At 50.9% G+C, this 140,436-nt stretch overlaps 4 protein-coding genes and 1 long non-coding RNA gene across 15 annotated transcripts in view; 2 read left to right on the top strand and 3 right to left on the bottom strand.

Moving 5' to 3' along the window:
- Positions 1-18,990, top strand: part of GPAT2 (glycerol-3-phosphate acyltransferase 2, mitochondrial) — a 51,781-nt gene extending 32,791 nt beyond the window's left edge. For 3 of the 7 annotated variants that reach the window (XM_019445986.2, XM_053890968.1, XM_053890969.1), the window contains 22 exons: positions 4,161-4,296; positions 4,946-5,137; positions 8,492-8,620; positions 8,756-8,869; positions 9,550-9,623; positions 10,053-10,157; positions 10,402-10,530; positions 12,803-12,902; positions 13,287-13,420; positions 13,727-13,826; positions 13,923-14,135; positions 14,707-14,826; positions 14,996-15,078; positions 15,435-15,553; positions 16,278-16,348; positions 16,440-16,698; positions 16,787-16,935; positions 17,113-17,190; positions 17,674-17,805; positions 17,887-18,172; positions 18,414-18,469; positions 18,748-18,990. In XM_019445986.2, coding sequence (XP_019301531.2) covers positions 5,000-5,137; positions 8,492-8,620; positions 8,756-8,869; positions 9,550-9,623; positions 10,053-10,157; positions 10,402-10,530; positions 12,803-12,902; positions 13,287-13,420; positions 13,727-13,826; positions 13,923-14,135; positions 14,707-14,826; positions 14,996-15,078; positions 15,435-15,553; positions 16,278-16,348; positions 16,440-16,698; positions 16,787-16,935; positions 17,113-17,190; positions 17,674-17,805; positions 17,887-18,172; positions 18,414-18,469; positions 18,748-18,864 — 2,706 coding nt within the window. In that variant the 5' untranslated portion in view covers positions 4,161-4,296; positions 4,946-4,999 and the 3' untranslated portion in view covers positions 18,865-18,990. Of the gene's footprint in view, positions 1-4,160; positions 4,297-4,945; positions 5,138-6,084; positions 6,208-8,491; positions 8,621-8,755; positions 8,870-9,549; positions 9,624-10,052; positions 10,158-10,401; positions 10,531-12,802; positions 12,903-13,286; positions 13,421-13,726; positions 13,827-13,922; positions 14,136-14,706; positions 14,827-14,995; positions 15,079-15,434; positions 15,554-16,277; positions 16,349-16,439; positions 16,699-16,786; positions 16,936-17,112; positions 17,191-17,673; positions 17,806-17,886; positions 18,173-18,413; positions 18,470-18,747 lie in introns of those variants that run through there. The other 4 variants (XM_019446002.2, XM_053890970.1, XM_053890967.1 and 1 more) reach the window with 4 other exon arrangements.
- A 171-nt stretch (positions 18,991-19,161) lies between these two features.
- Positions 19,162-27,921, bottom strand: LOC109265079 (fumarylacetoacetate hydrolase domain-containing protein 2A). 4 transcript variants are annotated; one of them, XM_019446036.2, is made up of 8 exons: positions 27,719-27,921; positions 25,223-25,491; positions 23,216-23,432; positions 21,034-21,093; positions 20,679-20,841; positions 19,693-19,801; positions 19,495-19,582; positions 19,162-19,382 (listed from the first exon to the last, which is right to left on the bottom strand). In XM_019446036.2, the coding sequence occupies exons 2-8, from the start codon at positions 25,462-25,464 to the stop codon at positions 19,320-19,322; spliced, it is 942 nt and encodes a 313-aa protein (XP_019301581.1). In that variant the 5' UTR covers positions 25,465-25,491; positions 27,719-27,921; the 3' UTR covers positions 19,162-19,319. The 4 variants fall into 4 exon arrangements, with proteins under 4 accessions (XP_019301581.1, XP_019301571.1, XP_019301583.1 ...); XM_019446026.2 differs by having other exon boundaries at positions 25,223-25,470; positions 27,719-27,920; XM_019446038.2 differs by having other exon boundaries at positions 25,223-25,447; positions 27,719-27,920.
- Positions 27,922-48,744: 20,823 nt separating this feature from the next.
- KCNIP3 (potassium voltage-gated channel interacting protein 3) lies at positions 48,745-137,979 on the bottom strand. Of its 2 annotated transcripts, XM_019445871.2 has the most exons (9): positions 137,838-137,979; positions 125,270-125,435; positions 60,043-60,167; positions 59,475-59,544; positions 59,189-59,259; positions 53,095-53,202; positions 52,281-52,385; positions 51,562-51,624; positions 48,745-50,900 (listed from the first exon to the last, which is right to left on the bottom strand). In XM_019445871.2, exons 1-9 carry the CDS (start codon positions 137,934-137,936, stop codon positions 50,853-50,855), a joined length of 855 nt encoding a protein of 284 aa, XP_019301416.1. In that variant the 5' UTR covers positions 137,937-137,979; the 3' UTR covers positions 48,745-50,852. The 2 variants fall into 2 exon arrangements, with proteins under 2 accessions (XP_019301416.1, XP_019301425.1); XM_019445880.2 differs by lacking the exons at positions 125,270-125,435; positions 137,838-137,979 and adding an exon at positions 75,821-76,049.
- LOC109265037 (uncharacterized) lies at positions 77,664-80,574 on the top strand. The gene is made up of 2 exons (XR_002078998.2): positions 77,664-77,752; positions 79,654-80,574. It is a non-coding gene; the product is annotated as an uncharacterized LOC109265037 (long non-coding RNA).
- Positions 88,782-89,514, bottom strand: LOC109265032 (60S ribosomal protein L23a-like). Its single transcript, XM_053890966.1, is given in 1 exon segment — positions 88,782-89,514. A coding segment is annotated over 1 exon segment (498 nt). The 5' UTR covers positions 89,323-89,514; the 3' UTR covers positions 88,782-88,824.
- Positions 137,980-140,436: the final 2,457 nt, after the last annotated feature.

The raw sequence follows: 140,436 nt of genomic DNA, 5'->3' as shown, positions 1-140,436 counted from the left end.
CCCCGTGTCGGGCTCTGTGCTGACTGCTCAGAGCCTGGAGCCTGTTTCAGATTCTGTGTCTCCCTCTCTCTCTGACCCTTCCCCGTTCATGCTCTGTCTCTCTCTGTCTCAAAAAGAAATAAACGTTAAAAAAAATTAAAAAAAAAAAAGAGTCAGATGCTTAACCAACTGAGCCACCCAGCACCCCTCTACATCCTTTTTTAAAAACAACTCGCATGATTAGGTTTGACTCACCTAGGATAATCTCCCTTCTGAGTAAATTAAAGTCAACTGACCAGGGCTTTCATTACATCAGCAAATTCTCTTCACCTTTTCCATAATCCATAACCTAATCAGGGGTTGACATCCCATCACCTTTGTTATATCTCACTGGTTAGAGGCAAGCTTATAAGTTCTGCCCGTAGTCAAGGGCAGAGAATTATACAGGGCTTGGGCAGTGGGGCTCATCTTAGAATTCTGCCTACCACATAGGTGTAGCATGATATTTTTGGTGGTGGTGGTTTTTAAATTATGGTGAAGAATCCACATCATTAATCTTTCCATCTTAACCACTTTACGTAGACAGCTCAGCGTTGTTAATTGCATTCACACCGCTGTGTAGCTGTCACCACCGTCCATCTCAGGAATGCTTTTCATCTTGTAAAACAGAAACTCTGTACCCATTAAACACTGAGTTACCATTTCCTTCTTGCCTCTGCCCCTGGCAACCACCATTCTGCTTTCTATCTCTATGCATTTGAATGCTCTAGGTACCTCATATAAGTGGAATCATAAACTTACACCAGTCTCTTTCTGCCTGGCTTATTTCCCTCAGCCTCGAGGTTCATCCGTGTTGTAGCATGTGTCAGAAATTCCTTCCTTCTTAAGGCTGAATAATATTCCATCGTATGTATGTACCACAGCTTGTTTATCTATTCATCTGTTGATGGACACTCGGGTTGCTTCCATTTGTTTGGCTACTGTGAATAATGCTGCTCTAGTTATGTGTGCACAAATATCTCTTGGAGATTCTGCTTTCAATTCTCTAGGGTATGTACCCAGAATTAGAATTGCCATATCTCGGAGCTCCTGGGTAGCTCAGATGGTCAAGCTTCCAACTCTCGGTTTTGGCTCAGGTCGTGATCTCCCAGTTTGTGGGATCGAGCCCCGTGCCAGGCTCTGCACTGAGAGCATTGCGCCTGCTTGGGATTCTCTCTCTCTCTCTCTCTCTCTCTCTCTGCCCCTCCTCTGCTCTCTCTCTCAAAATAAATAAACGTTAAAAAAAAAAAAAAGGATTGTTGGATCACATGGAAGTTCTAGTCTTAATTTCTTGAGGAACTACCGCATCGTTTTTCCTATTTTACATTGTTTACCTATGTTTCCATTTTATACTCGACCAACAGCTGCAAAGGGTTCCAATTTCTCCATATCCTCACCAACACTTGTTTGCTGTTTTCTTAGTAGCCATCCTAATGGGTGCAAGGTGGTATCTCATTGTGGTTTTGATTTGCATTTCCCTAATGATTAGCAATGTTGAGCATCTTTTCATGTGCTTCTTGGCCATTTGTATGTCTTCTTTAGGGAAAAGTCTGTTTGGATGTCTTATTGTTATCATCTGAATTTCTCTACTAGTGGTTTTGACCATATCCACATAGGTTTCTTAGATTTTGGGGGGGTTTCCTCTTCCAACAAGTGCCTGCTCATATCCTTTGTTCATTTATTTTTCTTGCTGATTTGCAGGAGTTCCTTGTACACTAAGGCTGTACTAATCTTGTAAATTTTAGACTTTGCACATATCTTCTCTCATTTTGTCATGTGTCATTTGGGACAGATATCTTTCATTATGATATAGTAAAGTACCCCTCTTCCCCCCCCCCCCTTTTTTTTTTTTTGCTTTATGGATTGTGCTTTGAAATTTTGTCTATTAAATCCTTTCCTCGCTCTGGGTTTCATAGATATTCCCCTCCGTGTGTGTGTGTGTGTTTTTTTTTTCCTATCAATGTTATCATTCGGCCATTCACATGGACTCTTTGACCATCTGAGCACTCTCCTTGTAATGGGATAACATCATTTTTCCCTATAAAGTGAGTCAGAATTTTCCCAGTAAGACCAGCAGACTTTGATGCACCTTTTATTGTATATTAAGCTTCCTTAGAACTAGGGATCCATTTCTAAACTCTCCACCATGTCCCCAGGGGTTGTCTGTTCTTTCACTAACATCAGACTGTTCTTTTGTTTGTTTTTAAACAACGTCATTGTAGTATGCTTAAATATTTGGGAGAGAGAGATTCCTGTCCATTCCCCTTTTACGTAGGCATCTGTAGAAATTTATTCCTCCTCACACATTTTGGAGTAAGCTTTCATAGCTGGAATTTTTATTGGGATTACAGCGATGTTACAGATTAATTTAGGGAGAGGTAACATCATCGTATATCAGGCCACCCCTCCCAAGAGCATGAGATGACTCTACTTGGGGAGTGTCTACACCCACACTTTGCTCCCACCTAACAATTAGCAGGCAATGGATGGAGTTTGCTAAATCAATGCTAGGAGTTGATCTCCAAAAAGGAAGAAAGAGTGGCTCTAGAATGTTACTCAGCACCACTTCCTCCGATCCCAGGCAAGTTGGGCAATAGGAAGGGAAACATCCTGTTACAGAACCTATGTTTTCTGGGTAGATGAAATCCAAGTATGATAGATAAAAAGCATATAGTGGGAAGTTGAGCTTCCCACCCAGAAGGGTTGGGTTCCCCTGAAGTGAGAGCAAGGGGCAAGGGGATCACAGAACAACAGAACGATTCCTGGCTTTCCCCAGGGTTGTCCAACCCTCCTGGCCAGCATCACATGGTGGCACTGGCTGGTTCATCATCATCAATGTTGTTTGGAGGATTGATCATGCTTTTCCAAACCCATCCCCTCCACAGTCTTCCTGAGCCACATTCTAACCATGCGACGTAAGTAGACAGATTATTATCTTTATTCAATAGAAGAAGAGAACTAAGGTCCACAGAGAAGGAAGTTCACTCATCACTCAACAAACATTTATCAAGAGTCCATAGTGCTGGCCCTGGGACGTAGCAGAGACCAAACAAATGGTCCCAGCCTAGCGTTGGTAATAAGTCAGCAGCAGAAACCATGACGGGCATGTTGCTTTTTCAGCCAGCACCCCTTCCCTGAGTGAATCAACCTCTCCACATCCCATTCCTGTTGTGGTGGTCAATCAAGGTGTTCCCCCCTCATTTTGCATAGTTAGGGAGAGAGGGCAGTGGTCTGGGCGGAACCAATATGGCACCATACTCCCTAGACACAGGGATTGGGCAGAGGGTGGGCAGATTGTCACAGAGGGTGGGCAGACGATCCTAGCAGGACCCATCAGAGTCTTCCCCGGGGTTTTCATATGGATGTTGGGGGACAGACATTTCTTTCTAAGGTTGCTAAAGCAGATGGGTCTTAGGTTGCTGGCAATCATCTTGGTATAGGAGAGAAGTGTCAAGAAGAATAAAACCAATTAGAGACAAGTAGTGTAGACACACAAGAGAGAAATCAGAGACTGACAACATCGTTTGATCACTGGATCCAGTTATGCCCGAAGTTAGCACACCTACACTTTCTAGTTATGTGAGCCAACCCATTATCTTTTGGCTTGGGTTTATTTGAGTTATGATCGGTGGAAAGGAAAAGAGTGCTCCTGGACAGAGACCACAACAACAAGTCCAGCTTTATGCCCACTCCGCTCGACTGTCATTCCTCAGGATCACCACTTTTAGGTTGAGGCTGGTTTTGGTTCTAATTTCCCATTTCGCAGAATCTCTTTGAACCCTAATTCTGCCAGCAAATACCTTTTATTCCTTATTGTTTCATGGCATCTTCTAGAATGCTAAACCCACCTTCTGGGTCAATATTCAAGTTGTGGATAAAGATGTTGGGGTGAAGGACCGAGCCCTTTAACACAAAACAACCTCCTTCCTCAGGCCATCCAGCCTTTAACTTTTCACACTGTTTCTGACATTCCTAGAACCCCAAATTCCAACTATTATACAAGGACTTCATATTCCCACTCCTCATTCCCCATCCCCCACCCCAGCTTCTTGGCTCAAGTGTTCTTCCACAGATCTGCCAACCTCGGCCAGGGAGTAAGATGGTGAGCATCTCTTTGCAGCTTTCGTTTTCCCACTTTCCAGCCCCCAGCGCCCGGATTCCACTCCTCCATTCTCAACTGTGCAGTTTATTGCAAAATTTAACAAGACTTTATGGAAGGTTCTGGAACAGTGGAAGGGAAGTGCAACACAGAGCACAACCCAATGGTTACCTCTGAAGGTAACTGGGCTGAGCCCCTAGACCTGGAAAGGGAGGTGGTAATCTGAGAAAGGGACTCTTTCTCTGAAACCCCCTGGTGAGTGTCTTTCTCTGTCTGGGGCTCCTGAGTTGCCATCCAGGTTGGGTGGGTCCAAGCCCAAATGAGCTGCTCTGTTTCTCCCAAGGTCAGGTCAGTCACAGTCATTCTCCGCAGCAGCTGGCCTGCAGGTCTGGCTGCATGGCAGCTCCATGTTTTCTACACCTTCTTGAATCTTCAATTCCCCAACTCAGATCCACGTCTAAGAGGTGAGGCTTCTTTTCAAATGTCCAAATTACAGCAAACAACAAAAACAAAACACATTTTTTTTTTTTCCAAAGAAGCAACATGACTGAGAACATACTCTGCTCACTGACAGACTTGGTTTCTGCTGTCACAATCCGGGCAACTCGCCAGTCTGAGGCATCTTGGGAATGCTTGGGGCTACGTCTCAACATTGAATCTCCCTCAGAAGGAGAGGTGGGAACCTACCTCAGATAACTGTGAAATTCAACGGCCTATATAGATAGTGTTCCCAGAACAAAGCGGGTGTCAGGTAAACTCAAATCTGTTCTCTTAGGAGTCAACTCACAACTTCTAAATAAAGGTGGTTTTGTTTTTGTTTTGTTTCAGCCTCGGGATCGCAGGATCTAGTTGTGGCCAGTGCACCCAGAAAAGAAAGGTATCATGGGAAACATGGATTTTGCAAGGGCCGAAAGGGCACCGCAAACCCGGGTTAAAGTCAACGGACACAAACATACAGCCTGGGTAGATATTACGCAAAGTGGCACAAAGGAGGCAGAGAGATGGCTACACCCTGGAGGGGTAGGTTGGGGGCAGTCACATCAAGGGCAGTGAGTCGAGGAGGAAGGGATGTGAACCACCTTTTCTCTCTCTCACAGCCAGGCCTCCATGTGGTTTTGCTCATGCTGCGACAACAATATTCTGAAACTGGGTTTCTCTTGTGCATCAAGTGCGTTCATTACATGGGAGCAGTGGGGGAACACAGCCGTCATTGTTCCTTCCCTCATTTATTCTATATGGTTTGCCTGCTACTTGCGGGTCCCCTGATGTGTATGTTGGGAACAGTCAAAAGATGAATGAGTTAATGCAGTCTTCATTCACCTGACGCTTAGGGCCGAGACATGAGTTGGGTATCAATCCAATAACCGCACGAATAAATAAACGGGTCACAGGACCACCTGAAACCCAGGTACCTGGTGACTGCAGCTCGTCCCTAACTATGGTCTAGAGTTCTAACCAAGGAGGGAAATGACACTGGGGAGGACTGACTTGTTTTTCCATGATCCATAACTGGCTTCTGGTGATTCTCTTTTCTAAACGTTCCCAACTTGGAATTTTGCTAGATGCTGAACTCCAGCTTGGGAGGCCATATATACCCCGGGAGAGAAACTCATTTATTAGAAACTGGCTGCCCTGGAGTCCTTGTTCAACCTTCGGGTATCCTCGAGTCTCAAGGACGTCTCCAGGGGTCTCCACGTCCCCACAGGGCCTGCCTGGAAGGGCGAACCGGGCGCAGCACAAAAACAGGGGCGCCCGCAGGAGCCTGTGCTCTGCACGCGACTTCCACGCCATCAGAATGCAGCCGCTCCGCCTACAGTCAACTCGGCCCCCGCCCCCAGGAAGGATCACGTGGCCGAGCAGCGCACACGTGGCGTGGCGTGGCATGGCGTGGCGTGGTGCGGCGTGACGCGGCGTGACGTGGGGCGTGGCGGGGCGTGGCGGGGCGCCGCGGGGGCGGGCCCCCGAGCCCGGTGCGCGTTCCAATTGGTGAACGGGGCTCCCTTTTAGCCGGCTACGCAGAGGCCGCCAGCCCTTGCCTTCCGGCGTCTTCACGGGCTGCTGTTTTGGCGGGAGTTGGCGGCGGGTGTGAGGTGAGAACCGTGGGTTTGCTCCCGCTCTGGGGCAGGTCAGACCAGGCCTAGGATAGTTCCGGGGCCTTCCCATCTTGGGAGCCAGCTCGGCTCGGGCGACTTTTCGGGAGGGGGTTGGCGAGGGTTGGACGGAGTGCGGACTTTGCACGGCCTGCCGCGCAGATGAGTCCTACTGTGGCTTCCCGGCAGCCTAGACCTATGGGACGCGTCCAGGTCAGACGTTCGACCCCGCCACTGGCGCAGTCGCTTTTTCTTTATCTTGAGACAGCTCGGGGAATGCTTTGCGAGGGGTCTGGTGAGAGGCCCGAGTTCCGAGCCCGCTCCTCCCTCCGTTCCCTGGGCACGCCGTGTTCAAGCTGCGGCTCTTTGTGGGGAACAGACATTCCACACAGGAGAGCGGGTTTGGATGTTATCCCTTGACCAGGGGCTGCAAACTCAGCTGTGCACACGGGCTGGGTATCAGGCGTGATTGATGTGGCAAATGGTAAGGCAGTGCTTCCGGGCTCCAGCCAGCCCAGGCCGTCTGGGGTACAAGCCAGAGACGCCCGCTCTCAGGTTGGGGAGTGTTTTTTTTTTTTTTAAATATAACAACAGCAGTTGGAAACCTGTTGTTTTTAATAGAGCAAGCACACTAGCTTTAAATGTTGAAGTTAATTAATCAAGTTTTAGAACATTATGTGGCCAAGTAAAATACGTATATGAACTACATTTGGCCCTTGCGATGCCAGTTTGCCACCTCTGCTATAGATGTCCAGGCAGGAGCTACAGAGTGACAGAAGCCCCTATTTTGGGGACTTGAGCACTAGAAAGATCTACCCCAGAACTGACCTCTGGATCTTATGAGCGGAGTAGTTGACTTGGGGTGAATGGGAGTTACCCCTTGCCTGTGTTTTACGCTGCCCCTTTAGGGTTGGCACGGATCTAATGGGGCTAGATTTTAAGAGTGGGGGTGGTCTGAGGCTGGGGAGAAGACATCCTCCTTGCAGAGTAGGCAGAAATCTTCACATGGCAGCCTTGGCTTGGGAGCTCCCTGTGCCAAGTGTCTGTGAATGGGGCTGTGAGAACGTTTTTCAAAGTAGGAAGTACATTTGGAATGAGTCTACCAGAGCTTGTGCACTGAAGGAATTTCCATCCTCCTGCCTCTTGGCTTCATGGTTCTAAACTGTGCTAAGTGGGAAGAGGAGAGACCCAGGGGAATTCTGGGAGAGGAAGTTCCAGTCTGCCATCCAGCACTTCCTGGGTCCCTCCTCTGTGCAGCTGTTGCCCCCAGGAGATTTTCAGATGATGTGGGGAAATGAAACCTTGGCCCTGCAGGAGGCTTCTTGCCCAGCAAGCTTGGGCTGGGGGAATCAATGAACAGAGGCAAAAATTAGAGGGTGATCCAGAGGCATCAAGGATGGAGAGCCATGGACAGAATTTGGTGGGATGACGGGGAAGGGAGAAGGTGCTTCCACATGGTTATTTTGTTCATTGTGTGGTGGGGTAACATCAATAATTGGATCAGCCTACCCATCAGCGACATTGTGAGAAATCTGGTCAGAGGGGTTTTTAGCGTCCAGTTTCTAGGCCCAGAGGAGTTCAGAGTCGTTTTGGGGAAGAAAGATGTTTGTTAGCTCAGGGGAGTATTATGGTGGGAAAGAGGGTGCTGAGGAGATACCAGGTGGGAGCGTTTGTGGAGAGTACTATTACGAGGGGATCCACTGTGGAAAAGTCTGTTTTGCTCCCAACCAGATGAGCATTCCTTGGGAACAGGTCTGTGTTCTGGCCCCCAACTGTCCCCCACCTAGTACCCATGATGGAATGGATAAATTTCTGTCTTCTGGTGCAAAGGGAAGAGCAGCTGAGCAGGACCTGGTAGCCTTGTGATGATGGTCCTGTTCCTCTTTAGCAGTCTGATGCCTCCTTCCTGCCAATCCAGCCTTCTTTCCCTGTGCACAGAAGGGGTCTCAGTTTCCATTGTCACCCCCGTCTGTACTATGAGATGGCAGGGTGCCTGTTGATGGCAAGACAGCTGATCCCTTTCATGTTAGCCTGAGGGAGCCCCTGATCTGGACGTTGTGATATCTTTTGAGCCCAGCTGGCTTCCTTTGTAGGACTTGTCAGGTATAGGGTGGGGCTTTGATCTGAGCCAGTCTCCCTCCATCTTCCATCCTGGCTTCTCACTCCTCCTGGCCCAGGTATTGTCCGTCCGTTCTGGAGGTGGGGGCTGAGGAAGAGTCACTCCAGGAACTTCTGGTTGTGGCCCAAACTACAGTTTCCCCTCCATCCTTCTTCCTCTCCCCAGGTAAGGTTCCTGTGGGGGGAGAGAGAGGCGCAGAAGTGGCTAGTTCCCAGATTTTATAGGCCCCCAATGGATACCATGTTGGAAGCCAGACTCCCGACCAAGCAGAGGAACACCCAGAACAGCCGGGAGGTAGTGTGGCCCTTCCCATTCCCCCAGTACCCTCTGTCCTCTCCCCTCCCCTCCCATGTCCCCTCACTTCTGGAACTTCCTTCCCCCTGCTAAGGACTTTGAGACCTCTCATTTCTTCCTGTGGCCCTTTTCCAGACCAGCTTGTGGTCCTCAGGCTTTGGGATGAAACTGGAGGCTGTTACCCCATTCCTGGGGAAATATCGCCCCTTTGTGGGTCGCTGCTGCCAGACCTGCACTCCTAAGAGCTGGGTGAGTGATGTTGGGGCTGGGCCCCATCCAGGAAGCTTGGGGAAACTTGACTATGAGAGCCATGGCTTTGGGAAGCAGCTTCCTTTATGTCTTTCTGAGTTCAGCCCTCTCCTGCCCATGCCTCTGCTCTTCTCTCCAGGGGATGGATGCACCGGTGTTGGTTGTATTGTCAGCCTGGGGCTGGCTTCCAGGCCTGGGAGAGTTGGGTGGAGAAGTGCAGAGAGAGGAGCTAGGGTGTGGCCAGAGGGCTGGGGTCTGGCCATGCCTGCGTGAGTCTTACTGTTCTGTTCTGGGGACACTAAAGTCACATAATGTGCAACACATGCTTGAAGACCTTGTGTCCATGCCATGTGCTGGTGCTGATGAGCCCCAGGGTCCTGGCAGAGATCCAGGCTACATGTTCTCTGATGTTGATAAGAGAACTTCTCAGAGACTTTATATGCTACGCTCCAAGAGGCTGATTCTGTAGAGAGTGCAACACTTCTGCTTTGACCATGGAACTCTTCTTCCTGAGGAAGTCTCCAGATGAGAAATGAAATGCTGTGGTGTAATTGTCTCCTGGTATACTCAATAGTTCATCAGGCAGAGACTACAGAAGATAGAGCAGGAGCTTTCCTTTGTTGGTTTTTGAAGGCCCCCCTCCCCCCAAGGACATGCTGTCCCTGGCCCCTCTCGTGCAGGAGTCCCTCTTTCACAGAAGCATAATGGATCTAGGCTTCTGCAACGTGATTCTGGTGAAGGAGGAGAACACCAGGTAGTCAGAGCTGGGGGATGGGTGGAGGGTGGTGGGCAGGGCCCTTGGGTGCAGGGCTGCTGGGGCCCTGCTTTGTGGTGTCATTATTTTTCCCTTTGGTGGAAAAAGAAGGGCCCCTGTCCTCTGTTCCATACCCGCAGGTGGGGAGAGGCAGCTTGGAACTCTCCTGCAGATTGTTCTGTGAGCATTTATGGATTGCCCACAGTGTGTCAGGCCCTAAACCCGTACCCCACTCAGCAGGGAGAGGGGAGGGATGGGGGCACAGAGGGGCAGGTGCTGCTTCTTCCTGCTCCATGATAAGCCAAGCTCAGGTGTTCTCAGGCCGTGGGACTCAGGTGTGATCCCTTTCTGATGGAGCATGCTCTGTAGACCCTAGTGCAGCGTGGGCCCTTTGAAACATCTTCCCCCTGCTCTGGGGGCTGTGCTCAGGTTTCGGGGCTGGCTGGTTCGGAGGCTCTGCTGTTTTCTGTGGTCACTGGAGCAACACATACCACCTTGTCGGGACGCCCCAGAGAAGATCATGGAAAGAACTGGGTGAGGAGGCATGGACTGGGGTCTGGATGGCACTTCTGAGACCCTTGAAGGGATGACAAATGCTCTAGGTAGGGGTGGTTGAGAGGGCTGGCTTCTAGAGCATTAGCTTTGCCTGGCGCCCTTCCTTAAAGATGTAGGATAAATACTGGAATCTGTGCTCATCGGGATGCTGTGGTGCTGAGGGAAGTTACCTGAGAGATCTTAGTCCTGCCCCAGCCTAACACCACTCCTCCTCACACCACAGGGTGCAGAATGTCATCTCAGGGAGGGACCCAGGAGGGGCTGGAGAAGGCCAGGTGTCAGGCCTTGTGAAGAAAGAGGTACAGCGCATCCTGGGCCATATCCAGGCTCCACCCTGCCCCTTCCTACTCAGGTAACTCTGTGCTGAGGGGCATTCTTTTCTGGGCGGGGGCCTCTGCCCTTCTGGAAAGTGAGTGTTGGTTAAGTTTGGGGAAAGACTAGACTCCCCTCCCGGGAAGTTGGATGGTGTGTTTACCAGAGAGCCCGAGGGAATGCCTGAAGACACTGTGAGACCTTTTGAGGACACCTGGCTCCTTGGTGGGGCCAGTCAGGTATGGGGTGAGGCTTTGACCTGAGTCAGCTTCCAGCCCAGGTTCTTACCATTGCTGGCCTGGCGTTGTCTCTCTGTCCTGAGGATAGGGGGTTGGGGGTCACCCCAGGAAGCCTTGGTTGTGGTCCAGACTTCAGCTCCTTTTCTGTTCTTCTTTCTCTCCCCAGATCAGGTTCCTGTGGAGGAGGGGAGGTGGCTGGTTTCCTCCATCTTACAGGCTCCCATGCTCTCTCCCACACTCCTGTAACACAGGTCTGAGCTCTTCTGAGATGCAGGGCACTGTTCCTGGAGAGTGGAGGGATGCTTGGGACAGAGTAACACATGGCTGCAAGGACAGAACAAGGGCTAGGATTGAGAATACCTGCAGGGGAGAAAGAGACTTGTAAGCCAGGGACACAAAGGGGAAAGGAGCCAACGTCGAGGGGGCAAGGATGGAGGGAACAGTCCTGGAGGGAATAGCATGAGCTGTGGCCATAGGAAAGGGCCAGGTTTGCTCAAGAAGCTGATGGGGTTGGAAGCTGGTGAGTGAGGGAGAGAGAGCTGTTGGAGACGAAATTGAGAGAAGGGACAAGATATGCAGGGCCATTCAAGTTGTTTGAATTTGATTTTTAAGTGCAGTGAAAACCAATGGAAAGGTTTTAGGCAGGAACTGACAAGATTAATTGGAATCAAGAGTAGAGAACAGAAGACTATTTGGGAAGCTTTGTTAGTCCAGGTGAGGTGCCATCCATGTGGCATGGGGTGGTGACAATAGGGGTTGGAAAAATGGATTGAGAGACCAGTGTGAAATTAACAGGTCTCCCTGATGGATTGAGGGTGGGGGCAATGAGGCGAAGAGATCTCAATCACGGGAGAGCCAGGTTTTTGGCAGAGCACCTGGTGTTGTGGATGGAGGGGGCAGGCTTGGGGAGGAGTGAGTTTGGCCCACAAAGGATGTTTTGGACATAAAGAGTTTCAGATACCTGACTTGTTGGAGATACTGAAGACGTAGTTGCTTAGTCTGGAGCTCAGAAGAGATTGGGGCCAGGAGCATAGATTTGCAAAGCTTTAGCATACGGATGATGTTTAAAGCTGAGAGATGAATGAGTCACTGAGGGAAAGAAGGCACAGGGCTGTGCGTGGTGCTTAGCTGTCTTGAAAGTGCTCAGTGGTCAACTGCTTGGTTAGGACAGGAAGTAGAGGTTGTCAGTAACTTTGACCAGCCTTCCATGTGACAGTTGTTTGACTTTGCTGAGACTTCTAGTCCCTTGACCTGACCATCTTTATACCAGTCATCAGCCCCTCTCTTGTCTTTTCTTCCCTCCTAGACTTGCTTCAGTTCCATAGCATTGGAATTCATGATGATAATGTCCTGGTGAAGGAGTCACTTGGTTCTGTTTGGACTCAGCTACCTGCCTTTTCTGTACCTGCCTTTTCTGTTTCCTTTATGAGATTCTCAAAGAGGCACATAGCATTCGCCCAGACTGATCCAGACTGCTCCTCAGGTTTACCCACTGTCAGCTGATGCCCCCATCTTCTGCTTCATAGAGAAATAGAAGCCACTGGACGAGGGCATGCTGCCTGTCCACCACGTCTCTGTGGTGCTTGCATCTACGCTTCTGTCCTTGTTCCCCACCAGTCCCCCCACTGGGCCTCTGGGGAATGCTGCCTCAGGGACTTGGCCCTTTCAGTTCTCCCCTTTTTGTATCACTAACTCCTTCCTTTATATTTCACCTTTCCCAGCAGTTTTCAAAGACCAGGCTAGGTTATGCCTAGAGAGGGTCTTGGTACTCTAATTTCCTTTGGGGTAAATGGAGGCAGGAGATGCCCTGAAGCTGATTTGAGGCAGTTGCACCATGAAGTCTTGGGAAAGTAACAGCACCTCACAGGCGTGGAGTTTGGTGTCAGGCCTGCCCTCCAGCCTCTGCACCACCACTTAGCTTTCTCTACTGTTCAGCTTCTGTAACCTCCTCAAGGCTCACTTCCTTCTTCCATAACGTGGGGACAGTAATAGTACTTGCCTTAGAGGAGTGCTGGGCAGCGTTCTGAGGGCCTGTGGGGCCCAGACAACCTCAGACTGGCTGTCCCTCTCCAGACTATTCAGCTGGGCGCTGCTGCGGTTCCTGAAATGTGTCTTCCTGAACGTGCAGCTCCACAAGGGCCAGATGAAGATGGTCCACCAGGCCGCCCAGGCGGTAAGGCCCGCCCTCCATTGGGATGGGGATGGCGGGAACAGAGGAGCAGAGGCTAGCCAAGCCCCAAGTTGGGACCAGCCCCATCAGCTGGTGGGAAAAATCCACTGCTCTTTGACGACCTTCTCTTCGTGTCTCACGGTCTTGCTCCCATGGGGCTTCCTCTAACGTCTTTTCATCATGGTCTTAACCATTATGTCAGTGCATTACCTTAAAAGTTGTTGACAGAGCTCCTCTACTTTTGGGAAATGTGCTCAGAGGAAGAACTGCTCAGCTGAACCCTCCCTCCCTCTGGGGCTGCCCTGGGTCCGGAGGTGCTGGGTTTCAGCTTCCTGCATCTTCAGGGTGGGGGCGGATTGGCACTTCCCTCTGGCTGTCCCCAAGCAGGGCTTGCCGCTTGTCCTCCTCTCTACCCACAAGTCCCTCCTGGATGGGATCCTGCTGCCCTTTGTGCTGCTCTCCCAAGGCCTGGGTGTGCTCCGTGTGGCTTGGGACCCCCGCACCTGCTCTCCCACCCTCAGGTAAAAGCTTTGTGCCCCTAGACATACAAGGCAGAAGTCCCCAGCCCAGGGCAGGGGTGTGTGGGGATGTGTATGGGGGTGTTGCAGCTGCCCAGAAGCCTTCTTCATTGTCTCTCTGTTCCCAAGTCTGCCATCTCCACCAGTGGGGCTCAGATGGAGGGTTAGCCCTAAGGCCATGCCTGGATTCAGGATATTCAGGCAGGATCCAGGCTGGCCGTGGTGGGCCAAAGCTCTCACTAGCTTATCCTGCCTTGGTCCCATCTCCTGAGCCCCTTCTCTCATCAAGCTTTGCCTTGTGCCCCACAGAGCCCTGCTAAAGAAGCTTGGGGGGCTTTTCCTGCCCCCAGAGGCCAACCTCACCTTGGACAGCTCTGAGGGAGTCATTGCAAGGGCCGTGGTCCATGCCGTAAGTGCCCCCAGTGGTTCCAGTGGGGCCAGCCCAGAGTACAGGGACTTGTTGCTGCTCTGGCCTTGATATCTGCCTCCCCTAATTCTCTTCCAGGCTATAGAGCAGCTGTTGGTCAGCAAGCAGCCCTTGCTTATATTCCTGGAAGAGCCTCCTGGGGTCCTGGGGCCTCGGCTGTCAGCCCTGGGCCAAACCTGGCTGGGACTGGTGGTGGAGGCTGTCCAGGTGGGCGTTGTCCCAGATGCTATGCTGGTGCCAGTGGCCATCACCTATGATCTGGTTCCAGATGCACCCTGTGATGCATACCACGTGAGACCCTCCTGCCCCGGGGACCCCAGATGGGTACCATCTCTAGAGAAGATACACATTGTTTTGGTTTTTAAAAATTTTTTAAATTTATTTTCGAGAGACCGATAGTGCAAGCAGCAGGGGAGGGTCAGAGAGAGAGGGACACAATGGAATTCAAAGCAGGCTCCAGACTCTGAGCGGTCAGCACAGAGCCTGATGCAGGGCTTGAGCCCATGAGCTATGGGATCATGACCTGAACTGAAGTCAAATACTTAAGCAACTAAGCCACCCAGGTACCCCATGAGAAGATACACATTATTGTGTCCTGTGGCCAGTTCCCTTTAGGGCTAGGGTTAAGGGGAGAATTCAAAGGACTTCTTCAATCGTCATCCTGTGGCACTTGCCAAGGCCCTTATAGTTACTGAGTCATTTCATCCTCACAAGACCCAGTTAGAGGGATTTCTCCTGTTTCGTGGTTGAGAAAATAAGCTTGAAGAGGTCATGGTCATGTACCAGTTTGGGCCCAAGATAAAGCAGAGCAGAAAACAGTGACCCCAGGAAATCTGTTCACTCAACCCCTCCCTCCCTGCAGGCCTCGGCCCCACTGGGGTTGTGGACAGGAGCTCTGGCTGTCCTGCGGATCCTGCGAGGCTGGGGCCGCAGCCGCCCAGTCTGTGTCCGTGTTCACCTGGCCCAGCCCTTCTCCCTACAGGTATGCAGCCTGTTGGGTAAGGCTGGGAGTACCTGGGGTCTGTCCCGTGGCTTCTGGCAGCCTGGCCCTCAAAGCCCTCTGCAGGGATAGCCTTGCCTGCCTCAGGTGTGCTATGTGCAGGTTTCCTGGTGGGCCAGGGTAGGCCACCTAAGAGCCTTGTCCTGGGCAGGAATACACCATCAACGCTAGAAGCTGCTGGGGCAGCAGGCAGACCCTGGAGCAGCTGCTGCAGCCCATCGTGCTGGGCCAATGGTAGGGGCATGGGCGTGTGTGGGTCTCAGGGGCAAGGCTGGTAGCCCTGTCAATCCAGCTTGTAAGCTGGCACCCCTTTCCCCCATACCCACAAACACATCACCGTTTCCTCCAGCCTTCCCTCGCCAGTTATCCATGGGTCATCTACAACAGTCCCGGGCCTCCCTCCTTGCCTATAACCTGATTGCGGGACATGGCAGATAGGCCTGGAAGGGGCTAGAGTTACATGGGCCACCTCTTGCCTTGGGAGTGGGGATGGGGAAGGGGAAATATCCTTACCTTTGAGGAAGGTTGGCTTCCCCACAACTGTTTTTAGGTTTGGTCCCTTTATCCTGTGATCTGTGTGTCTATCCCAGCACTACTGTCCCAGACACGGAGAAGGAGCAGGAGTGGACTCCAGCAACTGGGCCCCTTCTGGCGCTCAAGGAAGAGGACCAGCTCCTGGTCAGGAGGCTGAGCCGTCATGTCCTGAATGGTGAGGGGATCTGGGCCTTTCAGGGGAGGCTCCTGAGTAGTGTCTCTACTGGTTCAGCCAGTCATTGGGACCCTCCATTCCAAACGGGTTTCTGCACCCGATGCCCACTCCTGTGTGGCCCACTTGGGACATGTGAAGAGGAGTGGAAGCTTTCTTGGCTCTGGGGAGCCAGGGCAGCCAGGGAGTACAGGAGGGAGCCACTAGAGTGCACACAGGCCGGCTAAGCCATGCAGGATGCACTGTGCAGGGGGCAGATGCCTGGATGAGCCACGTACCCAAGGCCATACCTGGCCCTGCCTTGGGCTCATCACTTTACCTTAGCTGTAAATGAGGGTGATGTCAGCTGCACAGAGTTACGCATATAAGGGACTTAAGAGCACCCTCTAAAGCAGACACTAGGTTAACCGAATTCTCATTACCCTTCTTGAGCGCCTTCTCTGTGGCAAAGACTATGGGTTGAGTAGGCTTGTGAGGCAGGGATGGTCCCTGAGCTCTCAGCATGTATTTGATAAATGTTGGTTCTCCACAGGAAAGGGTGGCACTCAGGGACCAGGCCTTCTCTCCCCTTGCCTGTGGTGGAGTTGTGTGGGGGGTGTGTGGCCGCTGCTACGGGTTGGGGGAGGAGGGTTCTTGACTAGGAAGACTCGCTGGGTGATGGAAGGAGTAGGCTGCTGGGCCTCAGGCCCCGATCAGCATTCCCACTCCTCTCCCACCGCGGCCCCAGCCAGCGTGATGAGCTCGGCAGTGATGAGCACGGCCATCATGGCGACACTGCTGCTCTTCAAGCACCAGAAGGTAGGGGACAGAGTAGTAGGGGCTGGGGGAGGGGGTGTGGCCCTCCTGCTCAGCTCCTGTACCGCCCCCCCCCCCCCCCCCCCCCCCGCAGGGTGTGTTCCTGTCACAGCTCCTGGGGGAGTTCTCCTGGCTGACTGAGGAGACGCTACTGCGTGGCTTTGACGTGGGCTTCTCAGGGCAGTTGCGGTGCCTTGTGCAGCACACGCTGAGCCTGCTACAGGCACATGTGACCCTCCTCCGCGTCCATCAGGGGGACTTGCTCGTAGTTCCTCGGCTGGGTCCCGGCCTCACCCACCTGGCACATCTGAGTGCTGAGCTGCTGCCTGCCTTCCTGAGTGAGGCTGTGGGTGGTGCGTCCCCGGGGCCTGGGCTGGGTGGGACGGGTGTAGGGGTGAGGGAGTGGCTTCCTTCTTCATTTGCGGCCCTCTCCTCTCCAAGCCTGTGCTGTCCGGGGACTGTTGGCAGGCAGGGTGCCGCCTGAGGGACCCTGGGAGCTACAGGGCATCGAGCTGCTGAGCCAGAACGAGCTCTACCGCCAGATCCTGCTGCTGCTGCACTTGCTACCACAGGACCTGCTGCTGTTACAGGTCAGCCCTGTCCCGTCAGCCTCCCCCACGTGGTTGTCGGAAGAGGTCCGGGGCCCACGCCTGCCCAGTCCAACCCCTTAAATCCTCCTACGGCAGGAGGTCTCTGGCCCTGCTCTGGCTGGGCTCCTGCCCATTTCCTGGTTCTCTTGAGGCCATATGGGTGCTTTTTCTCCTCAGCCCTGTCAGTCTTCCTACTGCTACTGTCAGGAAGTGCTGGACCGTCTCATCCAGTGTGGGCTCCTGGTTGCCGAGGAGGTAGGCGGAGAGGAGACAAAGTCCGACTGGGGCCTGGCTGCCTACTCCCACCCAGAGTGACAGCTGCCCCAGGCTCTTCCTCTGCCCTAGTGTGCTATGGGGGTGGACATGTCCCTGGCCTGGCAGACAGGGAGGCCTGGGTCCCGCCTCTGCTCTTCTTTGCCCTGGATTTGCCACATCTTCCCTATCATGACAGGACTGGACAGCTGTACCTCTGAGGTTCTGTGCATACCTCCTGTTTGCCCCCCCCCCCCCATTTCTTGTCCACAGAACTGTGGTTCTTGAGTCAGTGCTCACTTCCTTTCACCCTGCAAGTTGGCTCAGCAGGTGTCACGGTCTAGTGTGGTCCTGGGTGTCCTCTTGGGCTCCTTGGGTCTCCTTTTCTGGTTTCACCTTCATGTGCCTGGTCTATGTACTTGGTATGGGGAAGTGGGAGGCTCAAGGCTGAACCTGTTAGGGACCAATAACTCCCATGGCCCCCAGACCCCAGGCTCCAGGCCAGCCTGTGACACAGGGCGGCAGCGTTTAAGCACAAAGCTGCTGTGGAAGCCAAGTGGAGACTTTACTGATAGTGACAGTGATGACTTCGAGGAGGCTGAGGGCCGGTTCTTCAGGGTAAGTTGGGAGAAACCACAGTGGAAGGAGGGGGCAGGCAGGCAGTGGGAGCTGCCCTCATTCTGGTCTGTCCCCCTCCAGCTCAGTCAGCAGTCACGCTGCCCTGACTTCTTCCTCTTCCTCTGCCGCCTGCTTAGCCCGCTGCTCAAGGCCTTTGTACAGGCTGCCACCTTCCTCCACCAGGGACAGCTGCCTGATACAGGTGAGGCCCACATTTCCCTGGCTCTCCACAGAGGGAGGGGGGAGAGCTCAGGGCAGAGGCTGTGCAGGGGCCCCAGGCCTAGGTTTTTCTCTCCCACAGAGTCGGGCTACGCTGAGCAGCTGTTCCAGTTCTTGCAGGCCACTGCCCAGGAGGAAGGGTTCTTTGGTGAGTCCGCAGCGGCCAGCCTAGACTCCCTGAAGGCAGGGGAGGGTTTGCCGGTGGCTGCTGCCCCCTGCTGGTCAGTGACAACCCCAACTCCAGGAAGGAGGGCTGCAGGGTACAGAGAGGGTCTTCACATCTAGTCTGAGCCCTATCTTTTTGGTTAGTTCCTTCTCAACACAAGAGAAGCCTATTCCCAGTGGTTCCCTGCCACTCCCTCTAGCCTTCACTTCTCCCTTCCTTCCAGAGTGCGCAGACCCAAATCTTGCCATCAGTGCTATTTGGACCTTCAGAGACCTGGGGGTAAGAGGGGCCAGTTTTACCATCCTCCTGCCTCCCATCCCTACACCCTGAGAGAGTTGCTCTGGGAAGAATAGGTATGGTGACAGTAGTTGGAGAAGGTAGGATGGTTTTCCTGGCCTTCTTGGTCTCCTAAACCACTCTCCTACCCCTGGGGGGCTTAAGAGGCAGCACTTGCACTCAAACACTAAGGCCCAGTGGTCCCCAGGTCTCATGGCAGTTTGCCGAGGGATGGGCACAGCCTCCCGGGTGGGCGCTCACAGCCCTTCTCTATGGTCCAGGTGCTGCAGCAGACGCCCAGCCCCGCAGGCCCCATGCTCTACCTGTCCCCTGCGTTCACCAGCTGGGAAAATCAGGAGAAGCTGGAACAGTTCATCCGGCAGTTCATTTGTAGCTAGAACTGTGGGACGGAGTGCCTGCTGAGATTCTCAGCCCCAGATCATAGCCATGCGCTGGAGCCAGAAGACTGGAAGGGAAGCTGTACACCCTTACCCGAACTGTATATAAAACCTTTTCTTGTTTCATTGTCCCTTGTCGACTCTCTTGCATTCTCCATCCTTTGGTGTGTTAAGCAAGGGGACTGGACTTTTCCCAAGGCCAGTGTCTTTTTTGGGGTATCTTCTCCTTCCCTGTAAGAATGCTGTATCTTGTTCCCTGAAGCCCTAAAAGACGATAAACTGTAGCAGAGGCCAAGCTGCTGCTCTGGGCTGAGAATTTTATTGACGAGGAAGGCTCCATCCCTCTCCCTCCACCCAGAAGAGGCAGCTTGAAACAGCTGGCACTGGGCTGCTCCCTGTGATGGATGGCAGTGGATGCTCCCACCTCTTAAGTCCAGGGCTTGTGGTAAGACCCATCACACCACCTTGTTGATGATGACGCCTAGTTCTTCGATTTCACACTGAACTTCATCACCCTTCTGCAACAGCAGGCCATGAGGACATCAGTCCTTTGGGCTCCGAGGCCTGGATTTCTCAAGGCTGCCAGGAATTCTGGGTGTGTGTGCCCTTTCCTCCTTTCAGTCAACCTACCTTGAGAAAGACTGGAGGTTTCCTGAATACACCAACACCTGGGGGCGTCCCAGTCAGGATGACATCCCCTGGGTAAAGAGTCACGAACCTGGGGCAAATGGGACAGGTGAGACCAGGGGCTGAGATGGCCACAGCCAAGACTGGAAGGCTCAGGTCAACCTCAGGTGGGTGTGTGAGGTAGGGCCCCATCCCACTTACTGGGAGACCCAGGCTATCAGCTCTTCTGTCTTAAACACCATCTGGTTGGTGTTGCTGCTCTGGACCACTTCCCCGTTCACTCGGCAGTAGATCTTTAAGTTGTGTGGATCTGAAAAATGCAAAAGCACCACGTTGGGGTTCTTGTTTTCTCTCAAACCCCTCCCTTTACTCAAAGCAAATACAGAGGGAGGCTTTGTGACTTCCCAAATGAAAGGCCTGTCTGCTGGTCTTGCGTCTACCACCTAGCAGAGTATCTGGGTGAGTTTAGGAGGGCCTGTCCCAGACCCTCAGTTGGGAGAGAAAAAATGGCTCTTTTTGCCTTAAATGGCCATCTGTCCACAGCAGAGGCTGACAGCTGCAGATACAGAAGTGACTTGGTATCTGTATAGGCAGGGGCACTGAAGTCTCCTGCATCTGATGGCAGGGGACAGCTTACCCGTACTAGTGCCCTAATAAGCACTTTTATTTTTTGCCGTATACACTCACGCTCCTTAGAGCAGCTGGAACAGTTTCACTTCACTGATGGCTGGCTACATCAGGTGGTGTAAAGCCTGGACCGCATGGACACACCCCCACCTAGATGGCTGTCTGCCCTCCTAATCACGGGCTTTCCTCTTGTTCACTCTGCCCTTGCTGCTTATAACCAGTGCTGCCCTGCTAACACTGGCTGCAGAGGTCCTGATCTTCCTTACTGTGGAAAAGGTGTACAGGCTTTTGACAGCCACTTTCCGATGCTCAATACCTAACTTTTGGTTCTTTCCAACTTAAAGATGCTCCTGGATAGTGGCAGCTAGAGGAAGTCATACCTCTGCAGTGAGGGACATGAAGGACGCCTGTGAAACTCATGGCCTAGGCTGACTTGCTCTCTAAGGAGTCAGCAAAAGGCAACTCCATACTCCCAACTTCCTGAGTGCTGCTTTTCATTTACTCTGATGCATCCATGCAAGAGCAGGAAGAGTCACCACACGGGTTATCTCAAGACCTACCTGCTATACTGTCCTTGGTCACCAAGGCAGGGCCCAGGGGGCAGAAGGTGTCAAAGGTTTTTCCCAGCAGCCACTGCTTTCCATTGCGTCTCATTTGCCAGTCACGAGCACTTACATCATGAGCCACAGTGAAGCCGGCTACGTGAGCCATGGCATCTGTGGCCTTTAGGGGACAGGGGATTTGGCCAGATTGGAAGTTAGATCATCACGGTGACACCAACCCCCATGACCAAGCCTTTATCCCATGTTAGTAGCCAGAACTAGCCAAAGATGGGCAAGGAATAAGGCTGGGAGCAGGTAGTTGCCAACCATTTCCCAATGCCACAGACCGCTGGCCACTCCTCTTCCACCTTACCTTGATGTGCTTGCCTTTCCTTCCAATGATCACAGCCAGCTCCACCTCCCAGTCCACCTCCTGTAAAGAAAGAAGCAGTGGGCTGCCTGGCTCCATTCCCATGCTGAGGGGTATGCACCACCCTGCCTCAGGCCCTGGGTCTCTAACAGTGGGGAGTGGCTGTGGGCCCACATATGTGTTCACCATGAGCCAGATGTAGTGAAGGAGGGGGAAGTGTGGCTTGTAGACCCATAATCCTCGAGCACTGGCAGGTAATACCACTCCATGCGGGCACAGCTCTCCACTGTGACTGCAGAAGGCAAGAGGAGTCTGGGCACTGAATTTACAAGTGACTTGATGCCTTCAAAAAAGGGTGAATACCAAGTAATAACAGCTAGCCCTACTGCACGCCAATAGCATTCTATATGCTTTCGGGTATTAACTCATTTAAATGAAAAGAAATGAGCATGGCCACAGAAAAAGGAAAACATGCTCAGCCTTTCCCATAATCTGCGAAGTACAACTATAAAACAGATACAACTTAGCCTTTCAAACTGGTTGCTCGTTCTAATGGTAACAACCAGTTGATCTGAGCACCCCAACACCTGATCTTGGTCTCTAGGATTGCTTCCCACTAGACAGAACTAGGTTTCTTAGGGGAAATGGCAAATTCCAGGTCTGAGACAGAATACAAGATAAGCCTGGAATATCTTGGCCAGAAAGCAAGGGAAGTACTCAAAAAGTGACAGGGATGGGGCCAACTTGGAGCCCCCACTGGCCAAATTGAGAGCATTTGAATATCAAAAAGAATGTAAGTGATAGATTACAACATACTGGGTAAAAATAAAAATCAGAAATACACCCTGCTAGGGACAGGAGTATAAAAAGGGAGGCAGCTTTTCTTCACAGGATGCCAGCTAATAAGAGTAGAGGCGGCATGACAGAAAAATCACCTTTTTCTAACCCCTAATACATACAATAATGGATTCAGGTGAGGATCCCTGAATGAAAAGCTATGTGGCAATAAGAATAGTCACAGGTTCTCAAATTACTACCCTACAGACTGCTTAATTACCACAGTGAAAGGCACCTTTCCAACGAAGAGATCGTGAACATCAAGTAAACCAAGTGATCAAATGGCCTCTCAATGGGGTGTGATGCACATCTGTTGGTACAGACTGCATTCATATCATGAACAGGGTTAGTGCCCTTATAAAAGAGATTCTTGCCCTTCTACCATGTGAGGAAACTGCAAAAAGACAGTAGTCCATGAACCAAGCACCAAATGTATCAGCACCTTGATCCTGGACTTCCCAGCCTCCAGAACTGTGAGAAATTCGTTGTTTATAAGCCACCCAGTCTGTGATATTCTGTTACAGCAGTCCAAATGAACTATGTAAAATCCTTGACAAAAACATTTAAATCTAATCATGAGGAAACCGACAAATCCAGAGTGCAGGATATGCTAAGAGAACTTGTCAGGATTCTTCAAAAAATCAGTGTCACGAAAGCTAGAAAATGGCAGGGGGACTGTTTGCTATCAGAAATCACCAAACTATGGCCCACAGGCCGGATCCAGTTTACTGCCTGCTTTTATAAAGTTTTCCTGGAACACAGCCATATTCACTCATTTATGTATCAGCCACGGCTGCTTTTCCATGACAGTGGCAAAGCTGAGTTGTTGCAACAGACACTCTATAGCATTCAGAGTCTATTATTTGCTAACTGACCCTCTGAGAAAGTCTGTGGATCCCTGTTTAGATTAAAAGCCCTAAAGAGACATAGCCAAGTACAATGTGTGGCCTTGACTAACCCTGGTTCAACAAAAAATAAAACCGTACCCAAATTAGAAATCCTCTTTGGAGGCAATTGGGAATATTCCCAATTGGACCATATAATGGGTATTATGTTAATTTTCTTAGTGGTGATAGTGGCTATTACGGTCATGCAGGACACTGCTTACTCTTAGAAGATGCATGCTAAATTTTCTTATTTTTCTACAATTAAGGTGCACTATTTTTGTAATCAGTAAAAGATATGTTAATTCTTTTTTCTCCTGAGACCAGCCTTCCACTGTATAGTCCCCAGTAGTATCTGCTTAATACACTAAGCAACAGGCGGCTTCTTTAGGCATCCTGAGTGCTGAGCACCCATGCGCTGGGCCCCGGTGACTGGGGAGGGCAGTGAGGAAGGAAGCACTGACCTGGCTCAAGGGTGGGAGGATGACCTCGTCGTAGGGCCCCACGATGGAACTGGCAAACTTGCTGAAGATGATGGGCTCCTTGGGCACAGGAACGTTCTGCTCTTTGCAGTGGTCCACATAATTCATTCCCACACACACCACCTTGTCTGGCCGTGTGACAGGGGCCAGAAAGGTCACCTCTGACCGTGGTAGGACTGGCAACTGGGCAGCCAGAGCTCTGCAGAGACAAGAGCAGGAGAGAGGGACTGATTGGGAGCAGGCCAGCAACCCTTGGGCACGCTGGGCAGGTACTGCAGCAGCCACAAGTTTTGCTCTTTAAAGGGGCGCCTGGGTGGCTCAGTTGGTCATGCGTCCAACTCTTTTTCAGCTCAGGTCATGACCTCATGGTTGAGTTCGAGCCCTGCAGTGGGCTCCACGCTCACAACTGGAGCCTGCTTGAGATTCTCTCTCCCCCTTTCTCTGCCCCTCCTGGGCATAATCTCTCAAATAAACAAACTTACAATTATATACTTCTAGATCTATAAACCATCACAATCAATGTGGAAATCAAACCCAGCTATTGTCCCTTGGTATCAGAACACTTTATTTTTATCTATGTTGATTTCCTTTCCCCTGTTAGGTAAAACATGTCATGTAAGGAATTCAAAAGGTGCAAATGGGAAGAATGGAAAGGCCTCTCTACTGCCCCTTCTCCTAGTCACCCTGCTCCAACCTTGGACACAGCTACTGTGTCCTGTGTAGCTCTTCATGGCTGCTCTATGTATACTCTGCTCCTCCCGTCCTTTTTTTAGGCAAATGACACCAAATACATTTTTAAAAATACATGTATTTTTTAGGGGCACCTGGGTTGCTCAGTTAAGCGTCCAACTCTTGATTTCAGCTTAGGTCATGATCTCACGGTTCATGAGTTCAAGCCCCACGTTGGGCTCTGTACTGACAGTGCAGAGCCTGCTTGGGATTCTCTCTCTCTCTCTCTCTCTCTCTCTCTCTCTCTGCCCCTCTACTATTTGCATGCACGCATGCATGTGCACTCTCTCTCAAACTCAAAAATAAATAAATACATATTTTTGGAGATCTCTCCATAACAGTATATACTTTCCCCTCTTTTTTCATATGGCTGTATATACCTGCACAACACAGATACACCCAATTACCTGATGAGGGATACAGAAGTAGTTTCTTTTTTAAATTTTTTAAAATGTTTTATTATTTATTTTTTGAGAGGGAGAGAGAAAGAGAGACAGGGTGTAAGCAGGGGAGGGGCAGAGGGAGAGGGAGACACAGAATCCAAAGCAAGCTCCAGGCTCTGAGCTGTCAGCACAGAGCCCGACGTGGGGCTCCAACTCACAAACTGTGAGATCACGACCTCAGCCGAAGTCGGACGCTTAACCGACTGAGCCACCCAGGTGCCTCTGTGGTTTCTAATCTTGCAAGACTATGACAGTATAGGAAGCATACCGTCACCAACGCTGTGTGCTGCCAAACGTCTGTATTTTTGCCGGTTTAATGTGTAAAAATAATAACTCAAAGTGGTTCTCAATTAATTTCATCAGATTCCACACGGATCCTGGCTTTGGGGAAGTCCCTACCTAATCTAGCCCAAACCCAAGAACTATCTATAAGAACACCTCTTTGCAGTCCTCTCTCCTTCAAGGAGCCAAGAGTCCAGACCTTCCCTCCCCCCCCTCCCCCCCTCCCAGGTCCCAGACTCCTCAGGCAGCCAGGAACTTAATACCCTGGGGAAGGCAAGTGTGATGAAGCACTTCTGGCTCCACCACCAAATGTGTGGCTTTGGGATAGTTAATCACCATCCCTGGGCCTGAGGATGTTGTCATACAAGATTTCTAAGACTCTTCACTAAGAGAACAGGTGAGAAAGGAAAGGTAGAGTTACCCTGCTCACTTGCAAAAAAGTTACTAGCTGGTTGTTTCCCAGGGCAGGAATGGGTGGAACGAGAAAGAGGGTAGCAGGACAGCCACTGTAGGGCTATGCTGCCTGTTGATTTACCTTCTTGCCACCGAGAGAGTGGCCTCTCCCTGCTCCAGGAACTCCACCATTGTCTTGGGCAGTGTGGGGTCAAAGGCGTTGAGGTTAATGACCCCCCCGCCATTCCCTGATTCCAGGCCCAGGTGAGGTCCCATCAGGTGGGGTGCCTGGAACTGCACCAGTCTCATATTTCTGGAGGGTTGAAAGGGCCACTTCTGAGCCTGCAGCAAAGCTGTGAGCAACCTTCTACAAGAGACCAGCATCAGAACCTGTGAAGAAAAAATTAGGTCCTAGGGGACAGAGGGAGCTAAAACCACCATCAAGATCCACAAAGTTCCCTGAGCTGCAGCCCAAGCCCTTTTGCCCACCAGCCATTCCTAGAAGTAGTCTGCATTTATTAGTTATTTCACTGTTACATTTTATAAGGTGACTTTTTTGTTTCTCAATTCAATGCACGTAATGAAGCATTTCTAGAAGAGTGACTACTTCATGCCAGGCACTAATCTAGATAGGAGGGATTCCAGTGTTCCTTCAACCAGTGCTTTCTAGAGGTTTACACTGTACGTGGCACATCTCTGAGGCACTGGACAAACAGTATAGATCAGACACACTCAGTCCTGCCGTCCTGCTGTCAGGGGAGACGGATATTAACAATGACGTTGTAAGTAAGATCCAGCAATTGGGACCACTGTTGTAAAGACCAAGGGTCCTGCCTTTGTCTAGTTTCTTGAAGTGATACTGAGCTGAGCTGGGCTGGCCTTAAAATAAGCAGGACTAGGAATTAGTTAAGAGTGGGGCACAGCATGGGCAAGTGACCACTGGTAAAACTGGCTTCACAGCTGTCATAGGCAAATTTTTAAATGCCAGTTTGATCCTATTAACCTCCTAGTGAAAATGCTTTCCACTGCTCACATTACCAAGCTAAACCCCCTACCAGGCTATCCCAGCCTTCTAGAAGCAACTCCCATGAGCCTCTCCAGACAGTATTTAGTTTCTCCTGCTGAAGTACAGGCTACCTGAGGGAAGAGACTGCAGACAAAGGGCAGGGTCAAAGCCTGACAGGCATCATTGGGCTGTCTCCTCTCTGGGTTCTAAGACTACCTCTGTCCTTTTCACTGCTTTTTCATAGCATTGTGACTGGCACACAGAAGGCTCTACACTGCTCTCTGTTGGATGAACAAATGCCAGAAGCAGGGGCTTGACTTTTCACTACTTGGGAAAGCTTGGTGATTGTCAATATGACTATGTCTTCCTTTCTCAAATCACTTAGAAGGTATCAACAGGGCTCAGGTCCTGTTTTGAGTTCCAGGCTTTACTCAGAGGCAAACCCCATTCTCCTGTTTTGTTTTTAATCTAAGTCTGGCCTTCATTCCAAACAGTCTCTGCCCTGCATGGGCCCTTGCTTTAAAAAGTAGCCCTTTATGCTCAGTCATGTGGAGGTGGACCCAGACTCCTGGTCCTCACCCTGATGACTCAATTTGCCACCTTCAGTTAAAGATTCATTAGACCCAGGTCACTGATCTGACTACTGTCATGGCCAATAAGTTTGACCAGAAAACAAGGAGCTTTGAAACTTCTGCCCTCCTGTCTTATACAACCATGCTACTGTCAAAAATGTGTTCAAGCCAAAATGCATGCACTCAGATCTCCACACACTGAAAAAACAGTAACCACTCCCACTGAATGCCAGGTGTTAAGTGCTTTACCTATAATATCTGATTTAATTCTCTTGACAGTTATGGAAGATGGGTACTGTTAGCCCCATTTTACAAATGAAAAAACGAAGGCTTAGTAAGATGAAGGGGTTTTCCCAAGTTCCCAGGGAGAGAAAATAGCTGGGACTTGAATCCAAGTCCAGGTGACATTGAAATTCTTGGCTTGGGCTAAAGTGTCCTAGAGATGGGTGGGGGTTAGATCTCCAACAGATCTCCTAGATCTAGAGCCCCATAGACACCCTGTCTGCTATCAGCCAGGGAAAACTTGGGTCACATTCTGGCTGCTGCTACAGGAATAAGGCTGGTCATCTGCTCTCCAAGATAACCCCAGGCCCCATTGACTATGACCTTCCCACATGACAGGCATATTCAGGCTCTCATTCCACCCTACAGCAATCCCCTCAGGCACAAGGTCCCATTTTACAAAGGGGACACTGAGGCGTAAAGAAATCATCTGCCAAAGTACCAGTTAGAAAGTGGCCTCCGTGCTTCTGCGGTAATCACGATGCAACAGGGCACGAGCTCAGTTCAACTCTGGAAAAGTGTCCTTAAGCAAAGACGCAGAGATTCGAGGCAGAAACAGCACAAGCATCACAGCTTGAGAGACGTGGGCCCCGTCCCGCCACCCACTCGCTCGGCACCCTGAACCAGTCCCCCAGCTTGGTCCCTGGCACTCAGCGGGAACTCACGACGGCCCACCCCACCCGTGTGGTCAGAGGGATGGGGGGGCCCGGTCCAGTCCTGACCCCAGCGGGAGACCTGGAGGGAGGCTGAGACCGGCCCGCCCCCCACCCCAACCTACCTGGCCGCGGCGGCGGGTCTTGCCGGGCTCCCTGAGCTGTCGGGCTAGGGCTCACCGAGCTGGGGGCCGAGGTCAGCGGGCGCCTAGACACCTGCAGCGCGTTTCGGAAACAGCGACCGGCGGGGAACTGCGGGGGCAACACGCCAGGCTGCTTCACTAAGTAAGACTTTTGCACAAGCGGGCGCTGCCTAGTGACGCCAGAGAACAACAGCCAATAGAAGGGCTCCTCATTCCGACCCGGAAGCCAAGCCACGGAGGGGGCGGGCCTAGCGCTGGAGGGCAGGTTGTCTTTCACCGGTTCCTTCAGGCGTCTGGGCAGGTCCCGACGCAGGTGAGGCCGACCGCCTCCGTTCCGCTCCCCCTCCCCCCACCCCGGGCGGACACTCCTCGTCAGCGCGCCCTGCAACTGCACGAAAACGACAGGGAGGGCTTCCTGAAATTTTGTGCCCTAGGCGCCTCGCTGGCCTCACCTGTGTCGGGCCCTGCTTCTAGGCCAGGCACCGTTCTGATTGTTGGGCAAAGTGTGGTGGAGGAGACCAAGTGATGGCGTGCCGGTTCACAACAACGAATATTTTTGTCTTCTGATTCTGACATATCACAGAGAAGAGGGATGATTGCACCCATTTTACATATGGGAAACCCGAGGCGGAAGTGTTTTGCTCAAGGTGACACAGGAGTGTGAGTAGTGGAACCAGCATTTTTGACCCCAAGTGCAGTCCTTTACTGCCATTCTCAAGCAGCCCTGTCTTCACACGCATTGTGCTGGGCCTAGGGCAGGACAGCGGGAGGCATAACCTCCAGCATCAGAGAACAGGCATTCTCGTGTAGAGGTGTTTTAATTACACAGGCAGTTACAATCCGGCTCTGTAATTACACAGGCAGTACAATCCGGCATATGTCTGGCATATGAAGACATATTAAGTGGTCTGGGCAAGATGCCCAAGACTTAATCAAGGACCAGATCATCAAGGGCTTTACTTGTCCCACGAAGGAGTTTGAGCCTTATCTAAGCACACGGGACATGTCACACACAGAGTTAGACTTGCATTTGAGAACTTTTGCTCTGGCCACTCCTCCAAGGCAAATGAGTGCAGTGGGGCAGGTGGCTTGGTGTGTGGCAGAGACGGTGAGAATCCAGACATGTTTAGAAGGTACAACAGACAGCTCTTGATGATGACAGGAAGTGGAAGTGAAGGCGGAAGAAGGTCTCAGGCCAATCCTAGGTTTCTGGCTGGTAAATGGCAGTGCCGTTCATGGAGACAGGGGTCCTCCATTCTCGAGGGGCAGCAGGTCTAGGGAGAGGATGATGAGCTCAGTGTTTGGATGGGTTGTATTTAATGTGCCTGTGACACATTCAAGGAGGCAATGCAGGGTGGACATGGAGACACAGGTCTTAGAACTTGGGGTTCTAGTCTAGCTTGAAGGTAGAGGTCAGCATACAGAGAGAAACGGGACTTGTGAGGGTAAGTGTGATCAGGAGGAATGTGGTAAAGAGAGTCTGATATAACCCCCAGTCAGAAGACCCATCAGGTAAGGATCAGCCAGAAAGACTGAAGGGAAACAGGGAGACAGGGGAACATACAACTTAGGCAAAATTTGGGGGCTGCACCTTCGAAATGCCAAGGAGAGGACTTCTGCTTCTGGACAAGATGAAATAGGTGATGTTATTAAAGACCACGATCAAAAAGATGAGAGAATACTATGAACAAAGCTACACACATAAATTTTACAACCTTGATGAAATGGAGCAATTCCTTAAAACAGCCTGTCACAATTCACCCAAAATGTAATAGATAGTTTGGATAGCACTGTATCTATTAAGGAAATTGAATTTGTAACTTAAAAAGTCCTGAGGGGCACCTGGATGGCTCAGCTGGTTAAGCGGCTGACTCTTGATTTGGGCTCAGGTCATGATCTCACTGTTCCTGAGTTCAAGCCCCACATTGGGTTCTGCTCTGGGATCCTGGGAGCACAAAGCCTCTCTCGGATTCTCTCTCTCCTTCCCTTTCTCTACGCATGCTCACTCTCTCTCAAAATAAACAAACAACAACAAAACTCCTAAAAAAGAAAGATCTAGTCCCAGATGGTTTCATTGGAGAATTCTACCAAATGTTTAAAGAATGAACAGCAATTCCACATAATCTATTTCAGAAAGTTGAATAGGAAGGAACATGTCTCAATTCATTTTATGAAGCTAGTATTACCCTGATACCAGAAAACAAAGACAGTACAAAAAAGGAAACCACAGGGGCGCCTGGGTGGCTCAGTCGGTTAAGCGGCCGACTTCGGCTCAGGTCATGATCTTGCGGTCCGTGAGTTCGAGCCCCGCGTCGGGCTCTGTGCTGACAGCTCAGAGCCTGGAGCCTGTTTCAGATTCTGTGTCTCCCTCTCTCTGACCCTCCCCCATTCATGCTCTGTCTCTCTCTGTCTCAAAAATAAATAAACGTTAAAAAAAAATTAAAAAAAAAAAAAAGGAAACCACAAAGCAATATATCTCATGAATACAGATGTAAAAGTCCTTAACCAAATATTAGCAAATCTAAGTCAGCAATATATGAAGATAATTTTCTACCATGACCAAACGGTTTATTGCAGGAATACAAGGCACATTCAATATCCAAACACTAAATATAATTCACGAGGTTAATAAGCTAAAGAAAAAAAATCACAAAGTCATATCAATTAGTGTAGAAAAATCCAACAAAATCCAACACCCATTCATGAAACATACTCTCAAAACTGAGAAGGGAACTTCTTCAACTTGATAAAGAACATTTACCAAAAAGCCTACAGTTAATATGGTTAATGGTGAAAAATTGAATGCTTTCCCCTCAAGACTGAGAACAAGGAAAGAACGCCGGTTCCTACCCCTCTTATTCATCATAGTACCGCAAATTCTAGCTAGTACAATAAGGCAGTTGAAAGGAAATAAAAAATGTATAGATTGGAAGGGAAGAAATAAAACGATCTCTTTTTGCAGATGGTATTGTTGTCTTCATAGAAAATCCACAGTGGGGGAAAAAACCCTCCTGGAAATAATAAGTGAATCCAGCAAGTTTACAGAGTACAAGATCAACATACAAAAATCAACTGTATTTCGGCACACTAGCAATGAAAATGTGTATCCTGAAATTAAAAATATAATACTATTTGCTCAAATAAAAATAAATACTTAGGTGCAAATCTAACTAAACACGTACAGGACTTGTATGCTGAAAACTATAAAACACTGACAAAAGAAATCAAAGATCAGCATAAGTAATGAGATATATACCCTGCCCACAGATTGGAAGACCCAACACAGTAAAGATGTTAATTCTCCACAAACTGATATACAAATGTAACACAATTCCTACCAATATCCAATCACAATTTTTTCTACATAAAGACAAGACTATTCTAAAATTTGCACAGAAAGGCAAAGGAACTAGAATAGCTAAAACAAATAGCTAACTTTTCAAAAGAAGAATAAAGTGAGAATAACCAGTCGACCTGATTTCAAGACTTATTATGTGGTTATTGTAATCAAGATTGTGTGATCTTGGCAGAGGAATAGACAGATCAATGGACCCACAGAAATATATCCAGCTGGTTTTGAGAAAGATACAAAAGCAATTCAATGGAGGAAAGATAGTCCTTCCAACAAACGGTGCTGGAGCAACTGTACATCCATGATCTTATATAAAATTTAACTCAAAATGGGTCACAGATTTAAATTTACAATGTAAAATTATCAAGCTTTTATTATCTTATTTTTAAAAAAAATTTTTTTTAACATTTATTTATTTTTTTGAGACAGAGAGAGACAGAGCATGAACGGGGGAGGGTCGGAGAGAGGGAGACACAGAATCTGAAACAGGCTCCAGGCTCTGAGCTGTCAGCACAGAGCCCGACGCGGGGCTCGAACTCACGGACCGCGAGATCATGACCTGAGCTGAAGTCGGCCGCTTAACCGACCGAGCCACCCAGGCGCCCCTCTTATTTTTTTTTAAGTTTATTTTTTATTTTGAGAGAGAGAGGGAAGAGAGAATGAGTGGGGGAGGGGCAGAGAGAAAGAGAGGGTGAGCCCAAGCAGGCTCCGGGCTGTCAGTGTAGATACCGACACAGGACTTGATCCCACGAACCGTGAAATCATGACCTGAGCCAATACCAAGAATTGGATGCTCAACTGACTGATTCATCCAGGTGCCCCTAAGATTATCAAGCTTTTAGAAGAAAATATAGGAGAAAATCTTTGAGACATATGGCTTAGTGAAAGGTTCTTAGACATTACCCCAAAAGCTTAATACAGGAAAAAAAAAAAAAAAAAAAGTAGTGGACTTCATCATAATTAAAACCTTTTACTCTGCAAAAGGATGTTAAGTGGGTGAAAGAACAAGCTACAGAAAGGGTGAAAATATTTGCAAACTACATAGCTGACAAAGAACGCACACTAGGATATATAAAAAACCCACAGACTTGTCGAATCACTATGTTGTATACCTGAAACTAATGTAAAATAGTGTCAACTATACTTCAGTTAAAAAAGAAAAAAGAAAACCCCTCAAAAATCAGCAGAAAAAAACAATCAGTGGATAAAGGACACGAAGAGATGTTTCACTGGAAGCTATACAAATGGCATATGATCACATGAAAAGATGTTCAATATCTCTATAGAAATTAGGGGGATGTAAATTAAGACCATGATGAGATATCACTGCACAATTATTAGAACAGTTGAAAAAATAGTGACAATACCAAATGCTGGGGAGGATGCAGATAACTGGATTTCTTATACATTGCTGACAGGAATGTCAAATGCCACAGCCACTCTAGAAAATAGTTTGGTTGTTTCTTAAAAAAACTAAACATGCACTTACCATATGGCCCAGAAACTGTAGTCCTGGGCATTTATCCCAGAGAAATAAAATTCTATACATGATTGTTCATAGCGGTTTTATTTGCAATAGCTAAAACCATGGAAACAACCAAAATATTTTACAGTAGGTGAATGGTTAACCAAAATGTGGTACATCCATACTATGAAATACTACTTGTCAATAAAAAGGAAACAACTTTGGATATCCACAATAACTTGGATGGATCTCAAGGGCATTGTGCTGAGTGAAAAAGGCCAATCTCCAAAGGTCACATTCTGTATGACACCATTTATAGAACATCTCAAGATTACAGAGATGGAAAACAGATTAATGGTTGCTAGGGGTTACTGATGGGGGTTTTGGTATTCCGTGCAAGCGAGAGAAAAAAAAAATCTTTTTTTTAAGCCACTGTTATTTTGGATCCCTGTTACTTGCAGTCACACACAGTCTGAACTGATAAGTCTCCTGTCACTCTACACTTTTTTGAATTTCCTCCTCCATCTCAGTCCCTTTCAAACTCACCCTCCTCCACATACCCTATAGATGATGGCATCGCTCAAAGCATGATCCTTACTGCTCTTCTCCTCACTCAGTAGGATCCCTAAGCAATCTTTTTCATGCTTGATGGTTTCATTATCACCACAGAAATAAGTCTCACATGAATCCAACTGCCTATTGGACATCTCCATTTTGATGTCTCAAAAGCACCGTAAACAACATGTCCAAGACTGAACTTATGATTTTTCCACGTCAAACATGGTCTTCTTCTCTATTTCAGGGGATGTCATGACAAGCTGTCCAGCTGAACAGCTCCCAAACCAGAATTCAGTCTTTGCCCTTCCCTCACTCTCACTTTCATTTCCAATTCATCTTCATGTCCCAGCAACATTACCTTCCCAAATCTGAGTTGTTAGACTTCTTATCCCAGGTCAAGCCACTATTATATCCTACCTGGCTGCGTTCCTACTATGCCTTTCTGACAGATTTTAAAACATGTTCACAAGTTGTTTAACACTCCTTCCATCCATAAGTGGTATCTAATTTTCATCCATCTAATTTTCTGTGAGCTGAACTTAGTGACTCACTTCTACTAAATACAGTGCAGTGGATGATCCTGCCTGACTGCCAAGGTCAGTGTATTACTCTGCTTGGGCTGCCATAACAGCAGGTGGTTTAAAGAACACACGTTCGTTTTCTCAGTTTTGAAGGCTGGAAATCTGAGATTAAGGTGTTGGCAGGTTGGGTTCTTCTGAGGCCTCTCTCATTGGCCTGCAGATGACCACCTTCTTGCTGGCTCTTCACATGGTCGTCCCTCTGTGTATGCACCCCTAGTGTCTGTATGACTACATTTCCTCTTTTTATGAGGACACCAGTCATACTGGATTAGGGCCCACCCTAACAACCTCATTTTAACTTAATCACCTCTTTAAAAGACTTATCTTCAAATACAGTCACATTCTGAAGTACTAGGGGTTGGGACTTCAACCTATGAATTTTGGGGGGACACAATTCAGCCTATAACAGCTAGGCAATAAAAGGTGGTACAGCCTCTTCTTGGCTCTCTCTCTCAACAGCGTATCAGTCTAGGTCCAATCAGGAAAGAAATCACACGGGAATTTGATCAGACTTAAGTTAAGTATAGGACGTATTAAGTAGAACAGGGGATTGGAGTCGTGAGGGATTGCCCAGTAAGACTCTAAAGAATATAAAAGTAATAACGGATATAAGAAGTCAAACCCTTAAGACTCGAGAAAGCACCCTAGGAAGAAACCTGCCAAGGCTGGGATTCCCCCCACTCCCCTTGTTGGAGATGGCAGAGATGTTTAGAGCTGTGCTGGTGAAACCTACTAGAAATCTGGAGCTCACTTGAAATCCAAGCTTTAGGGTACTGGCAACATTTTACTGGAAGCTCTCTGTTACAAAGCCAACTGACAAAGGGAGTGCCAAGGGAGGTTGCTGGCCACCAGAGCTTCTGGGACCAGGTACTGCAGGAGCTGGGCACTGGGGAAGTGGGGAATGCTGTAGGATCCTGCTGCTGAAGAAGTCTGCAGGAGCTGGTCTAGAGAGAATGCTGAAAACAGGAAGCAAAATCCTTTCTTCCTAGAATGTCTCTCCAGTGCCCTCTGTAGACAATGCTTTAGTGTCAGCTGGAAAGGAGAAAATATTTAAAGTGCCTGGATCCATTTTTACAGAATAGGCAAAAAAAAAAAAAAAAAAAAAAAGGTGAATCTAGAGCTGACAAGCAATAAATAGGTAACTGGCACAGTCCAGCCCTTTGACTACTCTGCTTCCAGATGTACCCCCTGACACATATTTGAATTCTGTACATCAACAAAATAACTCTCGATTTCTATCTAATATGAGGTTACTCTTCTTAGGAGTGAAGAAGTTCTCATCCTTTCCCCAGGGGTCAAGGTACCCATCACTCACTATGTTAATCATTGCTCAATTTAGTAAAAGTCCCCTGTTAGAATATTCTGTTGCCTAAGTTTCTGACAACTTGTGGATAAAGGAAAATTGGGAAGGAGAAACAAATGGTTAGCATATCCAAACATATCAAATAGAAAATAAGCAAAACTTTTCACAGAATTATAACAAACAATCCTAAAATTTGTATGGAACCACAAAAGATCTTGAATAGCCAAAGCAATTTTGAAAAAGAAAAACAAAACTAGAGGTGTCATAATTCCAGATTTCAAGTTATATTACAAAGCTGTAGTAATCAAAACAGTATGGTACTGGCACAAAAACAGATCCATGGATCAATGGGAATGGAACAGAAAACCCAGAAACAAACCCACAGTTTTATGGCCAATTAATCTTTTTTTTTTTTTTTTTTTTTTTTTTAATTTTTTAACGTTTATTTATTTTTGAGACAGAGAGAGACACAGCATGAACGGGGGAGGGACAGAGAGAGAGGGAGACAAAGAATCTGAAGCAGGCTCCAGGCTCCGAGCCATCAGCCCAGAGCCTGACGCGGGGCTCGAACTCACGGACCGTGAGATCGTGACCTGGCTGAAGCCGGACGCTTAACCGACTGCGCCACCCAGGCGCCCCAAATGGCCAATTAATCTTTGACAAAGGAGGGATGAATATACAATGGGGAAAAACAGTCTCTTCAATGCAAAAGAATGAAACTGACCACTCTTTTACCATCCACAAAAGTAAACTCAAAATGGATTAAAGACCTAAATGTGAGACCTGAAGCCATAAAAATCCTAGAAGAGAGGATAGGTGGTAATGTCTCTTGACATGAGCCATAGCAACACTTAAAAACAAATTTTTTTAATGTTTATTTTTGAGAGGAAGAGAGACAGAGTGTGAGTTGGGGAGAAGCAGAGAGAGGGAGACACAGAATGTGAAGCAGGCTCCAGGCTCTGAGATGTCAGCACAGAGACTGACACACCGGCTCGAAATCATGAACTGTGAGATCGTGACCTGAGCTAAAGTTGGATGCTTAGCTGACTGAGCCACCCAGATGCTCTGCAACATTTTTTTTTACATATGTCTCCTGAGGCAAAGGAAACAAAGGCAAATATAAACTACGGGGACTACATCAAAATAAAAAGTTTCTGCACAACAAAGGAAACAATCAACAAAACTAAAAGGCAACATAGTGAATGAGAGAAGACATTTACAAATGACATATCTGATAAAGGGTTAATATCCAAAATATACAAAGAACTGATATAACTCAGTACCCAAAAAACATATAATCCAATTAAAAAATGGGCAGAAGACATGAACAGACATTTCTCCAAAGAAGACATACAGATGGCCAGTGGACACATCAAAAGATGTTTAACATCACTCATCATGAGGGAAATGCAAACCAAAACCACAATGAGCTATATCACCTCACACCTTTCAGAACGGTTAAAATAAAAAACACAAGAAATAACAAGTGTTGGTGAGTATATGGAGAAAAAAGAACCTTCATGAATTGTTGGTGGGAATGCAAACTGGTGCAGCCATTATGGAAAAGAGTATGGAGGTTCCCCCCCAAAAATTAAAAATAGAACTACCCTATGATCCAGTAATCACACTATTGAGTATTTATCCAAAAAATACAGAAACACTAATTCAAAGGGATATATGCATCCCTATGTTTACCACATTATTTGCAATAGCCAAACTATGGAAACAGCCCAAGTGTCCATTGACAGATGAAAAGATAGAGAAGATGTGGTATATACATGATGAAATATTATTCAGCCATAAGAAAAAATGAAATCTTGCTATTTGCAACAACATGGATAGAGTTAGTCAGCAATCAGTCAGAGAAAGACAAATATCATACGATCTCATTCATATATAGGATTAAATAAAACAAACAAATGAACAAAAGAAAAACAAAAGAGAACAACAAACCAACAGATTCTTAATTATAAAGAACAAACTTATGGTTACCAAAGGGGAGGTGGATGAGGGGATGGGAAGAATAGAGGATGAAGATTAAAAACTACACTTATGATGAAAAAAAATTAAAATGATTAAAAAATCAATGAAAACAAATAAAAAAGCAGCCAAACTACTACAGTTCTCCTTTCTGTAATTTGTCACAAGGCTGTAACCGATACTGATAGCTTTCTTCTCTCACTGCACCCTCTGTATTTCCCCTGCCCTCAAGGAGAACCTTAACTGCTCGGGGTTCACACCTAGAGGAGTGACTTAAACTCTCATTCCCAAAATGTTTGAGCCCTCAATGGCCCTGCCTTTTTTGGTTTCTGTAGTTTTTCATTAACCTTTACTATTGCTGTATTTTTCATTAAACTTTACTACTAATACGTGTCTTGGGAGGGCAAATCTCTGTGCCTTCTGTGATGCAGGAGGTCCAAAGTAATCTACTTGCCACTAGGTAGCTAGCTGGTGCCCACAAGGAGTGGTGCCATATCAAGGATTAACACTGGTCTCTGCTGTTGGCAGACTGGGCACCTAGCAATAGCGTTAGGTCAGTCTTGGTAAGGGTAAGTGCGCATTGCTGAGACCACGCATGGACCCTATTCCTGCCATCCTGTTCATGGGCCCATTGAGCAAGCACTAGGGTGGGGAGAAAGGCTAACTAACATCCAGAGTATGTTAGTAAGTATCCATGTTTCCCACCTATTGTTGTGCTCCTTTGCAATGGATGCCTTTTGGTGGGCATTCACATGTACACTAATATCTTCATAGTCTATGTCCTTTCAGAGAGGTCCATCCCTATAACTCTTCTCCAGACTTACCTGTCATCAATTGTGATGGTAATTTTATGTGTCAATTTGGCTTGGCCACGGTGCCCAGAAATTTGGTCAAACATTATTCTGTATGTTTCTGTGAGAGTGTTCTTTGATTGAAATTAACATTTTTAAAAATGTTTATTTATTTTGAGAGAGAGAGGGCATGAGTGGGGAGAGGGCAGAGAGAGAGAGAGAGAGAGAGAGAGAGAGAGAGAGAGAGACAAACAGACAGAGACAGAGAGACAGAGAATCCCAAGCAGGCTTTGTGCTTGGAGCCCTACACGGGGCTCAATCTGATGAACTGTGAGATCATGACCTCTCATTTCATGACCTGAGCTGAAATCAAGAGTTGGATGCTTAACCAACTGAGCCACCCAAGCGCCCCAAAATTAACATTTTTTTCAGCAAGATGTATTTTTTTAATTTAAATTTTAGTTAACATACAGTGAAATATTGGTTTCATAAAATTAGCACTTATATCAGTGGAATTTGAGTAAAGCATATTGCTTTCACAATGTGCATGTGCCATGTCCAATCCATTGAAGGCCTTTAACAGAACAAAGACTGACACCTACCCACCCTACGCCAAGCAAGAAAGAATTTTTCCAGCAGATGGCTTTTCAATTCAAACTGCAGCTCTTTCCAGAATCTCCAAACTGCTGGCCTATCCCATTAGATTTTGGACACACAAAGCCTCCACAATCACATAAGCCAATTCCTTAAAATATCTATCTATCTATCTATCTATCTATCTACCTACCTACCTACCTACCTACCTACCTACCTAGGTTCTATTCTTTGGAGAACGCTATTACACCAATTTTTCATTCCTGTTCCTTCCAAGTGCTTCACCATAAAGCCAAACCATTAACAACAGATCATGAACCAATAACCAGTAGATTCATGCTTCTGGCCATCTCTCACTCCAGAAAATCAAACACATTGCCCAAAGTTCTAGCCACAGGGGAGATTTTTCTTTACCATTGACCTTCATCCCTGAATGAGGTCAAGGTCACCCCTGAATGAGATGACCATGCTGCCTTGTAACTTTGGGGAATTATCAGCGTCATTTCATGCAAACCCATCTGTAGAGCATGCTTGAATATTTTATTTTTATTTTTATTTTTTTAGTGTTTATTTTTGAGAGAAAGAGAGAGACAGAGTACGAGCAGGGGAGGGGCAGAGAGAGAGGGAGACACAGAATTTGAAGCAACTCCAGGCTCTGAGCTGTCAGCACAGAGCCTGACACGGGGCTCGAACCCACAGACCTAAGCCAAAGTTGGACGCTCAACCAACTGAGCCACCCAGGTGCCCCAGAATTTTTTCATTTTCTGTAAACATATCCTAAAGATCATCCCAGGAAGCCTTGCCTGTGGGTTGAGAGAGAGAGAGGAGGCAATGCGACTGGAATTGGTGTGAAAATAATCTGAGTCACCTGCGCATTCAACTTAGTTGTATCTTCCACACCTGCCTGAGCTCGGACTCTTAGCTACCATTTCCATTTGATGACAGACTGATGCTGCACATGCCCAACCTTATAACTGAGGGATCCAACAACACCCAGATTTTTTGGGCAGCTCAGACTGCATGGCCACCTAATAGCCTATGGTGGGACATAAAACCCAACAGCAAGCCAGAGCTGTTTTTCAAAGTCAGAGTAGATATTTGAGAAGAGGGTATAGACATGCTCTACAGTCCTAGAATCTGAACTGTGATGATTCTCTTATCAGTGCTTTCCAGAAGCTCCATATAGTGTCCCTATCTGCCATAAGTTTCTATTATCAGATGACTCCTACCCCAGCCACTGTCTAATTGCAAGTGCATGAGAGATCTTGAACAAACATCACTCTGAGATGTAATAATAATCAATGACTGCTATGCTGTCGTAGCTGACCCCAACAGCATCCTCTCTGGTTTCCCTGCATCTTCCCTGGCCCCTCCGATTTGGAGTCCATGTTTCAGCCAGAGGGGCATCTTCAGAATGATGATTTGACAATAATACACTTATCAGTGCCTTCCTGCTGCCCTCAGGCTGAGGCCCAAGCCTTCAGAGCACCTCCCCATTTCACCTCCATCTGCGCTCAGGATTCCGGGCTCCAAGTCCCGTCTCTCTAGCCCAGTTCTGGGCAGTGCTGTCTCCCTCCTGTGCCACAACCCCTTACCTGGCTCCCTCCCGCTCATGCTTCAGGTTTAGCTCAAATGCCACTTCCCTCAGGAAGCCTCCTGAGGTCACGTGGCCTGTCCAAAGGTTCTCAGACCTCACCTTTGTGGCTGTGGCACTGGTTGTAAATTTACACCCTTTTGAGTGATTTATCTTTTCAGTGAAGACTTTATCAACGTCTTGTCTTCAAGAAATTATAGGCTCCACCAGGGAGAGGTCTGCAAATATTCTGTGATTTTATCCTCAGACTCCCCCAGAGTGCTGGGTGTACAAAGGTTGTTGTTGTTTTTTCCAATGAATGAGTGAATGAATGGATGGATGAATAGTGAAGTAATGGGCTGGGATGGATGGGGGCTGGAGAGTCTCGATGCCTGTCCCACAGACACAGGGGATATGGCCTGGGGTGGGGGGGACACAAGTCAGAGACCAGGGCCACCTCCCTTTGGGCTCCATTCGTTCTGCCCAGGACAAAGTTCCACTCAGGGCTGGGGAAGTTCGTCAACAAAGCAGGGAACTTGAGGATTTCACAATACTGGTTGGGCTGGCAGTTGGCTGTGGGGGACTGACTGATGGCCTGCTCTTTGGGGCTTTATTTTTAGTTTCTGGATGTTTTACTGTATTTGGTAATTTTTCAAAACTGGGAAAAACCATTGCCTGGCTTCATTTGCTGTGCTCCTGGGTCAGGACACAACCAGAATTGCTCAGGAAAGTAGAAAAAAGAGGGGCTGGGCTGGGGGTGAGTGCTCAGACTGTGCTCTACAGTGCAGGCCAGAGGAAATGTTTCAAAAGATGTTTCAAAAAAGACTCTGACCCTGGTGCTGCGGAAAAGCGGGTCCCATGACCCATTAGGCTCAGGGCCCTGACACCTGGCCCCACCCTGGGCTGTCTGCCATGGCCTCCTTCCCTATAACCTTCGGTTCAGCAGCATTACTGACCACTCCCTTCCCCAATGTGCCAGCCACAGTGCCAGTCCTGGCCCCAGGAGGGACCACCATGGCTCCCACTTGCAAGACGCCCACAATCTGGCAGAAGAGACAGCACTGGGCACTCTGGCCCCTGACCGCCCCGCCCCGCTTCCTTCAGGGCCCGCTGGAGTCTGGAACGCATGTTCACCACCCCACAGCTGAGCCTGACATGCGGGGCCACAGCAGTTGAGAATTTTTCAGCAAAAGTGCCAGTCAACCCAGGTCTAACTGGCTTATGGCGGTGGGGGTGGAGAGGGGAATCCTATTAACCAGTGGCTCATAAGTGAAGAGTCTAGAGAGTGGGAGGGGGCTTGCTTAAGGTGCAGTTTGATTTTGAGCTCAAGAGCTTCCCCTCCCCCACTTGCCTTCCCCGGACCTTGCTTTCTGTCTCTCCATGCCTCAGTCAGGCCATCTTCTGCACCGGCTTCATTCCCGCGGCTCCCTGCAGGTACGAAGCTGCAGCAACAACTCCAGGACTCACACGGCCCAGTGTCTGGGAGTAGGGCAGCAGCGCCTTTTCCCAGCATGCCCAGCATATGTCTCCCTGGGCCTCATTGGCTGTAATCGGGTCAGGTGCCCGCCCCCCAACCAATCACTGACGGGGAAAGGCGTTGCCGCGATTAGCTTCATCTGGGTTTAGAGGTAGTATGGCCGCCAGGGCTTCACCAATGGAGCATGGAGGAGGGCTCCGCAGGCGAGATTGGGAGGCTACTGCCAGGAGCAGGGGGAGGATGCGGGGAAGCGGAAGACTGGTGTCTTTCGTTCCCATGGTGCCCAGGGACCTCAGTGAGAGCGAAGTTCCTGACAGCCGTTTGTTGCCAAGCGAATGGAGGGGCCATCTCAGGCAAAGGGATGGGGTAGACTTAGATACTGCATTTAAAGGAAGGTTCGGTAATGTTCAAAGCCAGCTAAGAGACCTGAACAGAGGGAGCCCTGCGTCCAGATCGAGGTGTGAAAGCAAAGATATATGAGTTAGAGGGAAGCTGGGGTTTCCTAGTGGAGGAATAGACAAAACAAAAAAGTACACAGCAGTTGTTAGGGAGCCCTGTTCTAAGACTGATGGCCCTCAGCAGTCGGGACAGATGTCTTAGGGAAGTTTGTGGGTTGGACTCTTGTTACATTGTCCCTTCTCTGGGACCTCTCAGCTCTGGCCAGGGTCTAATTAAACCTGTATCTTCCCCTTCAAGAGGGGTGTTGTGGGTATGATGGATAGAGTGTTTCTTACAGATCCCTCATCTTGGCCCTGCTTAGGGAAAGGTTTAGTCTGGGCCACATTGTCTCTGGTTCTGGCCTATAGGCACCATTCCCTGTGCAGACTGACCCTACCTATACCCCGCCCTCTTCTCTAATCTCTGAACCCTGCAGACCTCACTTTGCAGGCAGCTAGATTCTGCACATTCTCTTTATAACAAGCTAGTTCAGACAAAGTCCATGTGATTAGAGCTGGCTCATGTGAAACCACAGATAGCTTGCCTCTGGTATTCCCCTAACCTGAAGGGCTAGGGTTCATGTGAGTGGGTAAGGGGGGCAGGGAGAGGGGGCTTAGCACCAGCTTTGGGCCGGCAACAGTGTCCATGGCCTTGGAAGCTTGTCTGGGATGCAGAAGGTTAATGGACCAGTGAAAAGAACAACGAACCATGTCCAGGATGACAGAACCTGGCTCGAGGAGAGCCTCACAACTAGCTCTCAAAGCCTTACTGACTGCAGCACAGCTCCCCTCTGGAATGTGTCAGGGGAAGGCAGGATGGACAAGGGAAAAAAGGCTCCCAGCCACTCTAAAACGGACATCACAAATACTTATACTGAGGCGGGCCCCTCAGTTCCTCGCTTTGAGCCTGGTTCCTCTTGTTTTACTCACAGTTCTGTGGGACGTCCAGGTCCTCTGGCAGTCTTTCCCAATGAGCTTTGTCCCCCACCCCGGCATGTGCCTCGTGGTAACTTCTGTCATGGTCCGAATCACTCCCGTGGACATTTTGCCTTCTGGGTCCCCGGACTTGAATTTCCCAAAGGCAGAGACAGTGGTTTATCCCTGTGGTCTCACATTGCAGCCCACACATAGTGTATGAGAAGGTATCTAATAAAGGTAGAATGATGCCTCCCTTAGCGTAGACCCAGGAATTTGGAACTTGGCAGGGGCAGGGACGAGGATGAGTGGAGTGTCACTGCCTGGCGTGGAGGAGGAGGCAGAAAACCACCCCGAGTAGACACATAATGATTAGAAGCTCATGAACAGACTGACTGTGACCTTGGCTGTTGGTGAGGCTCCAGGGCACCGAGCAAAGGTTAGAGACCGGAGAGTGCTGAGAGATTGCAAAAAAAAATCTCCGTCCCCACAAGTGTTTTACGGGACGGTGTGGTTGTTTCAAAGTTTGGTTCTGTCGGGATCACACCCTCAGCTGTTTGATGCGTGCTCTACACACGACTCTTTCCCGTAGGGTCTCTGACAGCCCAGATGTTTCTGCGACAAACTACTGTCTCCTGTCTGGCTTTTTAGACCCTACAGGGTGTCATTGAGGTTTTCAAGCTTTCTTCAGGATTTTCAAAAGCCTAGTGGGTAAACCTAAGTGGGGAATCCAAACGTTAACTTACTTGCCATGGGCTGGAATGAAATCTGCTCAGTGTGGTAACAGTTATGCAGCCTGATGAGTGCTTATGTGTGTCCTAGTTAATCAAATAGGGACTGACAAGTGTATCTTCTCTCCCAGCACCCAGCTTGGTAGACTTTTGTGGAACTGTTACTTGATCAATTGAGTTTTCTGGGGGGAAACCATGTGCAGAATGAGGCAGAAATACGAAAATATCTTTGGGCTGTGAAAGAAATGACTAGCAGCTTCCCTCCCGTAGTTTCCTCCGGAGCCTGTGGAGGGCAGGGAAATCGGTGAGGAGGCCCGGTTGCAGCGCAGTCGCCCCCTGGTGGTCAACGGGGAAGCACAGTACTTGTAACCACAAGCAAACGGTGTCTCCAATGAAACCTCCACGTGGGGAGGAAAAGAGAAGCCATTCATCTTCTAAATCGTAGACTGGCCATTGCTTTGGAAAGTCTGGAGCAGAACACGATAGGGAAGGGTACGGGCACCTTACCCAATGTCTCTGGGCCTCACTTTTCCTATTCCTTGCAGGAAAGGCACCAAAGAAGAAGCCTCTTGGATAGGTCGTGTGAGGGAATGAGACAAGCCAGGCCACAGGAACTTCTGCACTTGCTCTGGGCCATGTCTCATGTCTGGGGCCATGTATCATGTCTCTCGAGAGGAACAGAGAGAGAGAGAGAGGAGAGGGAGAGGGAGAGCGAGCGAGATCAGTCAACCTGGCCACGAAGTGATTGGTGGCAGAAGGGTGGGGCATGTGGACTATGGGTTACCCAATATGGCCTCACTGGTACAGATTGCTCCCCGTTAGCCAACTGGTCCCCAAATAGGCTTTGGGGTTTCCAGGGAAACTGGGAACCATAACAGATTGATTTATTTCCAATTCATTCCAATACCTGGAAACTCCTTTTGAAACATCTGTCCTTTCTCTGGTGACTTACTGGTATGAGTCACCCTTATATAGAAGGGGAAAAAAATACATGAAAACTTCTGTGGGGTAAGAAGAAAAGATGTGCATATTTATCAAGAGGCTAGTAAATATTGATATTTAATCATTGTAACAATTCCATCAGAGGATTGTTTTTCTGTTCATTTACAGCGTGGAAACGGAGGATCAGCAAGGTAAACTGATGTGCTTGGGATGAAACCGAAAGCTCCGGAACTGAAGCATGGGCCCTGTGCCCTAAATGTCACAGGGCCTTAGAGGTATCTTCTCTATCTTGGGGCAGGGTGGAGGGGAGGAGGAGATTTAGATAAGAAGCCTCCCTCAATCCCTACCACCCCCTCCACCTTGGGCAGCCTTTCTAGTCCGGACTTCTGATTACTGGGTGGCCAGTCACTTCATCCTGGCCCACACAGCTGACTGGACCAGCCCTGACACCTTTCCCAGGGCAGCTAATCCATAAGGGGCTGATGGCTTAGTATGTGAAAGGCCACATCCTGCAGGAAGGGTGGTCTTCAGACCAATTGGTACCCCTGGGGCCCGTGAGAGTGTGGGGAAAGAGGCTTGGTAGCAGAAGGACACTGCACGCACCAGGGAAGTTTCACAGAGGCAGTGCCCGGAACAGGGAACCGGGTTGAATATTTACTGCTGTCTGTGCTCTTCATGCTTTCGTACCGCGGACTTTGTAGCTGGGGGAGGTGAAGTAAATCTCTCAGGATTTTCTCAAGTGTCTGTTGATGGCAAAGTTGTGTTTGTCTGAAAACATTTTTATGTTGCCCAGTCTAAAATTCCAGGTGGGCAGTTATTTTGAACACATTGAAGATATTCCACTGTCTTTTAGCATCATCGTTACGGATGAGATGTCATTTGTCAGTCTGTCGCTCTTTCCTGTCTGTCTGGCTCGGTGATCTTTGTCTTTGGTGTTCTGCAGTTTCACTATCATATGTCTTAGGTGACAGTTTCCTTCATTTAGCCTGCTTGGGACTTGTTTGAATTTCTTAAATCAGTGTATTTGTTTCTGTAATGGTTAATCTTCTGTGTCAACTTGGCTAAGCTATGGGGCCTAACACTAATCTAAATGTCTCTGTGAAGGTATCTTGTGATGCGCTCGCTATTTACAATCAGGAGACTTTAAGTAAAGCAGGTTACCCACCAGAATGTGGGTGGGCCTATTCAGTCAGTTGAAGGCGTTAGGAGCCAAAACTTAGGTTTCCTGGAAGAAGAAGGAATCTACCTCAAGACTACCACAGAAATTTTGCCCCAGGTTCTGCCCTGCTGGCCTGCCCTATGAATCTTGGACTCAAGATTGCAAACTCTGGACTTCAATTCTTGCCTGAGTTTCCAGCCTGCCACCCTGCCCTGCATATTTCAGACTTGCCAGTCCCCATGGTCGCGTGAGCCAATCCTCTTCCACCAGAAAAACCATGACTAAAACAGTGTTGGTCAAGTCTAGAACTTCCCGGCTGTTTCCATTTTTTTCTTTAGGGACCCCATTGAGATTTAAGGTTTATTTTCTCACTCTATTTTCTGTTTATTTACCAGTATCATAGTTTCTATTTCTTCGTTTCTCTGAGTTACAATTTGAATAATTTCTTTAGATTTAGAATTCCAAGTCACTGATTCTTTTGTCAGCTGGGTCTGATTTACTGTTAAACCCATTCCTTGAGTTTTAAATGTGATATATATATGTATTTTTTTTTCCAGAAGTTTTACTTCTTTTTTCACATATGCTTAGGCATTCAGTATAGTGTATTTTCTATATGTCTTTTCAAGTATGCCTTTTATTTCTTTAAAAAAATTTTTTTAATGTTTATTTATTTTTGAGAGACAGAGAAACAGAACATGAGTGTGGAAGGAGCAGAGAAAGGGAGACACAGAATTGAAAGCAGGCTCCAGGCTCTGAGCTATCAGCACAGAGCCCGACGTGGGGCTCAAACTCACAAGCCGTGAGATACTGACCTGAGCTGGTCGGAGGCTTAACCGACTGAGCCACCAGGTGCCCCTGCTTTTTATTTCTATAAACATATTAAATAGAGTCATTTTATAGTTGTGTCTGGTAATTCCATTATCTGAAGCCCTCTGGGTCTGTTGATGCAACCTGTTGTTTCTGCTAAATATCAATTACGGTGCCTTGTTTCTTTGAATACTTAGTCATTGTTGACTGAAATCTGTTCCTTTTCCTTAACTGTACAAGGATCACTACAAATTAAATTCCCAATCATATTTTCTGTGTGAATTTGGGCTGCAAATTCACATGGGGTTTAGCTCATGATTCCTAATTTTAGGGGTGAATTTTCCTACTTTTTTACCGAGGGCTTGAGGTAGTCAACTTTTCTTGCAGTCTCCTGGGAGAATGTGGGAACGGCTGGGTTTTCTTCTATTTCACCTTCATTATCTCCAAGGGTGTAACTGGTGCTCCAGTTTTAGGGAGGAAGGATTTCTTGATAGACTCCTCACCTGGGTGGATCCTGGGCTTTATCTCCTATTCCTTGGGCTTTGGCAAGATGTGAAACCGAAGCACAGCCAGTCTCACCTGTTTCAAAAAAATCCTTTCAGGGCTCTGCTTACATCTTGAATTTCCACATCCACTCAGTTCCTGGTCCAAGAACGCTTTACCATTTGGGCAGTTCAATGATGCTTCTAACAAATTCTTTTATTCTAGATTTTTAGTTGTTTTAGGTGGAAGGAATAATCCAGATACCCAGATACTCCATGTTATTGGAAACTGAAAAGCCTATATTTTTAAATGTTAAACCTTGCACTTCTGGGGGGTAAACCCCTATCTGTCATGATATATTGCATATATCATGTACATCTAATATAACATTGTTGAAAGGAGTTTACTGATATTCTTATTTCTTACATCTTTGTTTCATAGTTGAGAATGTCCTCTAATTTTTTTTCTTATCCTGTCTATGATTGATTTTTTAAAAATCCCGGTAATACCAGTCTTTAAAATGAGTTGGAAAGTGTTCCCTCCTTGTCTTCTATGTCAAGACCCAGAGAGACAGAAAGAGAGAGAGAGAGAGAGAATGGGACTTGTCCCAAGTTCAGGCCCAGGTCACGACTAAGGTCTCCTGTCCCTGAACTCAGGGCTCCTTCTGAACCCCTCACTGCCACCCAGCCACACAGGGGGCATAGCCTGGTCACCATCTCTGCCCTGGGTGTCCAGGTGAGGAAGGTACTGAGTCAATGAGTGGAAAACAGATGTAGAAATGGGTGGATGGAGATAGATGGATGGATGCGTGGATAGATACATGGGTGAATGGATGATGGATGGACGAAAGGATGGCTACATGGATGGATGGTGGACTTTCCTGACTCTGAGCTCTGTAGCCCGTCACGAAGTAGGTGATTCAGTGCTTACACCCAGCTTAGAGCCACTTCTTGGCCCCATTTTTAACAGCTGGGAGGACCTAACATCTTTTAGCCCAGCTTCCCCACCTGTGCTCTTTAGGCTGTGACCAGAGTGAACGTGCTCAGCATGGAGGTCAGCCCACGGCAAATGCAGGACATCCCATCCTAGACAGCAAGGTCAGGGCTTCCTTACCTGGATTGTGCCAAGGCCCTGGAGCTCAAGCGGAGTGGAGCCTTTGGTGTGTGTGATGGTAAAAGTGGGTTCCTGTCGTCTCTCCTCCCAACTATTGTTGAGATGCCCACCGGCCAAACCTGGTGACTCATGGAGGCGTGGGTCTGTGTTCACTGTGGAGGTGATGTCACGTGGCCTGGAGTCTGGTCCTTGAAGCAGACGACCCCAGAACCTCCTTCCTCCCCATCCTTGAGTGGGGGAAACCCCTTCATCTCTTCCCTGTCAGGTTCTCACTTCTTGCCCCTCCCCTGGCATAATCCAGAGTTTACACTTTTGAAAATAAAACCAGGAAAGGAAGATGCCTTCAGATAGATTCTACTTCTGCCCTGTGACCTGCACCCTCCAGCCAAGGGGACACGGCAGAAATGACTTCCTGGAACTGGAAAAGAAAAATGGTCTGGGAATGAAATACAAGTAGCACCTCAAGAAGTCACCCTGCCCCACTGGCTCTGCATAGGTTGCAGGACTGGAGCTTCTCGTAAAGGCTTCCCAACTGTGGGCCTCTCTTTCTTCCCGACTCCGCCTTCAGTGATACCACAGTGAGAGCCTGAAATCCAGCGAGCGTGGAAATTGGCAAATGCTACAATTCGGGGAATGCAAAAGACATTTACCAGCACAGCACTGGGCAGGAGCCATGGCTAATAGCAGCAGGGATGGGAAGGGCTATACTGCAATTCAGAGTTGGGATAAAGCCAACAAGAGTCCCTCTTCTTTGTCAAGTTTATTTTATTAAAATATACAGGACTGAATATTTGTGGGCGCTGAGAACAGGAACCACCCTCCCAGGCTGCGCCCAAGGGAGACACTTCTGCCATGCAGACATGCGGCCAGTCCGCATCCCAGCGTGGGAGACAGACCCCTCCTGGTTGGATGTGCAGCCAGTCTGGCCCAAGGCCAAGAGGGGCAGGGGCATGGTGGTGACCCTTTCCTACGGCCCCTTAGAAGCACAGCTACACCGGCTGGGAGGGCTGGGCTGGCGGTGGATGGAGAGGGAGAAGATCCCTGAGCCAGGGAAAGCTGATGCCCTCCTGGAGGAGGGAAGAAAGACACCCCAGTCAAACCGGAGATGGGGTGTCAGTGCAACTCCAAGGGAGAGGACCACCTGTGTGTGGGTGCCAAGGGGTGCCCGCAGCCAAATCAGGCCAGTCTCCACAGCCTCCACCATCCCACCTTTCCTTTGAGGGCCCTGCTCACCCTAGGGCCAGGCCTGAGCAGAGACGGGATGGCAGCCGGTGGAATGTATTGTATGGGAATGTTCCTCGGAAAGGCCCATGCTGCCTGGAACTGGGTGCCTTCTTGGGGAGCCCTGGACAGGTGGGAGCAGCCAATCTCTCTCTCCTGCAGGTTTCCGTTGGCCTACGATTCAGCCTCAGGCCCCTCAGCCATCATTCCTGGCTCTGTCTTCAGGCTGACATCAGCCTCCATCCCCAGAGCAGAACCCAGTCAAGGAGAGTCCCTGGGGTTTGTGCTTTTGAATGTTGGTGGGCTGGGCTGGGGATGGGCTTTGAGCCCCCACTGCTCTGAGGCACAGAACTGACCCCCATGCTTCTTCCCCAGGGCTGCCTGTACTGGGGCCACTGCAGCCCAGGCCTCAGCTCACTAGCAGGGCCTGATCTTGGAAAAGCAGAGTGTCCCTGGCTCCCCTTGTGGGCTGCAACCTGAGCCACTCTGGGTGCTTGTGCTTTTTGTAGGGGGCTGCGTGAGCCTGTGTATGGAGGCGTGGCCACACTGCTTCAGGACCCTAACCAGGAAGTGGTAGTGGGGACGCTCATCCAAGCTGGGGGCCAAAGGAGACAGAGGCTGACAGGAAAGGAAGGAGAAGCCCCTTCTCAGGCCTGTTCTGCCACTGGGCTCCTTGGCTCCCAGTCCCTGATCTTTGTGATCTCTTCTCAGGACCTATTAAGACCTTGGGGTTGAACACTCTAGTGCTTGAGGCGAATGGGCAGCCCTACCCACTTCATTCCGACTGAGCTAGGACTGGGGCAAAGGAAAGCTTCTTCCATTTCAGTGGACTTGGCAGACAGTTCCCCTCCGATTCTCCACCGAGAAGCCCAACCCCGGAGCTTGAATATCCCCCTTCCCAGGACGGACAGAAGAGAGTCCATGGGCCCCTTATCACTGGAGCTTGCCCAGCTCAGTGGAGTGGCAGGCATCTGGGACCCCAGGGAAGCGTTTCGAGGAAACAGCAGGCTGTCTCCATCACCACCTCTTTCCTAATCCCCCCTTCCTTGATCCTGCTGCCCCTTCAAGCGTCCTGTGGGGACAGGCATTCTGGGAGTATAGTCAGTGAGCAGGGAGTGGCTGAGGGACAGGAAGGCCAGAGTAGCCCCCGGAGCCTGGCCCATGTATGGTGGGAAAGAAGGGTGGTAGGAGGGAGGGGTGAGGGGGCTCACACCAGAAGGGCCTTTGGAGACTGGAGCCTCCTCTGTCGGGGATCTTGAGCACTTCCCTGGCAGCACCCCATGGCCAGCAGCCTGCACACACTGCTCTTTCAGTGCCCAGTCCAGAGGCAGCCCCACCCCGCTGGTCTGGGACAGGGACTGGCCGGGGTATGTGGTTCTCATCACCTGGATCCAGCTCCCAGCCAGACTCAGGCCCTCCCTGACCTCTGCCCACCCCCCACCAGCCCAGAGGAATGGGCTGTGTGTGTGTGTGTGTGTGTGTGTGTGTGTATGTGTGTGTCCAGAGCAAACTGTTCACTTTTTCAAATATATTAGAAAAAAGTTTCTCATGGAGGCTGCTCCTGGCAGGATTGAGGTTTCTTTGGGGGCAGAGGTGGCAATGGCCACTCAAGTACCCCTCCCCACCAACATGTCCTAGATGACGTTCTCAAATAGCTGCATGGAGCTCATGATGTTCTCATCCTGTGTGGAGAGAGAAGGATGAGAGACCTGGTCAGACCCTGGGTGGGCAGGCCGGGACAGTGCCCAAACTGGTCCTACCTTGAGCAGGTTCTCACCGGGGACTCGGAACCCTGCGGTGACCACTCTGTCTGTCTCACTGGGTGAAGGGGCGGCTGGTGAGTCACAGCCTGTCTTCAGCCCCACGGCCTGACTGCAAGCCCATCTGGGGGCTGCTGTCTCACTGACGGACAAAGTCCCCTGGCTCTACTCAGATGGAGGCCAGGGGCACCTGAGAGGCCACTCTGGGAGCGACGCAGATGGCTGAGGCCGGTGGAGGCACATGCCACGCTCCCACTCGCGCACAAGGCTGCTCTGTAGACGAAGGTCACCTGCAACGCTGGAGGAGGCTCCAGGCACCTCTCTCACTGCGTGACCCTGTCCGGAGGGCCAACGGCCCAATCATCCTCCTGTTGGCCCACGTCTGTCCCCTCTGGTGTGAGGCACTATAAGGCCGTCTAAGGGATGCTGAGGCCACGGGCTGTGGGTTGTAGGCTGGCATGGAGCAGGTGGCAAAGGGATGGGGCCCAGACAAAAGTGTGCACGTGGAGTTTGGAGGTCGGGAGGAGCTCGGGGACTGGCAGGGGCAGGACCCTGGGTGTCCTCAGCTCCGGATGCCACCTACCTTCTGACAGGTCTCCAGGAACTCATCAATGGTCACCACCCCATCCTTATTCCGGTCCATTTTCTGTAATTCAAGCCACGCCCTCAGTGAGTCTGTGGGTCGCCTCCATCCCGGCCCGTCCCATCTATCTCCTACCCTGGATCCAGGCCACGTAAAGTGCCCTCCCTAGCTACTTCCGTGGCACAGCTGACCTCTCTGGCATCTCCCCAGTCTGTTCCCCACACCCGGCCACTTCCTAGCAGCTTTCCTGGGCTTACACTTCCCAGAACGCATCCCCATGCTCCTCTGACCCCCTCACCTCCCTGACAGGCAGCCAGGGCAGATAGAGCAACTGAGGCACAGGAGGGGCCACCGGCCAACGGGAGGTGGAAGCTTCAGCCCCTTTAGTCCCCATGGACACAGAACAAAGGCACCACAACCCCACTCCTCTTACGGAGTTTTTCTGGAGGAGCTGGGAGAGCTCTTGGAAGGCACCGGAACACTGGCCTGGTATGTCAGTTGCCCTGGAATCTACAAGCCCTGGCTTGCCCTGTGATGAGGTTCAGGGGATCAGGGAGTGGGGGATCCTGACAACCAGGTGGGGGGTGCCGGTTTAACCTCCTTGTGGGGGGAGTGGGGCTCAGAGAGGGGAGTGGCTTGCTTAGGGTTGTCCTAAGAGGAGGAGCCCCCTCCCTCCCCTGGCTGCCCTGCCCCTCCAGGCCCAGGGCTGGAGCACTCACCTGGAAGAACCTCTCCACGTGCTCCAGAGGCGCGTCCTCCCGCAGGATCGGATAGGTGTGGCGGCCCATCATGTCATAGATGGACTTCATGATGGCCAGCATCTCCTGGAGCAGGGCCAGAGGGCCAGGCATGAGCCTGGCTGCGAGGATGTAGGGGGGTACCAGGGCCCCAGGAGAGGGGCTGCCCCAAAGGGCGAAGGCACTGCCAGGGCAGCAGTGAGTGAGCAGGCGGGGTGTTCAAGCTGGAGACAGACGAGCTCACCCCCATCTAGTCTATTCAGTGCAGGCCTCTGATTCTCCAGAAGCTGGAGATAGATTTTGATGTGCCGTCTCCAAAATTTGAAATTGTAGCGACGATTTCATATACAAAAAAAAAAAAAATGTTTGGGCAAAACAAAACCTGACTGTAGACCTGTGTGGTGAGGTCCCCCACCTGCCTTAAGGGTCCACACTGCCCCCTTGACTGGGGGGAAGCTGAGGCCCACTCCTCCTCCCCCTGTCCCTAGCTTCTCCAGTTGTGTCTCCCTCAGGACCTCCCTGTGAGAGAGAATGATCTGAGAATACTGGTCGAACCGGTGAGGGGCACACCAGCTCCACAATCCCCTGCACCCCGATGTCCAGGACCAAGCACCTGGGAGAGGAGGAGAGCCCCCTGGCTGCTGCCCCCTCCAGGATTGAGCTGAGAGCCGTGTCTCTGGACAGGAAAGGGAGACAGGACAGTCAGGGTGGCAGGAGAGTGGAGGAAAGAGGCTGGGAGTGTGGAGCAGTAGAGAGGAAGAGGGGCAGACGGCCACCACCCTCGACCACCCTGTACCTCTTTGGTGATGTAGCCATCCTTATTAATGTCGTAGAGGTTAAAGGCCCACTTGAGCTTCTCATGAACTGTTCCTCGCAGCAGGATGGAGAGGCCGACCACAAAGTCCTGTGGAGGGAGGGGAGGGTGAGGAGTCCGATGCCCAGATTTTACTTCCGGTTTGCTGTGTGCCTTCACACCTCTATAGGTGAGGAGCCTTCATTACAGAGCAGGCTGATGATGTCCATTAGGTCAACACCTTGTGAGTGTGTGCATGTGTGCGTGTGTGTGCGTGTGTGTGTGTGTGTGTGTGTGTGCATGTGGTGGGAATGGCATGGTGGCTGGTGCTTATCTTCTCAAATAAAGATATTCAAATACATGGTGTCTTACACCCATTTAATGCACGGCTACTGAAAGAGAAGACCTTGGGTGCTCTTTTAATAAAGGAGAATGTTCTACTTTTAGTTTACCAAGGATCTGCATGTCAAGGTGCTTGAAAACTCATGGCTTAAAAGCTAAACTAATAGTGCTCAGCTTTGGGGTCATGACATACCTGTGTGTTGGAATCACCTCTGAGGTGTGACAGAGAATTTATTACAATGTTATAAGACATAAATGTTCCAGTGGCTTCTGTGTGAAAACTCCAACTGCTCTTAGCAGTTGGTGGAAAAGCAAACCCTCCCTTCCATTTCCCGGAAGGCTTGCAGGTTGAGCCTTCTCTGCCCCACAGGGTCCTCCCAGGTTATTCTGAAAGAAGCAGCAGAGAAGGGCTGTCCTGGAACAGGAAGTGGAGAACGGCAGATTGGGGGCGGGGGGGGGGGGGCAGGGGCGGGGCAGGCCGTGCACCAAGGGTTTTGGTTACCACTCAAACATAAGATCTTCTGGATCTGAAGAGGCCTGTACGACGAGAAAGAGAGACTAAGGGAAACAGAGGAAAGCAATCTGGAAGAAAGAAAAATTATTCCAGGAGGAAAAAAGACTAACAAAAATGACCAGAAGTGAAGGTTGGAAATCCGGCATCCCTAAAATAAGAATAGGATGCTACAAAAAGGGAATAATTGACAACGAGAAAGAGCTCCTGGGAATTAAAAATACAAAAGCAAAATGACAGACTCAGAAGAGGGTTTGGGAGAGCAAGTGGAATCTTCCATAAAGTTGTGTGAAAAGGCAAAAGAGCTGGAAAACAGAAAAGAGGACAATGAGAGGTCTCCTATAGAGGACACAATGCCCAAGCACCAGGGGCTCCCAGGAGAACCGAGGAAATGGAGGAAAGCAGGTTAGAGAAGACGAAGGACCCCCCTCCCCCCAGGATGGAAGACCGGGAAGCATCCAGGTCCTGCTGAGGCCAAGCACGTGGAAACACATGTGCATGGAAACAGCCCACAGTGTTGCCTGTGGGCACAGGTCATGATGGCATTTCAGTAAACCAGGCGCAAAAAAGAGGATCCTACAAGCTTCCAGAGAGAAAAACAGAACCAAACGGACAACACAAAAGCAGGTCCTGTACACAGGGTCAGGATTGGGCAGGTTTTGCAAGAAGTGAGGCCACCACCGCTGGGAAGGAGGACAGCTTCCCACCATAGCTTTGCTCCCACACAATGTACCGAGCAAGAGGGAGAATAGAACGAAGATGTTTCCAGACATCCACAGGCTCCAAAGTTATCTCCCACATACTCTTTCATAGGAAGCTGCTGGAAGCTGTGCCCCTGAAAAGACAGAATAAAGCAAGGACAAGGGAGATGGAGAATTCCAGAACCAGGAGACCCACCCGGGGGAAAGGGGAGGAGGTGGAGCCAGTTGGAGGCTGAGGATCGTCCTCGGGGAGATGCCCACTCGTTCATTCGTTCGTTCGTTCGTTCGTTCGTTCCGAGACTGGAGAAAGGCCTGGAGGTGAATTCATGACGAGGTCACAGACCCCGGGCAACTGAAAACCCAGGACCACTGTTCACTGGAGGCAAAATAAGAATGCGCGGAAAAGAAAAACATAATCCGCTCACCAGAAGGCTGAGCGGGGCATCAAATTCACGTCATCAGAGTAAAACCACGGTCCTTGTCCCACCTGAATCCTAGCATTCTGGAAAGCCAGGGGATGGGAAAGGTGTATGCGTATGGGAGACCCAGCTCTCATCCCCACAGCAGAGAGCGGGTGGTCTAAAACTGGGCAGCCAGTGGGGCGCCTGGGTGGCTCAGTCGGTTAAGCTTCCGACTTTGGCTCAGGTCATGATCTCACAGTTCGAGCCCTATGCCGGGCTCTGTGCTGACAGCCCGGAGCTTGGAGCCCGGTTCCAGTCCTTGCAGAAGGATTCTGTGTATCCTTCTCTCTGCCCCTGCCCGACTTGTGCTCTCTCTCTCAAAAACCAATAATAATAACAAAATTTTAACCGGGCAGCCAGGAAGCAGCAACAAGCGTACTGTGCGGACACATGGAGACGAATGGTGCAAATCCCCTAAAGCAGCAGGAGGGGGTTGCCTCCGCAGGTGTGTGGGTGGGTGGTTAACAGCTGGTTTTCCAGAGCACATCCTGTAAATCTACTGGACTCTTAAAGCCTGGTGTGTATAAGTGAAGAAATTGAAAACGTTAAAGGAGAAAGGTGATAGCTCTTACGTGCCCAAGTGTGGGGAATAATCACTGAAGCTCGGGCCTGATTTAGTGAGGAGTCGAAGCGTCCCTGAAATCACGTCACTGGGGTCTGACAGGCTTTCCCGGTGGGAGGCAAGGGCGTGGGGTCCGACCGGAGGCAGCAGGGAATGGCCCGTTCTAGTGCGGGCCGCCGGAGGGTGCTGGCAACACCATCCCCCCGTCTTGTCTGCACACACCCAGGTCTGCCGTGTACAAGCCCTCACAATCAGCCACAACCGAGGAACGCCTCCGTTCCATGTCCCTAAGCGTGTGGGTATGAGAACAGTGGTGACGGTACCAGGCAGGAGACGTGTGGGAATGTCCTCTGGGAGACCATCCATCCTCCCTAGCACACAGACGCCCTCCTGTCCTGCCAGCACACGTTGGAGTACTTGGTAGTTCCAAATGTCCAGCCCCAGGGTGCCTCGGTGGCTCGGTCGGTTAAGCATCCCACCTCTTGATCTCAGCTCGGGTCACGATCTCATGGTTCGTGGGATGGAGCCCCCATGGGGCCGACAGCCGGAGTCTGCTTGGAATTCTCTCTCCCCTGCTCTCTCTGTCCCTCTCCCGCTTGCGCCCTCTCTCTCTCTCTCTCTCTCTCTCTCTCTCACACACACACACACACACACTAAATAAATAAACAAACGTTTATTAATTTCCAGCCCCACACGGCACAATCTCATGTGGAACTGTCACTAGCTGTAACTCCTTGATCTTAACTCCGAGGCATATGACATCCATCGCGTCCACAGCCCCTGCTCTGCGGCTGTCCCTGAGGCAGAGCGCAGGGAGGCTGAGGGTCTCTGCAGTGGCACAGTGACACAGAGAGGCCTCGGTTTCCAGGCTAAGGCACCCCTGGGTGCACATGAGCGGCATCCAGTAGAGCACACGGGAGGGGCTCAGCCAGAGAGGGGAAGCAGAGGTTTGCAGGCATAAGCTAGTAACCATAACTCTGCAGTCGCATGTGGCCTGGGCAGTGAACAGCACAGGGAGTGGGTTACTGCAGGGGGAGGTAAGGGAGAGGCAGCCGCACCTTCCTCCAGACACGCAACTGGGCCTAACTCTCCAAAGGAGCAGCAGCGTGCTGGTACAATGAGTGGGTCGAATACAAAAGGCCCTGGAAGGCACAGAGGGTTGTGATGCATCGCAATGTACACATGTGGCCCGTGCCTGGGCTGGGGAGGCCAACGCCAGGCTCCCTCCTGTGGGCGAATCCCAGAGGACCCAAGAGGAACAGAGCAGCGGGCAGACCCTGAGGTGGGCCGCGGGACCACTGCTCCCGCTTGGTGAAGATGAGGTTTGCTTGTGTGCTGTTTTGTTCAACTTTAATTAATATGTGTCTTGTCTCTCAAAAATAGAAAAAAAAAAAGGTTGGGATCATTGTAACTATCAATAAGCTGACCTGACTTTCTGTTTTCTTAATTTAAAAAAAAAAAAAATTTTTTTAATGTTTATTTATTTTTGAGAGACAGAGCATGAGCGGGGGAGGGGCAGAGAGAGAGGGAGACAGAATCCGAAGCAGGCTGCAGGCGCTGAGCTGTCTGCACAGAGCCCGACGCGGGGCTCGAACTCACAAACTGCGAGATCACGACCTGAGTCGAAGCCAGACGCTTAACCGACTGAGCCACCCAGGCGCCCCTCTTAATTTTTTTTTTTTTAAGTTTATTCATTTATTTTGAGAGAGAGACAGCACAAGTGGGGGAGGGGCAGAGACAGAGAGACAGAGACAGAGAGACAGAGAGAGACAGAATCCCAAGCAGGCTCTGCACTGTCAGCATGGAGCCCGATGCGGGACTTGAACTCACAAAACTGTGAGATTGTGACCTGAGCCGAAACCAAGAGTTGGACGCTTAACCGACCGAGCCACCCAGGCGCCCCCTGACTTTCTGTTTTAAGGGCACATTGAAAGATTCAGTCTGAGGCAGTGAGGGGGGTCAAGAGTCACCCCCACTTCTTGAGGTCCTTCCAGCCATGGGGATCCCAACCTGTGGTGCACCCAGGATTAGGGCCTGCTGATTGAAAGGTCCCTGGGGACATAAGTGCCCTCCTCTCTTTCTGAAAAAGCTTTCCTAGAGCAGAACACTGCAGTCAAGAAGGTCCTTAAGATAAACAAACACACCCATATGAAACCGGAGGAAAGGGTTTCATGGCAGAGAAGCAGGCGGGAAGGCCTGGGAGGATGCCACAGATATAGGACCTTTTGAGAAGGTGCCTAGCAGAGGGGCTTCGGCACCAGTGTCCCAAGCCCAGCCACTGACAGCACACCCCACCTGCCTACCACCTTAAAGGGACCACCAGACCCCTCCCTCCGGGGGGCGAGAGCAAAGACCACAGGAGGGTGACAGAGACCTTCCTGGCCCCCACCACGCACTGGGCCCCTGGTGAGCTGTTTGATCATCTGATTTCCGAATGAGAAAAACTGTCTCACAGAGCCCTGGCTGGGTCCATTACACGAGTGCTTCTCACACTTTATTCCCAGAACTCTTCGGTGCCCCTTCAAGGATACACGAGAGACTGGTCACAGGGTAGGACAATCAATTTCTCCTGCGTGCCCTGGTAATGCTGGGGTTTTTACTGTGTGCAGGTGTTCCTTTAAAATAAAAAAGATGACGACACTGTAGGTTTACACAGGCACTAGCCCCAAGAGTGTGGCCAGGAGAGGGTGGGGCCCCTGTGGTCACAGGGCAAGGCTGTGGCCTTGGGCCACCCCACCCGGTCTGCCCCTGTGTCAACGTGCCGGCTGGCTGGCGGCATAAAAATAAACTGAGCAGCATTACCGACAGGTTATTATTACACCCCGGCTCGTCCAGGGGCTTTCTGAGCCCGGCCCGCTCGTTCCTCTGCTTTCCTGTCAGCTGCCCTTGGCCCTGGAAGCCGAGCAGGGTGGTTATCGATCAGGCCCAGCTCTCAGCAAGGTTCTCCTCTCCAAAGAGGTTTCAGCTTTTCGCCTGCAGCTATTTTTGGGGCCTGGGCTCCACAGACGGGGCCTCTCTCAAATGGTCCCGTGTGGCCGGCCTAGGTGCCGCCCATGTCTCTGCCCGCCCCACAGAGCCTGGCAGGGCCCTCCTGGGGGGCAGGTGTCACTCACCAAGCTAGCTCAGGCTGGGTGCTCCCCCTGTTTTGTGGCAAGGGATAGATTCTGGGGCTGGGCGCCTGCAACCCCCACTATTAGCACGGACCCCAGAGTTAATCCTTGCCCCCTTTTCAAATGCAAATTCACGCGTGCCTTAGAAGCTCCCTGGGCTTGGCAGCCCTGGAATGGAAGCAAAGGCTGAATGAGAATAGAGTGGCCAGACTGTCCCTAACTTCAGCGAGGCCCAGGGCCAACCGGGCACCGTCCACCCATTCTCTGGCTGACACACTGGATCGTTTACACCCAGGATCATGTCTGGGCCACTGAAAGGCCCGAGAGGGTGGCACCCGGGCAGGGAGATCGCCCGCCCCCACTGTGGGCTAGAGGGGCAGGGGGTGTGGGAGGGGGCAACAGGGACCTACCTCAAAGCGGATGGCCCCATTCCCATCGGCGTCGAAGGCGTTGAAGAGGAAGTGTGCATAAGTGGTGGCATCTGGGGAGAGCAAGGGCAAGGGCTGGGGTGTGTTGCCATTCCGGGGCTGGAGTGCCCCACCTTTCCAAGAGGACAGAGGCAGCTCCAGGCTGCAGGCAAAGGGTGGAGGCAAGGATCCCTTCCCCTTTAAAGGTGACACCCACTGTTTGTAGAGGTGCCATGGAGGGCGGGCGGGGAGGGTTGGGAAGAGCCAGGGGGACTGGCCTCAGACTCACCTCCCTGAGGGAAGAACTGTGAGTAAATGAGTTTGAAGGTGTCTTCATCCACCAGGCCCGTGGGACACTCCTGCAGCAGGAAGCCACCCCCTCAGTGACCTCAGCCATCCCTAGCGCACCCCCCCACCCCCCGCCCAAACTCCACAGGGTCTGGCCTTGCCCCTCCCTCTGGGGATACCTGCTGCTTGAGATACTGCTGGGCTCTACTGAGGCCCGAGCTGGGAAAAGCCTGGCGGTGGGGCAGGGTGATGCAGGCGGGGGGTGAGTGGGAGGGTGGCGGGTTGTCCCTTCATGCCAAGTTGGTCCCTCCCTATGCTCCTCCCCTCTGCCAGCATCAGAGACACACAGCATGGAAGATGGTGCCTTCAGAATACTGATTCTGGGACTTGACCCACACCCAGACAGCTCTCCCACAAAACAAGAGACCCATCAAGGCCCCTGGGATATTTGCTGTGCCCTGGGGAAGTTTTTAGAAGGTGCCCCTGGGCCAGGGTCTCTCCTGCCTGGAGCTTGGGCCAGGAGGGCTAGGTGGGTCCGGGCCTCTCCCAAGGGGATGGGGGGCACTCACGTTCTTGAAGCCCCTGTAGAGGGACTGTAGCTCCTTCTTGGTGAACTTGGTCTGTGCCTGCAGCTGGTCCAGTCCCTCTGGCTGGTGGCGCACTGTAGACAGCTCCAGCTCACTGTCGCTGCTGTCTGGAAGGAGACACAGACCCCGGAGGGTGGAACAAATGCCCTTGCTCCTTCTGTTGCTCTATTGTGGGCACCAGGCCATGGGCTAAAGTAGAGGTGGAGGAACTCTCCTTACATGACTACCAGGTATGGCCCCACGGGCTGTGCACTGCACAAAAGGTGGGGCTATGGGGGAATGACATTCTCAGGAGTTGTGTCTCATGGCTGCTCTGCTGCTTTGCTCCTCACATAGAGTTAGCTCTCCCCACTTGCCTCACCTCGAGCATGTCCACCCTCTCAGCCACGTGTGGGATGGGGGGGGGGGGGCAGGAGCTGGTCTGATCCTAGAGAGACACTGAACAAAGGGAGATGGGAGGAAAAAAAGACAGCAAGACAAGCTCAAAGGACCTTCAGGCTTCAAGACCCAATTCCTGGACCACCTCCTTCATGCTGCCCTCCCTGATTTCCCCCCAGGAATGGGGAGGTCACCCCCTTGGCCCATCTAGCCTAACATGCTGCTCATTGGCTGTATTTGGTGTGAAGCTGTCATTCACACCTGGGTAGGAGGTCAGATCTCAAGGGCCCATAGGGCAGGGACCAGACCTAGCCTTTAATAATAACATCAAAATGTTAATTAACCATGGTTACCTTGGGGGGGGGGTGCGGAGGTAAATTTCAGGTGATCTTTACTTTTTTATTTATGATTTTTTTTTTTACATTTTTCTAACATCCTTTGATATGGCATGCATCACTCTTACAACACAAAATAAAGCTACAGACAAAACAGCACTGAGCACCTACACCTTGCTGAGCAGCATGCTCACATAATTACAGAACTTTTCACCGAAACGAAAAGCAAGATCCCCACCCACTGCACTGTCAGCATCCCTGGCCTCCCCTGGCATCCTGCAAAGCAAAATGGTAAGCCCACGACGATCTCATAAGCTGCTTGCTTGTTCCCACTGCAGGGTAAGGGCTGCGAGCCTCCCTGAACTGCCCACCCTGTGCCCGCAGAGCCTAGTGCAGTGCCAGACATGGAATACTGCTAACGGGAGCACCCTGAGCCCTGTGCTGGGCTGCCCCATTCTGGGCCTCTCCCATGAGTACTGCTGGCTCCCACTGAGGGCCACCGTGCCCTGCAAAGGTGCCCAGCAATCAGGCTGTTGCCTTGGTCCATGCACATGCCTGATCTCCAGGATAACCATTTCATACCTTCCGTCTGTTTAAATTCCCAGTGCCTCCTGCCCCATCCTTACTCTCAGGATGCTTCCTACATCCCTGAGAAAACAGAAGCCACAGAAGAAAATTTCTCCCCACATCTACCGGTCTACCTGTATTGGCCTAAACATCCTCTTTCCCTCCTCCTCTGGGAACCACTGTCCTGGTTCCTGGCCAAGGCAAACCCTTCCGCGTGCACAGTAGGTCCCAGACCCTCTCACTGTCTCAAGCACGTGACTGCCGCAAGTTTCCCCACTGTTTCCTCTTTACCCATCATCTTTTTTTCCTCTCCCTTCTGGATCATTCCCTTCACCATGTGGACATACTGTTGAATCTGGCAATCCTCCGTCAAGTTTAGTATCGGTAAATTTTGGAAGCCAGCGATTCTACTCGGAATAAACATCCCAAACAGGATCTCAGCCAGCTAAGGGGACTGTACATTGACGTTCACGGCAATAGTATCTTTGATCGGGGAGTTGGAGGCCATCACAGGCAGGACGGGTGGGCACAAAATGGGGGATGCACACACGGCAAGGCGAGCCATGCAGTGCGTTAAAGGGACACACAGCAGCATAAATAGATGTTAAAAATTGGTTGCTTACTTCAACTAAGAGGTAGGCATTTCAGAATGGATGAAAAAGCCAGACCTGACTATGTGCTACTTACAAAAAGGATACCTTAAGTCAAAGCCACAGATGTAAAGTAAAAGAGTGGAAAGGAATACGAAACCTGGTGTGGCTCTATTAATGACGGACAAAGTAGACTTCAAGGCAAAGGGTACTACTAGAGGCAAAGAGGAACGTTTTATAATGATATGAGGATTAATTCATCAAGAAGATAGTGCAATATAAAATATATACATATACCTAGCAACAGCTTTAAAATGCCTGAAACAAAAACATTCAAAACTAAAAGGGCGATACAGATAAACCACAATTTCAGTTGAAGTATTTAACACCCTTTTCCAGTAAATGGTACCATAAGTAAACATACAAAAGATGTGAAAGACATTCTCAACCAATTTGATCAAATTAATATTTATAGAACCTTCTGCCCAACAACTGTAGAGTACATATTCTTTTCGGGAGCACATTCTGTGGTTACTAAGACAGACCAGATGCTGGAATAAAAAGCAAAATTCTGACCACAATGGTATTAAATCGAGATCCCCCCAAAAAAACAAGAACAATAAAAAAAAATCCCAAACGTTTGGAAATTAAACAACACACTTCTAATGAACTCAAACATCAGAGAAGGAAAATCACAAGGTGAGTTTTGAAATATTTTGCACTGAATGATAACGAAAATACAGCAAACCAAAAATTTCTGGATGCAGATAAATCCGTGTTTAGAGGGAAAGTTATAGTTTTATGTTACTTTATTAGAAAAGAAGATAGGTCTAAAGTCAATGATAGAAACTTCTAGATCTAAGTTTTTCAGAATCCAGGAAAAGAAGAGCAAATTAAGCTCAAGGTTATTAGAAGAAAGGATATAATAAAAATAAGAGTAAAAATCATTGAAAAAAAAACAGAGAAACATGGAGGAAAAACCAATAAAGTTATTAAGAAACCCAGTAAGTGAGTCATAGACTAGGAAGCTTTATGGCCTGGATTTAGGCAAAGAGTTCTTAGACATGACACCAATAGCATGATCCATAAAAGAAAAGTTGATAAACTGTACTTTTTAATAACAACTAAAACTTTTGCTCAACAAGAGATACTGTGAAATAAAAAGGTAAACTCCAGACTGGGAGAAAATATTTACGAAGCATATATCTGATGAAGGATATCCAGATTATGTGAAGAACTCTCGAAACTCAACAGTAAGAAAACAACTCAAGTTGGTAAGTGGGCAAAGACTTGGTCAAACACTTCACCATAGAGGACATACCGATGGCAAATAATCCCATAAAAAGGTGTCGAACACCACTGGCGATTGTGGAAATACAATTTAAAACCACAAGGAAATACTACTCCACGCCTCTTTTTTTTTTAATGTTTATTCATTTTTGAAAGACAGAGAGAGACAGAGCACAATAACTTTTACGCAAACGTTTAGAGCAACTTCATTGACAGTCACCCAAAGCTGGAAATAACCCAAATGTCCTTCAACCAGGGAGTGGATACATCATCTGTGGTACATTCACCCAGTGGAATATCACTCAGCAATAAAAGTAAACAAGCTATTGATATACGCAGCAGCATGAATGAACCTCGAGTGCATTAGCAAGTGAACTAATCCAGACTCGAGAGGCTGGTTAATGTATGACATCTGGAAAAGACAAAATTATGCAAATCACGGGGAATGACAATATATCAGTGGCTACTAAGGGCTATGGAGCAAGGGACGTGTTAATGACAAAAAAAAAAAAGGCAGCCTTAGAGAATTTTTTGTGGGGATAGAATTGTTCTATATCTTGATTGTGGTAGTGGTTACATTATTATGCATTTGTCAAAATTCGTAGAACTAGGCACCAATAAAGGGGACCTATATGTAGAGTAGAAACATATTAAATAAAAACTAGATAATTGCCTACAGGAGAAGGACATGTGATAAAAGGGAAAAAAGATAGCAAAATGAAAGACGGGTTCTCTTTTTTTAAAGGAGGTTTCTCACCCAGCGCAGAGCTCAATGCCCAGTACAGACCCCAAAGCAGGGCTCATGACCCTGAGATCAAGACCTGAGCTGAGATCAGGCGGCAGATGCTTAACTGACTGAGAGGGGTTTTAAATAGGTCAAGACTGGGGAGCCTGGGTGGCTCAGTTGGTTAAGCGTCCGACTTCAGCCCAGGTCATGATCTTGCGACCGGTGAGTTTGAGACCCGTGTCGAGCTCTGTGCTGACAGCTCTGAGCCTGGAGCTTGCTTCGAATTCTGTGTCTCCCTCTCTCTCTGCCCCCTCCCCGCTCACACACACACACACACACACACTCTCTCTCTCTCTCTCAAAAATAAAGATTAAAAAAATTTTTTTTAAATAAACATTAAAAAAATTTAAATGGGCCAAGACTGGTAATGTCCCATGAACATTACCATGACTGGTAATGGCCCCTATGGGCCAAAAAATAAAAACAAAACAAATATCCTAAATTTGTTGCTATTTCTTCCACTGAATAAAAAGCAAGAAAACAAAACTTCCTCGAACCTTACCATCCCCTCCAGCTATTTCTTTTTTCTCTTCTTCTTTAACTCTTGGTCTTTACTTCCTCTCCTAGTCTCCCCTGAATGAACTTACTCCTAGGGGGCATTTACCCCACCACTCCATACAAACTGCTTTTCTGAAGAATCACCCGAGACCCATGTTACTAGTCCAGTAATCTTCACTCCTCAATCACACAAGGACCTTACAAGAATGAAAATTACAGTGACAATATGGCTGGACCTTGAGGACATTATGCTAAGTGAAATAAGTTAGGCATAGAAAGACAAATACTGTTTGGTCTCACTTATACGTGGAATGTAAAAAAAAGAAACTACATTTATAGGTACAGAGAGTAGATTGGTGGTTGCCAGGGCTGAGGGATAGGGGAAATGAAGAGATGTTGGTCAAAGGGTATAAACTTCCAGTTATCAAATGAGTAAGTTCTGGGGATCCGATGTATAGCGTGTAGACTCTAGTTAACAATACTGTGTTGTATACTTGAAAGTTGCTAAGATAACGGATCTTAAATGTTCTACTGCCACCACACATATGCACGCATGTGCACGCGCGCATGCACACACACACACACACACACACACACACAAAGGGTAATTATGTGACATGATGGATGCATTAATTAACCTTATTATACCAATCATCTCATAAATTTACGCAATGGTATATGTCAATTATATCTCAGTAAAGCTGGAAAAACAAACGAAAATTACATGCCCATTTCACTTTTGAATGTAGATATAAAACCTTACAATTTTTTTTACATTTATTTATTTTTGAGAGACAGAGACAGAGCACAAGTGGGGGAGAGGCATAGAGAGAATGAGACACAGAATCTGAGGCAGGCTCCAGGCTCTGAACTGTCAGCACAAAGCCTGACATGGGGCTCGAACTCATGAACCTGTGAGATCATGACCTGAGCTGAAGTCAGATGCTTAACTGACAGAGCCACCCAGGCACCCTGAATGTAGATATAAAACCTTAAACAAAATGTTAGCTAACTGAATCCAACGGTACTAAAAAAAAAAAAAATTACATCACGATCAAGAAGGTTTTATCTGGGGGCGCCTGGGTGGCTCATTCGGTTAAGTGCCCAACTTCAGCTCAAATCATGATCTCACAGTTCATGAATTTGAACCCCACATCAGGCTGTCTGCTGTCAGGGCAGAGCCAGCTTCAGATCCTCCGTCCCGCTTCTCTCTGCCCCTCCCCCACTGTGTTCCCCCTCCCCCTTTCAAAAATAAACATTAAAAAAAATAAGGTTTGGAGTGTCGGGGTGGTTCAGTCAGGTAAGCTTCTGACTTTGGCTCAGGTCATGATCTCACGGTTCGTGAGTTCCAGATCCATGCTGGGCTCTGTGCTGACAGCTGGGACCTGCTTCAGATTCTGTGTCTCCCTCTCTCTCTGCCCCTCCCCCCACTTGCATTCTGTCTCTCTCTCTCAAAAATAAATAAACATTAAAAAATTTTAAATAAAAAATTTAAAAAGTTGAAAAAAAGGTTTTATCTGTAAGAGTATACAGAGGGAAAAATCATATGATAACCTTAATACAGAAAAGGCATTTGATAAACATCCACATCTATTTATAATTAAACAAACACTTTAAGCAAACTAGGATAGAAGGGATAACTTGATGCAGCTTATATTTGCAAATAACATATTTATTTACAGAAAATATTAGATTTAATGGCAAAGACTTAGATGAATTCCCTTTAAGATTTGGGACAAGCCAAAGTTGGCCACAATTACCACTAATTGATATCCTGCCAGTGCTCTAAGGAAATTTCAAAAAAGAAAGAAACAATTTAAGAATTGGGAAGTAAAGGATAAAACTAACATTACTTGTAGATGTTCAGTCCCTACAGGGACAAAAAAATCAATATACATGAGAGTTTAGTAAGGTTGCCAGATACAAGATTAATTTACAAAAATCAATAGCAATTTTCTACACCAGTAATAACCACCTAGAAAATATAATTAAAAATATAACATTCATGGGGCACCTGGGTGGCCCAGTCAGTTAAGCATTCGACTCTTGATTTCGGCTCAGGTCATGATCTTATGGTTCGTGAGTTCGAGCCCCACATTGGGCTCTGTGCTAACAGGGTGGAGCCTGCTAGGTGATTCTCTCTCCCTCTCTCTTTGCCCCTCCCTCACACATACTCTTTCTCTCTCTCTCTCTGAAAAATAAATAATAAAACACTTAAAATAGACATATATAACATTCATAACAGCAATAAAAACTCAAAAGTATCTAAGTAGTAACCAAAACTCAAAGGACTTCTACATGGAAAGGTAACCTGAACAAATGAGACATTCCATTTTGGATAGGACCGTATAACATGAAGACACTCTTTCTCCCCCAAAGTTATCTACAAATTCAACACAATTCCAATTAAAAATCCAGTTGGACTTTTTGAGGACCCCAATAGACTTACTCTGAAACATACATTGAGGAATAAACATTCATAAAAATCTAGAAAGGAAGAGTAAAAAGGGAATTTTTCCCATTAAATGATAATATACAGTCACAGTCACTGTAATAAAGTTGTGTGGTTGGTACAAGAACAGACAAACACACCAAAAAAAACCAGACCCAGCGAGCTCAAAAAAGAGATGGAGGTATAGCAGGAACTTCACAGATTTGTGGAAGGGTCACATAGTTTAGTAGGTCGTTTTAGGAAAACTGGCCCAGCACAGAAATCTGGATCCCATTCTCATAGCACGTGCAAAAATGGGCTCCAGATGAACGAAAGAGCCAAACGTCAAAGATAAGCTATTGCGTTAAAATGTGAAAGAATCTCTTGCTATCCTAAGGATGGGGAAAGACTTCTTAAGACTTCCAAAGTTCAAAAACCAGAAAGGAAAATAAAAAGTGGATGAATTCGATCACATCAAAATGAAAGATTTCTGTTTTAAAAAGGGCCCCGTGGCTGGTTAGAGACAACTCAACAGAATGGACGAAGACAGCGTACAGTGTTTTAAACAAACAAACAAACAAACAAACAACGAAAAAAGAATATCTGGAATAGATAATCATCAAAAAAGGAAACTGGAAAGATGAATATATGAACGATGGCTCAACCTTATTAATAAACAGGAAAATGCAAATTACATTGAGAATGCAACAGCTAGATTGGCAGGAAATAATAACAATGAAATAAGAAAGCTGGCCAATCCTTAAAAGCTGGCTAGGGAGAGAACAGAGGTCAATGGGAATTTTTAAGCATGCTTGTGAGCAGCTAACCGGTACACGCACACACTGTGGGGGGGGGGGGGGGGGGGGCGGTTATTTGCATTTTCATGCTAAGGCTGCATACATCGGCATACCCTAGGGGGCAGTAACCCTCCCCTAGGTACTTGTGCTTGAAAAATAAGAGTGCAGCCACCCCAGTGTTCTACCATAACAATAGCTTGGGGGCACCTGACTGGCTCAGTCAGTTGGGCATCCGACTTCGGTTCGGATCATGATCTCACAGTTCATGAGTTTGAGCCCCGCATCTGGCTCTGTGTGGACAGCTCAGAGCCTGGAGCCTGCTTCAGATTCTGTGTCTTCCTCTCCCTCTGCCCCTCCCCTGCTCTCTCTCTAAAAATAAATAAACATTAAAAAAAAAATAGCTTGAATTGACCGCAGGCCCACTGACAATAGAGCAGATAAATAGATTGTGGGGCATCCACTGGATGAAATGAACTAGAACACATGGCAATGTGGACGAGTTAGAAACATACTGTTAGATGAAAAACCAGTCCTACGAGACCAGTATGATTCCCTTTCTTATAAAATTCAAAACCAAGAATAGCCAAACAATTTGTAGGGATACGTAAGAGATAAAATGATAAATAAGAATGAAAATCCAGGAACGACAAGTGCAAATCTGGCTGGTGGTAACCCCTGGGGAGGAAGAAGAGAAAGTCAAGAGAGGGGCAGGCTGGTGATGTTCTAGTTGGGACAGCGGAGGTGTGTGTGGGGTGGGCAGGATAGGTTCATTGGTGTTTACTATTATTTTAATGCACATATAAAACACATATTTGAATTTAATAGAGATTAAAGTGTTAAAAGTAATTAGGGTCCCCAGAACGAGAGAAAATGAGAGAGGGAACACTACAGTGTCCCAACTCTATATGGCAGCCTTACAAAACACCGCTGGTCTGGACCAAACAGGACACTTGGAAGATAAGAAAAAGACAGTAGTCCCCAAAGAAATGACCAACGAATACAGACGGGCAAGTTAGAGATGAGCAAACTGAAGAGGCTAATAGATATGCAAAGAGGTGGTCAAAATCATTAGTATGATGTTGGGATGAGCACTCGGTGTTGTGTGGAAACCAATTCGACGATAAATTTCATGTTAAAACAAAAACAAAAACAAAATTGGTATGAAAAATGCGTCTGAGAGCAACGAGGAAACAATGTTACACTCATTAAATCTGCAGCATCGAAGAGCTACTTTAAAAATCAAGACTCAGTTGGGGAAGGAGGGCTAACTTTTCCTGGGCCTCCAGACTCCAGTAGCGGGCAGACTCCGGCCTGTCATCTGCACTTGGATGTCTAGGAGCTTCTCAGATGGAGCATTTCCAAACTGAGCTCTTGATCTTTCCTCTCCCCAACCTTCAGCCACAGCCTTCCCCAGCTCGGGGGACAGAGACTCCATCCTGTCGAGTGCTTGGGCCAAAACTCTGGGCATAGATCTTCCTCCCAGCACTCAATCCACGTGCATGGCCAGCCAGCTCTAACTCTCCACGTACATCTCGCCTCTGACCCCTTCTCCCGCATCCGCTGCTCCCACCCCGGTCCAGGGCTCCGGCATCTCTCCAGGCATGTTGCCCTCCTTCTGCCTTGGGTCCATAGGTCTAGTTTTCAAATAGTGCTGAAGGAAGGTGCTGAAAACATATCCTTGTGTATTCCTCTGTTCAGCAACCTCCCCCAAGCTCCGAATATAAAAACCAAAGCCCTTAAATGGCCAATAAATGTGCCCCCACCCCCAGCTCTGACCTCATCACCCAGGTCTCTGCCTTTGCTCCCTCTGCTTCAGCCATTCTGGCCCCCTTGTGCCCTTCAAGCCCACCGGGCACCCTTCCTCTGCAGGGCCCCCACTTGCTCTTCTCTCTGGCTCTACTGCTTTTCCCTCGGAACCCACACCTGCTTCAGGCATCTCCTCAAATGTTACCTCCTCAGAGATGCCCCCCCCCCATTCCTATCTATCCTTCGTCTCTGTTCTACTTTTGCCCATTCGGCCATGATTCCCTGCCAGACACATATTTCTCTGTTTACTAGTGGTCTGGACTGAGTTGCGTCTCCCCCCAAATTCATACGTTGAAGTTCAAAGCCAGTGTGACTACATTTGGAGATAGCGCTCCCGGGAGGTAATGAAGGTAAGGATGAGGTGAGAGGGGTGGGGCACTAATCCGATAGGACTGGTAGCCTTATGAGAAGAGGAAGAGAGATTTCCCCTCCCCCACTTCCTTTCACCCCCTCTACACACATATGCTCCAAGGAAAGGCCACGGAACTGTCTGGAACTGTCTCAGGAGCAGGGAACCTGGTTTCCTCTTGACCCCCACAGCATCCGGCCCCATCCTGGGCACCCCACATGCTCTCAGGGGACACCGGGGGACACCCCTCTCCTGGCGTATCCACGGGAGAAATCCAAGGGGCCATCCCTCTGGTTTGTTTCTTGTTTCGGCCGAGACTCAGCCAGATCTCTTAGGAGCCGCCAGAGGCATCACGCCCACCGTGTGCAATTATGGGGTGTGCTGGCAATTAATGGATCTAAATAGCCATTTTGTACAGCTTCCCTCAAAACACTGAGTAGCCTTGCTCAGCCAAACTGAAGTCAACCTGCGTCCATAGCCTCCCTTCCGCCTCTCCCTGGGCTCAGCCCTTCTCTCACTGCTCCAGAGGCTTGTCCTGGACATTCCTCATCCCCCACCCCATCGACTGCACTGATAAGCAGGGGCTCATCGACAAAGATTTAACCTCTCCATCAAACAAACATTTTTGCCAAAGGAGCCAAGGCATGAGGCTTTAAAAATTTTATTCTAAAAGCTGAATGTTCCAACTCTATACGGCAGCCTGACAAATCACAAACTGGGCTCGCCTCCCAGGGGAGTAAAAGTTCCAGTTCAGGATGCTGACCCCACGCCGCACGGCCCCCTCTGTGCAGTACCCACCTGCACAGAGGGGCTTGTGAAAGGTGGGTCCGAATCTTTAAATCACTGGGCGAAGGCACACCAGGTACCGGGTGAGGGGTGTTTGTTGCCTACCTAGTACGTGAGCCGGGGGAAGCCCCCTGCGGCTGTGCAAGGGTCCCTTGGAGGCAGCTGCAAAACCTTCCCTTGTGCCTACTTTGCTCAGCCAGCACCCATCTTGGCTCCTCTGGCAGCAAAAAACACTGTCCACAGTGCGGACCCCACTGGCTGGCACCAATCCCTCTTACCCAGCTGGCAGATCTCAGCCCTCGCCGGGTCCCTGCTGACCAGGTGACCCCTAGACCTGGAGGTCTCACTGAGGAGCCCCTGTGGGGACCACTGTGGGGCAAAACGCCCCTTCTGTCTGTCAGGGGGTCCTGGGCTTCGAGGTAAGACTCCATCTGAGATTGTGGCTAAGCTGCTTTGAAGCCACTAGATTTGCAACAGTTGAGGCACTGACCTGGGGAGGGAGGGGGCTTTGCCCAAGTCCCCCATCCTACAGCAACAACAACAGGCCTCAGGCTCCTGTCCTGCCTTCCTATCCCACAGAAGCCACCCACAAGGAGCCTGGCTCTCTCCTTCCTTTCCCAGAGCCCCGCCCAGGAGCCTTGGGCCTGTCGGAGGGGAGGACGAGGACTCTACAGAGCACATAAGGAAGGGCGCCTACCTCAATGAAGGGCCTGTTAAGTGCATTCTCCTCTCCCACTAACTTCTAGTACATGGTTAGTGATGTGTGACGCTGGGGGGAATTTGGGCTAGCACGTTTTTGGCAAGAAATAACAAGAGGTAGGACTTTTAAAGTGCTTACTCTGTGCTGGGCGTTGCTTTACGAGAGTTTACACACAGGCACATATTTAGTCTTTACAGCAGCTCGATGAGGGAGGCTTTGCCCACTTTGGATCTGGACCCAGGCGGCTGCCTCCACTCTGCCTTGCTGACGCCCTCACTGTAAGAGGCAAGGACGTGTCCGTGGCTCCTTGGCCCTGCGGAGTTAGAGACGCATCCAGGACAGGCGTGCCAGAGTTGGTATAGGTCCTGGCTCTGCCACTCCTTGGCTGGATAACTTCAGTGAAGTTACTTACCCTCCCCAAGCCTCAGTTTCCTCATCTACAGAGTGGGCCTGCTGTTGGGGACAAAATTAGGAGATGCCCAAAGATAGCCCTCACTAGATGCGGGCTGATGTCGTTGTCGTCAGCGTTAGACCTGGAAACTGCCTAGGGGTCCCGAGGAACAGACAATTTACAAAGGGTGGCAGACGCTGCCAAGGAGGACGCCAGCCGGGGTACGGAGAGTGTCGGCTGGCCCCCGGCAAAGGCAACAGAGGGCGCTGGGTGGAGATACAGAGCAAGAGAAGAGTAGGAGTAATGGCCACCCCTCGGGCCTGCTCAGAGCCAAGAGGCAGCTGTGGACCCGGCAAGTTCCCAGGCCGCCTCTGTCAGCCAGGGCTGCGAGGCCACCTCAAAGAGGGAAGAGCAGGGCAGTGGGTCAGGCCGTGCACACCTCCATCTGGGCGCCCCTGATTCTCCCCTTCACACTTCTGTCTCTTCACACGCCTATACTCCCATGTCACAATTCAGCCTCCCTGTCCCCTCCCCAGCCAGAGGGGCCTCCCGTCAGAGGGCACCTGCCCAGGGATGTCCTAAAGAGAGGGCCAAGCCCCTGCATCACCTGTGCTCCTGGTGGCCTCATACTGCCTGGCATACAAAGAGTGCTCACTAAATGTGTGGTGATCGCGGCATATAATTTATACTTACTCAACACCTGCTGTTTGCCAGGCAGTGCTGGGCACGCTTTGGGGCCGTAAGTGTATAGACGCAAGTCACTGACACCGTTGGAAAGGCCATATGGGGTGGGGATGGGGACACAGAAAATTTCAGAACAGTGTCACCTAACACAACCCCAAGGGCCAGGGGGCCAGAGCAGTCAGGGAAAGTTCCCAGGGGAGATGGTGCGTCTAATCCAATGCCCCACTTATAGACGAGGAAACAGAGCTCACAAAGGAAGAGTGACTTTTCCAAGTTAATGACAGCATGTCAGTGACTAAGTCAGGGCTGAAAAGCAGCTGTTCTAGGCCCTGGCCACCTAGCCCCTACTGCTCCTTCCAGAGAAAGGCTTCTCAACCTCACTACTGACATTTGGGCCTGATCGTTCTTTCTCGTGGGTCCCGTCCTGTTCGTCGCAGGATGTTCAGCAGCATTCCTGGCCTCTACCCACTAGATGCCAGTAGCACTCTCTCCTCAATTGCGACAATCAAAAATGTCTTCAGACGTCACCAGATGGCCACTGAGGTGCCACACTGCCTTCAGCTGAGAGCTACGAGTCTAGAACTTAGGAAATCCGGACTGCGAGAAGAGACACAGCAGCCAAAGTCAAGTTTGGGGCACAGATGTAGACAAAAAGGTCTGGTGTTAGGCTTGCAAACAAGCACCAAGGATTACCAGCCCAGGGTCACTTTTTACTGGTGCCCTACCCTTGGAGTCCCTTAGATTTGAATTCTGCTTTTTAACTTTTCCAAAGTGCTTTAGTTCACTACACCCCTGGGAAGCGGGTAGGGGAAAACATGCTTTTATCCTAATTCTACAGATGAGGAAATTAAGGCTCAAGAATGTTAAAGGTGCCAAAGTCACCCAGTAAGCTAGTGGCCAGACCAGGCTGGAACTCCCCCCACGGAGTCACCCAGAGACAGACACTGACAGGAGACTCAGGACAGACAGAGGACCCTTTAGCTTCGGCAGCTACTTCTAGAAGGCTGCATCCCTGGAACCCAGATCTATTAGTTCCTAACAATCCCAGGGGCACTGTAACTCTGGTGTCTCACAGATGGGAACTACGGAAGCTCAGGGGGGACAAGAGACACACACACAACGACATGCAGCCCCATCTAACAGTCCCTTAGACACCGCCTGGCCCATGGGCCTTTCAGGCACTTAAAGGACACCACTCCCCATCAACACAGAACATCTGGAACGTCTAACCCTCGCCCTCTGATGCAGGGAGGCCTGTTTCAGTGAGAGAATGTCTTCAACCACGAATCAGTCCTGTTAGTGCCAGTAATCACTCCATTGCTAATCACTGGTGATGCCAATGGCTCACAAAGCTTGCACATTTATTACATGCCAAGAATGGTGCTGGAGGCCTCAGAGCCCCACTGACTAGTTACAAGTCTGCCACGGCCCACTTCGCAGGTGATGAAACCGAGGCTCAGAAAGGGTAAGGAAGCTTTACCGCCAGCACGTGTGGGTGGCAGGATCCCAGCTCAGATTTGGCGGACACGGAGGCTCCGCTCCTCCCACCGCCTCAAGACACCGCAACTCCAAAGGGCACAGGTGGGTAACTGTACCAGAAAGGAGGCACTCCGTTCGAGCCTGAAGTGGGTTTTTTGTTTTTTTGTTTTTTTTGTTTTTTTTTAGCAGGTTGAATAAAGCGTCGGTAGTCTCGGGCATACTATCCACCTTGCAGAGAAATCCCTTTTTCCTTAGACGTCACCAAGGCAAACTTCACAGGCCCACACCTGGGAGTTGGGATCAGGTAGGAAGGTTTTGCAGTACCAAGTAGAATGAGGCCACTAGTCCTCCTGGCCCCTGGTGGCCCCACGACAGTCCAGGAAATGGGGAAGATGGATGTAGGGGCTTCCCTGAGCACCAACCACCATCCACACCCACCGAAGACTCCAGGTGCGCAAAAGATAGGGTATACAGGATAGGCTAGCGGCCTGTGGGAGGCGCGGGTCCTCAGGGGATGCTCATCCCCCATCTCACCCCAAGCAAAGGCATTTCCCATTCCCACTAAATCCCCTGTCATAGATTCCCCAGCCAGGGTCACCATCCAGACAAGCGCAGGCCCAGCGTGGGCAATTTTCCTCTCCAAGTAAAATTTAAAGCTCAAGGTGGCACCTCTCAGAACCACCTTGATCACATCCCTTCTCTTTGGGTCCCACGAACTCACCTAGAAAAGGTGTGATGGAGCCTGATGGCTTCTTCGGGGCACATAGCCATGGACTTCAGGTAAAGAGCCGGCTCTGGGCTCTGAAGGCAAAATGGAGGAAGGGCCTTGCTTCAAGCCCTTGTGCCCTGTCCTGCCCTCAGAGGAGTTTGGGGGCACATCCTCAGGCTGGGGGGGGGGGGTGGTGGGGGGGCTGCCGGGAGGTTCAGAGGCAAGGACAGGTTCTTCCTCCCTCTCCTGCTTGGGCCTCTGAGTTTCAGTCCCAGGAGCTGGAGCCTGGCAAGGTCAGTAGAGTGCTGAGGCAGGCAGAATGCCTGTCCTCCTCTGAGAGGACAGCAAGGGAGTGTAGGTGACAGAACAGGACAGGCTGGCCCCACCGTGCAGAGGTACTGGGCTGCAACACCTCTTTGGATCTGGGGGTGAGGGTGGGGGGGGGAGGGAAAGTTACAGCCCTGGGGGGTCAAGGTCCCCTTCAGAATGGGTGTGCCCTAGAGGGGCTTCTCCTCTTAACCTGCCCAGAAGTCTTAGGGAGGTGCCAAAGGTTGGGAAGCAGCTGGAAGGGCTCCGGTCAGGGGTCCCAGGGTGACTGTCCACTGTCTGATTTAAGAGTAGGTCTGTCTCCTCAATTAATATTTTATTGGGACAGAAATGTGGTGCCGAGGATTTGGTTACCGAGCCCCTGGGCCTGAGCCTTGCCTAGGGAGGGGGAACTGGATGTGGGCAGGGGGCGAAAGGGGCAACCCTCGTGATGTGGCTGAGGTCTCCTATCATAAGGCACCCTGGGCTGAGGATCCTTCCAGTCATCTACACCCCGAGCCACCTCCCCACCAACGGGCGGGCGGCCCAAGCCGGCTGTGCTCACCCGGGGTGGCCCGGACCTGCGGGCCTAGAATGGCTCAGGGTGTCAGCAGGCATCTCGCTCACGCCCACCCTAGCGCCGCAGTCCATCCCCTCCGGTGCTCCTTGGAGCCCCAGGCCTCTCCATCCCCTTAGTTCCAGGCCCAGCCCTCAGGAGTCGGGAGGGGGCGGCGGCTCTGGAGGCCAGAGCCGCTGAGCGCAAAGTGCCCGAGGGCCTCACCTCGCGGGCCCCGCAGACCCGCGCCCGGGAGCGCGACTGCTGCTCCCTCCCTACACACTGCTGGCCCCGGCGGAGGGGCGGATGGCCACGCGTTACCTTCCATGGACATGGGCTCCAGGATGCCGAACTGCTTGAGGACGGCGATGAACAGCAGCACCACCACGGCCATGGCGCACAGCTCCATGCCCTGGATGCCCATGGCGACCCGGGCTGCCTGGGGCCGGGGCGTGCCCCTCGCCCGCGCGTGCCTCGGGAGGCGCCGGGGCCAGTGCAGCCCGCCCGGCCTCTGGGGGAGGCCGCGGCTCACATCCCCCGGCAGGCGGGGCTGCGGGTGTCGACGGGGCCGAGGCCCCGCGAAGGGCGGCGGCGGCGAACTGGGCAGGCCGGGAGGTTGGACGCGGTGCGGCGGCAGAGCCCAAGCGCAACTTTCCGAGTCAGCCGGCAAACTTCGAGGCGCGGCGGCGACGGCGCGGAGCGCAGCTCGGGCGGCCGGCGCGGGCCAGAGACGCCTCCATGGCCGGCGTGGGCGCCGCGCCTCTTTCGCCCCCTCTCCAGCCCCGCGGGCGCGGGGACACGGGGGCGCGGCGACACGGGGGCGCGGCGGCTGCGGGGGTCCCGGGTGCTCCCGGCCGCCCCAGCCTCCATCGCTCCCCGCGCGCTCATTGGCCTAGGCAAGGCGACCACCCGGGGAGGCGTCCCCGGCGCGCCCCCCCCCCCCCCCCCGCCTCCCGCGCGAGCCCGGGAAGGGGCGGAGGGAGGTGGCCCCGCCCCTCACAGCCCAGCCCCCTGACCGAGCCTGGCGCACAGCCATCGCCACCCGGCCATCCCCCCCGGAGGCCGCGCGGTCGGTGGTTTTACCCAACTGCCCGTACAAGGTGGGGGCTGAGTGGCTGGGGAGGGGTGCCGGAGGCCGGAGAGGAAGGGAGCCGCAGCTTCGCTCTGTGCGGGGAGTCGGAGCTGCAGTCTCCTGGCGGAGGGGTGCCTCCGCCGCTCACCGCCCCGCGGGCCAGCGCAGAGCTGGCCTTCGGGGGATCGGGGAAGCCCTCTCTCCCTGGGGTATTTCCCACACCATCAGCCCTCGGCTCGAGGTTGAACTTGGCCCTGGTCTGCCGCCCGTTGAAAATAGAAAAGTTGGTATCCAAAGTTATCCAGCTCTGGAAACCCGTGTGCGCTCCAGACTTTTGGAGGGAGTGTGGGCTTTGGTATTAGAGACTACAGAACCGAGTTTCACTCTTGGTTTTGCTGCATGACCTTGGTCGAGTCACGGACTTGCGGACTCCTCCACACGGAGGGGCTGGTGCCTGCCTGCCTCTCCGGATGTGGGAAAGAGCTAAGCGGATGCCAAGTGCACGGGAGTGCTAATTCGTTTGTGGATCGCTCTCTTCCTGCCCAGGGGCGATGTGTAGGAAAGGAAGGAGAAAGGAAGGGGAGAGGTGGGGGCGTGGCAGGGCGGAGCCCGGGATCCACCAAGTATCCGAACTCCCGGACCTGAGGGCGGAAGCCGTGGCTCTCTGCTGCCCCCCGGCGGGCGCTGCACTCCCCAGGTGTCCTCACCAGCCCCCAGCTGAGACGGCGGGAAGAGCGGGCTGCTGTGAACACCAAGTTCCTCAGTTCGCCCGGTGCCTTAGGGGAGGGGGAAATCCAGACCCGCTCCACGCCTGTTTGGACCTAGAGTCTGAAAAATGGTAGCTTCCATTTATGAACCTCTGCCACCCACTCGGTCATTCGTTCGACAAATACTGAACGGGTACTGCTCCCCAGGCACAGAGCTCGGCGCCCGGGTGGGGTGGGAAATCCAGCGTGCACGGCCGGCCGAGGGTCCTTCTGGAGCTGGCGTCCGTGAGCCAAACCTTCAGGTTTACTTGTAATCCTTAAGGGCTCCCCCAGGGCGTTTCTCTTCCCCATTTTACAGTTCAGGAAACCGAGGGCTAGAGGACGGACTGGGGAAGACGCACAGGTGGAGCGCAGGCCTCCCGGATTCTAGTAGATGCTGACGCAGCCTAACGCACGGTTCCAGTGGAAACGGAGGTGAGAGGCTGCCGGCTGTCTTCTGGCCTATGTAGTTCAATCTCACTATTTAACACACCTAGTTAAAAGTCTGTTATTGCAGATATTTTTAAAGAACTGTAAACGCACAGCTTTCAATTGCATTTATGTGGGCATGCGGTGAGTTTTCACTGACCAAAGAGGCAAGAGTTCCAAGCAGAGATGCTAATGATCGCCCGAGAACGCGGCGCTGTTGGAGCACATGAGTTGCTAAAGTGTGTAAGTCTGGAAAGGCTCAAGAGCCTCCTGCACTCTAATTTACACACTTAGGTGCTGAGCAAAATCTAGCCTGTGTCCCAGCTAGTTGCCACCAATCCTCGATCAATGGTCTGGTGGAAAGTACATTAACCTCTAAGCCTGTTTCCTAAAATGGGGATGATAATCCCACCTCTCCAGGGGCTTGTAGGGGATCAAGTGAGACAAGGGCTGGCCTGTGTCACAGGCTCCGATGGCCCCTTATGATGTGTTCTCGGAGCTGGGTGTGTACAGGGTGCCAGGTGTGAAATAGAGAACTGGGCAAGCAAAGGAAGGCATATGGAGGGTCCTCCTGAGGCTGGCCCACCCCTGCTCCCCTGCCTCAGTTTCCCCTGGTGTTCCTGAGCATCTTCCCTGTGAAAGCTTCAATGGCTGCTCATAAACACTGAGCTATAAATGAGACATCGATCCCCTGGCTATGCAGTGTAAAATATTAACGATGCCTAAGTGGATACCAGGGATGAGAGCAGAATGTCCGCTCGGCATTAGCAGCCTGGGCCATGGGCCTAATGGATGGGAAACTGACTCCCCTGCTCTCTCACTAGCTTGGGGCCTGCCAGCTCTGGGGCCAACCAGGTCCACTGAGGCTGGGTTGATGGCCCTATCACACTCCCCTCTTCCACAGGACCTGGACAGGGAAGCTGGCAGACAAGCCCCCAGGCCCCATACATCCTCCCCACACCCACGAAGTGCCAGGCCAGGCCTTTCCCAGCTGCCTGTAGCTCCCCTTCTAGAGGGTCATTTGCCCCATCCCTAACATCCCCCAAGTGCCTCCTTCAGCCGGGAGCATACTGGGTGTTGACAGTGTTCCCTGCTGGCTCCCTGCCTTGGGGGGATGGGGCAGGCTTAGGGGAGGGGCACATATAGAGAAATCTCTGCAGTGCAGGGTGCTGAGGGCTGCTGTAGAGGTAGGGAAAGATGAGGGGCAATGTGGAGGGAGCAGTCGCTCTACCCCAGATGATAGTAGAAGGCTGGGGAGTCCTGAGCCCTCACTTGCAGACCTCAGGGTGTCTGGGAGGCTCTGAGAGGCCTGGTGTCCTGGTCCAATTTAGAAAGTTTTTAGCAACTCAGCCTCAGCTGTTTTGGGGTGGGCTGGGACATACCCCAAACCAAGCCTTGCATCCTGCACCTAAGGTCATGGTCTTCCTATGCCTAGAATACTGATACCGCTCCAGCTCTGCCTCCAGGAAGCCTCCCCAGATTATACCAGCCCTGCATCAACCCCCTTCTCCTCAGAAGCCCCCCGGCCTCTGCTGCCTGAGCCATGCCACTCTGCTGTGTTTGGGCTGTCTGCCCAGACATCTTCCATGCCGTCCCGTGCTTCTCCTTTCTCACCACAGCTGTACTGTCACCTCCTGTGGGTTGGGACCCTGTCAGTTTGACCAACATTCATTGGTTGCCCCAGCCTACTGACTACCTAGCTGCCTAAGGATTTCAAAAGGTCTTTTGACTTTTAAGGGAGGGATTGGACTTCACACATGCTGTTTGAGGGACCCATTCCCGGCAAACAGCCCAGCAAGTTGTTCCTGTCTCAGCCCTCCCGGAGAGCAGGCCACCCTTGGTTCTAGGACATTCTCCTGGGCAGATCAGACATCACTCAACTTATTTCTCCTTCTCATATTTCATAGGAACCAGACAAGAGTGCCCTTGGAATTCCACATCCCGAAGAAACGCCTCTAGGACTCCTCCCCACGGGTGTCCCAAGGCTCTTCAGATGCATCGCTTACAAAGCTGAAGTATCAACCTTCCCCCAAACCTGCCCTTCCTTCAAGCTCCCCATCCTAGGGGCTCAGTCCAAAACACTGGTCTAGACCGGAATCTTCCTGTCCCATTGCTGCCCAGTCTACCAACACACCTTGGCACTGTGCGCCTTTCTCACCCCTCTCTGCTCCACTGCCCCCAGGCTGGCCACGCCATTGTCCCTTTCTCCTGGACTCGTGATGCCAACCAACAACAGAGTGACCATCTCCACTCTGTCCTCCTCCTATCTCTTCCCCCCATTCAGCTACCAGAGTGGTCATCTCAAGATGGACATCAGGGCCTGCTTTTCCCTTGCTTACAACCCCTAGTGGCTCTCTGACTCAACCCTGGTTATGTTTGCCTGGATTCGACGACAGCCGTCCAATTTCCTTTGTGGAGCCCCTTGCTCCTGCCAGCCTCAGGCCAGTGATTTCGGAGATTTGGGAATGTAACTGGTCAATCACCACCAACTCCTCTTTTCCCACTGCACACCACCCCTCCACTGCCACAGGGATTGGTTCAAGGATGGGTACCAGCTGGGGGCCAAGACAATGAGAGACCTCCATGAGTGGCCCTGGGACAAGCAGGAAAGAGGCACTCTCTTTCACTATGGTAGCTAAATGACCACCCTGCCACCATGTGGGGACAGCAAGCTGGAGAATGAGGTTATTTCTTGAGAAAGCAGGATGAATGAATAGCCCAAGTTCAGTTGACAATGTTATATGCCTTGACCCAGCTGTGCCTGATGGCACAGCTAAACCCGTATCTTTCAGTTACAGGAGCTAATAAATCCCCCTACTGTTGCTTAAGCCAGTGTGAGTTGGGTTGCTGGTTCTCTGCAACCCAGAGACCAAAATCCTTAACACGGCCCATAAGGGCAGCTGACATTTACTAAGCACTTACTACGTACCAAGCACTTCAACACCACTCAGCTTCTTCATTTCTCGCAGCTCCCAATAAGGTAGGGATTTGATAAGAGGAAGAGATCGAAGCACGCAGTGGTTCATTCTGTGCTTAAGGGCACACAGCAGATAATACACAGCGTCAGGGTTTGAACCCAAACGATCCAGCTCCACAGCCTGCGATTTTAATTCAATCCTGCCATGCCCCACTAGACCAGTGTGGTTGGGCCCTTCCTCTCCTTCCAGCTCACATGACCCCAGCCATGCTTGCAGCTACCTGAGTGGGCCCCACTCTCCCACCTCTAGATCTCTGGGCATGCTCTTCCCTGAGCCATCAATGCTCTTCTTCCTCCTCCTCCTCCTTTTCACCCAGCTAATTAGTGCCTACTTATCCTTTGGTTCTCGGCTTAAGCGTCACTTCTGCCAAGTAGCTTCCTTGACCTGCTCCCCCTTATTAGTCTCCACCACACCCCCCATCCTCTTCCCTCTTTATAGTTCTCACTGTGTGAGTTTAGCTATTTCTTTCTGTGTTCATTTATTTGTTTCTGTTCTCCCACTGGATTGGAAACTTCCTGAAGGTATAAGTATTACCTGCCTCAACGAATTTATGAAATAATTAATGGACTATCAGGTGATGCTTTTCCTCCAACTATTTTAGCAGAGGCTATCCTGGTGTCACTAGCAGGAGCACTGGACTGGGAGTCCAAGAGAACCAGGGCCAAGTCCCTAGTTCCAACCCTAACCTGTCAGCAGAGTTGGCTAAGGCACACCACCTCTCTGAGCCTTCCTTTCCTTCTTTTAAAATGTGGCCACTTGATGACATTTACCTGCCTGTCAGTAAGCTCTGAGAACCTGACAAGCTGATGGATGTGAAAACATCCCAAGACAGGCATGATGGGCCCTGTTCCCGGAGATGCTCCTTCCTCAGAGCCAGGACAACCTAGGAAGTGACACCAAAGGAGCCTACTTCTCTTTGCTTTATGGTATTGCCCAACTCTTCCAATCAAACCCACCCCTGGGGGCCACACAGAACCCATCCACACAGTCTCTGCTCTGGCCCAACTTCAGATGAAGTGTGGGAGGTTTGTGGCAACAGGTAACAGAAAACCTCCATTCCTTTAGCTTAACCCATAAGGGACTGTACAGTGTCACACACAGAAGTCCAGCAGGAGGGTGGCACCAGGGACAATCAGCTCAGATCCAGTAGTATCATTAAGGACCTGGGCTCATGTATCTACCTACATACACCTCCAGCCTCAAATCATCAACCTTACTCCTGCTCCCCTCATGACCACAAGATGGATGCCTAATTCCAGACATCACATCCTGACATGACAATGTCCTGGGAAAAAAGAAGGGACCATCTCTTCCTATGTCTCCTTTTTTATAGTGAAGAAGACTTCCCCATTAACAACTGGGTTAATTCTCCTCATGAACAATTCCTCATGTTTCATGGCTGGAATTATTTCACATGCGATGCCTAAATCTGTTGTCAGTGAGAGGAATGAGACCACCACTGCAGGAGAGTCTGCTATCTCTCCACCAAAACTCATTCTCCTGTCTTCTACAGCAAAAAAGTATTAACTAGACACATGTTTGCCCAGTGGTGACAGCATTTCTCTGACCCCTTTGTAATCAGGTGTGGCCATGTGACTAAATTTTTGCCAGTGGAAGTAATGGGTGCTGCTTTGGGGATGGAGGCCATAAGTCAGTGAGTGAGTCTCTAACTCATTCTGTCTTCTCTTTTCCTGCTGGCTAGAACCCAGACATGTCAATGACCAGCCTCAGCCATGTAGATCACGACAAGTCTGGAAGGGGAGGAGAGAGTGGAGCCATAAGATGGAAGGGACTTGGGTCCCTGAATGACCGCATGGAACAGAACTGCCCACCAGCCTGGAACACTCACCCTGAGATGTTAAGGGAGAAAGAAATAAAAAAACTCTCTTAAAAGAAAGAGAGAAATGAGTTGAGACCTGGCTATTTTGAAAATAGAGGTAGAAGGGAAGAGGGAGACACCATATACTGAAGGCTTCACAATGTTGGGAAAGCAAACACTTTTGGGCCAAACTATAGAAATAAGATTGTTGCAAAAAGCATTTTTCAAAAGTCCTTTGAGATTTATCAGCCAAACAAAGATGGCCTCAAGTGAGACACAACAGGTACAAGGAATCCAGGAAATAAAGCAGCTATGGGAGAACCATATTCAGAAAAGAACTTTGGTAGTGGTTCCTGAACACAAAACTGACTAGAAGTAAATGGACCAGAAACTGACCAGGTGTTTGAGGGAATTACATTGTGGTAGAAGCCAGAAGTCCGGCTCCCAAAAGCCTGTGAATAATCGAGACCTACAATAACTCTGGGCCCTTCTAACTTGCACTAGCAGAAAACTTGGAAAGCTCTATGGCCCTAAAGGAGGACACACTTCCCAACACCTAACTTGAAATGTGGCTGAGAGGGAAATGGGCAGGGAATGGAAGGCAAGGCTGGGACCGTGGAGGACAGCAGGCAAGGTGCTGGACCCAAAGAACAGAACTAAGGTAGGTAGTTAAGCTTTCTCATTCCACTGCCAGGGTGGATAGCCCGAGGATCCTCACTATCCAAATCGACACATATCTGAATTCAGATATGAAAGTTATTGTAGTAATGTCAGGTCATGGGCAGTATACTGTATCATCCAAATCTACCAGATTCCTGAGTTTTAGATAACAAGTATGAGAATTCATGAACGAAATGTATTTCAGAAAATTATCTGAATCTGTTCAGTTCTTAAGTTCAGATATGAAGAAGTTGGCAGAGCCACAAGGTGGAAGGCACCTGGGCCCTTCATGGAGTAGAGCCATTCACCAACCTGCACGCCCACCTCAGGATGGTCACAGGAGAGAGAAATAAACTTCTTTGTCCTTAGGCCATTGAGTTTTGAGAGTCTCATTGCTATAGAACCTGATCTAACCTAATTAATGCAAACATGATGATTCAGATCAATCAGGACCAGGGCAAGGGAGAAGGCCCAGCTCTACTTGTAGCTAAAGGAGGAAGGGAGACACTTGAACCTGGGGCCAGAACCAGAGCTCTCTAATGAGGGACAAAGTAAGGGGTAGTTTGGGACAGACAAGCTACCATGTCTGTCTCTTTGTAGTATCTAGGCCCAAGGCCCACAGTCTTATCACCCTACCGACTGAGTAAAGTGATATCAAGTCAAGAGAGTCGACTTCCTCCAATGCAGGACTTTAAAAAGGCTTTAGACTGTGTCTTACCAACCTTTACTGATGCTCTCTCCTTGGGTGGGTCTTAGACAAGTCAATGCCACAAATATTTATTGAGCCCTTACTCTGTGGGTGGTCCTGATGAGCGTTCTACATAGTCAGTTTTTTGTGAAGATCTTTCTTAGATGGGCTATTAGGAAAGTTCCTCAAGGCTGAGAATATTCACTGCCGTTGTCTGAGCCAGGTATCTGCTAGATGCTTTAAAAGAATTATCATCCTCATGTCAACCCTAATTATGGAGGAAATGAGACCATTTACCCCTATGACAGAGAATTCTGGTTGCATAGACTTAGGATCTGTTCTTCCTTTCTTTCTCTCTAGCAGAATCCTCATTTTGTGGGGGGCAACAATGTGTTCTGCTAAAAAAAAGAAAAGCATTTCCCAGCTTCCTTTGTGGCTAGAGATGGCCATATGACACAGTCTGGGCCAATGAGATATAAGCAGAAATCATTGGGTGATTTCTAGGAAACTACCTTAAAGAAAGTAAGACAGACTCAGCTGGCATATGCCTTTTTGCCATTTCTCCTCAGTCTTTTCTGGAATGGTTTATGATGGCTGTACCTGAAGCCATGAGAGAAGGACACAGGTTCCTAAATTATGACTTGAGTTGCCAAACTAAACCTAACAACTCCCTACCTCTGGATTTTTCATTGCTTGACAAAACTAAACCCTGGTCTCATTTAAATCACCATTACTTATGAAGGAAACAATCAGCAAAACTAAAAGGCAACCAACAGAATGGAAGAAGATACTTACAAATGACATATAAGATAAAGGGTTAGTATCCAAAATCTACAAAGAACTTATCAAACGCAACACCCAAAAAATGAATAATCCAGTGAAGAAATGGGCAAAAGACATGAATAGACACTTCTCCAAAGAAGACATCCAGATGGCCAACCGACACATGAAAAAATGCTCAACATCACTCATCATCAGGGAAATACATATCAAAACCACAATGAGATACCACCTCACACCCATCAGAATGGCTAACATTAACAACTCGGGCAACAACAGATGTTGGTGAGGATGCGCTGAAAGAGGATCTCTTTTGCAATGCTGGTGGGAATGCAAACTGGTGCGGCCACTCTGGAAAACAGTATGGAGGTTCCTCAAAAAATTAAAAATAGAACTACCCTACGACCCAGCAATTGCACTAGTAGGTATTTATCCAAGGGATACATGTGTGCTGTTTCGAAGGGGCACATGCACCCCCATGTTTATAGCAGCACTATTGACAATAGCCAAAGTATGGAAAGAGCCCAAATGTCCATTGACAACGAATGGATAAAGAAGATGTGGTATGTATGTATGTATGTATGTATGTATGTATGGTGAGGACTGGGGCCAAGAAAAACAGCCCAATCATTGGGCTGGAGGGTGGAGCAACCTGGAGGTGGGGAGGAGAAGGGCAGAACAAACAGCTGGAGCCCTCAGTTGGGGATTAAACCTTTAGAAGGAAGCTCCCAGTCACAAGACTGGCAACTGGCAAGGAACAGGCAGACATCAGGCAAGGCAGGGACCTCAAAAAGCCAATGTGGTCAGCACAGGAGGTGGATGGGGAGGCAGGGGTTGTGAGGCACACCACCCATCTCTCTGTGACACTGCCTTCAGAGCATATTAAAAAAATAAATAAATCACCATTACTTAGGTTTTCTGTTCCATGAAGCTGAGGAGAAATTGAGGCTTCAGAAATGTACACCAAGTGCTCAACATTGGTAAGAGGCAGAGCTGGGGTTTGAATGTACTCTGAAGCCTGGAGGCAGAGAAGCCCATGATGATAACAGGGAAGAGCTGGGGTGAAAGATGAAGGTAGCCTGCACCCAGGTAGTGGCAGAAAGGAGGGAACCTCACTGAGAGAAATGAAGGAAGCTGACAGATTCTGTATGTTCCAAATGCAGCCTGGGAGGAAAAACTATAGATTTTAACAGTCTGCTCAAACAATGATTTTGTCATAACTTACATTTTTAACAAAATCTAAAAAAATATTGAGGGGTGCCTGGGTGGCTCAGTCTGTTAAGTATCTGACTCTTGATTTCAACTCAGGTCATGATCTCGTGGTTTGTGAGCTTGAGCCCCACATCAGGCTCTGTACTGACAGTGTGGAGCCTGCTTGGGTCTCTCTCTCTCTCTCTCTCTCTGCCTCTCTCAAAAGAAATACTGAGATCGTTTTTAAATGGCAGTGTAGCATGGTGGTTAATAGTGCAGGCTTTGGGGCGCCTGGGTGGCTCAGTCGGTTAAGCATCCGACTTCGGCTCAGGTCATGACCTCGCAGTCTGTGGGTTCGAGCCCCGGGTCGGGCTCTGTGCTGACAGCTCAGAGCCTGGAGCCTGTTTCGGATTCTGTGTCTCCCTCTTTCTCTGACCCTCCCCTGTTCATGCTCTCTCTCTCTCTCTGTCTCAAAAATAAATAAATGTTAAAAAAAAAATTAAAAAAATAGTGCAGGCTTTGAAAACAGACTGTCTAGATTCAAATCCTGGCTTTTCTACTTATTAGACATGTGACCTTGGGCAAGTAACTTAGCCTCAACAAGACTCAGTTCTGCAACTATAAATGGGAATGATAATACATATATCACAGAGTGAGTATGAGGGTAACATAAATTAGTGCATGTAAAGCACTTAGAAAGTGCCTTTCACCCATTTGAGGTATCCAACAGGGGATGAAGCTTCTGTTGTTATCACAAAGAAAGGATTCATCGTACATCCTGTTGACACTCAGAGACCAAGCAGGAACATAGGTGAGTTTAAATACATCTGTGTTGGGGCGCCTGGGTGGCTTGGTCGGTTGGGCGTCCGACTTCGGCTCAGGTCATGATCTCATGGACCGTGGGTTTGAGCCCCGCATCGGGCTCTGTGCTGACAGCTCGGAGCCTGGAGCCTGTTTCAGATTCTGTGTCTCCCTCTCTCTCTGCTCCTCCCCTGTTCATGCTCTCTCTCTGTCTCAAAAATAAATAAACGTTAAAAAAAAATTAAAAAAATAAATAAATACATCTGTGTTTTTATTTGTCTTTAATTTTTTTAATGTTTATTTATTTTTGAAGGAGAGAGAGAGAGAGAGACAGAGTGTGAGCAGGGGAGGGGCAGAGAGAGAGGGAGACACAGAATCGGAAGCAGGCTCCAGGCTCCGAGCCGTCAGCACAGAGCCCGACGTGGGCCTCGAACTCACAAACTGCGAGATCATGACCTGAGCCGAAGTCGGACGCTTAACCAACTGAGCCACCCAGGTGCCCCACATCTGTGTTTTTAACCATACAAATGACATCACCTCTCTCAGCCCCTGTGAATGCAGAAAAGGAAGATTCCAGTTACGATGAGTAGCTGGCATCAGACTTACCTTACCAATGAAAACAACTGTAAAGTCTAGACAAAACATGTAAAGCAACTATATGTAGACACTGGACATCAATTAACATAGGGTAATGATCCTTGAGAATCACACTAAATGATCCCCACATTCATTTCTTCTTTATTTCTGAGCATATTTTCCAAAGTGCTGAGCAGCAGAACATCCTAGCACTGTTGGTCACACTGGATTCAGGAGATAGAGATAAGACTTCGAGACTGCCAAGGTGGCCATGATTTGAGAGGGCAGGAGTCTGGAAATGAGGGAGCCACAGAAAAGGAGCAGCCCCCCAAATCTATGAAAATATCCCTCGGGTCAATTGTTAGGCTGTTCATGAGCAGAGAGAGACTCCGGGAGGGCTTACAGAAAATAGCAGTTGGGGGGACTGAAATCTCCTAGAACTGTGAGAAAATATCAAGGGTTGAGCCCAGCCAAACACTGGTGAACAACTTAGGCTTTCTGTTGAGGTCCCAGAAAAGCCATAGTTTAGGATTAAGGTAATTCCTCAAGAGAACGGCTACACTTCATAAATAAGAAAAAAGCTGAAACAGGCGTATGTTAACAAAGCCTAAAAGCAAGCTTGGACAAGAGGAGTGTGATTTGCCAGGAGGTTAACTCCTGAACAAAACTCAACACTCTTTTGAGGGAGAGAAGGTAACCCAGAGCCTCTACAACTTACCATTCACATGCATAACAAACACATCATTCAGCATGCAATAAAAAATTGCTAGACATATGAAGAAGGAAAAGTGGCTTATCATGCACTTAATAGAAGCCTACAGAGATGACCCAGATTTTGGAGTTAGCAGATAAGGACTTCAAAATAACTACAATTAGTATATTTCCAAAAATAGAAAAGGAAATGGACCAAATGAATCCAAAGATGAAGTTTAAATTTTAACAGAGAATTGGGATCTTGCACCATTATGGTTGATCGGGGAAGCAGAACCACTATGAGAGATAGAGAATAAAGGCTTTATTATAAGAATGAGACCTTACACAATTGGGGGAGTGGGGTAAGAAGTCTATGGAAGGCTGTTGCCTCCACATATGCCTGAAGTTGCTGTAGGTCAGCAAGACCAGAATATAGGGGAAAAGGCTGGATACGAAGGGAGAAAAAGTGAGAACAAACTGGAACCCATATCTATCTCTTACTGCCTTTAACACTGATGACAACGGTGACGTGCAGGAGAAGCACTGTCCACCACATGAAGCTGCACATGTGTCTGACCCATTATTCAATAAAAAACTTCTTTTTTCTTTTTATTTTTTTTTAAATTTTTAATGTTTATTATCTTTGAGAGAGAGAAAGAGAGAGCAAGCAGGGAAGGGGCAGAGAGAGAGGGAGACACAGAATTGGAAGCAGGCTCCAGGCTCTGAGCTGTCAGCACAGAGCCCAATGCGGGGCTAGAACTCATAGACTACGAGATCATGACCTGAGCTGTATGTAGTTGGCCACCCAACCTACTAAGCCATGCAGGCACTCCTCTTTTTTTTTTTTAATGTTTAAAACATTTATATTTAGAGTTAGCCAGCTGGACTCAGTTTAGATGATCCCAATTTTGTGGGCAACATCCAAAGCATCATAGTCAGGAGCCAGTCGAACATATGCTTTCTTTTCTCCACCAGGCCTGATCAGAGTGTTGACCTTGGCCACGTCAGTGTCATAGAGCTTCTTCACAGCCTGTTTGATCTGGTGCATGTTGGCCTTGACATCCACAATGAACACAAGAATGTTGTTGTCTTCTATTTTCTTCATGGCTGACTTGGTAGTCAGGGGGAACTTGATGATGGCACAGTGGTCAAGCTTGTTTCTCCTGGAGGTGCTCTTTCAAGGATATTTGGGCTGCCTTCAGAGACACAATATCTTGGGCCATCGGAATGTAGGTGACTTGTGGATCTTTTTTTTATGACTGCGGATGTTTTTCAGCACTGCTTTCTTGGACTTCAAAGCCTTTGCTTTGGCTTTGGCTTTGGCTTTGGCTTTGGCTTTGGCTTTGGCTTTGGGAGGGGCAGGGGCTTCCTTCTTCACCTTCGGCGCCATCTTCGTGAAAGGGCTCAATAAAAAATTTCAAGGCATGCCACGAAAGAAGAAAATGTGACTCATGCTTAAGGGAAAAAAAAATAGCCAATAGAAGCTATCTCTGAGCATTGCTAGATGTTGAATTTAGCAGATAAAGACTTCAAAGCAGCTATTATGAATATATTCAAAGAACTAAAGAAAGTCATTTTTAAAGACATAAAGGAAAGTGTGACTGATGACTTAGTGGATGAAGAATCTCAATGTAGTGGCAGAAAACATAAAAAAACTGGATGAAAATTCTGAAGATGGAAAATGAAATAACTGAAATTTTAAAATTCATTAGAAGGGGGGTGCCTGGGTTGCTCAGTCGGTTAAATGTCCTACTTCAGCTCAGGTCATGATCTTGCGATTCATGGGTTTGAGCCCCGCATCAGGATCTGTGCTGACAACTCAGAGCCTGGTGCCTGCTTCAGATTCTGTCTCTCTCTTTCTCTTCCCCTCCCCCACTTGTGCGCTCTCTCTCTCTCTCTCTCTCTCTCTCTCCTCAAAAATAAACATTAGGTATGCCTGGGTGGCTCAGTCAGTTGAGTGTCCAACTTCAGCTCAGGTCATGATCTCATGGTCCATGAGTTCAAGCCCTACATTGGGCTCTGTGTGACAGCTCAGAGCCAGGAGCCTGCTTCAGATTCTGTGTCTCCTTCTCTCTGTGCACCTCCCCTGCTCACACTCTGTCTCTCTCTCTCAAAAATAAACATTAAAAAATTTTTAAAAAAATAAATAAACATTTAACAAATTAAAAAAATTTTTTTACATTTATATATTTTTGAGAGACAGACAGAGACAGAGCACAAGTGGGGGAGGGGCAGAGAGAGAAGGAGACAGAATCCGAAGCAGGCTCCAGGCTCCGAGCTGTCAGCACAGAGCCCGATACGGGGCTCAAACCCACAAACCATGAGATCATGACCTGAGCTGAAGTCGGATGCTCAACTGACTGAGACACCCAGGTGCCCCTGCAAAAATTTTTTAAATAAAATTCATTAGAAGGACTCAACAGCAGACTTGAGCTAGCAGAAGAAAGTGTCAGTAAACTTGAAGATAGATGAATAGAAATTATCCAATATGAAGAAAAGAGAGAAAAAACATTGAAGAAAATGGAAATGAGTCTCAGATACCTTTAGGCCAACATTAAACATATCAATATATATGTGATGAAATTCCCAGAAGAATAAAAGAGAGAGAGAGAAGCAAAAAAAAAAAAAAAAAAAAAAGAAAGACAAAGAAAAAGAAAAAAAATTTTGAAGAAATAATAGCCAAAAATTCCCAAATTTGATGAAAAGCATAAATATCCAGATCCAAAAAGCTGAAAGAACTCCAAATATGAAAAGCATGAAGATATCCCCACCTATCCACATCACAATCAAACAGTTGAAATACAAAGACAAAGAGAAAATCTTGAAAGCAGTAAGAGAAAAATGACACATCACATACAGGGAACAATATGATTAATAGCTGTCTTCTCATCAGAAATAATGGAAACAGCTGGAAAGCAGTAGAATAACATACTCAAGGTGCTGAAAGGAAAAAAAAACCTATCAGCCAAAAATTCTCTTTTTTAATTTATTTTTCTTTTTCTTATCTTTTCTTTTTTTATGTTCATTATCTTTGAGAGAATGACAGAGTACAAGCAGGGGAGGGGCAGAGAGAGAGAGGGAGACACAGAATCTGAAGCAGGCTCCAGGCTCTGAGCTGTCAGCACAGTGCCTGACTCAAGGCTTGAAATCGTGAACTGCGAGATCATGACCTGAGCCGAAGTCGGGCTCTTAACTGACAGCAACCCAGGAGCCCCAGCCAAAAATTCTTTGTTTAGCTGAAACCATCCTTCAAAAATGAAGACAAAATAGAGACATTCCCAGATAAACAAGGAGAATTCATTGCTAGCAGACCTGCCTTACAAGAAGTACTAAAGGAAGTCCTTCAGGCTGAAATGAAGTAATTCAAATCCATAGAAAAAAAAAAAAGAAGCATGGCAGCAATTTAAATTATTTGGATAAATTTAAAAGACTGAATACAGTTTTTTTTTTCTTATTTCAGCCCTTAATTTCTTTGAAAGGTATGTTTGCATAAGCCAATAATTATAGCACTGTATGCTTTGGCTTATAACATATATGAATGTAATATATGTGATGATAATAGCATATAGGAGAAGAGAAAAAAGACAATATGGTGGAGGAAAGTTTTTATATTTTACTGGAATTAAGTTAATATTACTCTGAAGTAAATTGTTATGAATTAAAGTGTACATTGTAACCCCTAAAGGATCCAATAGGCAAGTAAGTCAAAATAATGCAGTGTTAAAAATCAACAGAGGAATTTAAATGGTACCTAAAAATATATATATTTAACACAACAGATATCAGTAAAGGAGGAGCAGAGAACAAAAAAGAGACAAATAGAAAACAAGTAGCAAAATGGCACATGGAAATCCAACCACATAAATAATTACAGTAAATGTGAATGGATTATAAGTGAATATCAAAGGGGAAAAAAAAAACAGAAAAGAAGATAAGGAAGATGTGTAAATGAGCCCAACAAAGGTGTAATTGGAGCCCCAGAAGAAGCAAAGAGAGAGCAAGGGACAGAATCAAAATTTGAAGAAGCAATGGCAGAAAAATTTCCAAAACATGAACATTCCAAAAATGAAAGATATCAAGCCACATTTTCAACAATCTCAACAAAACCAAGGTGGGGATAAATACAAAGAAAGCCACAGCTAGGTATATCATGGTCAAACTGCTGAAAACTAATGGTAAATAGAAAATCTCAAAGGCATCCAGAGGAAAGAGACATTCAGGGACATAATACAAATGATGGTAGACTTTGTGACAAAAGCCATAGAAGCCAGAACACAATGGAATAACATTTTTTCAAAGTGCTCAAAGAGAAATCACTGGCCAACCTATAATTCTATACCCAGCAAAAATGTCTTTCAAAAAAGAAGGGCAAATTGAGGCATTCTGAATTAAACAGAAACTGAGAAAATTTACCATCAGTAGATACATTCCACAAGAAGTACTAAAGAGATGAAGTGTCCGAGGTCAGAATCAACTTCTGGGAATAAGTTTTTGCCCCTTACATGCATCGTGGGATCTTGCCTCATCTTGAAAATCCTAGAATCAGGACCAGTGATCTCTGGAAGGAAAGGAACTTCATGTGCCTTAATTGAGCAGTTCAGCCTCCCATGGTTCTCATGGTCTGGAAAGATTTGGAAGGCATGAGAAAAGTGAGCTGCTTGTTATGTGGACCATTCTCCAATTCTTACTGTGGTAGTGGGCCCCTCACTGCCTACTTATGGAAAACTCTCTTTTGCTTGCCCAGTGACCTTGTTTGTTTACACCTTGGTCAGGAAGAGAGGATATCTCTGCATGCCTCCATCTGCACCCAAGGCATATCCAAATCCCCATCTAATTTGGATATTAACTCCAAGGGTTTATAAGAGTCTAGGAATAGTGAACAGGTAATGGAAAGAGGGACACTTGAGGCCACCTTGTCTTCAGAGCCCCTTATCTCACTTCTTAGGTCCCTGTGATAGAAGATTCCTATTGCCTCTCTCATTTGGAGGACTTCTAATCTCTTCCTATGTCTTTTCTTACCCTTATGCAGGTCCAGTCCAGAGGAACCAACCAGCCCCAGAATGACAGGACTGAATGAGGCCAACTATAGTTCTTCTCAGCAACTTCCCTGCAGACACTTACAGTTTGTACAATGTCCACCATGTGAGTCTGTGAGTTTCTTTGGGTAAATTTATTTTTCTTGGCTGAACTTGGCTTTCCCACCTCTCTGTGTTGGCAAGAGGACCGGGTAATGGGAAGTCAGGAGATCAAAGGCTCTGTGCCCTAAGCTATGTTGCTTCTCACCTCCTTGGGCCTTGGTTTCCTTATGTCCATAGTGGGGGAAACACTCCTTAACCCTTGGCCCACCCCCTTGTATTGTTGTGATAATCAGGTGTACCCATGTAAGTGAGAGTGTTGTATATGCTAAGGGGCTCCATGCACATGTTAACTAGTATATCATGTTGAATCTAGGCTGGGGCCCTGTGCACAAAATATACACAGGAAGCATTGTTGGCCAACTCAGAGTCTGCTTGTTCTCCCTGGCATTCACCCCAGTCACACAGGGTCATCAATCCTCATGTTTTATGACACTGATGCTAAGTGCTCTGAAGTCACATCCTTGCTGCTGATCTGTAAAGAAGTTTGAACATAAGCATTTCTTTGTTTGAACTCAAGCCCAGGGCCCAAGGGTGTCTTGGGGAATTTCCATTCAGGACACTTTGGTGTTGGTGTCTCAGCTCTTGTGGTGGCCTCTGGCAGCTCAGAGAGGTATGCTTATTACAGATGCCCTGTGTCAGCTAGATGTGGATGAATGGCCTGGGAGTTAAAACCTTGGGGTCTGAGATGGGAAGCAGCAGGGGAGAAGCCAAAGCCCTGGGCTTGGGGTTGGCAATCCTAGATCTGAAACCTGCCCTTGCCTCCATCCCTCTCTCTGAGCTCAGTTAAGCAAGGGAATTGAGAACTAATAATAGTAGCAACTTCTTGAGTGTTTACTATGCAGGCGCTCTCCTAGGCACTCACATGCATAATATTGTTTAATCCTCGCACCTCTGTTACTATCCCCATTCATGACTACAAATCAAGAAGCAAGGGATTCTAACCTGAGCACGTGTCCCATGATGGCCCTTGGCAACACTCAAACATTTCCCCTTCTCAGAGGACTTGCGAGGCCATCATGGAAGAGGGGTCAGGGGCCAGAGGAGTCTGTTAGCTAGACCCAGGGGAGGAAAAGTGGTTTTTGAACCTTCCTTCAATCCAGAGAGACGTAGGATTTCAGAGTTAGAAGGAAGCTGAGCCTCATTCATGCATTTACTCATTCGACATATATTTTACTGAGTGTCTGCTCTATGCCTGGAAGATACAGCATTAAACGTGGCACACACAGCAACTGGCCTCAAGGGGTGTATGTTCTAGAGGGGGAGACAGACCTTGAGGCGGCTATGATGGGGCAGGCCAATGTTGGTGGTGGAAGACATACTGCAAAGCGCACCATCCCAAACCCAAAGCCCAGAACAGGTTTCCCAGAGAGAGTTTGAACATTTCCAAGACCAGGTCTGAAGGCAAAGAGGATGTGAAGGGGATTTGACTAAGTAGCTCCAGGATAGGAGAGTGGGACCTGGAGTGAGCAGGTGGGGGCTGGGTGGGGACAGAAGGTGAGCCGGTATAATGGACTCTGGAGAGAGCTGAGCCTTGGCAGGGCCAGGCAGGGGCCAGAAGGTCAAGGTAAGGGTTCTTTCATTCATTCATTCATTCATTCATTCATTCATTCATTCAAGGCTTTATTCCAAGGACAATGAAGCATTTGTCCTCTCTCCTCTCCTTACCTCTCCCCTCCTGCCCTGCCCTTTTCCTTGTAAAGACCTCTTTAGCTGCCACATGACCAGATTAGGACTGCAGTGATTTCCTCCCAGCTCCCATTTCACAGAGGAGACAAGTGAGGCCCAGCCGGGGGCTGTGAAGTCACACAGTGGCATAGTGGGGACAAGCGCCCAGGCCTCTCAACTCCTTGGCCAAGGCTCTTTCCTCAGCCCTCATCCCCCCCAGACTTGAACATATAAAAGACACTGGGCAGCACCCTGAGGGGTGGGAGGCGCACGGAACACCCCCACACAGGACACACAGACTCTGGCTGTCCTGTGCTATACCCAAGGACCAAGGCTCAAGGACAACCACACACAGCCCTGGAGTGAGGACCCTGGTCGCCGCTCAACACAAACATTTTTACCAAAAGAGCAGACTCTGGGGTCCAAATTTCCGAATCATATATGAGAAGTTGAGTCTATAGAGCTGCCTATCACAGCCTGAAGCACAAGTAGACAGAGCATTTAGTGATGGGACTCACACAAAACCAGGTATTTCATATTCATATGACCACACATGCAGTGTCACATCCAATGTTTTCTTTGGCCCCTGAAACCTGGAAGACAGCCAGGGATGGAATTATGATTCCCATTGAACGGATGAGAAAATCAAGACCTAGAGAGGCAAAAACTGTTCCCAACCGTCACAAAAACAAAATTTGTTTAACCTCATCTGACTGGTACTTCTCAAACGTATCTGACCACAGAATCGCTTGTCACATGACACGCACTACTATCCCACAGGCCATTCTTGGAGAGACACTGTTCCACCACATAAGCTTTCAGGGAGTAGCCAGTGTGCCTCAGTTAGCATGGCCCCTGGCTCTGGGGTCAGGCTGAACCAGGAGCAGATCTTCCTTGTAGATGCAGGGCCCTGGAGAAGCCCCACTTCGTTCTCCCCAGGCTTCCTCACTGCATTGCTGGGAAGATTAAACGAAATGACTCTCACAATGGTTTCTATTAATGAGTATTTCCTCCTCTCTGTTCTCTCAACGCCTGCTTACTCTTTTTAGTTGCAAGTCTGTAACTGCCCCATGACCCTATTCTTTTTCATATTTTCATCTCTTTCTCTTTCATTATATATGACTTGATAGAAATTCTAGGCTACCGAGTCAAGCTCGTTAATTTGCTTTATTCAGGTAACCATTCTGCTATTCAACCCATCTACGACATGTTCTCTGCTTCAGCAATTATAGTTTCTCTTCCAAGATCGTTGATTCTTTTGTGTGCATATGATGTCCTCTTGGATCTCTGAGAATATTTATTATACTTTTCCTGTTCTATACTTTTTCTTTTGTTTGTCTTAGTGACTCTATGGATTCGGGTGTTCCTTCTTCATTTCACTGAGCTTTATGCTTCTCTTCGATGTTGGTTTTCCTCAAAAGTTGGGTGGCTCTCAGGCACGGATCCGTGTCTGCGTGTAAAGTGCGCATAGACCTACCCCTGCAGGGAGCGTATGGCAGAGTAGGATGGCTGACGTGTAGGGTGTACCTGTGGTTCGTCTTCTGGGACTAGGCTCCCTGTGCTTTGGCATCACCGGTCACCCCAGGGACTGCTTGGTCTCTTAGGTCCACATGCCCTAACTTAGCTCTGGAATGGGTTGGGGACCTTTGTGCAAAGACAGAGGGTGGGGGTGGCCCTCCCCCAGGTGCTCCTAGTCCCGTACCCCTTCTGCTATCTGTTGCCACTCACCCAAGTCTGAAAGCTGTGGCACTTCCTATGCCCCTTTGAGCTGTGGGTTCCCCAGATTCCTCCTTCAGGGTGATCCCACCTGCCTTCTGCCTTTTGGGGATTCCTCGCAAGTTCTGGCTCTCTGAAGGCACCCCTTCCTCATTCTTTTCTGGTTATCTTTTCTGTCCTTCCTGGGAGAACTGGAAGCAGACGTGCTCTGTGATCACTTGGCCCAATCTCTCTTACCTAACGTAAATAAAGCACCAGCCGTGGCTCAATCGCTGTAACTCCTTCCTATGCGATAAGTAAGTATGAGGGTAACACTCGCTAAGCCCTGGTGGGTGCCCTGCCCTGAGCAGAGATGCCCACTGGATCCTGCCCCACAATTGTGCGTAGTCTGGTTTATCCTCTGGCAGGGATGCTACGGGGCACTGAACAAGGGACCTTGTAGAGGCATACAAGGCATACCCAGAATACAATGGGAAGGGAGAGGCCCTGAACCACAAACCCAAAACCAACCACCTTGGCTGCCGCATACATTCATTGTTTCCCTGAGATTCTTAGTGGAGGAAATCAACAAACAGGGAAACTAACAGTCAAATCTCTGTGGAGAGTCCAAGTGAACCAATATAGGCCTTATATGTAGATATTTAAATGATGATTTAAATATATTTAAATGATGGACTCAGTAGTATCAGCTCCCCAACAGTATCTCAATCAGTACTGACCCCAATCGGTACTGCATCTGGTCCTGGCCTCAGTAATCACTTTGTCACATGCTCCTCGTGGGCCTGGCTTGGGGTAGCCTTTCCAGGGCTTAGGAGAATCAGCGTGTTTCCCTTATGTTCCGAACCTCCCCAGGTTCCCCTGTTGCTGCCTCCTCCCTCCATCTGACTGTTGAGATTAAATTTCTCTTGATCGAAGTGGCTCAGGCAAAGGGATTTATCTGCCCTTAAACTAAACCACAGGAAGAGAAGGGGACAAAAAATGACCAGAAAATGTGTTCTCAGACCGTTCTCCACCTCTCACACCCAAATGGCTTCTTCTACATGGCTTGGTACTTGGCTACTAGAAGCCGCCAGGCCTCTGTGTCCCTGCATCTCCGCTCCAGACACAAGGCCACTCACTGTCAAAGGACCTGGAAAGGGATCTCATTGGCCTGGATGGGCCAGGTGCCTGCCCCGGCCAGCGGGTACTCCTGCCGTGGTTGGTCCAGCAGTGTCAAAGGGACCACGTCTAGACTGAGAAGCATGGACAAGCTGAGAGCCCTTATCCCAACCAACAGTTAGAACAGGATGGAGGTTGCTTTCTGGAACACGGAGAAGTGCTTTTCTTGATAGAATAGACGATAGAAACCTTCTGCAGACATCAAGGCCAAGCTCAGGGGATGGGCACAGGAGCCAGAGACCTTTCCATGTGTGTGTGTTTGTGCCTAGCTCGGCCCTGGACCACTTTTGTCCAGTCTTTTGGCTTTAAAGCATGTGTATGTGCCAAGGACTCCCAACTTTCTCTCTCCAGTCCTCAAGTATCTCATATCCCAACTGCCAGCTGTCTCCTCCACACTTCCACTAGTCCTTAGCCGTCTCAAACTTAACGTGCTGCCACTGAGCTCCCCACCCCCCCCCCCCCCAAACATAAGACCCACTCGTCCATTTCCCACCACAGTGAACAATTGTTCAGATCTCCAGATGCTCAGGACAAAACCTTTGACCTTGTCGTTATCTTTGACCTCCTCTCTTTCTCTTACACCCTGCTACCACTCGTCTGTCAGCAAAGCCTTTCAGCTCCACCTTCAAATGCCTCCAGGACCAGCCTGCTTCTCACCACCTCTGACACCTGCACCCTGCCCAGCCTGTGTGCCTGATGACCACGAGGACCCCACCGCCCTCCCGGCGCCGGTGGCTTATTCTGCTCCCTTAGCAGCAGCAACAGCAGCGGCAACAACAGTGGGAAGGGTGGGCTCCAAACAGGAGGCACCGTGACCCCTCACTGCTCTGCTCAAATCCCCGGGCCCCATCTCACTCCCACCAACAACTGAAGCCCCCCACCCCTACCCTGTGACCTCTCTGAGCATCTCCCGGTTCCCAGACACAACAGCTCACCCCTGCCTCTGGGCTTTGGCCTGTGCTGTCCCTCTGCCCAAAAAGCTTTCCTGTAGGCTCTTCTCTCCCCACCTCACGTCTCTGTTCAAATGTCACACATTCCCTCCAAGCCCTTCCCTGGGCCCTCTACCCCTCTTCCTTGCTCTGCGTAATTTCTGGAGCCCTGTCACTTTCAAATATAACATTTATATACCAATCTCATATTATGTCCTATAAACTAAAGGGATTTTGGTCTTAGATCCCTGTTATGTCCCCGGGACCCAGAACAGCGCCCAGCAGACAAGCTTGATGGCTTGTTGAGTGAATGGACAGCTGGATGGTCTCAGCCTCGCCTGGAGCTGGAGGGCAGAGGAGTCCTGGATGTTTACACGGGACCCACATCTCCCCCCCCGGGACCTCACAGGGACTGGGAGCCACAGCCTTGGTGCTCTGGCCCAGAGGCCCTCTTCCATGGCAGCCGCTGGGCCAGATAGGGCCACCACAGACTGGTTCCTTCCTTGCTGCACCTGCCATAGTGTCTGCCTCACTGGGCCTGCCCTCCTGGCCACGAGGATTTAACTGGGCAGATGTTGTGCTTCAGGGAGGGTCAGGTGACTCTTCCTTAGGCCCCCCGTGCACCCTGACTGGGCCCAGACGGAGAAGGGAAGTAGAGCCCAGAGTGGTTCTATTAGCAGCCCCCATCATCCTGCCAGGAGGGCGGGCCTTGGACACCATCCATTCCCCCCAGACTCTCCTCCCACTCCCCCCCGCCCCCACCATATGGAGATGGTCCCCAGGAGAGGCCAGGAAGCACTGCCAGCCAGGAAGCCCAGCACAGGAGACCTGGCACCCAGGAGACACTGTAAATAGCGGTCAGGCTCCACCCCCCACCCCCAGCCCAGGGCAGGAGCAGTTTCTGGCCTCAAGTATGTACAGATACCCACTCAGGATTGGCCTTCCCCGTCACCTCAAGCTGCCCCCGGGCCCTCACCCCTGCCCTCCCCATTCCTCAGCACTGCAGGGCTCCCCGGGGAGCAGCAGCCACACCTTCTTGCTCCTGCTTCCTCCCCACTCAGCCCTGCGACTCAATTACTCCAAGGCTCTCTTCCTCACCGCTGCTGCCAACAGCCGGAGGTGGGGCATACGGGCACCCACCAGGCCCGAGCCCCTCCCGGAAGCGGTCACAGGCAGGGCCTGGAGGCCTGGGGAAAGGGTGAGCCCCTGCCACCCCCGGCCCCCCCAGCAGGGAGGACGGGGAGGTGGACCAGCACAGGGACAAAGGCCCTGAGTTGGCATTTTCGGGTTTGCGTTTGGAGACAATTAGGAGCTGAATTATTAAAGATGTGTGAGAGAAGAGGCTGTTTTTAAGAAAGCATGAGTAAGCAGGGCTCTCTCACAGCAGCACACGGGATCGAAGGCAATCAATTGCCATAATGGCTGTAAATATTTACTCGGCTTAACTGTGAACGTGTGCGCCAGCCACGCACTTAACACAGGGGTCCATGCCCAACAGACCCCAGGCAGGCCAACCAGAGGGGTGCAGTTTCCGTCTCCTCCCCGTGTCCCCTGCGGCAGAGGCTCCCTAAGGGCCGGGGCTTTGGAGTCAGGTACAGCTGGGCTCTCTTAGCTTGGCCTCCCTGGGCAGGCTGCTCAGCTTCCCTGAACCACAGGACTCATCTATAAAATGGGCTGCTGGAGCCCGCTTCAGTGTATGTGAGAACTGGCAGCGTGACCCCCAGGGTGGTGGACGCTCAGCCTGCTGGCACAGGCCCAGTGGGTCAGGGGGGACATCCGCATGGGAGCAGATGCCAGGGGCCCTGGCCTTACCTCGGACTCGTACTTAGTTAAAATACAGGACCAGCTTAAGTCTCAGAAGTGGGGTGCTCCCAATTGCAGCCCTATAAGTAGGGCATGACTGGTGGGGGACCACACGAAGGCTCGGCCTTGAGTGGGGAGCCAGAGCATTTACTATGTACTCATTGTGTGCTGGGCACTCCTGAACTGAGTCTGTGTCTTGCTTGCTCCTTGCCGCGGGCCCAGGGAGGAAAGTTACACATCGCTCTTCGTTTTACAGGTGAGGAAACTGAAGTTCAGAGAAGTGAAGTGACTTGCCCGATGTCACACAGCTGCTAAGTAGCAAAGCTGGGACCACACGCCTACCCTTTCTAGAAACCTCTAGGCTATGCTGGGACCCCCTCTCTGCCCTCTCCTCCTCCGCTGTGGTACTCCCACCACCAAGCGGTGACCCGGCCCCCAGCCAACAGCCTTCCTGCCTGAGGACACATCTAAATACTGGCAAAGGCCACAGCCAAAAGAGAACCTGGCTTCTGTTTACTCCTCTGCCAGGGCATGCCCTTCCCGGAAGCCCCTCCACCCTGAGAGCTTGGCTCTGAGGGGGCCTGCAGGGGCCAGGCTGTCCCAGGGATCAGGGGTCCTTCTGATGGTGGACTGAGGATGCTGCTTCCAGAACAGCGCCTGGTGTCTTGCCCCAACACACAGGCAGTCTCAAAGCCCACCTCGTTCACAGAGGACGTGCGGATGGGGAGTGTGCACGCTCACGACACGCATACGCGTGCAGCTTAAACAGCACGTTGAGCACAGACCCAACTCAACCACTTCCCGTGTGAGTTCAGTGCTTGGAAATGGCTCGGTCGCCCATCGAGTACTCTGCTGCCCAACTCGAGGTGCTGGGACAGAGCCCTTAGCCTCTCTCGCTGGGCCCCTCATACTTCTCAAGCTGAGACACTGGAGCTCAGACAGCTGTGGGGAGTAGAGAAAAGAGCACCGACCTGGGAGTTCCCAGACCTTTATGACCTTGGACAGCTCACACTTCCTTTCCAGACCTCAGTTTCCCCATTTGTGCCTTGAGAACTCAGCGGGTCTAAGAGGAATGCCACAGGGGCTGGGGGTGGGGTGGGGTCTGCCATTATATTTGATTCATTTTTCCCAGGCCCAGGGAAGATTGGGGGGGGGGGGGACGGGATTTTGAGATCTCCAATGGCGGGGGACCGCAAGGATAAACCACACCTAGACCCTTGCCTCTACTCCCATCCCTCCAGAAGGAGCCGGGCTCCCGGAGCTCCAGGTTTATCCAGCACAGGCTGGCACCAGGTCCCCAAACACTGCCAGCTCAAGCCTAGCCCTAAAGCCCAACCATGGCAGGTGTGTTTGTGGGGGGGGGGGGGGCTTAGCGAGGACCCTGAAAGGTAGGGGACGGCAGAAAGGAAGGTCACCCAGCAACCGTTCCCTCCCAGCCTGTGCCAGGCTTGGCACTTCGTGGATGTGTGTTGAATGGATGGACCGACGCACAGATGGACAGCTTTTCCCTCTCTAAGCCTCAGGTGCTCCTGGAAGGTGGGGTTGACGGTGACGCCCACCTAGCAGGATGAGCCTGATCGCTGCGGGGACCCAGACAGCCAGTTCCCTCCTCACCTCCCCCAGACCCGTGCTCTGGCCACAGCCCCTGCGTAGGAGCCTTGCAAACGAAGACAATGACCCCTGGCTCCAGGCACATACATTTCCTACGTGTCACCTCAGAGCCTTCGGAGTGGGATCCCTAAATGCAAGGGGGATAATGGGAGCCTGGGGTGGCAGTCAACGGTGGGCGAATCGATCCCTAGAACTGAACTCGATGGGCAGCCTCCCGTGGTCCTGCTCTACACATGTGGGAAAGCTCGAGACTTAGCAGTCAGGCTGGAATCCCCAAGCAGAGAGCGGTCTGCCCAACACCATTTGGTCCAGCACCTGGTATGTGCCGGCACTGTGGTGATATGCCAGGCAAGTCCTCTGGGGAGGTGACGTGTGAACGGAGGACCGAAAGGGGGGAAAGACCACCCGAGCGGACGCTCTGGGCAGAGAGGACAGCATGTGCTAACATCCTGCCGAGGCAGAGCGGGGCCCTGAATGTATTTAAGGTTCGAGGGAAACCGCTGAAGGGTTTTGGCAGGAGGACGGCTTATTTATGTTTTGCAAAGCTGCTTCTGGCCGCTTGCTGGGTGGAGCCTGCACTCTGGGGGCCGCCTCTGGGGAGATACCTCAGCCGGGAGGCAGGAATGAGAAAAGGAAGCAGGGATGGGCAGTAATGAGGACTACCCTCTGGGTGCTCTCCACCAGGGTTACTGGCTGAGGAAGCGGGGGAGTCTGTGCTCCCAGCGAGTGCACACTCCAGCCCAAGGCCCCGGGCCCTCTCCATCTGCCTGACCTGCCCCCTACCCAGGCTCCTCGCTCCCCACTTGGGGCAGCCCCTCTGTTTAGGGGGCAGGGGATGATGGTGGCCTTGGCCCCATGAGCCTCCCACCTGGGTAGGCACCCTCCGCATGCAATCACCCTACCCAGGCTCCGAGCTGCTCACAGCTTACAGGTTTCTGCCAACCCTTCCACTCACTGCTCTCTGTTTTCTTCTAGAAGACTTAGAGGCGGTACGAGGCTTTCTCCTGCTGGACTATGCAGGTCAATACTACTGAACAGTTGCTTCCTCGGTTGCTCCTTTCTTCCTCCCGCTCACTCCCTCACTCATTCACTCATTTTCTGCTCCGGGTTGCACTCTATTCTGAGGCCTGTGCCATCTCTGCCACTCCCCACTCCGGTACCAGGATTCTGGTCACCGCTCAGGCTCAGTCTTCAGCTTGTCCTTCTCGGGGAGGGACAGCTCTCGGCCGCCAGAGTGGGAGGGCCCAGGCTTGTGGGGAGAACGTCCTCCCTAGGTCCCAGCCAGGACACCTGCCTTCCCCACCTTGCCCCTGGCCTCTGCCTACCATTCCCACCACTGGAGCCCCCTTTTCAGCGTCCAGCCCAGCCTCAGTCAGGCTTTTATAGACCCTCCCATATGTGGAAGGGGACATGCAAGTATCATCTTTTATTTTGCAATGCAAGGGCATTAAAAAAAAAAATTGTGACTACTCTGTCTCTCGGGCATTATTCCAGGAAAAAAAAAAAAATGAAGATGTAAACCATTGAAAGGGAATATAGTTAGTTTACTAAGTTGGTTCACCACTTTCCTCATTTCACGATGAAACCCGTATCAGCCTACAGGCTGGTGGTCAAGAGCCTAGTCTGTCCATCTTGGGAAGCATTCGTGTTAGATTACTATAGGTAACCTGCCACCCCGCCGTCAGGCACAAGCCCAGGGTGTGGACCTGGCCTCTGTCTGAGCCTCCCCTCATCCACATCTGAGGAGGATGATCAAAGAAGGCCTTCCTATGTAACACTTAGGATTCACCCTGCCCTCCTGAGACCTCTGGGGGTGACCCAAGAAGCAACCATTGTCACCTGAAGGCATACTGAGTCCCAGCAACAGGGACAGGTACATCACAGGCAGCAGAGAGGAGGGAGGCCTGCTGGGGAGAGGGTCCCAGCCTGTCCTGGGCTTAGCTCAGGACATCAGAAGCCAGGATGTGTCCTGGAAATGAGGCGGAGGAACTCCAGATCCCTGAGTCCCTGTGCTCCAAAGATGTGGTGGTAGGAGGGAAGAGCTGGTGCCAGAAGAAGGCAGAGCTGGTGGTTTGAGATTAAAATGGTCCCGGGGCACCTGAATGGCTCGGTCGGTTAAGGGCCTGACTGTTGATCTTAGTTCAGGTCTTGATCTCAGGGTTGTGAGTTCAAGCCCTGTATTGGGCTCCACGCTGGGTGTGGAGCCTACTTTGGAAAGAAAGAAAGAAAGAAAGAAAGAAAGAAAGAAAGAAAGAAAGAAAGAAAGAAAGAAAGAAAGAAAGAAAGAAAGAAAGAAAGAAAGAAAGAGTCAAATGGTCCATTGTGGCAGACGTGTTGGTTCCTGCTGCCCCCTGGTGGGCCTACGGGGAAATACCAGCCAAGAGAGACCCTTTGGCAGAGAGGCAAGGAGGGAAGGAAGGAAGGCAGGAAGGGTGGCCAGGCCAATGGGCACGAGCCTTTCCAGGCTGTGAACATCTGCCCAGGACCCCCAGTTGCTCAGCCACCAAGGTTCTGTTTTCCCTGAGCAGCCCCAGGCACAGCACAAACATTTTCTCCCATCCTAGAGCATTTGGAAGCTACTTCTGCTTTCCTCCCCACCACCCCAAATGGCCCCCAATCCCCCTTCACCCAAGAGGACGAGGACCTGGACCCCACAGCATCAGGGACACGACACACACCACACTGGGAAAGGGTTCTGCACAGGAAAGTGGCGATGGGGCCCAAGACGCCCCTGTATCTGGGCAGGTAGCTACCAAACAGCTTTCAGGGGAGCTCCCCTTGTTCACCTTTCTACTTAGTGCCCTTTCCACTGACCCTCCCTTTGCATCCCCGACCACCCTTTCCTGCCTATTCTGATTTGACCATTTGGAGGCAGGCAGTGGGGGAGGCCGGGGAGGCAGAGGCTGGGGCCTGAGCAGTCCATTATACCTGTCTGGAGAATCCTCCCCACTAAAGCTGCTCGCTGTTGGCTTTTAATGAACTTGACTTCCTTAGCAAGGCTCTGGGGAGAGGTTTGGGAGTGAGTGGTGGAAGGGCACAGGGTCTCTCAGGACTTGGGAGGGCATCTAGGCAGAAGCCAGGACAAGGCAGGAGGGGGCAGTGGCTCTAAAGGCAGGCCTTGGACCTCAAAATACACCCCAAGTGGAAGGATCCAGGCCCCCAAAATGCACTTCAAGCCCCCAGTTCTCTGTGTCTGGTTAAAAAGGCGGGGGGAGGGACCACAGGATTTACAGTTGGTCCTTAACCTTGAAAATTGCCCTCTCCAGCACTCACTGCCCAGATAAGGAAACTGAGGCCCAGAAAAGGGGAAATTCTAGCTCTGAGTCACTGCCCTAGCCCTTTGCATTACAGACTCTGGCAGAACCCTCAAAACCACCCCCTATTCTACCTGTTTAGTGAATGAGGAGACAGGTTCATAGAGACCGAGTAACTTGCCCAAGGTCACACAACCAGTATAAAGCAAGCCAATACGGGAGTCCACATGGTTGCAGAATGAAGAAGGTAAAAGCCCACCTCGTGAATGCAAAGACTTTCATACACATCTCACCACAACCTTCTTAATGACCTTGTGATTTGATTCTTATGACCATTTTACAGGTGAAGAAACCGAGAGGTTAGAAGCAATTTGCTTCATGCAGAACTATGTTAAAGTGTTTAAACAAGGAGGCCATTAGACCGGGATGGCTCTGATGCCTTGGTAGCCCATGCCAGTAAACCAAACTATGCCAGAGTCAGTGCACTTGAATCTGAGAAAACAAAGCTTAAGAACAACCAATCACAAACAGCCAACTAGGCTTGCCCAAATAAGGCAAGTGCTTAAGCTAGGGTCAATCAAATTATTTCCTCGCCTTGCTTCTGCATATTCTTAAAAAAAAAAAACACAAAAAAACACACAAAAAAACCAGCCTTCCCCTGGCTCCCATGGGTGGTGTTCCCAACCCTCTTTGGTTTAGCACTACCCAATTCAAGCAGATGTATACGCAAATAAACTCGAAAAAGAAAATGTTAGTGTGCCTCAGTTTACGTTTTAACAGCTCTGGTGGCAGAAGTGGAATCCGAAGCAGACCCTGATGGTCCCTGGGAGCAACAAGCAACTAGGCGTAGGCACCTGCCCTCCCCACCTTGTCCCCCTCCCCCCGACTCTTGGCACTCACTGCGTTCTTGCTGCACCTGAATGAAGGTCATGGGAAGTCCCTCGCAGATAACTGAGCTTCACGGCTTTTGCATTATAAGCTCTCTAATTTTATTTAAGCATTTTTTTAAAAAGCTTATTTATTTATTTTGAGACAGAGAGAGAGAGAGAGAGAGAGAGAATCTGCACTGTCAGTGCAGAGCCCAATGTGGGGCTCAAACTCATGAACCATATCATGACCTGAGCCGAAGTGGAACACTTAATGAGCCACCCCGGGCGCCCCAAGCATTTATTTACTTTATCAGACTGGGTCCAACTTAAACATGATGAGCTCTCCAACTTAAACCAGACTGGGTCCAACTTAAACTGGACTGAGCCCAGGGGGAGGCCTCACATAAGTAAAATTTTGTTTTAAGGAAAGGAGAGGAGAAAATGGGTTCCTTCAAGTCCAAAAAGTCCTGGACTTCTCCATTTAGGACTCTGCCTAAGTGTATGTATGAAAATCATGGGCTCAGAACCCATGTTTGTCTGAACAAGTGGGTTAACCTCGCCAGAAAGAATCTTGAATTACAATGGCCGCAGTGGAGAACTTTTAGCCTAGATGAGCTTGCTGATGAGATGGCCCAGAGAAAAAAGTCTCACACTTCCCCAAAACAGCAGGATGCATTTTTGATTGGTGTGCAGAGGCTTCTAAGACTAAATTAACCAAAATTCTCTCTTATAAAGAGTTAACATTGCCAGGAATATTTACTATTCGTGCCAACTCAAACCTGAGGATAAGATATTTGAAAGGAGTTTTTTCTTTTCTTTTAAAAAAAATTTTTTTAATGTTGAAAGGATTTTTTTAAAGAGGAGTTCTATGGTCAAAAGTTGGCTAAATTGGGGGCACCTGGGTGGCTCAGTCAGTTAAGTGTCTGGCTTCTGCTCAGGTCATGATCTCATGGTTCGTGGGTTCGAGCCCCATATCGGGCTCTGTGCTGACAGCTCAGAGCCTGGAGCCTGCTTTGGATTCTGTCTCCCTCTCTCTGCCCCTCCCCCGTTTGCACTCTGTCTCTCTCAAAAATAAATAAACTTAAAAAAAATAATAATTTGGCTAAATTGGAGATCTATGGTCAGAACCTGACAGGAACTTTTTATTGGCCTTGGAAGCTAAAACGGAACTGTGTATCTGGAGGGAAGGGCAACATTCTAAAGCCTTTGTGGAACACTGTATTAAAACATTCCCAAGACAGCTCTAAATCTAGAATGCAGGAAACTTTTGGTTTCCATCTTAGTTGGAGATCTCCCTGATATAAAGAAGAAAACTGAACATAATGTGGCTGGCTGGGTGGGTCCAGCCCCTGGATATCACACTGCAATCCAATTTGTCTTACAAATTGAGTCTTTCCCAGAACAGAAATGCAGTTCTTGAAACAATTCAAAGCCCACCTATCCTTTTTGCCATTCCCACCGGAGTAGAGCACGGATGACCGGTTACCAATCCTAGGGAGGACTCCAAACCCTTCTGCCCACCGCATCTTGCCATCCGAGCTGCCAGTGAAAACACAGCCCAGCCAAGCGCTTGGATGGAACAACACTTTACTTACATAGAGAAGAGACAGAGCGAGATCAGCTTCCAGAGTGGACCTCAATCCCCCATGGCTAGAAGGTCTCTCCTGGTGGCGGACACAGGGCAACCGACCTATGAGCACCTCTCTCATGCTGGAATGGAAAAACCTTGCCCCTCCCTGCCGGGGACAGATATAACACTGGGTTGGCCAGGTGCCATCTGACGCACGCACTTTAAGCAGAGACAAAAGAATACCCAGAAAGTTAAACAAGGAGGGATATGCCCACAAAAGGTGATAGATAAGCCCAACACAGGCCACGTGGGCTTTTTACCTCTTGGTAAGAAGTGTTCCAGGTGTAAGGCCCTCTCTTGGGTGGTGGAGTGCGGGGTCAAAAGACTGTGATACAGGAGACTGCCTCTCCTAACAATTTCCAAATAAGATAAAATCCTGAATATGAATTACTGAACCGAGGTTTATCTACCTTTGGCTTCTCAATACAAACCGACTAAAGGTATTTCTTTTTTTTTTTTTTTAATTTTTTTTTAACGTTTATTTATTTTTGAGACAGAGAGAGACAGAGCATGAACGGGGGAGGGTCACAGAGAGAGGGAGACACAGAATCTGAAACAGGCTCCAGGCTCTGAGATGCCAGCACAGAGCCTGACGCGGGGCTCGAACCCACGGACCGTGAGATCATGACCTGAGCCGAAGTCGGACGCTTAACTGACCGAGCCACCCAGGCGCCCCTAAAGGTATTTCTGTCAATAAACATGTTTTGTGCCATGTTGAAAATCTTACTATGAGGAAGAACATGCTCCTAGAAATTATGAAATGAATTAATAAGTTTGCCAGTCTATAGAATGCTGGTGTAAGAGCCCACGAATGCTCACGTCTGAGTTTCACTAGAAATCAAGGTTTCTAAGGGTTAGACATTTCTAATCGATGCACATAACCGAAACTACTAGAAATAATAAGATAACGCTGCATGCAAGGAAAGTAGGGTGTAATTTTGGTTAAGAATAGGCATAAAATATGGAAATGTATTTGTTAAGGGAAAATAAAGTTATTTTGCCCGACAGTGGAATAACTGGTTGTTTCAGAGTGAGAAGGAAGAGAATAAAGGACAAAACTTAAATGGATCTGGACAGGGGTGCCTGGGTGGCTCGGTCGGTTAAGCGTCTGACTTCGGCTCAGGTCATGATCTCGTGGTCCGTGAGTTCGAGCCCCGCGTCGGGCTCTGTGCTGACAGCTCAGAGCCTGGAGCCTGTTTCAGATTCTGTGTCTCCCTCTCTCTCTGCCCCTCCCCCGTTCATGCTCTGTCTCTCTCTGTCTCAAAAATAAATAAACGTTAAAAAAAATAAAAAAATAAAATAAAAAATAATGGATCTGGACAGTAGGAAGAGAGCGGGGGGCAGAATCTCACGTGGTCAAGCTGGCTAACATTGAATGGATTTACTATACAGGTTTTAAAAATAAGCTTTAATATCAATGGTATGCCTATGCAAAATTAAAATGTAATTGTCTTTCATTTGTTAAAAGAACAAAGTTTTCTTGGACTGTTGGCCTCTTCTTGGTAAGAGATCATGGAAGGTGTTCGTTCCTTCACCTTTGGGTAATCCACCTGGAAATCAAAGATTTTATATCTCACTGAAGTAATTTCTTGTGTTTCGTGTTCTGTTTATCAGGTCTTTGATTACTTGGGAGAGTGGAGTCTTTTCTATGAAAAGAGCTAAGGTTTTTTTGGTTTGTTTTTGCTTTTCTTTTTGTTTGTTCTACAAAACTTTTTTGCCTTAGAAGTTTTTATCACTTTGGTTGACTAGATCACCACGATCATATTTAGTCAACTGTTCAAATCTTTTCATATTTCTTATAAACTTCCCATAATCCAATTCCAAATGAAGTCTTTTTGACCTTAAACTAACTTGGAATTTTCCAGAGGACTCTGGAACATCTTAAGATTTTAGTTCTCGGGGCTCCTGGGTGGCTCAGTTGGCTAAGCATCCGACATCAGCTCAGGTCATGATCTCACGCTTCACGAGTTCAAGCCCCGCATCGGGCCCTCTGCTGTCGGCTCAGAGCCTGGAGCCTGCTTCGGATTCTGTGTCTTCCTCTCTCTCTGCCCAACCCCCACTCGTTCGGATTCTGTGTCTCCCTCTTTCTCTGCCCAACCCCCACTCGTGCTCAGTCTGTCTCTCTCTTGAAAATAAATAAAAACATTAAAAAAAAAATCCTTCTCTCCCTGTCTCCCCAGCTCACACTCTCATAAATAAATAAATAAATAAATAAATAAATAAATAAATAAGAGGGGCGCCTGGGTGGCTCAGTTGGTTGAGCGTCCGACTTTGGTTCAGGCCATGATCTCTCACTTCGTGGGGGAAGCCCCACTCTACTGTCAGCCTGTTGGTGCAAGCCCGCTCCGGATCCTCCGTCCCCCTCTCATTCTGCCCCTCCCCTGCTTGTGTGCTCTCACTCCCTCAAAAAAATAACATCGACATTAAAAAAAATAAACACAACAACAAAAATAAGACCTTCTTCAGGTTATATCTATATGGGTATGTGTTATCGATGTCAGTGTTCCAGAAATTATATGAAATTCCTAGAGATCTCATGTGTCGTGGTATCATGCCATCGATGATAATTCTAGTTATTATCTTAAAGTGTATGTCACAGAAATAATGAAAATCCCATGCTAACTGCATTATAATGAACTCTCATCAGATCTTTAACCACGGTCACTTTTGTAAACAAAATGGAATATACGTATATATTTTTTCTCGTTCTCTCCCTCCTTCTGATCTCTCTAGAATCCAGAAACTCTCACTGGCTCTTCTTATTTTTCATGACAATGTAGGTATTCAGTAAGAATCTGTTTTCCTAGTAACAGGACACAATTGGGCAGGTCCGTGGCTTGGCTTCTTAGACCCAACGAGGCTTTCTTTACAAAATCTAATAAACCAGGAATGACTTCATGTATCCAATGAAGTCCATAGATATCACCAAGCTTTAACTGACATGTCATACTTAAGGACATATATAAAATCACTATTCTTGTCATTCTTGTATAAATAATCAGGCCATACTTCATGAGACAACTTATTTTGCAAACAAATTTGTCTTATGCTCTTTGCCAGAAATTGGGGTAATTGTGGAGAAAAAATTATGTTTCTATAAGTTTCATTTCTGTAAAGTGATAGTTTCTGTAGCGAGCTGTAACATAACCCTTGTGGATATCAGGCTCCAGTCCCGTGCATAGTCTTTGGAGTTTGTTATCTACTGTAAACTGGCCTGGATCCCCAATTCTTGCAGTTTTCTCTGATGTCTGGCTACAGCTTTTCCAACTAACATTTCTAATTTTCTTCCTCTGACTTGGACTCACTAAGAACAAAAACTGCCCCAATCCCACAGCCCTGCCAACTAATGCTAGACAACTAGGTATGAGCTTTAGAGAAATCACCACAATGGCTCACCTATGGGTAAACTTTGTGCCTTTTGCTCAGAAAGTTCACCAGCGAAGACATCACCAGCGATGTTCAAACTGTGAGATGCCTTATGAGCCTTATGGCTAGGAACCTAACATCTAGAATCTTCTTGATCGGTTTCCCTCTGGGCTCAGAAACTGGTTTATAGTCTGCTCTAACAATTAACCTTTGTTTTTCTTTCGTTTATGTAGAAATGCCTTTTATTAAACACCTGATTGCTTGCACCATAGAGGCCTAGGTTTGGGAACCCTCCTGAAATGAGACACAACTGTTGAACTGACCCGATCTGTTCTCAGGACCAAGGGATGCGTCCAGTTGGACGGCACAATCTACCAACTCAAATTCTAGACTGTGAAACTTCTTGGAGGAATGTCAAAGGCAGGGAATAAAAGGTAGCAAAATATGCCACCCTAAAACATGCCTCTGTGGCCTCGCAATTATCGTAAGCTGATAAAAGTCATTTTAGGTAACAGAATTGCTTTGGATTGCTCGTTGACCGAGCAAGGAGGACTCTGTGCCATAGCACGTACCTCCTGCTGTGCCTGGATCAACACCTCTGGGATAGTAGACACTCAAATACAGGAAATGAGCAAAAAGGCGCTTGGCTGAAATCGGTTGATGCCTCTTCAGATACATGCTTTGATTTACGTGATGCCAACCGGCTGGGTTCGTGGGTGCCCTGGTGAAGAAGCATACCTCAATCTCTTGGTAACTTCAATCTCTTGGTTTTATCATCCTCCTGACAGTTATCACCGTACTCTCCCTGGTGCGCTGTGTTCTCTCAACGGTCTTAAATATATGTTCACGGCCATCCGAAGTACATCAGATGGTCTCACTATGCACGGAAAAACACACAAGATCAACAACGAGATGAACAGCCAAAACGATTCTTCCACAGCCTGGCGTCATAATCTGGTGAGTTTCACAAGATCAGAACTTAACCCCGAGGATGACTGACCGCAGCAGTCGTGTCAAATTGTCTGTCAGTTTGTAGGAAAGGATGACCAAAAGGGGAGAACTGTTAAAGAGATTTAACAAGGAGGCTGCTGGACGGAGGTCTATGCAACCAAATCCAAACTTCAGCCAGAGTCCAGGAAATTAAGAACAACCAATCACAAACAGCCAACTAGGCCTTCCCCAATAAGGCAACCGCTTAAACCACGGCCAATCAAATATTTCCTTGCTTTACTTTGGCACCTTCTTTATAAAACCTCTCCCCAAGTTCCTGTCTGTGGAGCCCTCCTAACCATCTCCTGCTAGGCGCTGCCGTGTCTGAATCGAAGTGTGCTCAAATAAACCCTTGAAATTTTCAATATGCCTCAGTTTACCTTTTACCAGCTATGAGTGCCAGAGATAGTATTCTGTTTAAAAACTGTGGAGGGGCGACTGGGTGGCTCAGTCAGTTGAACGACTGACTTCAGCTCAGGTCATGATCTCATGATTCGTGGGTTCAAGCCCCACGTCGGGCTCACGGCTGTCAGCACAGAGCCTGCTTCAGATCCTCTGTCCCCCTCTCTCTCTGCCCCTCCCTTGCTCATGCGTGTTCCGTCTCAAGAATAAGTAAACATTTAAAAACATAAAAAAATGCAGGCCGCCTGGGTGGCTCAGTCGGTTAAGCTTCCAACTTCAGTTCAGGTCATGATCTCACAGTTGGCAGGTTCGAGCCCCACATCGGGCTCTGTGCTCGGAGCCTGGAGCCTTCTTCTGATTCTGTGTCTCCCTCTCTCTCTGCTGCTCCCCGGCTTGTGCTTTGTCTCACTCTCTCTCTCTCTCAAAAATAAACTTTTACAGGGGCGCCTGGGTGGCTCAGTCAGTTAAGCGTCTGACTTCAGCTCAGGTCACGATCTCACGTTCCGTGAGTTCGAGCCCCGCGTCGGGCTCTGGGCCGATGGCTCAGAGCCTGGAGCCTGCTTCCGGTTCTGTGTCTCCCTCTCTCTCTGCCCCTCCCCCGTTCATGCTCTGTCTCTCTCTGTCTCAAAAATAAATAAACGTTAAAAAAATTTTTTTTAAAAAATAAACTTTTACAAAAGTAAAATAAATAAATAAATAAATAATAAATAAATAAATAAATAAATAAAAACTGCGGAGATAAAGCACAGAGAGCATTGCAAATAAATAAATAATAAATAAATAAATAAAAACTGCAGAGATAAAGCACAGAGAGCATTGCAAATAAATAAATAATAAATAAATAAATAAATAAATAAAAACTGCGGAGATAAAGCACAGAGAGCATTGCATGGCCTCTCAGGCCTGCGAGGGCATTATGCAATGTCTGCCCAGAGCATCTGACTCTCCGGGGGAGCAGAAGTCAGAGGTACAATTGATGAGGTCCCAGACATTTTACAAGCCTATAAATCTGATAAGATGCGATGATTTCCTCTTCTCTCTGGCAGAGGAGATAACCCTGCCGGTGGCTGTCTCACTGCCCTGGATCTTTCTTCGTTTCAGTCTGAGAGGTCATATCCCAGTGTTCCTTTTATTTCCACCCTCTCTAAAAATCCCTGTGTTTCTCTTTTGAATCAGCTTTGTCATTCTGGTTTCCTCATTAAGTACTTCAATAGAACCTTGATATACGCTCACTGTCTATTTGTGGAAGAATGATATTTTTAACACAGAGGGAATGATGCTTTGACAATACAAGCCAGCTGTACCCAGCTCTGTCTGTAACCTCGAGTCTTTGCTGTCCCAGTCTGAAGCCCAAGCCCTCTTTCCTGGCTTCTGGCCGTCCCCCTGCCTCTGCCCCATGCCTTGTCCCTGGGACCCCGCCTGGGCACCTGCTGCAGCGCAGGGCGAGTGGCTCAGAAGACAGGGCTCTCCCCCTCCTTGACGAGGACTCCACGTCTCATATGCAGCTGTTAAACTTGTTGAGTTGGGGCAGAGGCGCCAACAGCCAAGACCAGCTAGACAGGTCACACTGAGGGATTAAGAAACCGGCTCTGTGACTCACCCTTTCTCCCCCCACCAGGGGGCAGAGAAGGAAAAGGTTGATGAGGCAGAGAAAGGAACATCTTTGGAAAGGTGGTTGGCGTGCTTTTTTTCCTCCTCCCACACCCAGGGGGCTTTAGTCCTCTGTCCAATTGAGAGGCTTCTGAGAAACCCGTTTGGGTCTGGGCATGGGTCCCTGGGGCCATGTGGGTCTGAGCCACCCCTGGAGGAGGTCAGGTGATGGCTGTGGCTAGAGGCAGCCAAGTGAGGAGACGGAACCGGACACCCACCCGGTAATGGTCCCTGGAGGTAGGGCGTGTGTTTCTGCAGAGCACCCTTGGACCCTGTGGAAGAGAGCTGGGGAAATGCATCTTCAATGTCCCTCTTCCTCCTGCCTGGAGAGGGGAGTATCAACAGTTGGGAGATGAGGTCAAGGGGCATCCTGAGCAAAGGAAGGGAGCCGGCATTGGTCCGGCCCCCAGAACCAGGCGGGAAGCAAGGTGAAGAAACAGTGGAGATGCCCAGGACCCCACCTACACTCCGCCTTCCTGCTCCACCTTTACGCCCGAGACAAGTCAGCAGGGGGGGTGGGGGGGGAGATCCCAAAGCGAATGAGGAGCTGGAGCTCTGATATGGGCCAGAAAGGATCCCCTGAGTATTTGCTAACACCTAATTCCATCAGGTCCGCAATTCGGTCCGCAATTCCACAGTGCAGACCGGAAGGGTCAGGGGTGACCGAGGAACCCCGCTTCCTCTGGCTCGCTCCTTACGTTGACATCGAGCATTTGTGTTTTAGCAGCATCGCAGCGTTCACACCCAGCCTGCCCTTGGCCTCCTTGCACCCCCACTTACTGTGAATCCCAGAACCAGCACCCAGGGCTGGAAGGAGCTCAGAAGCAGGCCAGAAGGCTAAGCCTTTGTGGGTTTTGTTGTTGTTTTGTCAGATGAGGAACCGCAAGACTAGGGAGGCAGACTGCACCTTTGGGTGACACAGACGTGCAGCATCTCCCTCCTTTCAAGGCAGACACACAGAGGGAGTGAGAAACAGCCCCCATGAGCCTGCGAGTGAATCAGCCTTGAAAAAGGTGCATGAAGCTACCAGGCAATAAAGACTCCCATCGACTGAAACCCAATAAGCAAGGAGCCTTGCTGACTCTCCTGCTGGCCCTGTGTAGCAGACACTCGGACACCTGTCCCCCCGGGGACAGGTGAGGAGCCAAGGCTGAGTGTGGTCAGGAGAGGTACTCACGATCGCTGGCTGCCAGGTAGGATCAACTGGTAGAAGGAGCTAGTGGGGTCATGGCCGGGGGCTTGGTACCTCTAGGCGCATCCCTCTGCCACCAAGCCTGGCCCCCAGGTGCCTCTCCTCCCAGAGAAGTGGCCCGCCATCTGCCAAGTCCCCTCCTCCTCCACAGTGGCTGCCTGGGGCGGGGAAGGTGAGCGGCTGGCAGACAAGGCTAAGAGGCATCATGAGCCCAGAGTTTCCACTTCTTTCGAAAAGCTAGCTTACGACCCAGGGCTCCCATTTCCTGCAGCAACATTGGCCTGAGTCCCACCACCGAAAGGCCCCTGAGGTCACCACCCCTGCTTTAGACTCAGCCCTCCATCCCATCCCCTGCTGCAAACCTTCACTACATCAGAGTCCTGTCTTCTTACTCTTACAGATCTGTTATTGCTTTTGAGTATTTAAAACCATTATTGGGGCGCCTGGGTGGCTCAGTCGGTTGAGCGTCTGACTTCGGCTCAGGTCATGATCTCCTGGTTCACGAGTTCGAGCCCCGCACCGGGCTCTGTGCTGACAGCTGGGAGCCTGGAGCCTGCTTCGGATTCTGTGTCTCCCCCCTCTCTGCCCCTCCTCTGCTCACACTCTCGCTCTCAAAGATAAATAGACATTAAAAAAAATTCTTTTTAAACCATTATTATTCGACCGACTTTGAAATGATTGATGTGATTGATTACATGTGCAATTTTGTGTTTTTATTCTTCTTAAAATATTATCCTTGGACAAGGATTTAGCGTACAGACTTTGTACCAGGTGCTCAGGACAAGTTCCCCTGCCCTCAGAGAGGGGACAAAAGTCAGGCTTTTCAGCCCAGTCCCGCCCAGTGTTGACACATTGTCCCTCAGTGTCTATGAGCCTCTTTGGGCAGCAGAAGTATTTTTGATCTTTGGCTAAGCTAAAAAAGCCAACATGTCACGTGTCTACAGTGCTACATGTACATGTCTTAGGGATTTAATTTGATATCTCTTCAGAGAATCATGTGATTTCTTTAGCCTAATTCCCTTCACAGCCCTCCAATCACAGGATGAGACAAAAGGGTCCAGAAGCCCCGAGCTGTCGAGGGTCTCTCCTTTCAGCGTCTGGAGCTCCTGACAACACCTTCCCCGGCGCATCTCGCCAAGAAAACGCCAGGTCCCCACGCGCGGAGCCCCTCGCCTTGTGCCTGCCTCCTGGTCCCCAGGGCTGATCCTGGGGGTCTCGCTTAGCCCTTGAGCGCCCACTGTGGGGAGGGGCCGAGCAGAAGTGGCGCCTGGCCCATGGTGCTGTCACTCCCACGTGGGCTCCTCCCCAGGCCTGAGCCTGACAGCCCCCCTGTATCCCTACCAGAAATTCCAGGTTGGTTGGTATTTATAGATTTTGAAAGGTGGCTGTCACTGAGCAAGCCCTTTCTTTAATCCTCACTGCAGATGTCACATGTCTTTGATGGAGGAGGAAGGGGCTCTCGGGTGGGGGAAGGGAGGAGGAGAGAGGCTGGGGTAATGGGGTCAGGGTGTGCAAGGCGGGTGGGCAGGCGCCAGAGCTCCCTGCTCCCTCCCAGCCCGGGCTGGGCCGAGTCAGTGCTCCTTGGAAAGGAAGCGCCCTCCCACCTCCTTTCCTTCCCCAGGCCCTGGCTTGGCAGTGGCTGCCTGGAGGCCAGACGGCAGGGTTCCAAGCCAGGGGGTCCCTTCTAGTTCTGCCCTCAGGGCCGCTCCCCCTCTGATGGCCCCTGTCTCACTCAATGCAGGAGCAGTAGTCCTGAGTCCCAAACCTGCTTCTTTCCGCTCCCTTCACCGGTCCTGCCAAAGCAGCCCTCACCTCGAGCCAGGTTCCCAGAGATGAAGCGGAAGAAGAAGCTGATGATGTCTCCCAGGTGCTTCTTGCAGCCGTGGTGGCACTCCTGCAGCCTCAGAGCAGCCCCCTGGGCTGGTCCGGGGGTCTCACCGTGCCCCGCCACCCCTGGTCCTGGCCCCATCCTGGGGGCCCCAGCTCCCGCCCTTGGCTCTGCCTGACCAGCCACAGTGCAAGCTACCCCCAGCCTGCTCTGTTCTTCCTGCCTGCTTCCCCCGACACTCAGAGCCTTCCTGCTAGAATTCTCTCCCTCTCTCTGCTCTAGTCTGTCTCTCCAGGTTGAGAGCAACCTGACCCTCAGGGTCTTGGCAGTTCTGGCCTAAACTTCCCTTCTCTGTCCTCTGTCCTCTGTCTCTGCCTCCTGCTCTCTTAGCCTTTCCCAAGACCTCCTGCCCACTCAGCCTCAGCCCAGAGCCCCCAGGGACTGGCCAGCACCTGCCAGCCCCACTGCCAGGGTGGGCTTCCTGGAGCAGCCCCTAATCCTACCCCCAGGCCAGGCCCTTCACCTTGTGCCTGGCTCTGGCTCCTCTCGACCCCGCAACTCACTCTTCCTGGAGGCAGAAGGGCTCCTGCAGCTTCCTGGGCTGAGAAGGAGGTGAGAGTGGGGGTGGGCATTGCCCCTGAGCTCCCAGCACCAGTGGAGGAGGTGCCATTGGTGTGATATTTGGCATAGGGTGTGATCTCACTGCAAAGGGGCCTCACCCATATCCCAAGGCTTCTCTGCAGCCAGAAAGGGAGTAGCCTGCTCCCATCCAAGCTTCTGCCTGGTGGGGGGCAAGAGGGAGGGATAGGGGCCCTGGGCAGAGCTGGGGGATGGGTAGAGCCCTGGCCTTTGGCTATTTCTTGACCTCTGATCTCTGCTCACCGACGATGCCAAACCACAGCCCTGTCGGTGTCTCTATAGAATAGAGAATGGGGAGATGAAAAGGGGTCCCTCTGATGAGGAAAGTAAAGGAAGACAAGTATGACTAGAGCAGAAACTGCTGACCATCCCCCCGCCCTCAGATTCCTCGGGCACCTGCTATGCGCCAGGCACTTTTCTAAGGTCCCTCCGGCCGCCAGCGTATTCGGTCGTCAAAACAACCTTACAAGGTACGTGTGGCCGAGAGTGGCACATGAGTGTTCGTTCTCCTTCGCTTCTCCGTCTACAGAATTCAGATTCTGTTGGAGGTGGTAATGTGCCCACCTTAAAAAAAACTACCACTCCCTTACCTCCCTTGCAGTCAAGGTGGCTCAGTTGTGGCCAGTGAAATACAGGCATGCATCTTCCAGAGATTTCTATGAGAGTGTTGCTTTCCTGATGTAGGCACTACCGTTTCCTCCTTCCACCCAATTTCTCCTTCCTCATGCCTAGAACGAAGGCCATGATAGCTGGAGCCAAAGAAACTACCTTGTGGCTGTGAGGGAAAGGGCAAAACCAAAACCAAACAAACAAACAAACAACCCCCACAAAACACAAAGAGCCCCAGAGACCTTGATTCTGACATCCCCAAGCTGCTAAACTGAGTGCCAGCCACTGCTTGGCCCAAATTTCTCAGATCTCTGTCTACATTAAGCCACTGTTATTTGGGGTTTCTGTTATATGCAGGGACAGCCAAGTCAAAATATTCCCTCCAAAGTGAAAGACGAACTTGCACCTTGCCCTCCCGGCGGGTAAAAGGAGGTGCAGTGTTGGATGGGCCTTCCTGGGTACCGCAGGTCAGCGTGCCGTGGCAGACCGTGTGCTTGGCTGACAGTAAGCCATGGCTGCGCAGCGGCTCAGGCTGCCTGATGACCCTGCACGCTCACTGGCACACGCTGGGTTTCAGGCAAGGTGGCTCGCTCCGCAAGGCCAAGCGCAGGCCCCCGTGGGAGCGTTCCATGCTCTCCCCGGGGTTTCGAGCAAAGCCCTGTTTTCTTTGGCAAAGATCTTTTGACATGCAGCTGGCGGTTCGCTACTGGGCTCGCATGAACACAGAGGACGTGCCGGAGGGACACCAGGTGGCCGTGGACCTCCGTGCCCATCAGGGGCTGAGAATCGACCTCTCCCCCAGCTCGGAAGGCCTGTGTGCGTGCAGCGTTCCATCACCACGTGCAGGTGCTATGTCGCTATGCCTGAGCGCAGGGTCGGAGGGTCCGGAAGGCCCAGGCAAGTGTGTACGAAGTGACTCAGGCCCCCCTGGGGCCTGCTGCTCGGCCAGCTTCCCCTCAATCCACACCAGTGGCCCCGCGAGGAGTCCCTAAGGCCATCTGAAGAGGAAGAACGTTCACAGGTAATTTCTAGACGGAGCTGCGAGAAATGCTGGCCGCAACTCGAGGCTGACCTGGTGGCCCACTCAGCAGGGAAGGGTGATGGGGAAGGGGAATCTTTGTGGTGGGCAGACTGTTGAATACAACTGCTTGCCCACACTGCCTGGAAGAAGAGATGGCCTGAGCATCATCGCTCATGGGCGGTTGCTAACCATCTGTTCCGGGATCAGGGAGGAGAAGGAAAGGAGATGCCAGGGGGGGTGACTGTTCTCCAAAGGGCACCCAGACCCGAGAAGGAGCTCAGTAGTCAGGTGGACAAGATGGCCTGTCGGCCCGTATTCCTTGCTGCCTGGCACTGCTCGCCAGCAAAGTGCCGTGTGGACTAAGATTACTTATGGGTTCAATACAAGAACTTCTCACCAGGCCGATGTGGCTACAGCTGTCGCCAAGCACCCAGCCTGCCAGCAAGGTGACAAGCCAGCCACCAGCCAGCAGGTCAGCTACATCGCGTCCCCTGCATCCTGGCAGGGACAAACCACTTATCCTCTCTGGAGCGGACACTCATTCTGCGCATGGACCTTCCCTCCTGCCCGCCCTGCTTCTGCCAACACCATCACCCCTCACAGTGTCCCACACACCATCGTCACTGACCAAGGGACTCATCTGACAACAAAGAAGTGTGGCCAAAGGCCAGCGTTTGCATGACCCGCTGACCTTATCCGGTTGCCCAGGCCCCGGAGCCGCTGGCCTCACCGAACAGTGGAAGAGGCCACGGCAGACCCGGTCCCGGCACCTGCCACGCGGTTATGCAGATGCTGTCCCGTCAGATGCTGGACGTGCTACCGAATATGCTGCTTCTCCGGCAGAACGAGGGATCCAGAAGCCAAGGGAAATGGTACCAGTGGGTCCTCACGCCCCCTCGCTGCGTTTTTGTTTCTCATCGCCAATACTCTGGGCTCTGGGTTAGAGGTGTTGGATCCCAAATCAAGAATGCTTCCTTAAAGGGAAACACCAGTGGATCTGCTGGACCGGAGGCTGAGGCTGCCACCTATTTTGAGGTCCCCACGCCACTTAGACCAGCTGACATAGTGGGTGTTGGGTGGGCAAATGATCCTGATCATCCAGGGAAGAAGGTTCTACAGCTGCACGAGGTGGGGGAGGGGAGCGCTAGGTCTGAAATCGAGTGAATTCTCCAGGGACTTGATTAATACTGCCAAACACAGGGATAAAAGTTAGTGGGGTGTTATAGGCAGGAAGGCCAAGAGCTCAGGTCGCCTCAGGGATGAGAGTTTGGATCAGTCCACCAAGGACTCTTAACTGAGGCCTCTGTGGTGGTTTACAGACTGTTACAAATTTCCTACAACAACTCCGTGCAGAGGTAGTCTATTTCCCTTTCCCTCAAATCTGGGCTGAGCTGGGGACTTGTTTTGACCGATAACATTCAGTGGAAATGATACTATGTGAGTTCTGGAGCCTAGGCCTCAAGAACCTTTCTGTCTTTTCGTATTGGAACAGCCCCTCTCGGAAGCCAGCCCCCTTGTACACTGAGACCGCCGTGCGGTGAGGAAGCCTCAGCAGCCCTGGAGAGGCGGACGGGCACTGAGGTACCACATGTGAGTGGAACCTTCTTGGCCCAGCCCAACCACCAGCTAAACAAAGGCAAGTGAATCGTCACAATCAATGCCATGTGGAGTAGAAGCACCATCCAGCGGAGGCCCGCCTTCATGCCTCACCCACAGAAATGAGAGAAAACAAAATGGCGGGATTTGGGGCTATTTTGTTGGGTGACAAAAGGGTAACTGAAACATCCCTCTCTCAACTTGGGGTTTGGGCTCAACACACTCTCTCCAGAGAAACCCTCTTCGCCAATCATCTCCCCCCCAGACTCCAACCACTCAACTTTCCATACCTTTGATGAGGGTGAAGGCTTCAAGAGCCACGTGGCCAGTTTCCAGATAATTCCTGGCATCTCAGTTTGAAACACAATGTTGTGCATATCTTGGTGCTTCAAACGCATTAAAATTCTGTCAGCATATATTTAGATATCCTTATAGATTACAGACAAATCAATTTACTTTTTCGTCCTCAGGTCTGTCTACCACCACTCCATTTATCGGGGTAGCAGTGGTGATGGCAGCTTTATGACTTTACGTGGGCTTGACAGAGGCAGAAGTTGAGTACCCAGAGATGGACGCAATGGCTGAGTTGGGTCTCCACTTTGGAGGAGGGGGCAGGAGTGTGTCCGTTTGCGTGAGGAACGGTTACACGTATCACACAGGCGCATGTGGCTGCCTCTCCAGTGTCCCTACCAGAACGACAAGGGACATGGAGGCATTTCCCGGAGTGGCAGGCAGGGCCCTGGCCTCGCCACATCCAGGTCTCCCCCTCTGGTCTTCTAGAGTTTCTGTGAACTTCCCACCAGTCTAGAGTAAATGTCTCTCTGGACAAAACGGGCCAGCCTGGACTCGGTGGTCTGTGGCCAAGACCCCAGGTTATTCTGTGGGTGGTATTACTGTGACAGTTTTACAGTTGAAGAATCCCAGTCCTACTGCCCTCATGGGGAGCCACACTTGAGGAACGGGTCTATCCAGTTGGTAGCCTAGCTCAGCTCCTGGAGAGTTGTTCTGGTATCCTGACAGGAAGGATGTTTAGATGCTGTGGAGACATGCAGAGCAGGTCAGAGTCCCAGAGCCCTCTGGTCCCTGAGGACGAGTCCCCCAGTATTGGTGAGGGGCACACTTTTCAGCTGGGGACGGGGGCTCCTCCATGCTGCCCTGACTGTGTTCCCCGACTCCCGGGCCCATCTCAGAGGCCACCACTGCAGGCTCCCGCCCGACTCCACACGGGGGCCTCCACAAACCAGGAGGGACGGACGGCCCGGCACAATGGCAGCTGGTCTAGCCCTTGCCCTCTTGACTCCTGGCCCCTGAGTGCCACCCCCTCCTTGACACGGTGGCCTAAGCCTCGGGCACATCCCTATGTTTTACTGGGCCTTGGCTTCTCCCCCCAAGCTGTCCCAGAAATGTGTCTCTGACCTGCTTCTTCTGAGTGGAAAAACCCCTGACAACAAGGGTGCGTTGTCTCGGCCTTGTGGCCGCTTTCCACGGGCACCCACTGCCCAGGACATCGCGGCTGGGCCCTGCTGAGCTCAGGGACCGGGCAACACTGAGCGACACCTATTGTTCTCTGCACCCAGAGCCTGAAGTCTCCTGAAGGAGCAGAAGCGTCTCACTTCTGCACGGTTTAGCATTTCACGTGCACACGAAACCCTCAGTGTGACCGACCCAGTAGTGCCATCCTGGAGGGACACACAGAGGGCGTATTTAGACTAAGGAGCTCGGGGGCTGGGGGCTACGCCTAGTGGAGACAAGGGGTGCACCGGGGTCTCAGCCTCTCAATCTGTGGGGGTGGCCGCTGCCTCCAGAGATCCCTGACGGTCCCCGAGAGAAAAGATACGGAAGACACACATCAGGGTGGGCACCCTGTCTGGAGCACAGGGAAGAAGCTCCAGAACCCTCGCTCAGCCCCTAATATCCTGTGACCTGCGGAGTCACGTGACCTCCCTGAGTTTCAACCGACTTTCATAAAAAATGAGGCGTCCGCAGCGCCTTCCTCACACAAGGAAATAGGATCTTGTTTTTGCACGTTTCACATACCCTCGGAGCGCCTGGCGTGGTGTCTGATAAACAGGTTCACGCAGGGGAAGGCACCAGGCTGGGCCTGAGCCATGGGTGGGGCCCCGGGCCCTGCTCCACTCCCCTCCACCCCCCCCCCCACTCCGCCTCCCGCTCCTGCCCCCCTGCTCGAAGCTATGACAAGTCTTTAGCAAACACATCCTGACAGCTCAGCACAGGAATTAACCTGAAAGACCCTGGCCTCCAGGAACCCGCCCCGAGCTAAAGTTGGGACCTGTGGGTGCGGCCCTCTCAGCCCCTCTCCTTGTGACCTTGAACACACCAAGCCCGCCTCCAAGCTTGCTTTTCTCCATGCCCACCCACACTCATGGGTGCAAAAAGCCTCAGCCGGGAGGTGGCACATCACACTCCAGCCTGATGCTTCGTGCTTCCAAATTGCAAGTTGGAGATGGGGCCCAGCAGGCATGAAGCCCCGGGGCGAGGTGGGGGAGCTGGATGGAGAGGATCAGGGAGCGAGAGACACCGAGGTGCTGGTCTTGTGCTATGCCAAGAAAAGCCTGGAGGGGGCGCCTGGCTGGCTCAGTTGGTAGAACATGCGACTCTTGAACTGGGGTGGGGATCAGGGGTCGTGAGTTTCAGCCCCGCCTTGGGTGTGGAGCCTACTTAAAAAAAAAGAAAGAAAGAAAGAAAGAAAAAGAGAAGCCTGGGGTGTAAGGCCAGTAGGGCCTTTGAACCTCAAGCGACACAAGCCGTGTCAGTGGGAGCTGACCGACCCCGCGGGTGCGCACAGCTGGCCACACCGCAGCGCCCCGGCTCACCTCTGCCCTTGGATTCCATCCCGACAGAAAATGGAGTTGTTTTTGCCCTGCTGCAGAACAGACAGCACTACAACGATGCGAGCTTCCCAGGTGAGCTGTTTGCATGAACTTTCGGCGACTTCACGTTTCTGCCACGTGCAAAAACCTATCCTCCCATCGTTGCCCCGAGAAGTTGGGGAGCACACGTGGACCCCACCTCTGTATTCACGTGGACTCGTGCTTCTGTGAAAGGCCTGAGCGCGGAAGGGGGAGGGAGGGAGGGCTGGAGGCAGATGGCAGCAAGCAGCACAGATGGGCAGGGGCTCTGGGGGCAGCGGAAGGGAGGGGCTGGGCCCATGCCGGGAGCACCCTGAGTGGGGTTGCGGGTAACGGACAGGGGCCTGGTAAGTGGCAGCCCCTTCCCCTCACACACTCCGTGGAGGTGACCGCCAGCCAGCCGCTTTGCCTGCTGCAGACCTGGGCCATCCCCTCCCCTCTCCTCCCATCAAGCCTGGGAGCCTGAGGTCATGATCTACGCCCATTCTCCCGTCGGAGGGACTGAGGCTCCCCGGAAATCACGCAGAGAGGGCTGTCGGGGCTCAAGTCTGCCCTTTTCCTTAAAGGCAAAGCGGCAGACTCAGCTGCACGCCTCGTGCCCGTGATCACACGCGTGTGGGTGTGCACGCGTGGCTGCGAGGGGTGTGTGTGCGCGCCCACATGTGCATGGGGGGGGGAGCGCACGCTTGTGTGTGGCGGAGGCACAGGTGTGTTGGTCGGTGTGCACTGTGTGGTGGGTGCGCCCGTCCGTGTGAGAGCACGGGGGGGGGCTGGGGGGGGGGGCTGCGTGAGGCCACCTCCGCATCTCTTGCTCTGTCACGCTCAGCAAACATCAAATATCACCACGGGCAAGCGCCAGGCAGCCATTTGCTGCGTTCCCTCAGGACCACCCGCAGTGCGGCACCCCTACTCCCCCCCCCCCCCCCAGGAAGAGTCGGCTCCAGCCCCTGGGGTGCACTGGTTAAGACCAAAGAGGGGCTGGGGCGGGGCCTCCTCCTCACTGGGCCTCCTCAGTCATTGCCGCCCATCTTTTTCACAGAGGACTTAGGAAGGACGCGTGAGCAGCCCAAGGTTACCCGCTGAGGGTGGGCAGGGCGAGCTGGGCCTGTCAGACTCCGACGCCTGGCTCTACCTTCCCAGTGACCTCGGTGGAATACCCCTGCGCGGTCCCGATCCTCTGTCGCCCCCTCCACGGGTCCTTGCTTTGAGCTCAGTGCCTTGCTTGGATTGACGGGGAAAAGCACGAATGAACGGAAAGTGTCATCTCCCAGGAAAGCGTCATCTCCCAATCTAGGCAGAGGTTGGGGTCCCAGGGTGGTCTGAGTCGTCAGATAGAACAGAGCGCACAACAGATGCCCCACCCCCACCCCCGCCCTCCTCCCAGCCCGCCCCAGCCCCTACCTGAGCCCTGCGGGGCCGCACTGGACAGGATCCACTTGACCAGGCAGCACCGCATCAGGGCCTGGCGGGTGAGCCGGGGCCTCTGCCACTTGACGCCCTCCTTCTTGCTTAGCGGTGTGCGCCCGGGATCCCCCAGGAGGCTGCCATCTGACACCTTCATCACTTCCTGCAGCAGGAACAGGCAGAGCAGCCCTGAGCCCTTGCTCACTGAGAGGACCTCTGGGCCAGCCCCAGCCTCCCGGGCAAGGTCGACCTTAACTCCGCCAGCGTCTTGACCTCCAGGCGTGCATGCCCAGAGGTCCCAGCTCAGCTGGAGAGTTCCCAGGGCACTGCTGACCCTGGTACTGGTCGTCCCCTGCCCCCCTCTCTCCAGGAGCTCTCAGCCACTGCAAGCCAGAGGCAGCTTCAGGCACGTACAGTGTCCACGAGAAAAGCAGCCCAGGTGCTCCAGGATGACGGCATGACATCCAAGGCCACCCTAGGGCTCTGGGCGCTGTGTGCCTCCTACGCACAGTCCCCTTTGGCCACACCGATCTACTCGGGGAAGACACCACTCTTCCCCATGTCGGCACAGCCCAGGGAGCCCCACCTCCACCTCAAGAGCCAGCTACCAAGTCACCTCTCCCAGGCAGCCCCCCAGCTTCTAAAACTCGGGGATCTGGCCCGTCCTTGTGTTCTAGTTCCCTAACAACATGGCTGTGCCGTGACGACTCGCTGAAGGAACTCCCGGACGAGGGCAGGGCTGGGGGTTTCCCTACTCTGCACCCTGGCCTGGCATATAGTGGGGCCCCCAGAAGGAGGGAGGTGAGGGTCCACACTCGCTCATCAAGCCCCCCATCCTGGCACAGGCCTGGTTGCCAGAGACCATCGTCCAAAGCCCTCACTGGACTAGAGCCCGGACATGGGAGTGGATCCACGCAAGGTCACACAGCCAAGTCAGGTTTCCTCGCTTGGCTCCTGGGCCCTCCATCTTTTTCACCTCGAGGCAAGCAGAGGTTGAATGGAGAGCCGGGCGATCTCCCCCGTGAGGGGGCACATCGATGGAGCCCTCTACTCCAAGCTGTGCAACCGTCGAAAGAAGCAACTCGAACAGGTCTGGAGGAATCCTAGAGCGGGGAGCCGTGGAGGGAATGCTGGGAAGTGGGCTCCTTGTCGTGTGCGGCAAGGGACGGTGGCCACGGTGGCCCCTCCGGACATCTGCTGGGACTAGTTTGCTGCCTTTGTGAGATGCCCTCCTGCTTGGGATGGCTGTGCCACGGGTGCGGCCTGGCCCATTGGGCCACTGCCATAGGTAGCCCCCAGGTTCACTCTGCCCGTGACGCATGGCCTGAGTGCCAGTCGTGGGAGGAAGCGCCCCTGGGTGGGCACTAGTTCTGAGCAGGTGGCCAGGACAATGGCCACTGGGGTGGCGAGTTGGTGATATCCTTCCAGGGTCGTGGAATTTCACGCGTGGTACCTTTGGACGGTCCTGAAAAGTATGTGTCTCCCCAAATAAACAGATGTGCAACTGGCCAAGTTCTGCAGACACAGGGCCCCACACGGCCCCTGCATCGGTCAGCTCTCAGGCGTAAGAAGCAGAGACTGACCCAGGCTGATGACAACTGGAAAGGAATCAGCAGTGGGGGGGAGGGGGGAGGGTCCCAGGCCAACCACAGTCCCCCCAGAAAGGACAGAGGGCAAGGCTTGGAAGACAAACCAGAGCAAAGAGCAAGCAATGGGACAGCCAGACCTCAGCCACAGTCACCCCCTGGAAGAGGGCAGCCAGGTCAGCCAGAGCACGTCTGCTTCTGCTGCTGAATACACTGGCCCCTGCTGCTGGCCCCGCCAGCCTAGGGGCTCTGGGCCTGGGACCCCCCCCACTGGCCTCATGGCACTGCTGCCCCCAGGACCTGGAGGCTGCTGTGGGGGGCCTTCTCAGCTGGGTCGCTAGCTTAAGGTCAGGAGTGGAGGAATCTGACTGTCCCAGCCCAGATCATATGCCTAATCTCTGGCTACGAGAGGAGACAGGAAAGCAAGCATCTGGACTTTAAACCTCTCTCATGTCCTCAGCAGGGGCTTTCCTGAACAAGAGGTAGAAGAAAGTCCCCACAAATGTCCCCTAAACTGTGGAGTTTGTGCAAACACCCAGGTGAGGGGAAGGGGTGTGCTGCATTCTCCAGTTAGGCAGAAGAATCCTCCAGGGGCTGGGTTGGCTCAGGGCTCCAGGAGACCCGTTCATATTTAGGGCTGGACAGTCTGCCTCCCGGCCAGCTTTTGATGAAGTGGCCGCCTAGACAGGGTGACATCCACACCCCTTATCCTGATTTCTGGAGCCTTCCCAGTTGCAAGTGCCGTCTCTTGTAGTCGTCACCCTCCAAGCCACCTCCCCAACACCCACGCTCAGCAACGCCCCCTACATTTCCTTCCCTACTCCAAGGCTTGCCCTGGCAGTGAGAGGGGTCAGTGGTGCCCAGAGTCGCAGCAAGGGTGAGCACACACCATCATGGTGGGGCAGAAAGAGGGCGTGACAGGGGTCCCCAGAGGTCTCCCAGTGCCAGGGATGCTGCGGGAGGTCCCCTATATGCACATGCACACGCCCATGTACACACAGGTCCTGCCCAGGCTGTGTCAGAGAAGCATCCTCTCCATTATTAATGATCTTATTCAGGAGAGAAATGGCCTCAATGAATAAAGTCTTTATTTCAGTCCGGGAGCGGGGAGGGGGCAGATTGGCAGCTGGTGTTTGGTTACTTCATGAATTCTTTGCTGTAGGCTCTGCAGCTGGGGTCAGCGGAAACACTGCAGTGAGAGCATCAGAGCCTCTGTTGGGATCAGGAGCTACCTGCTGGGACCCCCTCTGTCTCAGGACAGTGCTGGTGCTGGCTCCTCATGGAGCCCCCCGCTAGTCATGGGGATTCTGTCCCGCAGCCCAGGCCTAACTAATGTGGGAGACATGCAGCCTGGGGCCCAGGGTTCTGTCCTCCAGGGAAGGCTGGGAGGGCCACCGGCGGGGCTGAGACCTCCCTTTGTGCATTTCATTCTGGGCCTCAGGGTCATGAAAATCCCACGAGGTTGGCAACGCCACTGCTGTCTTAAAGATGAAGAAACTGGGGCGCCTGGGTGGCTCAGTCTGTCCAGCGTCTGACTTTGGTTCGGGTCATGATCTCGTGGTTCGTGAGTTCGAGCCCCGCGTCGGGCTCTGTGCTGTCAGCACGGTGCCTGCTTGGATCCTCTGTCTCCCTCGCTCTCTGCCTCCCCTGCTTGCACGCTCTCTCTTCTCTCTCTCTCTTTTCTCAAAAAATAAACATTTTTTAAAAACAAAAATAAAGATGAAGAAACTAAGTCCAGCAGAAGTTTGGGGGCATGCCAGGGCCACACTGTCCTTGGGGTATCTTGGTATTGGTCACAGGCTGTACTGCTCAGGCTTCCTGGGGTCGGGCCCTGGAGAGGCCTTGGAAGTTGGGGAGGGATTCCCAAGCCACCTCACCATGTCAGACTAAGTCTGTGAATGTCCTGATGCCCTCCTGGACTGAGGAGCCCCAGTGTGTGTGTTCTCCCTGGTGCAGAGAGTTGGGGACAAGAGTGGCAGGAGCCCTGTCCCCTGAGCCTGTGTCCTGAGCCCTGCTTAGGAGGGAGGAGCCCTATGATGGCCTTCCCCTGTGAAGTGGCTGAGGGGTCCTCGCAAGGAGGAGAGGAGGGGCCCACAGTGACTGAGACAGGGTATGGCCACAGGCCGTGGACTGAGCCCATCAGACCTTGGGGGAGGGCAGGAGGAGGGACAAATGACCCAAGTGACTGCAGGCCATCCCCATGAATCTTTGACACCTGTCTGGGAGAGGGTCTGACTGGGCTGTCAAGAAAGTTAATGGCCACTCTGGGATCTGGAAGCTCTCAGGCACAGAAGAGAGGGAGCCCTGAGAGGGGACATATTACCACACTTACCCCCAAGCTGCCTCTGTGCTAAGAGGTGACAGAATTGAGGAGAGCTGAGTCAGTGAGGAAACTCCAACACAAATTCAATCCCCTCCCACCCCTGCTAAGGAACCACCCCCCTCCCCCGTGGCTTCCGCTGCATTTCACACAAAACCCCAGTGCCTTGGGCCTGCCTCCAAAGCCTTACTCAGGCCCGAACCCTGCCTGCCCCTGGACTTCCTGTCTCATCTGCCCACCGCCAGCCTCACCGTGCTCTGTGCTCTTTACACATACGGGGCAAGTTCGCACACCACTTTCGCACCGCTGGCCCCTCCACCTGCACCTTCTATCCAGGATCTCCCCATATTATGTCTCACAACCACACGTGATTCTTCAGTGACGTCAGTAAAGCTTCAATTGAAAAATATTGCCATATATACAAGAGAATACATATATGTGTGTGTGTATGAAAAGCTCAAGAAATATTCACAAATGACTGGGGTGAAAGTCCCCTCGTGCTCTTCAAAATTCACATGAGAATTTCTCTCTTCCCACTCTTGCTTGATCCTGGCATCATTTCCATAGGGGACAGAGCCATCCCTCCATCCTCCATGGGCCCCCAGGGGTGGCCAGGATTGGGTGACAGGGACCAATGAAGCCAGAAGACCTGTGCCCGGAGGTCACACAGAGTCCCCAGCGGCACATCTAGCACATGTGGGTGTTCTGGGCCACATCCCAGAAATGGCCCTAGGCTGGCCCTAAGCTGACCCTGGGGACCCCAACCTAATTTGAAGTCCACAGGGTCCCTCAAGGGCAGAGACCACAGGTGGGCAGGGTCATTCCCTGACAACTCCGCGCTGAGACTCACAGCTCCTGTCCAGCCAGATGGGTCAGGAGCAGGTCTTAGCTCACTTCCAAGTCCAAGTCTGTGAAGAGCAAGGGAGGGACAGAGAGGACATCAAGCTGGCCATGTACTTGCTACGGGCCAGGCACTGGGTTTGTGTAGAGACTCGTATTTGATGCTCACATCAACCTATTGAGGTTCCTTAGACCCTCCTCCAAATCACCCCGCTGAAGGCCAAGTCCCGTAATAGGCTCTTTCTCACACCCTCTTACCAAGCTTGCCTGGTTCCCTGCGGTGTGTGTGTGTGTTCTCTCGCTCAAGGTCAATGAGGAGTCAACCTAACTGTTCAACTTGTCCTGGTGGCTCTGGCTGGAGGTCCCGGGTTCCAGGGGGTGGGGCTGTGCCACTGGGCACCCGGGAGAGGCTTCCCTCTGGTTTGGGAGATGACTTAGACTCTGGGAACCCAGACCGCCCCTCTACCTTTACCTCCTTTTTTATAGAGATGAGGTGTGGCTCCGGCTCAGAGTCTCAGCAAGCCGTGGGGATGGGTGGGGGTGGGGAGTGGAATTCGGTGCTGTTGTTTCATGGCAATGTTATGGTTACCTTCTACTTCATCAACAGCTGCCCTCTTTCCACTTACAATAACTATTTCAAGATCCCCCTCAAGGGGAGCCTGGGTGGCTCCGTGGGTTGAGCATCTGACTTCCGCTCAGGTCATGATCTCGCGGTTCATGAGTTTGAGCCCTGCATCGGGCTCTGCTCTGACAGCACACAGCCTGGTTAGGATTCTCTCTCTCTCTGCCTCTTCCCTGCTGGCTTGTGCACGCACACACTCTCTCTCTTTCTCAAAAAATAAACATTTTAAAAATAATCATTTTATATTAACTATATATTGAAATGATAATATTTACACTGGGTTCAATAACATACATTAAAAATAATTGCACTTTTTACAGAAAACTTTCTTTAATGTGCCGACCTGAACATTTTTTTTTTTTAACATTTATTTATTTTTGAGACAGAGAGAGACAGAGCATGAACAGGGGAGGGTCAGAGAGAGGGAGACACAGAATCTGAAACAGGCTCCAGGCTCCGAGCTGTCAGCACAGAGCCCGACGCGGGGCTAGAACTCACAGCCCTCACGGACCGCGAGATCATGACCTGAGCTGAAGTTGGCCGCCCAACCGACTGAGCCACCCAGGCGCCCCCCGACCTGAATATTTAACACGAACCTGTGGCTCACACTACATTCCCATTGGCTAGCACTGTTCTAGATGGTTCTCAGACCTGCTGGTTGGAAGCTTTGGGACAGCCTCCTCCTGCCAGGGCACACCCTGATCCTAACTCCTCTCTCCTTCTCGAGTCCCAGCTAGGGTCAGTCAGATTTGTTCCAGAGAGGTGGCCCAGTGGAGTATGGAGGAAGGCTGGGGGACAATGAAGGAGGAGGCCAACTTGGGGGGCTGCCCGAGTCCGGGGGAGGAAGAGGGGGTGTTGAGCCAGGCCCAGGCAGTGGAATGGGTTGGGGGGGGGGAATATTAGTGGGTATTTAGGATCTGCTGTAGATGTGGATAGTGGGGGGGGGGGTGGGGAGGCGAGGTGACTCCTCAGTAACTATGACACCTATCACCATGGAGATGAAGAAACAGACCGACCCCCTCATGCCTTCCAGCTGCCCCAGAGTGACATCTGGACTCTCCACTAGGAACACCATCACCTGAGAGTTTTCACCACACCACAGAGAGGGGCCAGATCGTTTTAAATAAACTACAAGAACCTGGGCCAGCACATCTCACCTGTGACTCCCCACTCCCTGTGGTCAGCTGCCCTGCTCACTGCCCCGGGCACAGGGGGCAGAGCTTCATCCTGTGGGGGCCCAGCCCATCTGGTCAAGCCACTAGGGGTGCACCCAGGTGAGACCTTGAAGCTACTACTTCTATCTCCGTGGTTCTCATCAGCTGGGCTCCAGAGAACCCCCGAAGTGAAGCCCAGAGGCGGCTTGGCAGAGGTTGCCTGTGCGCATGGGGAAGCATGTTGGGGAGGGGGGGTTGCATGGCTGGAGGCAAACCCCAGTTAAAACATCCAGGCTCCCTCCCTCCCAGGTCATGTCATACAAGCAAATGCACGGGCGAAAGGCAGACCCCCAAATATTTACAGACATTTGTGGATGAGAAATAGCATGAATGGTCGCATAAGGAGCACTGGGACCCACCGGATGCTGGCTTAGAAGGCACGCTCAGCCAGGGAGGGGGATGTCAGGGAGGTTAATGTTATTTCAGCCCACCAAGTACAGTGGGAAGAGGTCTGCAGTCAGCCAGACAGGAACTTGAATCCCAGGTCCTCACCTCCTGGCTGGGCAGCCCTGGACAAAGTACTTGACCGTGCTGAGCCTCAGTTTCCTCATCGGTAAAATAGGGATAATAATATGCCTTGATAGGACCGTGGGGAAGGTTAAATGAGGGAACATACACAAAACCCCGGCAGGAGCACGGTTATCGATAGTCTTCATCCTTCTGATGCCGAGTAAGGTCTGCTGCCCAGGGCAAGGGTCAGGGCCAAGCGATGGCCCAGAGAGATCCAACTCGCTCTGCTCAGCTGCTGCGCGTCAGAATCACCTGGCAGCCTCTCCCACATCTGGCGGCCTGGGGGCCACATTATTTGCTTCAGTGGGGCCTGGGCTGCTCTATTTTTTTTTTTCTTTAAGTTTATCTATTTATTTCGAGAGAGACGGAGACAGCGCCAGTGGGGGAGGGGCAGAGAGAGAGGGAGCAAGAGAAGATCCCAAGCAGACTCAGTGAGATCAGTGCAGAGCCGGATGCGGGGCTCGAACCCACGAAGGAACGGGGAGATCATGACCTCAGCTGAAACCAAGAATCTGACGCTTAAGCTTAACCAACTGAGCCATCCAGGCACCCCTGGGCTGCTCTATTTTTATAAAGCTCCTCAGTAGATTTGACAGTGCAGCCAAGATTTAGAGGGCTCATCGCACCAAATGGGAAGTTCTAGACCTTGTCTGTGGGAGGAAGGGCTCTCAGGTTCTCAATCTCCCTCCCCGCCTCCCTCCTAGGAAGGCTGCCTCAGGGCCAAAGTCTGGGTCAGCTGGGGGGATACGGAGAGCTGCTCAGATGTGGGGCTGATTGCCCCCCGCCCCCAACCCTGTCCTGGGGACAGCAGCGCAGGCGGCTCACTGAGCAACCACTCCTCATTGCTTGCTCTATTTCCATCACTTGAGACAGATGGCAGGAAATGGCGGTGGGCGTCGTGTCGTGCAGGCCCCAGGGATTTGGGGTGGGGAGGCTTTGGGGAGCCTCGATTCTCCACCCACCCCTGGGTACCTACAGATGCAGGCCAGGCAGCCAGCCTTGTGAGGGGGGAGCTGAGACTGTCCTGAGTCCCTGCCAACACTTGCACATGCACGCACGCACGCACTGGAGCAGGGGAGGGGAGGGCTGGGTCGTCCCTGCCCTTCCTCTGATGGCTGCCACCTGGGCTAGGACACAAGCTCCCCACCTGACCCTTGCTGTGTAGGCAATGAGGGTGTCCCATTAACCCAGGGGTGGACTTGACCTGATCACTGACAGCCTTCTCCTGCTGGAGTGCCCTTCCCAGGCTCTGCTCGGGATTCAGAAAATAGTAACATTGACACTCCAACCATTTATGGAGCTCTTGCTACATGCCCGGGCTGTGCTAAACAGGCTGGTGTAGGATCTCATTTATCTAGGAGGTGGATGATATTTCCCTCAAGAAAATGAGGAGACCATGGCACAGAGCAGCTAACTAACTTGTCCAAGGACGCACAGCTAATGCATGAAGGGGCTGGGTATGAGCCCAGATCTTCCTGATGCAGAGCCAGGTTAACAGCCGATAAGGTGCAGCCATGTGATTGCCCCAGGCCACCATCGTCTCCTGGCCAGGGCCCTTTGAATACCAAATAGTGGAGACGGGGCTCTGTTCTGTAACAAGCCAGTGGGCATATGTGTGTACATATGGGATGGGGCATGAGATCTGCCTCCTGGCGCTTTTGCTAGTGTCCCCCCCCCCTGCCACCTTTACCCCCAGCCTCCACTGGGCAGCACAAGGTACCGACCTCGGGGGAGGGCCCAGCACAGGCTATGAGTGTATCTAGGACCGAATGGGGAGACTGAACCTCAGAGAGGGGACGGACCCCGCCCAAGCTCACAGGGTCAACTGGGTGGAGCTGGCGATAGAATCTGGCTCTCTGGAGTCACTGCTCAGAGCGCCCATCTTGAGAGAGGATCTTAAAACAGAGTCAGGGTGGGCTGGCCACAGGGGCATGGCACCAGCAGCAGGTGGACTCGGGTTTACCCCTTGCTTGCCCTGGCGGTGTGTGCCAGGGGGCGGGGGCAGAGCTGGCGATGAGGCCAGTGAAGACCCGTGTGGGCTTTGCCTGGCTGAGCTCGGCACAGGCCCATGCCTTTGGGGTCGGCGGGGGGGAGGGGGGGTGCTGGACAGAGACCTGAGGCAGGAGACCAGAGAGGAGAGGCTGGGCCAACTGGGAGGTGGGACAGGCCCCCTCTCGTCTGTTCCGCCAAAGCTCAGCTTAGCTCCCCTTCTCCAACTCTGGCACCTGCCAGCCCCCTTGGTTCTCTCCCTGTCACGTGGCTGCTTTGTGGCACTCTAGGACGGGGGCTGATCGCAGCTGACAGATGCACCTGTTCAAGGGAAACATCAGCTGGGGATGGGGAGCTGGGTGGGGGCACAGTACACAGCGACTTACCCCCCACTATGCCCTCCTTCCTGTCCTGTTTCCTTCCTGCCCTTTGTCTGGAGGACCAGCTAAGAGGACTTGCCAAGTTCTCTCTCCTCTACTTTCTTTGCCTTGGAAACTAAGGTTGCCCTTCTCCCTCACAGAGGCCACATTCAGGGCTCCACAGCTGCTCCTGGGCGTCACTAGAGATGCCTTGGAGTGGGGTAGGGAGAGCAGATGGGCCCCAAGCCAGCCTGAATCAGCTGAGCACCTCCCACTCCTGTGGAAGATTTTGATAAGAAAAGGGATCCTGATTTCGAAAGATTGGGATCCTTTCCTTTGCAGTTCTGGATCTGCAGCCCGGAAAGGGACCTAGGGCTGGCTCAAGGTCACATGGCTAAACCAAGGGACATGGCCAGGGGTGGGGTCTGGCTTGTGTGCTCACTGAAGTTTTCAGAAGGAACAATGGGCCACAAACCCATGGAGCCAGCCCCCAGCTGGGATGGGGCACTCCTCCAGCTTCCTGCTTACAAGAATGCCACTCTCCCTTTGTAGTCTTTTCCCAGGACGTCCCCAGCCCTCCCACCAAGCCCTAGGGAACTGGGCTTTGGAGGAAGAGGGAGCAGGGTTCGAATTCCAGCTATAACACATTTCAGCTTGCAATCTAGGGCAGGCCTCAGTTTTCTCATCTATAAAGTGGGTACAATACCAAGAGCTACCTTGTGGGCTGCACGGGGGTCCAGGGAGATAATGCAGGTGCAGGCCCTGCTGGAGAGGCCAGGCAGGGAGAAGCCGCCACCTCGGCGATCCTGCCCCTCAACCCTGCCCTTCTCTCAGACCCCACCTGGGCAACAGTCAGAGGCACTTCGCACCCTATCTCAATTCGGGGCTTTGATCTCTATCTTTGAAAGTGGGTGAGCAAATTCGGGCCCACCTCCCGTAAGTGGCCTGCAAGAAGGTTGGAAGCCGGGCAGATAGCTGTTCCTATTGCATAGGCCGGGCCACGAAGACATCACTCCCTGAAAACCTAGGACGGCAGCTCGTGCCTGCCATGGGAGACCCTGTGGTTCTGTTTGTTCCTTTCCCCGAAGAGCTCACGGGGTTCACGCTGCACAGGCTGCTCCCCTCTCTGAGCCTCAGTGTCTGCAGAAGGGGAAGGGGCAGTGCCTGCCCCCCTGGGGCGTCATAAGGATCCACAAAGGACTGGGTAGTGCATGGAGAGGCTAAGGGACCCATGGGGTGTTATTGGGGGCAGCCACTGACCATGACTGACAGGCAGCTGAGGGCAAAGGAGTCGGGCCAACACCAGCCTGTGCTCTGAACTGCGGTCCCGGCTAGAGAGGATGATTATTTTGCCCAGTCCCCCTGCTGACCTTGGTGAGGGACTCAGTGGTGGCTTCCCTTAGGACCTCTGTCCCTGCCTGGCACCCGCTCCAGTCTCTGGCCAGGCCAGCCACAGGAAGGCCACTGGCAGGCATAAGGCACAGTGAGATCCACAGGGGCCTGGGAGCCTGCCGGACTCTGCTCACCAGGCAGGGGAAGGGAATGAGTGACCGCCGGCAGGTAGGGCCAGCAGAGGAAAGGAAGGACTGTCTCCCGTTTGGTGGATGGAGCAGGCTTGTGTGCACCTGTGTGCGGCCTGAGTCTAGAAACCCCTCCCTCTGCGTGCGGGTTGGTCGTGCGTGCAGCGCAAGCCAGCTGTGGGCACAGTCCCGGGGCACGCTTGTGTGGTGCGTACTATGCCTGCACAGGACCTGTGCTGGCTGTGGCGTGTGTGTGTAGTGAGTGCAGAGCCCGTATGCCGGTGACAAGGCACTAAGTTTCTCCGCTTTTGCCCTGGAGGCTGCTGGGGGGATCCGCGATGACAGGAGAGAAAGCCCTGTCGCCATGCTTGAAGGGTTTCATGTCATCACCACTGCTGGTCCTCCTGTCGCCCCTGGGAGCTGGATCAGAGAGGCCAGGGGTGGCCCAGGCTCTGGGGAAGTGTGGCCTGGAACTCTGGGCTGCTTGTCCTCATGGGTGAAAGAGAGGCAAGGAATCCACCTCTGGGGGTGGGGCGGGGAGGGGGAGGTGAAGGTCGGGGGAGAGTGCAAGATGTCAACCCAATGTCTATCCTTCCTTGCTCACAAGACCCTGATTTTATTTGAGTCATTTTGCCCGTCCTTCTCTCTACTTCCTGCTGCCTACATGTGCTGGCTGGAGCTCCAGCAGCCATGTTGGACTTTAAGGTAACCTCAAGAATGGAAGCCAGTGAGACAGATGGAGCCTGAGTCCCTGCTGGCCGTGGGGTCTCCGCGCCAGCCCTCTGTTGCCTCCCTCTGGACTTGAGCCTGAGAGAGAAACGTGACCAACCCTGTTCAAACCTCTGTTAGTCGGGGTGCTCTGCTATGAGCGGCCAGATCCAAGCCTGACGCCTCTTCCTTCTTCCCAAGCAAGACTGTCCCAAACGCGTGAGGAGCTTGTAAGGCATCAGGACAGATTTTTCTGAGTGTGGGATTCTGGGATTCAGCTTGTTTTCCTTTCCCTCCTTCTTCTTCACTTAGTCTTCAGCCTCCCAATACTCCGCCACTAGCTCTTGAGCTCTATCCCAGGCATATTCCTCGCCTGCTCTCTTCCAACCTCCCAGCAGCCCCGCAGAGTGGGAACTATTAGCCTGTGTCCCTGTTAGGGGGCTCCTAGCCCTGCGGGAAGTGGCGTTCATGAATTATTTGAACAATTAAAAGATGTATTCATGGCCCTGCCTTCAAACCTAAGCCACCCCCTCCCAGCACTCAGCCTTCCCCCACCGGTGGCGAAGGGCTGTGGGCCCAGGCTCAGGGTCAGCGGCCCTGGCACTTGCCCCAGGGACCCAACTGAGCAGGACCAGCCACCAGCCTGACCCCAAGCTCCTCCTCTGTCCAACTTCTATGCCACAATCACCTAAAGCCTCTCCAGTCCACAGGGGGCCCCAGAAGTCTAGCCTCCCAGACAGGACAGCCCAACATTTACTTTTCCAAAAGTGACCCTACAGGGGACAACAGGGCTCGAGGTCAAAGGAGGAAGCACAGCAGGGCTCCCCGGTCTGGGGCCACCCTCGGAAGCCCTCGCTCCCCACCCCTGAGCGAGCCCCCAGCCCCTCCGGCGCCTACCTTCGCCCGCTGCATCCTGGGCGCTGAGGGAAACTGTTGCCGGCCTCCCCTCTTCGCAGCTGAGAACAGGACTGCCGGGCCGGCTGGCAGCTGCCTCATGTTTGCTTGGACCCAGACGTAATTGCTACGGGCGGCTCCTCGCCCGCCCCCTGCCCACCCCTCCCTCCCCGCCTGCTTCTCCCCGCTCCACCCCTTCTGCTCTGCCTCCTGCCTCTCTCAATCCCTCTCCCTCCCTCCCTCTCACTCTCTTTCCCGCCCTCCCCCTCTCTCCCTCTCTCCCTCCCCACCCCTCTCTGATAATTCTCAGTCCCCCTCCCGGGCTCTCTGTCCCACTCTGGGTATAAATGGTTCCTAATCCTTCCCTCTGAGCCTGCTGAAGCCCCTTTTGCCTGGCTCTTGGCTCTCCCCTCTGCTCCTGTTGCGGGGCTGGCGTCTCTCTCTCTCTCTCTGCCTCCCCCGCTGTCTATCTCTTTCTCTAACGCACACACCCTCTGCTCCCCTACCTTGGTCACAGGAGGGTGGAGTGGTGGGTGCAGAGAGCCTCCACTGGGAGCCGAGTGGGGGGAGGGAGGAGAGCTCCAGCGCCAACGGGGTGTTGGGCAGGGAGCCTGGAGAGCCTCCCCTGAGGCATTTCCAGAACAGGCCAGCCCCTCCCCTCCCTGCTTCCCCCACACAGAGACAACCTCGGGTCATCTTAGGGGATATGGGCTGCGAAGAGGGATCTGGCTCCACTGAGACTTGGGGTCTTCCTGGTGCCCCTCCAGCTGCCCTGCAGACATCCTCCGGCCACCCCTGGTGCTGGGGCATCCTTTCTAGGGACATCATTCTGGGTCACTGGGTTGGAAGTGGCCGCCCTGGTGGGGGCTCATCACTGGAACGGGTGACAGCCACCATGACCACATTATGTGGGTCACACACAGGGGTCCCTCTACCTTCAACTGCCTCCCTTTTACCCCACATGGGGCCTTGCAGTGGGGAGCCCTCCTGAGCTCCTTATATTGCCAAGACAGCCTGTCTCTCCAGGGCCTGTCCTCTGTCCCCAGCTGGGTCCGAGGTTGGGACCACATCAGGGAGGCTGGGGGACCTTGCCAGATCTACTGGGAGATGGAGGAAGTGGAGGAAGGGGGTGAGGGTCCCTGAGTTGGGGAGGGGATCCTTCCTGCCCTTCAGGAGGGCAGAGTCCTGGCCACTTGCTCAGTCCCGGGAAACCACCCAGGAGCCAGGTGCCCAAAACCTCCGCCAAGTTTCCCTTTTCTGCACCCCGAGGAGTCAGCCTGTGCCAGTGGTTCCCATGGAAACAGAGCCTGAGACACCCCCCTCCTTTGCAGCATGCATGGGAGCACTTGCCCTCCCTTCTCTTTTTTTCTTTTCCTTTTTTTTTTTTTTTTTTTTTTTTTTTTAGCCAGCCAATTAGCTCCAACTTTCAGATCCTCTGGGGAGGAAAATAGTCTGGAGCTGTTGACCCACTGAGGCAAGAAAGACTGCTTCCGGCACAGGAGACAGCCCAGGGGTCCTGTCCTGCCGGACAGGCTGGACCTCAGGCCAGGAGCCCCAGGAAGAGGGTGAGAGGCTGTCTGTCAGGGCCCAGGCTCTCTGGGGCCAAGTCCTTGCGCGCTCCACCTGTATTCTGAGAAAGCGCCCACAAGCAGGGACTCACTGAATATTCTGTCTTCACAGTGGCCTTGGGAGGAAGGCCATTATCTCACTTTGCAGATGATGAAAGAGAGACTCCAAAAAGTTACAGGATTTGCCCAGGGTCATAGGCTAGAAAGTGAGCCGGTACACGGAGCCTGTTCCTTTCATCCCAACGTGACCAGGTGGATCCCGCCCCGCCTTGTATGTTCCACACATTAGCTAGGAAACACCTACCACGTGGTCCAGGGTAGGCCTGGCCTTACCTGTGGCATCGTGTGAGGAGGCTGGACCAAAGAAGCCCCCTGGCCAGACCAGCACAGCCCTCCGCAGAATCACCCACCTGCTACCTGGGACGCCCACTGAACTTTCACTACTCAGGATGCTTTCTTCCAAGGTAAGGAGCTTTGAGCGGCAACAAAACAGGACAGCTGCCCTCCCCTGCCAGGCCCCCATGCCCACGGGCCTTGGGGACCTCCCACTGCAGCCGCCTGCTGGCAAGGACGTGTCCCTCACACAACACTCATTTAGACCTTGTGTGCCCCTTCCTCCCCTCTCCCGCGCCCCCATGCCCTGAGGGCTATTCCGGAGCCCCAGGCCCTTCCGGCTGGGTCCCTCCACTGGACCCTTGGGGAATGCAGGAATGAGACGGGGCAGGAGGCAATGGAGCTGGAGGACGTCCAGGAGCAGGGCTCCTCGCTGGGCCTCAGCAGGGCCGAGGTGCGGGCTGGCGGGCATCGGGCACCGGCAAATTTTCCCCAGGAGGGAGTCTGGGAGTTTCCAAAGATTCTTTGGCAGTGTATCAGACCCAAAAAAGGTGAAGAAAGGTTGCAAGACAGCCTCGCCTTGTGGGCTACAGACACTTCAGCCTGACGGATTTCAGCTGTGGTTTTCCTCACATTGGCCCGGAGGAGGGGGAGCCCAAGGATGGGGGAATTTGGAAGGGGGAAAGGAAGGGATCGTTGTA

Source organism: Panthera pardus, unplaced genomic scaffold (assembly GCF_024362965.1).
Source record: "Panthera pardus isolate Hobbes unplaced genomic scaffold, ASM2436296v1 HiC_scaffold_26, whole genome shotgun sequence".
Taxonomy (NCBI): domain Eukaryota; kingdom Metazoa; phylum Chordata; class Mammalia; order Carnivora; family Felidae; genus Panthera; species Panthera pardus.
The sequence above is the reverse complement of the archived record's forward strand: the minus strand, read 5'-3'. Positions and strand labels throughout refer to the sequence as shown.

Bases quoted from the DNA above. Each gene is read 5' to 3' on its own strand.
- LOC109265079 (XM_019446036.2), bottom strand. From the start codon at position 25,464: ATGCTGGTCTCTTGTAGAAGGTTGCTCACAGCTTTGCTGCAGGCTCAG. The intron at 20,842-21,033 runs GTAAGGTGGAAG...TGTCCCCTAAAG, and splicing joins GGAAAGGCAAGCACATCAAG to GCCACAGATGCCATGGCTCA. The intron at 19,802-20,678 runs GTAGGTCTTGAG...TGCATTTTTCAG, and splicing joins GACCAAGGACAGTATAGCAG to ATCCACACAACTTAAAGATC.
- KCNIP3 (XM_019445871.2), bottom strand. From the start codon at position 137,936: ATGAGGCAGCTGCCAGCCGGCCCGGCAGTCCTGTTCTCAGCTGCGAAG. The intron at 59,545-60,042 runs GTGAGTGCCCCC...TTCCTGCTGCAG, and splicing joins TCTACAGGGGCTTCAAGAAC to GAGTGTCCCACGGGCCTGGT. The intron at 50,901-51,561 runs GTAGGTGGCATC...CTCTCCACACAG, and splicing joins TCCTGGAGACCTGTCAGAAG to GATGAGAACATCATGAGCTC.